The sequence below is a fragment of the Thermobia domestica genome, chromosome 9 (assembly GCF_964235325.1).
Source record: "Thermobia domestica chromosome 9, izTheDome1.hap1.1, whole genome shotgun sequence".
Classification (NCBI taxonomy): Eukaryota; Metazoa; Arthropoda; class Insecta; order Zygentoma; family Lepismatidae; genus Thermobia; species Thermobia domestica.
The window spans coordinates 6,454,237-6,589,146 of record NC_137462.1 but is presented as its reverse complement, the minus strand read 5'-3'; the positions used below and the strand labels follow the sequence as shown (position 1 = coordinate 6,589,146).

At 36.1% G+C, this 134,910-nt stretch overlaps 2 protein-coding genes across 2 annotated transcripts; one reads left to right on the top strand and one right to left on the bottom strand.

Annotated features, from left to right (window-relative positions):
- Window positions 1-21,181: 21,181 nt before the first annotated feature.
- Window positions 21,182-95,553, top strand: Gle1 (Gle1 RNA export mediator). Its single transcript, XM_081770528.1, has 13 exons — window positions 21,182-21,427; window positions 26,341-26,679; window positions 30,270-30,479; window positions 40,655-40,791; window positions 43,655-43,757; window positions 49,687-49,777; window positions 51,980-52,243; window positions 62,308-62,441; window positions 64,472-64,657; window positions 69,032-69,222; window positions 74,155-74,342; window positions 84,927-85,066; window positions 90,495-95,553. Exons 1-13 carry the CDS (start codon window positions 21,299-21,301, stop codon window positions 90,609-90,611), a joined length of 2,229 nt encoding a protein of 742 aa, XP_081626654.1. The 5' UTR covers window positions 21,182-21,298; the 3' UTR covers window positions 90,612-95,553.
- A 12,099-nt stretch (window positions 95,554-107,652) lies between these two features.
- LOC145694364 (3-oxoacyl-[acyl-carrier-protein] synthase, mitochondrial) lies at window positions 107,653-119,989 on the bottom strand. Its single transcript, XM_081770527.1, has 2 exons — window positions 119,794-119,989; window positions 107,653-112,855 (listed from the first exon to the last, which is right to left on the bottom strand). Exon 2 carries the CDS (start codon window positions 112,837-112,839, stop codon window positions 111,490-111,492), a length of 1,350 nt encoding a protein of 449 aa, XP_081626653.1. The 5' UTR covers window positions 112,840-112,855; window positions 119,794-119,989; the 3' UTR covers window positions 107,653-111,489.
- Window positions 119,990-134,910: the final 14,921 nt, after the last annotated feature.

Here is a 134,910-nt window from a genome sequence, read left to right as displayed (position 1 = left end):
TTGATAATTAGCCACTAAGTAACGGATTTATAATGTTAGGAGCATTTCATGAAGAAAATAGTACGAGATGCGCGATTTGGTTTTCTGAATCGCTTCAACAGCCCAGCGGCACATTTCGTGAAACCACTAAGAACGTTGTTAGCATCAATAAAACATGGAATTTAATTTTCACATACAAAATAATGGATACGCAACTACTTCGTTCTGCAATCCCAAAATATATTAAATGGAATAACTGGTCCGATCTTAGGAAAAGTAAGTCTGTGGTGGACAACACCTTGTCCGTGGTTTTTTTTCGGAGTACCCCAATTTCCTCCCACTTTCTCATTCCACCAATTCTTCCATCATCATTCGTTTGCCTTAATCATCCGTCTCCCTTAGCCTAAAGGACATAATCATGGGACGTTAAACTGAAATATTTCATTCCATTGTTTCAAAATATATTAATCTAAAAATCAATTGAAATGTATTTTAGGCAGAATACTCATACGTCGGTTTCTTTATAAATTACAATGATGAATAGAATACAGTAATTTAAAAATTATTATTATTATTATTATTATTATTATTATTATTATTATTATTATTATTATTATTATTATTATTATTATTATTATTATTATTAACATTCACATTATGCCCTTTAGACTAAACAAGATGAAGAATTAATGCGTCAATTATTATAAATTACATGTTTGTGGTATCTCACAGGGAGTCGAGGCCAGGACCACGTGCACCAAAGCACATGCTCTAGCCAAGCTTAACGGGAAGGGATTTTTTTTTTTTTTTTTTAAGTTTCCGACAATCAACTTAACAATTATATTGCTTATAGTACTTTGGGTTGGGAGGATCTCAACGCAAATAAAGCAACAAGTAATTAATTGTAACTCGCATGACGACTGTCGCAAACTAAAACTAAAATTTGTGTCGCATTGACACAAACTGCCTCGTAATGAAGCCCTGAGGCTCCGAATGAGCGAATAAATCCAGGGCAGTAACGCTATTTCATATTTTGTCCAGGGAAACCAAATGCTCCACGGGGAACATAAAGAGTTTCACGTTATTATTATTATTATTATTATTATTATTATTATTATTATTATTATTATTATTATTATTATTATTATTATTATTATTATTATTATATTAGTATACGATCGATTAAAATGTATAGGTATCTCAAACTTAGGGACAGATACCCTCTCTCTCTCCCCAAATGATACCATTGATCATAGACGGAACTAGCATGGGACCAGGCAACCAGGCCTCTCCATGAATCATGCTGGCCATCCTCTGAATTTTTTTACTGGACGAAAATAATGTGATAAGTTTACCTCAAGTTAAACAAAACACATTTAATGGCACTTGCAATCGACACATTTAATAATAACTCTACTTCTTCCACCCATCGATTTTTATAAATATGATCTCGTGCCTGGATGTAATAAAAGTAACTGGACCACTATGGTAGTACATCGGCCTCTCAAATTGCGCTACATAGTTTTTATTTTTTATTTTAATAACTTCATTAGTATATATCTTTTATTGTTTCAAGTACTTAATGGGGCGTTTACACTTAGTCGATTTGCGTTCGATTCAGTTGAATTGACGTCACTTTCAACTTAATCGACCGTGTAAACGGGACTTCAACTTAATCGCTTGTTGATCGAAGGCGACTAATCGACTGGCAACTGAATAAAAGACGTTCTATTTTCTGTGGTTGAAATAATTGAACACATTCATCAATCTGATTCAGCATAGTTGCTTCAATTTAGTGGCAAATGCAGCGAGTCGATTTAGTCGTACGATATATAATACCGTAATATATATCGTAATATATATACTAATTGTAGACGTAATATAATAGTCGTAATATTCGTAATATATATTTAGTCGTAATATATATACTAATTGTAGACGTACTGATCGTAGACGTGATGCGGCATGATATCGTCAAAGGATCCTAACCTGCTCTATCCAAATTTGCAGTTTTGAGATTTGTGCAATGGCGGCGCAAGGGATTCCCCAAAGGACGTTAGAGATTCCCGGCTATTTTATGACGTAAATTGAGTAGACATTAGCATCTAAAGAACGTCTCACTGCCTGGAAATAGTACTACGTGGCAGTCAATACTCATAAATGCAGATAATAGATGGCGGATGAGGTAATGATCATCGTGCGTGGTTGCATACCTCCTCAAAAAGTACCAGTAAAGATGTCGCTACGGTACAATGTAAAAATACGTACAACACAAACTGATAAATAACAGAACATAAAGAAATTCCGATTGCTGATCTTAATAACAACATAATGCTTTTATGACGATCAGTTACTGCTGCTAATGTCGTTTAATTAATTTGTGTTTCGTAATGTACATACTGGTCTATCTACGAAATCATTGATAATTATCTTATCAGACTGTACCTACTACCACAATACCTGGCCGAGTGGGAGTATCGCATGTTTTTAGAAGAGGTTCTGCCTGAACTATAAAGGTAACCAAGAAAATCCTGTCTCTTTTCACTCACCACCTTCCAACATCGACATCTCACCTAAGACGTACCTGGAAGATCCGAAAAAGTCCCCATGGACCTTCTGCCAACGTTCTGAAAGGCCATGGATTCCATCGTGGTACAACTTGGTAGGAAGTGGAGCGAAGGAGGTATCAGGTGTATTTTACACCTCTACTAGAGATTTGAACTGGCGTCCTCTAAGGTGATTGCCCCATCCAAGGCGTAGAATGGTGTCCCGGGTCATCCTAGCCACGAGCGGCCTAGAGTTGTCCTGTAACAGGAGGACCCCTTTGCGATTCAGGGGTGCTGGCTCCTGAGTTTTGAGTTTTTTTTTTTTTTTTAACACGGCTCAACTGCTGACAGTACACAGTCGCATTAATGCTCTGACCAGCTGGTAGCAGTTCCCGATGCACGATACCGGGAGCAGTCCATCAAACACACAGGAGCATCTTCGTCTAGTGCAGTGCTGGTTTCGGCTGGTTTGGAACCGGGTCATGGGATGACAACCTATGATGACGGCGCCGTGGATTCGTACAGGACCCACTTCTCATCACATTTCAACACCCTGTTCAGAAATGGCTCCTTTCTCAGGCGAGACAGCAAAGAAACACGATGTTTGCCTGGCCCGGAGCCAAATCACGTGGGATCCATTGACCCAACTTGTAGTGCTTCCCAAGTTGATGGAATTGCTGTCGGGTGGTTTCTCCACTCACACTGAATTGTAGTCTCAGTTCCTCACATGTCTGGCCACTGTTCGTCTCAGTTGCTGCCTGGAGATCATTCTTTTGCACATTTGTTGGTCTTCCGGCAGGTGGTATGTCTGTGAGTATTTCGTCACTCCTTAACTTTGTTAAACTACCGGAGAAGGACCGTTATCTTGCCCTTCCCCCCGCTTACCACACCTTAAGCCCTTACATGTCTTTTTCTGAAGTCATATGAAACAACTTGTCTATGGGACGCCTATGCAATCAGAGAAAGATTTGATTGACCGAATTGTTGCAGCCTGGAGCATTCGGGAAATGCCAGAAGTGTTTCCATGCATCCTCCGGTCCCCTCGGCGCCGCTGTAACCTTTACATTAAATTGGTGGGTCAAAACTTTGAACAAATTGTGTAGTACTCGTTCTGACAACCATCCTCTCCTCATTTAAACAAACATCCTCCTCTGTACTTTGCTCTACAACTTTCTTCGGTATGCAGTCCCGTTATAGGATTTAGGACCAGAAATGTCGCCCCTATTATAGCACGTACAAATGTCGCAAATAGAATGAATGTTTTGTTTCACGTCCGTCAATTTAGAATATTGATTGAGAAAAAGATACCGTAGTCGCATTTGGGTAATGTACTGATTGAAATTAAAGTGCTCCGACAGTCATGCGTATTATTATTATTATTATTATTATTATTATTATTATTATTATTATTATTATTATTATTATTATTATTATTATTATTATTATTATTATTGTTATTACGCGTTCTTTATTTGTCTTTTAATACCAGTTCTTGTTCAATTACTGTAGTAGTAAAAGTAGACGTGTTCTCAAAAGTGTTGTAGATCATTAATATGAGCAGATCAGTAATCGAAATTTATTTTCTGTTACGTATCGGCTTGTGTTGTACGTATTTTTACACTGTAGCGACGTGACGTTTCCAGTGAATTCTTGTACAACGGTTTTACTAGTAACTTTGGAGGTATGCAACCACGTACGATGATTATTACCTCATCCGCCATCTTTTTTTATCTGTATGTATGAGTATTGACATCCACGTAGTACTATTTCCAGGCAGTGAGACGTCCTTTACGTGCTCTTGTCCACTCAATTTACGTCATAAATTAGCCGGGAATCCCTAACGTCCTTTGGAAAATCTCTTGCGCCGCCATTGCACAAATCTTGAAACATCAAATTTGGATAGAGCAGGTTAGGATCCTTTGACGATATCATGCCGCATCACGTCTACGATCAGGTTTGTGAAATATTAACTTTAAAGTTTGCTTTCCCACGCTTTTGGCAGCCAATAACACGTAAACGACGCGTTTTTCGCTCTAGGTTTATTGAAACTTTTTTGTTTGTTTTCCTTTCAGGAATCACTCCTCTGCATTTGTACAACGAATTTAGCGCCATACTCTACATATATGTATGATAAAAGAAGTTTATTATTATTATTGTTATTATTATTATTATTAAATTATATTTATAGAATACTATCTTTAAATAGTTAAAATTCTCAAAGCAAATTAATAGATTATACTTTTAAAAAAACAGGAAAAGGAAAAATAAACAAATTCTTCCATTGCTGATGTCATGCGATAGTTGACCTCTATATTAGGGTAGATCGAAAAAATCAAAGTTGTCCAATTAAATAGATTTTGGTATCAAAAGTTGTGTATTGACTAGTATAACATTCGTGATTCCCCCCCCCCCATATAATTTTTGTACTTCATTCCCCGCAAGAGACTTAAATGTTTACAATTTTTATGAGAATTAGAATTTTTAAGTATTGAATTTTTTTAAGCTGCCCAATGAAATCGAACTAGGTGACATAAGTTACATAATGACTAGATTGTCTATACCATTCATGATTTTAAAAATAATTTGCATGTTCATTCCCCACATGGGCCTGAAATTTTGCACTTTTTATGGTATATTTTAAGGCATATTCTAGAGCATTTAGATGGTCCTTAAAAATTCTCGGAAACTATAGGAAAAAGTTTAACCAATTGTGAAGATTTATCAATCGTTAATTTTATATATATATACATTTGCATAGCAACATCTGCCGGTGAGTGTTCACTGAATAAGTCGTGGAAATTTATCCTATGCAAGATGGATCACTTCTGCCAACCGTGTGCTTTTACTGTACATAAGCACTACTAGCCCATGTTCGAACTTGAAGAAGAAACTGGTTACACTCATCATGAAAGTGTATGTTCCGAAATACTTATGTAACCTTACTGTCAAGGATGCTCCTGTGAACTTATATCGTACTATAGCGTGTTCATGGTACTTAAACTATGAACTGAGCTCATTGTAGATAGGAAAATTCAACGCAATGATTTCTTCGCGTATCCAGACAATTTACTGGTATCTATGCTCGCCGATAATCGAAAGCATATTCGAGAACTAGCTATGCGTAGAATCCTTGACGCAAGGTAAAAAATCTCAAACCGAACACCCTCTGCACTTATGTTCATTATTCCAGCAATACGTGTTAGTGCTCAGGATTACATTGACCTAATCAACTAGCAGGGACGCGAAGTAACCGATCTACCCCCTGTCAAGCCATTTGTCGGAGGAGGATCTACAGAAATGTGCAACAGAAGATACATCTGTCCTTTCGCCTGTTTTCCACTTGCCGTGTCCTACCCAAGCAGTCCAGAGGTGCGTTAAAAGTGTTACCAAAGCTTCGTCTGAAGTGTGTGGTGTCCTAGCTCAAGATGGATTTATCAGAGCAAGACATTTGCATAGGTCGATTCTTTTTACATTCGAAACAAAATCTGAATAGAAACCAACGAGTTAAAGACATAATTTCCAAAGGTAGGGTGGATGGGATGGGAAAATGGGCGGAATTCTACATGCAGCCACCTCCTTCTGTTGAGTTACGGGAACCAGCAACGAGCTGCATATCAAAATAATTTCAATGCAAAATTGTTATATTTACATAATGTATCTTAATATTATGCTCAATGTATTTTTAGAATACTGTGAAACTGCAGTTTAAAACATGTTGGAAGTAACGAAGATAAAGGAAAAATATTTGTAAAAATCATACTAGTCGCACACAATGCTTCATATCTAGTAAGATATTATTTGACAGTTCTTGGAATTGTAAGTCTTCAATGATTTTTAAGATTTACCGTATAAATTCCAAAATTTTAAGGCCCCTGCATGTAATAACATAAAGCACGAAGATTACATGTATTTTAAAACCATGGGTGTTATGGTAGAGAACATAATTCTCTCCTAAGCCAATGTAAAGTGATTTGGCGGATTTTAACATTTTAAGTGAAATTTTGAAATTTACCATAAAACTGCAAAATTTCAGGCCCTTGCAGAGAATGAAGATGCAAATTATTTTAAAAAGCATGAAGGGTGTAGTCACTCTAGTAGTAGAAGGCCGTGCGTGGGAAAATTTTCTCCTTGTGAACGTTCCCTGGGCACTGGCTGTTTAGTGGCTAGGTGGGAATAACGCAATATGACTATTTCCTTAAGCTCATTAGTAGCTAGGTGGAATTTGGCCTTGGGTTCCCACGTGAAATTGGATTGATGTGAAGGAGGTATAGCATTTCACGGCTATCCTTTCTGGAAGGGAGTATTGATGTATGTGTGTGTGTGTGTATGTGATGTATACCTAAAGTAGCAGGATCACGCGATGCAAAGTAGCGGATGAAAGGATGATGACGCCGGAAACGGAACGTAGAGGCGTACACGTATGTGTTTGTGTAGATCATTCCATTAGCAGCTGTTGCGAAGGAAGAAACGTCAAATTAAAGATGGCAATGTCAATGAATCTGTAAAATAAGCTTAACATGCCATCATTGGAACCGTTTACAAAGATGCGAGATTTAGAGATTGGAGTACCAATTCGTATTGTAAACGGTGAGATAATTACAACGATATATGGCAGGAAGCCTTGTGTTACATCTGAAGGAGGCGAAAAAGTAATTTTACCAGGACGTTGTACTGAAAAATTGGAAGCAGATAATGGTGCATTATTATCGTATTTGCAAAGTGGAAATGTATGTTTAACATATAATGGAATGAAGATTAATTTATCTGGTCGTAACATGCACGATCTTGAATTTACTGAATTGGTATCTTCATCGTAAGTGTATGGGACATGTATAGAAAAGATGAAACATGATTTTTCCTCTTCGTCCTCTTCCTCCCTTCATGCACGCACAAACATCTGTGTGCATAGTGCCGTTAATCTGTATTGATAAGCTACTGGAGTAACAAGTCTATGAGTACTTGTGCATCAACTATGGATGGCAGTAGCGTAGCCAGGATGTGTGTTTGGGGGGGCCCAAGTGCTGTTATGGGTACATATAGAAAAATTACAAACAAAAAATATATAAACATAAAAATATATAAAAAATTACAAACATCAAAGTACTAAAATACATTGTCGGACCTGTTTTTGGGGGGGCCGGCCCCGCCGCCCCCCCTTCCCTACGCCACTGATGGATGGATACTAAGAAAGAATACTTGTTAAATGTTGAGTATGGTCTTGATTCAATGAAAACCAAATTAATTTGTATTGGACGGGATAGTGATACATTTTAGTCAGAGATTCGTATTGGTAAAGGTCTTGTGTTTGGAGTGAAGTTAAATTTAGCATAGTAGGAGAAGCTTGTACATTTGACACCGTTTGTTTCGGACTATTCGAACTATCACGTGGAAATTACGTTTATAAAATCTCTTGGATGGAATAACGAACTTTTGGTGCGAAAACTAATGGGTGAAAAATTAGTGAAGTCAGAGAAGAAAGGAACACTTCATACTCCTCGAAACACTGTGTACTTAAATTCAACTGATTGGCTTTATTTCTTGGAAATATTACCGTGTATTGAGCATGTTGTGAAAAACAGTAAAGCTTGTAGTGTTGTGTTACGTGAATATTTTGACTTACCGAAGACAAAATTACAAACGAGAAAAAATGCCGAAGCTGTACTATCGTTAGAATGAGTGAAACAAAAGTGTATAAGATGAATTACATAAAACGACGTAGAATTCCAAATTAATATGATACTCTTCCATATGGATACACTTCTTCAAACAAAAAAAGAACAGAAATGTAATACGATCATTTATAAATATACGGTTGAAGAGAGAATTATCATACTCCTTAACATGGATACGACGTGGAAACATCCCTTTTCATGTATTGTTGCAGGACCAAGTGGATGAGGAAAAACCTCGTTTGTAATACGATTTCTTTCTAATTTATTACGCATGGTTAATACATCGTTTCATAATATTTATTGGTACTATGGAGAGTGACAAAATACATACAGAGAAATTTCGATGAAAATAAAATGTATTGAAGGATTACCTCGAACAAAAACTTTTTACCCGAAGCTGGACCGCATCTTATTATTATTGACGATCATATGTGTGAAGTGAACCGTAATATAATTGATTTGTTTGCAAAGGATTCTCATCATAGAAATCTTAGTTTAACATTTATTACACCAAACATTTTTCATCAGTGAAAAGAAAGCAGAAATATGAGTTCGAATTGTTCTTATCTTGTATTATTTAAAAATCCAAGAGATAAATCACAAATTAAACATGAGTTATCAGCTAACTCCTGAGAATCCAAAATTTTTTCAAGAAAGTTTCAACGGCGCAACAAAGTTACCATATGATATTTATTTATTGATTTAAAACAGGATACACCAGATGAAATTCATTTGAAACAAATATATTTCCTGATGACATCATTACGTTTATGTTCCAACGAGATAGAAGATGATGACAAAGTTGTGATTATAATGTTAGTTTTAAACTGTTTGTTCATTCTATCAACATGTCTCCAAGAGTAAAACACGGGATCTTCTTGGTACGTTGTACCAAGCAAATCCTAAATTATGTAAAGTTATAGTGGCAATTGCAGACTCTTCAGTAATTCGTAGTATTTGCGGATGTTGTTACTATGTATTAAAGGGAATGTACCCCTTACAAAGACGTAGAAAGCAATAAAGCGATACAAGAGGACACTTCATTATCTTGTGAAAAAAGAAAACTCCATCGAAAAGAAGAAGCCTTTATTAGTGCAACAGGGTGGATTCTTACCGGCATTATTAGCTCCTATTTTAAGTGGTGCGTTATCAAGTTTACAATTTCGTTAGTGAAATGGAACCCGTAAAGAAAATGATTTTAGTTCCACCTGAAGTTCTTAATCGTATACAATCACCACCATCATCATCAGCCCTGAAGAAACGTGAATCTAGTTTGGATCACGAGACACAAAACATTTTACATTTATCCTCTCTTAGTGACGAAGAAAAATGGAATCAATACAATAATGTTCTTCAAAAATATTTACATTTAATGCGAAAACAAGAACTTGTGACACTTTCGATTACGTCAACTAAATAAGAGAAGCCTGAAGTAGAAGAAGAAATATTGTTGTCTATACCCAAAATATTTCGTAAAAGAGCTTAATTGGTACTGCATAGAATGAACAAGATGATATCACGTGGGATAATAAAGGAACCGTTTACATCAAAAACGGTAAACTAGAACGGTCTCACATTGTAGATTTAATTTGTGATGTGTCACGACCACGGAAACACACAAATCCACCTGGATGGGAAAAATTTTGTAATTATTTATCTTCTATTAACACACCACAAGAGCTTACTAAAAATCCAAAACGTTTGTCATATACTGTATTTTACAACGAAATAGAGTATCATCAGTAGCATCATTGTCAAGGAAAAAACCTCTGAAATCGTTTGTAGAAGAAGAAAAGGGAAAAAGTAGTATCTCCTACAAGAAAAAGGAAACGTGCGTGTAAACGTCCAGTATTGTCAAGATGGAAACCATAAAAATACAGCTAAACAAAATTTATTACAACCCTTCACATTTTGATTCGTTTTCAACTGCTAATAATTGTGGATAGCTACGAAGAAGAAAATTCCTATGCACTGTATAAGGAAGTGTTTACTGAAAATAATCAACATGTACGTCACACAAACCAGTACGTCGTCGTTTTAAAAGAAATTTCTATGTAGTGAATAACGTTGATGACGAGTGGGAAAGGGATCTTTAGTCTCTTCATAAATTTAATGACGGATATCGTTATATTCTTACAGTGATAGATGTGTTCAGTCGATATGCCTTTGCTCCGCCAATAAGATCTAGAAGTACAAATGATGTCTTAAAAGCGTTAAAGATTGTGTTCAAAGACAGAAAACCAATTACATTCCGACCAGATAAAGAAAGTGAGTTTACTAATAAAACAATACAGAAGTACTTGAAAGAAACAAAATAAAACATATTACAACTAAAAATCTTGATATAAATGCTAGTATTATAGGGTGTTTTAACAGAACTCTAAAAGAAAAATGTAGAAGCATTTCACAAAATATCAAACGTATAATTATGCAAATGTATTACCTCTGCTTGTGAAATCATACATAAAGGTTGTGACCGTCTGCCCGGCCACAAAACTATGTTTTTGGATGACCAGTGTATTTCTTTTTAACTTTTATTCATGCAACGAAATTATTATTTTACTCAACTAAAAACTATTTCTCTTTTGGTGAGAATTTCAACTCGTTCTGTGTATGCAGGTGTTCTTCAGTCGTTCTTATCGCTTCTCACGATAGAACAAAGAAGTTGTTGTTTTCCAATGCAACGCTCATCGTCTCAACAGAGTATTTCGTCGTAGCAAACTTATTTTTTTCTTTCTGTAAAATAGTTTCCAACTTATAGTCTTCGTCACCATGACTGTTTTGCATATACGTTTTTCTTAATTACATTTATTAACATTGGGAATATTTTTGAATACGAAGTTGATATTGTGTGTGAATGATATTGTATTTATCGTGTTCTCATGCTTTCGCATTACGTCATCCGTCCTGCCGTGAGAACAAACGTTCCTATCCTGCAGGAGTCGTAGGTGGAATGACTCATACACACCGTTACCATTGTTCGCTTCTTTCCACTGAACAATTTTACCTATAACAGCAGTGCATAAAGATCTATAACCATGGGAAGAATTTATTAGTTAAGACTGCTACACTTTTTCAACTATTATTTCCAAGCTTCTTTCCCACGGGATCAAATTAAATGTTGCCAGTATTCTTTATTATAAATCGACACATTGGCAATGTCTATGAATGCGGCAAACATTAACATTCCCTTTATTATTTTACATAGTGCATTGTCAACCCTGAGTATCAAGACGGGTTATTCCCAAGTGCGAGCAGAAGCGAGGAGTTAGCAAGGAGAATCCGTTGTAGCAAGAGTGTGGAAAAGTTTGCTGGAGAAAAAGGCAGTACAAGACATCGTATAGAAGGATAGTATGAAGAATTTTCAGTGCTACATTAATATACATATAGGATGTGAAACAAGATAAATACCTTCTGGAGATGTAACGTCTTTTAGGAATCAAGATACCTCAATCAGCAGTATTCCCCCTTTTTCCCCTCGTCATTATCACATAGTGAAAATCTTAACATAATACGAAGAGTGAATATATAGTGCTAGTGATATTCAAACAAGGGCTATGTTTCTAGTGTTCATATAGAGTGTGTGCATATTTACATTTACCATGCAGTGTTAAAAGTTTATTCTTTATTTTGCTTATTTCATTGCCGAAAAGCAATTTCTTCTGTTTGAGCATTTAGCTCTGCCAAGTGAGAATTTTGTGTGTTGTTAATATATATATATATATATATATATATATATATATATATATATATATATATATATATATATATATATATATATATATTTGTTCCCTACCCACATATATCTATACTCAATAAATAGGAATTTACCTAAGTAAATATCACCGTCTTCATTCATGTGTGTGTGAATTCCTGCGAGCAGACGGCTTGCCAGTTACGTGTATGTATGCGTGTGCATACGCAAAAGTAAGTATAACACAACCTGAGTCTCAAAAGCATCAACGTGGCTCATGTCAAATCACTGTTCACATTTCAACATTATCAATCTGCGCCCAACAGAGTATGAGCCTGGACCAGGATTGTTATCAGCTGTTTTCTTAGGGAGTTCTTCGTGAGCCAGCACCCAAGGGAAACGGTAGGTAGCAAGGTTATCATTCAAACACTATGATGTCACCTGCAAACGTTTCTCAACATAATCTATTACAAGTATAACATAATCAGTATGATAGTAAAATGAAGAAGAAGAATCCAGATTTCTCAAAACATCTTAATATTGGTGATAGAGTACGAATTAGTAAAACCAAATGTACATTTGATAAAGGATACATGCAAAAATGGACTTGGGATATATTTAAAGTGAAGAAGATAATACCTAGAGATCCACCTGTTTATGAAATAGAAGATTTTAACAAGGAATCACTGGATGAATTATTTTATATAGAGAAATTACAACCTGTGACGTTATCAAAAACGTTTTACATAGATAAAATCATTCGCACAAGAGGAAAAGGTAGCAGAAAAGAATACCTTGTTCATTGGAAAAGATATCCTTCTCCTTTCGATTATTGGATACCTGCAGCATCCCTAAGGAAGATCAAGAAGTACAATGGAACCTGATGGAGAGTTTTACGTTACACTTCCCAGTAATAGTTCTATGGAATATTTTCCTAACAACACCTTAACATCATACACTACTAAACTTCATCAAAGAATGGAATTCCGTGAAAAGTGGGAAGTGGCTATTGTTGAGATTCATTATCCTCATTAAATTTTAAATATTAATTAACAACATTATATTTTTTACAAACCAGCAAAGAGTAATGAATGGAAGTTTGTAACTATTCCTGTACGTTATTATACTGATATTTCATAGTTGATAAAGATAATTAGTACTCACAACAGATTACAAATTTACATATTCCTACATTCGTGACAGCAATACCTGTTTTATACGACGTCTTCATAAAGACATAGATGTGGACGTTGCATTATCACCAAATGTTAGTGCGATATTGGAGTTTGATCCAAACGTTGATTTAAAGGATATGCAACAAGGCCAAAGGGTTCCAAATTTACGTTTAGGACTTCCGTCTACAATGTATGTATATGTTGATACAATTCAATACGTATTTGTTGGAGATACAGTAGCACCATTATTACGTATCATAAATATGAATCCCGTGAATCATACATTTGGAAGTAGTGCTATAGAAATTTCTAATCCTCCACATTATGTACCTATCGAAAAGATGCATTTTGAACATATCGAAATAGATGTAAGAGATAGTACAGGCTCTCCACTGGCATTTACCTTCGGAACCGTATACGTTAATCTACATTTTCGACCAGCGCGACATCAACAATTATGATTAATTCATATTTACAATATTATCAAAAACAAGCTCTTTCTGGAACTGGAAACGTTTAAGTTGAATCACCTTATCAAGTTGGATATGGTATTGGAAGTTTCCTCGGAGGATTATTTCGTTCTGTCATACGATTAGTAAAACAAGGAGCTAAAGCAATAGGATAGGAATTATTAAAATCTGGAGCAAACGTTAATAATTACGTCATCATTGATAAACACCCTATTAACGAATCATTTCATCAACGAATGAGTGAAGCGAGTTCCATCTTGCAAGAGAAAGCTAAAAATAAACTGAAATATATGTTAGAATCTGGATATCAGCGAAGGAAAAGAAGAATTACACCTCATCCCATCTTTAACCCTTCATCATTACACATCATCAAGCGGAAGAAGAAGACGTGCAAGAGAAAAAAGAGGAAAAGTACACAGAAAGCAAAGAAAAATCAGTGTTATGAGAAGAGGAAATTATCAGATGATATCTTTAATTAAACCTTCATCATCATCATGGCTTTCTTACATCATCCATCCTGCAAGCGTGTTAAAAAAAATCGCGTTATAACTTCTCATACGGGTCAACATTTTCTTACTGTTCACATACTAAACAAGAATCTTGAGATCAACCCATGAATTATGTTGCTAGGGTATGCCTTATCTTTATTTCTACGTAGTACTTTTTTTTAAAGATATGTGTCGGGTTATTTTATTTTCATTAACTCAGGTTCATAGAACCGTCCAGCAATGAAATAACCATTTTAGTCACTTAAATGGCATGTTGAAGGCTAACTCGAGAGAACCTTAGCAATTAAAAAAACTCAGTTGATTAATTCTGCGTGAAGTCTCTCTCGAATTTTTGCTTGAATTTGCTGATTCTAATGAAGTCTCCAATTTTGAACTTTGGTTTTGACTGGACCGACAATAAGGTTTGCAGTAGACTGACTCTTTCTTGTGTTGTTTGTTTATATTTACTGGCTTAATTTTAAGTTTGCTATGTTTTGTGTGATTCTACTGGGTTAATAAATGACTTATAAAATTGCCTCGTAGAGTGAATCGTTTCCACATTAGATTACATAATGTCGTACTAGTTCGTTCAATAACAGTCACTTTTAGTTTAGTACGTGTTGAATTGTGCTTAATTTTATATTCCTTCATGAGTTTAATGAAATCTGAGTTTTGTAACTCACGACCACAATCAGTCAGCAAATGTTTTGGGACTTGATTTGCTTCTTGCAGCACCAAACGGAATGCATTACTAATTTCCTTTCCAGTTTTATTTTTTATAGGGACGGCCCGTGTTTTTTTGCTGAAAGTATCAACAACGGTGAGCAAATACTTTCTCAGTACCAGATAGATATGGGATGATTTTTTTACTGCAGACCAACGGTTGTTTGTAATTCCTTCCCTCTATTGTGTTTAGAGTAAAGGATGCCATCTCTATAAGACACGAGATTATATATTTAGGTTGCAGAGCTTACAATGAGGAATAGACAAATAAAGCACAGATAGAAAGTGGCTTAGGCTATAAATTATCTTAGAAATTACTGTAATATACCTAAATAGAGCCCAAATTCAGTCATAAATGTACTGCGTAATAAAGTAAACAAAAAGTGAGCAACTTTAAAATAATGACTTACCAAGGCAAGAAAGATCTGAAGCAGGGTAGTCATTTCAAAATATCCTTAGCTGGGCCCGTGTCTTTAATTTAGATTTCAGCACAAACATTTAAATAAATATTATTAGTTATCAAGACCCTGGATAATATGACTTCTCCCTCTATTCTTTTTTTTTTCTTAGAATACAGGACGTCAAAAGTTGAAGTGCTGACCACATTAAATGAAAAATGAATGGCTCAATTGTTTCACGGCTGTGTAATAGATAATTATGTGATGGAGAGATTGGCAAACGATTATTATTTTAGTTTAGTTTTATTAATGACTTTACATAAATATTTTACAACCTGAACTTCTTTGGGAGTGGCAATGCTGCTTCTGCCAAATCAGGGACTCACGCCCAAAAGGTCAATGCTCTAACACTGTGCACCACTGCCGCTTTTAGCTGAAGGGGGAGTGAATGATTATGATTGCTGGAATGAAAATGTGAAAGGAAACGGAAGAACTCAGGTAATCCATACGAGGTTCCCTCATGGCTGAGCTGTTTTCGTACGCACCTTTGGAGTGGAAGCGTTCGAGTTCATGTGATTCTGATTCCACATTAGACTGTAGGTCCATGATAGTCTTGCTGCTGAAAGGGGTGCCAAACTCCAGGCCCGCAACCAGCCACAGAGGTTTGGGGGGAAGCCATGAATATATTAGGGGGTCAATTCACTAAAAATTATCTTATACACAGCTAAATTGTGGTTTTTGTATTAATAATAGCAATTGGTGGTAAGATCCAGCGGGGCCACGAAAATTTAAGAGGAGCAGGCCCCCTTTAGTTGCGGGTCTACTAAACTCCAAATCAAATTAGAATAGACACGAACACGATCTTGTACAACAAAAACTCACATGGCTGGGATCGAATCAGGAGACGTTATCACCAGAGGTGAGAACTACCTCTGAGCCACCTTGCTCCCATAAATAAATGCGATTCATTATATGGTATGTAAAGTATTGATAAGCATTGAGAAGGTATTTACGCCATCCACGTAAAACTAATCGTGGGCACACTACTCATGACGAGTGGTGTTTCGTGACATGCTTTTTTTCGAACTTCACAGCCGTTAGTAAATATAATTTCTGTGATCAATTAATACTGTCAATATTCTTAATAGACAAAACGATAAAATTAATGAAGGTAACCACGTATTATTATTAATAACAAGGAATATCTATTCATAAGTCCATTTTATTAATATACAAAATACATTTTCCTATTCTTCTGGGCAGTAAAGTTATATATAAGTGTTTTGAAGTCTAGTATATTGTTTGCCACTTTTTTCTGTTGATATTATAGCCGATGTTCTGAGACAACTATATAAATTATTACATTCTTTTATATTATTTTATACTGTTTAATATGGTAAAATATTTTTCACTTCCGAAGTTACTACAATTTTCAGTATTGTTGTGCGTCAGTATGTTCATAAAGCCCGATTATCTTTCTACGGATTAGCCATCAACTTCATGATGGTACCTAATGGCATCTACATGAGACTCGAAACATTCGCAGCCTAGATCTGAATATGGTGTAATGATGGAAAGTATACGAGCAAGGGGTGAAACAAGCGGAGAGCGTATAACATTTAAAGAAAACTTCTAATTACTGTAATATATTACAAGAAAGAAAAGAGAAGAAAAAGAACAGAAACAAATCACATTATAATACATAATGTATCAAAAAGGACTTTACTACTTTGAAAACTTAATATTGATTTATTTATTTAGCTTACATACATGGTTTCGGTGTCATTTCTTAGCAAAATACATCACTTTTTTTTTAAAAAAAAACCTTATACCTAAAGAGGTTCAATGTGGTTTCCATTGGTGATGCGGGACACATCACATCTAAAGTCGATTTCTTGCCAAACCCGCTGCAGCATGTCAGGCGTGACAGATCCTCGCAACCAAGATACAATCGTTTTCTCAATACACCCCAAACTGTCATGTGTGGGACGCCCAGCTATCGAGAGTCACGCCGGGTTGGTTTTATAGGACTGTTCACAAAGCTATGTGCCACTTGCTTTATAACGTCTTCAGACGTACGGGAACGACCTAAAGCTTTGTTGTTTCTTACCGAATATCCAGTTTCAATAAAACACTTATGCCACTGATAAATATTAGTCCTATTGGAAGGATTTTTACCATACTTTGTACGAAAATTACGTTGCATAGTTGTCGCAGACTTGGATTCTTCAAACAAAACACACAGGTAGAGGTAGCACGCTCGGTACCAGTATAGGCAGGCAGCCATCTTTGCTGCAACTGCTACACAAATGAGGTTCGTGCAAGAAAACATTTGCTGTACAATGTACTGTCCCCTTCAGAGGAGAATACAAGTGCGGGGTGAGGAAGTGGGGAGCAGAGGGTATAGTTGTTGCCCTCTGAAAAGTTTTACGATAGTTTATTATTCTCCAAAAGCAAACTTTTTTTCAGAGTTGCCAGGTATATGGTGAATGCCATGTTTGTGTGAAATGCAAAGAAATGCTCCCTTCTGATCATTTGGAGGGAGGAGATGCTGTAAATCAAGCTTCAGTGACACCTGACACATGGCTAGCCAGCAGTTAAAGAGCAGAGAAATTTCGTCTTCCTGTTAGTCTTTAAAATGAAGGAGAAAAAAAAAAGCCTTTGAAAAACATCAATGAATATATTGTATTTGAGAGTAAATATGCTACTCATTTCGCTAGTTTAATTTATTAGAGTACAGGGAGAGTCTGGAGAGATTGTTTGAAAAAATAAAAACAAATTATTTGACACTTTTTTCAGTCTCGATACTTCCATAGTCAGAAAATAAAATTATAAATCAAATTACCTCGCATCACCATTGAATTTATACTTCTTGCAGCTAGCATTCATTATCGACTCGAACAACTTTATTATTATTATTATTATTATTATTATTATTATTATTATTATTATTATTATTATTATTATTATTATTATTATTATTATTATTATTATCTCTTATATTTTGATTTAAAGTAGTTTTAAACTTAAAAATTTGACAGGATCTGTGATTACTGTCCTTCGTGGTGATTACCCGTCTCGTAGTTTTCTTCCTGAAGAAGAATATCATCATGGCTTATCACCTAAATAAATTAACTGTTATTTTTATAATTCCCAAAATTTTCTTACAGAACTTAAGAACGTTAATGATGGAAATGCAAATATCGGGATAATTTACACAAAACAGAAAGGATTGAAATATGATGCAAATGTTTGCTTTTGATTGGTCAAAACAAGAAATTGTCAACAGATCTTTATCTTGTCGTCTAACAGCTGCCTACAGTTTTTAAAGGAAGTTTTTCCAAACATTTTTTAAATAGTTTGTTTTGTTAACAAAATTTCAATAACTAATTGCCAATGGTTACTCAAAGTTAAAATATAACCTCATTTCGTTTTTAGTATCGGATCGAAATACTTGTAATTACGGTTATGAAAGAACTATCCAACAACTTACGAACGTGAGCGATTTGACCCAAAATTATTCATTTCAGTTGCAGTTATGCTTGGCTATTAAGGGTAAATTTAGGGGCAATTGATCAGATTTCACTCGGAATCTGAACAAATTTCAGACTGATTAAAATTACTAATTATACATATTAATAGAAATACTTATCACGCATACAAATAAGCAGTAGGATTTAGTAATAAACTGAATGAGACATTCTGAAACATTAGTCAAAAACAGAAATTAAAATACTCGAGCAGAAACAGAAAGGTAACAATCAAATGATATTTCTGTTCATACTCTAAATATATGCGTACGTACAAACTACATGTTTACGTACAAACTATATGTTTACTAACATTCGGATATAAGAAATAAATTACAAATTAAGAGTACTTTTTAAAAATGCTCACTTTTTAAAGGATGAACAAAGAAGGATTAAGAATGGAATACAATGCAAGCAATTACATACATTATAACCACTCCACCCCGCAGCAATAAAAAAATCTTTCTTTAATTTCAGCCATCATATCTTAAATATATGCCTCTTTATCTTAAATATAATATACACTACTTTTTTCGAAATGAAATGAAATGAAATTTTGAGTTTTACGTCCCACGGTTATGCCGGTTAGGCTAAAGGAGACGGGATACTTTTTTCGATTATGGAGTGGTGCTTTGTTGATGATTAACGAAAAGTAATTAGAAAACTCTTTCGAGTTCATCTTTTAAGGTTATGTTGTTTCAGTTTGCGGCTCACATAAGACCAAATAGTTCTTCAACTTTAGACTAAATCATAACTAAAGGGAAAGGCCAGGCCGGTAGCCAGACCAAAAATGTAGGGGGGGGGGACGGTAGAAATTACGGAGGCCCGATCCAACCATATTATAATTCAGCTACATATTATAGTTCATTTGCAAACCTACCGTGAACATTTTAGGGGTCCGGCCCTCCTAGACCCCCTTGGATAAGTGTAAAATAACTAAGAGGAACTTACGATAGAGCAAAACCCGTGCAACGATCTGACGGACAGCTATATCTAATAAGTGCAATAAAAAGAGTTCTCTAAAGAACTTTCTTACCACACGACCGGGATCAAGACATACTTTTTTTGGGGGGGTGTCTTAGAAAATGTTTTGCATTTATCTATTTCAATTGCGTCATAATGCTTTTATGAATAATAGATTTAGCTGAGGACATTATTATTAATTAATATTCTTATGTATAAGTTCAGAAAGGTGAGAAAACTTGCTATTGTTGGACATCAAAATGCCACTAGACTAAACTTCACATTGTTTCCTTTGTTGGCATCTTGCACGTATACTTATATCTCAAGTCTAAATACCTGCTTACATTTTATGACATAAAATGAGGAAGAAAGTGGTTCAAGCTTTTCTAAGTGTCGGTCCCAGTATTTGTCTGATATGAAAAAGGAAAACAGGAAGAGTTTGGGCATTTGGTATCCAACATAGAGGCGGGATCTCGGTCAAATGAAACGAAAAAGTTGCAGTTAGTATTCTTAGTTTTTCCTATATTGTAGGATACTTTCTATGGATGAATTGTCAATAAGTGAGAAGATAATCCTTTATCTTGAAGCACGAATGGATACACACTTAAAAAAGTTCACTGGGAGGACTTAAAACGAGTTCTAAATTATCGTGAAATGAGAGTATTCTTTACAAATGTGAACCAGTAGCCATGTGATAAATGTGAAACAGATTGTGTCAAGTGCCATGTTGAGAATGGACAATGCACACACCTAACACTATCTGCCCTTCCTTTGCTTCGTTTTCTCCAAGACCCTTCCATTTCAAGAAATAGAGTTAGTCATGTGTTTGTATATATATAAGACTAGCCACCCTGAAAAAAATCTTCACAGCCGGGAGTGGGTGGAGAAACTCAGCTGGAAGGGTCGCGAAGATCGAATTCCGTAGACTTGCAACCTCCTGAGATGCGGATAGTATTTCTGCAGTACACAGAAGCTATATTTCATATTTACAAGTGGAGTGCTACAAGTATGAAACCATGACAAGTGCTATTGAAACTCATATCATTGTCAAAATCCGCTCGTTTACAGTAACTTCGCTTACGCGTATATCCACAATCGCTGACTCAGCTCCTCCCTTCGGACATAGTTTGAACGGACTCGGTTAGATAGCATTCGCGAATTTTAGTGGCCACCTAGCAGCAGTTGGTTTATTTTTCCTCTGTAGTTTTTATGACATACATCAGGACGCCGTATTTATACGCAAATCATAAAAGAATTGTATTTTTTCAACAATTATTTTTGGTGACACCTATGAATTTTGTCTATGTCTAGTTGGGTAATGTCATGTTGCCCATCGAAATCTTTTGTAGAACAATAACAAGGAAATAAGTGAAAAAATTATAAGTGCCAAAAGTAAACCTGCTTGTGGGAGAGTTCCATAGTCGTAATCTCATACTTCGTTTAGACCCTTTTTGGAAAAAAAAAAAAAAAAAAAAAAATCCATATTGACTCGGCACACTGAAAGATATATTACACAAAGTGATTTAAATATATTCATAATATTTTTTTTCATAGTATGGACCTGGTATCTCTGAGAATGATGCAGCCGGCTGCGACGGTCGAAAATGTAACATAAATATATTATTTTAAATAAGTTATTGCAGTTTAAATTATACGAAAAATGGCTGAGACACGACCAAATGAATCTTGCGTCGACGATCTAGATGGAACAGATTATTTATTTTTCACAGAGAGAAGACGACTTGTGTTAGATCAACCTCCGTTCTGGCTTCATACAGAAAGTACACAGGTATTAAAACAAAATAGTCATATTTGATTACTAGTTAAGAAAATAAGGAATATTAATTCTAGTAATTGAACTGTTGTACAAATTGATAATACGTTTTGTTGCTCTTTTAAAAGTTGGGTAGAAGAGTGTGCATGTCTGTTACATTAGTACAAGTCTGTTTATCGGGGACAACACTTGACAGTTTTCATAGTTATTTATTTGGGATTTTTGGATTAAGATGCAAATGATCAAGAGTTACCGAAAATAGTATCTAATACAGTTAATCTTTCATATGCCCTCAATTATTTTATTTCAATCTGACAACCTCTTGTAAATCTACACGAGCATAACCATTGTTGTATACGAAAATAATATGAGAATTTGTGAATTTTCTCCTTCATATCTTTGCCATCTGCGGAATCTTACCCACACAACATTGCTTCTACTTTTGAAAGACAAGACTTCTTTGTATACAATAAGTACCACATGTATTTCATAATTTATGTGAGGTAACTCTTTACTTTGGGCCAGGCGGTGATACCCCGTCACTCTGCCTTGCTTAAATTAAAGACGCCCCATTTTTCGCTGGCGGAGTATTTCTGCATAGTGTACAAAAGCTCTATTTTATATTAACTGTTGTAGCGTTGTTAGTGTGAAAACATTACAAATACCATTGAAATTCGTATTATTACGAAAACCCGCCTGTTTTCACTATCTTCGCTTACACATATACTCAACGTCTCTGACGCATTATTGCGCGAGCCCACCTGCTTTACCCTGTTGTAGATTGGTTAGATAACACTCGTGTTTTTATTGACAAGGGTTACTTCTGGTAGCTCCCTTAAATTTCATTTACTCTAATTGGGGTAATGTCATTTAGCCTAGCGCAAGTCATTTGGAGGATAATCAGAAGGTAATTAGTGAAAGAATTATAATTTTCTACAATTATTTCAAATGTGTGCATAACTTGACCTGCATGTATATATTACTATATTTGGTTTTAAATGATTCACTGAGTCATTTTTAGAGGCACATCCTCAATTAATTGCGTAGAGATTGATAATATGCTTGTAAACAGATGTGCTATTAAAACGATGAGTGCAGATTGGGCATAGTACGTCGTATTGAAAAAAGTATTTCTTCTTCACTTTTCTTGTTGTAAGTCATTCTTTAAGACTCTGGTCTCCTGTTACCCTGACATATTCACATGCTGCTCCCTGATTGATGCAAACTGATGTGCCATGGAAAATCATTACGTGATATTTTATTACCTGCTATCCCATTATGTGAAATTATTTCATCACGAAATTTACTTGAAATGCCTTAGATATTGTTTCTTCCAAGAGTAGGAGTTGGAATCATGAGTACAGATTCACCGTACAAGGACCTATCGTCACTGGTATAAATACGCGTCCAGACGTATGCCATAAAAAGAATTTGTTCCTAAAACAGAAATCAGCCTGTGCAAGGTTAGTATTAAGAGCGAGAATGCTTCTAACTGAGTCAGGGCAGAATCGGCCTGTACGGAGGTGCGTTCGCAAGGAGTAGGCGCGTCAGCGATGGGGAATATTGATGTAAACGAGAATAGAGCAAAACATACCTAATGTCGCTTAAAATCACATTTATCATGGTTTCATACTTGTAACGCTATACTGTAAACATAAAATAGATATTTTCTACATCGTGTAGAAATACTGCGGCATTGGGAATTAATATGCAACACAATCGTTTTTGATATGCACTTATTCATTTTGACCCTATTATAGCACGAGTAACATTTGTAACAGACCATTCTGATTATCTGTTTCAGATGGTTTGTTTTTAACATAGTTACCCATGACGTCTTGTAATACTCCATCCCTTTCCTTGAAGGTTTTATTTGCAATTTAGTTTCAATATTCCATTAATGTTTTGTGTTGATGTTTAAACGATGTATTGATTATATAACGTTAATTTACGTTTTATATTACAATACTATCGACAATTTATCATAGTTGTTAAACTGTGATTAAAATAATCGCATAATACGCAGGGCGCAAAATCATATGTTAAAGATATAATACATGACTTTTGTTTTTCTTCAGAAAATGTTGGCGTTTTCTTATGTCGATGTGAAAATTTGTTTGGTTTTAAAACAGGCGAGGAATTTAATGTTCAGCATCTTAACTAACATATCAACTCAAATTACAGTAAGGGGGGCACGTGGCACAGTGGTAGAGCGTTCACCTCTGGTGCGTGGAGTCCCTGGTTCAATACGAGCTCGCCCCAAGTGAATTTTGTGGTGGACAAACACGTTGTGCGTGGGTTGCTTCGGGGTTCTCCCGTTTCTTTCCATTTTCTTCATTCCATTCATTTCTCATCATCACCGTCTCCTTTAGCCTAGACGGCATAACCGTGGGACGTAAAACTTAAAGATTTCATTTCAAGATTTCAAATTACAGTAAGAATAAAAGTTTTCGAATTATAAGTAAGCCGTAATTTCTCAAGTTCAGGCCGGGATGTTTTTTTTTTCTTTTTTTTTCACGTTTTGAAATATTCAGTTTCCTCTTTTAACTCTAAATACTTTCTTCTGTTTTTCAAATCTTTTATCAGTTATGTTCTTCTTCGTACTCCGCGCTTTCCTTCCATCTTTTCCTCGATGGTGTTATGAAGGAGGAGATGTGTCCAAGTCAATTGGTTTTCCAATAGAGGATGCCGGTCTGAGAGTCATACAGCCACTTCATCAATTTCTTCCTTAGTCAAAAATGTTAAGGCTGCTACTTAAGAGTGACCATTTCTTGTTGATTGTTCCTTTCTCTATGCCAACGCGGTGGCTCAGTGGTAGAGCGTTTACCTCTGGTGCTTGAGGTCCCAGGTTCGATCCCGTCCCCCGCCAGGTGAACTTTGTAGTGGAGAAACACCGTGTGCGTGGGGGTTTCCTCGGGGTTCTCCCTTTTCCTCCCACTTTCATCATTCCACCATTTCATTCATTACTCATCATCACCGTCTCCTTTAGTCTAACCGGCATAACCGTGGGACGTAAAACTCAAAGATTTTATTTCATTTGGCTATGCCAATTCTCGACCTGATCTCTTTGGTGCAGTAAGCGTTCCTCATCAATATACTTCGCAGATATTTGAAATGGATGACTTCTTCAAGTTCTTTTGTTCTATTCTGAACCGTAATGGCGTGTTTTCAAGGGATATTGTCATGGCTCTCCATTTTTCGACGTTGATTTTCATTCCGTAAATCCCAGTGTCAACTATTTTGTTCGTCATTTCCTGTAGTCTTTCTTCGATTCTAGCTATAATAACCGTGTGATCCGCATACTTGACCTTGTTAGTGATCTGCCCTCCAGTTCTGAAATATCTCCCATTAATGCTTCCTCTATTAGGCAATCACTGTAAATGTTGAATAATTCTGATGACATATTACATCCTTGTCTGACTCCACACAATTGGTTTCTCCTTAATTCAAACGCAACTTCATTCGTTGTCCTATGTACAGGTTGCGAATGAGTCGTCGATCTTTCCAATTCTTCCCAATTTCTTGAAGTATTTTCAGAAGTTTTGTCCAGTTCATCCTGTCTTAAACTTTTTGCCGGTCGTTGAAGCACAAACATCAAACACTTGCTGTGATATAATTCTCATCAATCCAATAGCTTTTCTGGTACCATTTTTTTTTTTTTTTCTGGAATCCAAGCTTCCTCCAACATCTTCTACCGTACTTTCCAGCCACCTGTTGAGTGTGGCTGTTCCAGTGTGGGAAATAGGGCTAATGATTTTGTGATCGCTGCACTTCTTTCCTTGCTTTTTCTTAGGTAGGTAATGCAACCATTGTAACATCTAGAAAATCCTTTGGCCATTCTCACTCCGGTACATCTTGTTAATAAATGACGTCAGTACTTTTATTGCATTGTCTCCTAATTCCTTTAGCAAAACCGCTATTAATACCGAAAATAATAGTAAAGAAATATGTATTTCGTTCCCGTTATGGCTCATTCTAACGTTTAGACTTCTTAAAAAAAAAAAAATTGCGCATATCTATACACTGATAGTCACATTTAAGTCTCAGAAAAATTGTGGTGAGTCGGTAACAGGTTAGACAAATATTATCATGTGGACACAACAGCAAAATTTAGTTCGTGGATGTGATTATAATGAGACAATTACATGGGCATGACTAACATAAAGAGAAATCACTTTAAGAAACACATTCAGGCCGATAAAGCTAATAGTTGAGCGATATTACAACTATTTAAGTACTTGTGTGAATCAGATTCTATGGTGCCGTTGTTCAAATATGACACGGAGTGATTATGCCAAGAGTCTATAATCTGTAAGTATTTCAGGTTTGTAGCTCGATTCAGTATAACGTATCTTACTTTAGGCATCACCTACACAACTCTAGCATTAAAAAAATCTTAATAAAATGTTATAAGTAATTAAAAAACACAGCTTCCATTCGCCAATCATTAAAAAAAATAAAAAAAGGGAAAGATCCGTATTTGAATCTTATAGTATCAAAATACACAAATAATACTAAATTGAATTTGCATAGCTAAAATTGGATAAAGATTGGGAGTTCGTGTTACCGGTATAGAACAACGCCACAAAAGTAGTGGCCGAAACCGTAGAGGAACACTTGCAGACGCAGACAATGAAGTAAGTTTTCCACTTATCTCCTTAGTTATTAGCTTTAAAGTGCATGAGTTACTGGTTTTAAGTAATGTACATATTTGAAATTGCGTCGTCAGAATCGAATTTTGGCCAGATCCAAATGATATACAACAGGTGAGCACTGTATCCTTTTTAAAATAAGCCCTGTTTTTTTTTTTTAAACTTTCTAGAGTATGTGCCAGGATTACTCCTTATTGTTACAGCCATGTGTCATGCATAGTTTTACCAAATATGAACAACTAATAATATTTATTAATATTTTTTTTTTTGTTTCAGACTAATGAAGACATGTATCCTCTGGGATTGGACGCAGTAAAACTATCAGCCATCACGAAAGCTGCACTAATCAGCGATGAAGTTCGGGAAATGACAATTGGTCCAAAGAGTAAATACACGTACTCTGATAAAGATTTCTACTTCGCTGATGATGAGCTGAGTTCAAGCGGCAGTGACATGACAATTGAAATATTAAAGGGCAAACCGAGGTATTCGTCTTCACCTATAATACAAAAGAAATTACCTCCTTGGAATGCCGAAAACACATTCGATATACTGAAGCCATCAGTGGAAAAGTTGTTGGTAGAAATGGACTTGGAAAGACGAGAACAAGTGAGGGTGTGTAACAATTTTTTTATTTATCTATTTTTCTTTTAGGTAATATTAAAGGAGAACATTGTCTTATTCATACACTTGTTTTCCATCTTTTCTTAACCTCAAACATTACCACTAACTAACCTAAAAACAAATAAATTCGGTGGTGTCATAATTAGCAAGTAATTGTTCCTTAACAGTAAGAAACTTTTAGCACTGTTGGTCAGTGATAGTGTGTTCGATGCTTGTGCGGAAGGGTGCGCTTGTAGTGATCAGCTTCGTCTGTGTGGGTTTTATTTGTGTTCTGTATCGACTCACTCTTTTTGTTCTACCACCTTTTCTGTTTATCATTCACTTCCCTTAGCCATTTGATCGGTAAACAAAGATTTAGCGATTAGCCATTTGATCGGTAAACAAAAGTAGTAACTTTATAATGTCATTACGAAGCGTTTTGAGCTCTTCATTGAAGGAGTCTATACTTAACTGAAGATTAGTATTGAGCTGGTTGAGTTCGTTATATGTTGGATTCTTAGCTAGTGTAGACTGCAAGGAAACGACCGAAGAATCTGAAATGTTTGCATTAGCAAACGCGTCAAGACTCCCACGAAGGATTGCAATAAGATTCTGCACCACCGAGCTGAGGATAAATTGGTTCTGCAAACATTTTAACCCATTCTTAAAGCCCAAAATAATGGCATGGATCTCATCCCCATCCTTTTGCGCTGCTAGCTCATTCTACTAGCTAGGATGATTTTGGGTTCATTACTGACCGTTGTGAATGCCTTCAGCAGTGCTTCTTGTGCTGAAGCCATCTCTGCTTGTGTCGTTGGTGAGAACATTGATTACGTAAGAAGCCGACACGGCTGTCCGTCTTGTAAGTCTTTCCTAATTGTATTAATTGATTTGTGTTTACATTTGGCTAGTCGGAAAGCATAGGGAACTCATGCTTCCGATAACGTCTGTATCTAAACGGATCTATCAATTTGGTGCGGGAAAGGGGTATTTATTACTGGTATTGTTAACAACTACTACCCAGCACATCCTTTACATCTATTATCCTGTAGTTGTTTATGACCTTATGGTTATGTTCACTGAATTGCGACCATCCCTCCACTCAAGTAAGTGTGGCCAGCAGTCGAGTTGATTTCATGACCCATCTAAGAGAATCACATTCTTCACTGGGAAAGGTGTAAGTAAGTATTTATTTTCTGTTTGATGGCAAAGATGGATTGGGGGCTGCAGTTTCTGTCCCTTCGTATTCTTTTAGTGAAAGATTCGGATTCAATACTCCCACTTATTGGGGAAGACGATTGACCTGATGTATTCGTCTAATATACTTTGCTATGTTAGCTTTTAAAATAGACTTGTCACAATACATACAGTTATCGACAGGTATGGACAGGGTGATAGTTTGTAGTTACGGTTTGGTGTATGTATAATTGTTGATATGAGTGTATAAGAGAGTGGGTGTTGTATGTACACACGCAAAGTATGACCGCTTTGAGAGTAAAGTAGCACAAGTATTTGTTCACCGACTAAGATGTTACCTCAATAGAGATTTTTAAGCATAGACTGGCACTGCAATATTTGCACAGTACTTAACAAACACAGTAATAGTACATATACAATTCAACAGACATTGAAGTAATATAGTCTCTTTTATACGAGTATTTGTATTGTATGTAGGTATGAAGGAACACTAAAGTATTCGCCACCTGAATAACACAGAAGAAAAACTAACGATATTTTTGGTCCTCTTACCGCAACCAACTATTAAAAAGAAAGCTGTGATAGCCGGTACGTGCAGGGAATTTGCGACTCTTATCTGACTGAAATCTTATCAAGTCAACTAAATATGTGCCAAATTTAAGCAGGCACATATTTCGTACATGGTATTGAGATTTTGTAATGAACTGTTTTTTCCCAAACCACGGACACTAATTCCAGCAACAAATAGAAATATAAAATAATGTAAAAGGTTTGGACACACACATTATCATGGAAAATATGTATCAGAATCACAATCCATCAACCTACACTTAACAAGTGTATTTAACGTGACATTCTTATAGACTGTGCATACTTACAGAGAAGCAGAATTGTATTAGATAGAAACTACAAAGGCACTAATTAAAACTGCACTAACGAATTATCTACGAATTATCGGAGTGGAAATCTGGGGCGCTTATAACGTACGATGTTACATGTCAGACGGCTACCTGCACAGTAAGTTGGGGGCCTTGGTGGCTCAGTGGTAGAGCGTTCACCTCTGGTGCTTGGGGTCCCGGGTTCGATCCCAGCCCCCGCCAAGTGAACTTTGTGGTGGACAAACACCGTGTGCGTGGGTTTTCTCGGGGTTCTCCCGTTTCCTCCCACTTTCTTCATTCCACCATTTCTCATAATCACCGTCTCCTTTAGCCTAACCGGCATAACCGTGGGACGTAAAACTCAAAGATTTCATTTCATTTTTTTGCACAGTAAGTTTTCTGTTCATGAGCGTCTACCAGCGTACTGCATTGAGTCTTTCAGCCCAGAGCGTTGTGCGTTGAGAAACGTGTTCTCAACACCGTCAAACGTTGCAGTTTATATAGTGTGGTAGAAACAAGTATTATTTTAAAGATGAACGATGGAAATGTTAGAAACATCAGAGGATACAAAAGAAAGCGTTTATACAACAAAAAATGATACACTTAAGATACGACGAAATTGACAGATTACAATATCAAAACGGTATGATACAAATTTCTATTACAGTATTTTACTAAAGGCGTAAGTTCAAGTCACTCGTACGAAGTTGTATTCTAATTGTAAAAGCCAAAGGTGTCAGTTTAACTATCACGCTAATAGATCGCTAGCGTGCAGGCCTTTGATGATTTAAAAGTATTGAGACTGCTTTTAATTACAGTTTAAACTGTATTGTTTTCAATTCAAAATCTTTTGTCGTCGTGAATCCTGTCGAGGAATGTGAAGCTTAAAATATGTGAAACAATAATCATACCTGTTGTTCTGTATGACTGCGAAACATGGTTGCTTACTCTGAGGGAAGAACGTAGACTGAAAGTATTTGAGAATAACATCGTGAGACGAATATTCGGACCCAAGAGGAACGAAAATGGGGAATGGCGGAAACTTCGTAACGAGGAACTACATAATTTATACGGTTTACCAAACATCGTTAGGGTCATCAAGTCTAGGAGGCTCATGTGGGCAGGTCATGTAGCCTGGACGGAAGAAAGTAGGAACGCTTTCAAAGTCAACTGGAAATCCAATCAAAAACGACCATTAGGAAAATCTAGGCGTAGATGGGAGGGTAATATTGAGATGGATCTCATAGAAATAGGAATACAAAGTAGAAACTGGATTCAGTTGGACAAGAACAGCAAGTCAATGGAGAGCTTTTGTGAACGGGTTCTGAACCTATTGAACCTACTGGTTCTGTAGGCCATAAAGTTAGTTATTGGTTCAATTTAATTATTTGAAAATAGGGCCAGAACCGTAACTTTGTTTAGATTAGAGCATTAATATTTTTGTAACCGCTTCTTGGTTGGTGAAAAATAAACTTAACCAATTATAGCTTGTAATTATGATAGAGCGTATGTTTTGTTTTCCCTTAGCAAGCGGTTAAACTTCGAGCGCAGGAGTTGGAGAAGCGCTCAGCCCTGCAGCGATTGGAGATGTGGAGGCAGAAGGAGGAGATGAAGAGAGAAAGAGAGGCAGAGCTGCAGAGAGAGGAGGAGGCTCTACTCAATCAGCTGAAGGAAGAGGAGTTGAAAGCCAATCAGCGACAACTGCAACAAGCGGAACAACATAAACAGCATGCCAAGGTACGTGTGTCATCTTTTCGTGCCATAACTGTACTGAAGAAAGAATCGAGTGAAGGTAGTATCATTAACACTCATTGAGTGGATGATTGATTTCACTTTATGCCCAGGGTGTCTATCGGTCACGAAAGTCATGGAATCAGAAAACGGTCATGAAAGTCAAGAAAAAGTCACGAAATTTAGCTTTTGGGTGACGATTTTTTTAAAAATCTGTACAAATATAAGTATAAACTGGGAAATTTTCTTGTATAAAAGATCAAAATTTACCACCAAAAATGTCTATGGTCAGCTTTAGTCGCTATCAAATTCAAGCAAAGCACGCTTCTATCGCATGCATGAAAATTTGGCCCAATTCACACCCAAATTCGCTTTTGAAAATGTTACTCAATTTTATGGTTTGGGACAGTAAAGGTCATGAAATTTTATTTTAGAATTTTAGTAGACACCATGATGCCTTTATGCAATATCAAGATTGCTTTCACTTTATGCAACATCATGATTGATTTCGCTTTATGCCTTTATGCAATATCAAGATTGATTTAATTTTATGCAATATAGACTGATTTCACTATGTCTTTATGCAATAACAAGATTATGAAGGACAGGCTACTATTTATATCGGCTCGTTACTAAGTCGGAACTTGAATTCAGTGCATTTGGCACGTCATGAAGCAGGGAAGTTCACCTCGCGTAGAACAATCTCCTCTTTATCACACTCTCTACTTCTAAAGAGCTGTATTACTGGTATAACATTTACGAGGTGTGTTCAAAAATTATCAAACCTTAATTTTCCCGCGTAAACCAGTGACGCGCGGGAGACTTTCTTCAGTGTAGATTTAGAGGAGGACACTCGTACGCAGTCGTGAATTTTCTTTTCCCGCCCGCAGAAAGCATTAGTTGCTGGGAGTCGGCCAACGAGTGAAGACATGTAGTGAGCAGTCGTGAGGGTTTCAGTTTCTTGTAAAATGACAGAAAAACCTAAACAGCAATATTGCATCAAATTTTGCCATAAGCTTGGCGATACCCAAGCGGAAATCATTCAATCGAATCGGTACATTCAATTTTGAACTAGAATTTGGGCATGAGGAAATTTGATTCAGGCTTTCATCGCCAAACACAACATTCCTGTATGTCGTCAGGCTCTCTACTCACGCGACATAGCTTCTTGTTACTTTTGGTTATTTCCCAACCTGAAAATGCCACTAAAAGGGACCCGATTTGAGTCAAGAGAAGATATCATGCGGAATACAACGGCACGCTTGCTCACAGTTCCAAAAACTGCGTTCCAGAAGTATTTCCAACAATGGAGGGAGCGCTGGGGGAAGTGTTTGTGCATTACCAAGGAGACTACTTTGAAGGGAATTAGTGTGCGGTGGCTCAGTGGTAGAGCGTTCACCTCTGGTGCATAGGGTCCCGGGTTCAAACCCTGCTCCCGCCAAGTGAACTTTGTGGTGGACAAACACTGTGTGCGTGGGTTTCCTCGGGGTTCTCCCGTTTCCTCACACTTTCTTCATTCTACCATTTCATTCATTTCTCATCGTCACCGTCTCCTTTAATCTAACCAGCATAACCGTGGGACGTAAAACTAAAAAAGAAAATAGTATTTCGGATTTCCAAATCAATAAATGTAGTTTTGCCAACCAAAGCTTCGATACTTTTTGAACGCAACTCGTATACTAACTTTTTAGCGTTCCCAATATTGTGGATATTATCTTTACTCAAGAATTTCAAGAACCTGACTACTGTCTTCTTTAACAAAAGAGACACTGACCAAAGCTTAAAAAGTCAGTGTCTCTTTTGTTTAAACAATTAATCCAAAGCCATGAATAGTCTTACTATGACCGTCTTCTGTAATATACAGTACTGGCACAATTATTATGGATTTTTGAAAAATACATAATTTTTCTACAAAAACGACATTTAAGCAAACAAATAATAATGCAAATCAATTTTATTCACAAATAGTGAGTACGTCAATAGTAAACAACTATTTTAATATTTAGTTTGTCCACCCTTTGCATTAACAACTGCTTTAACACATCTGGATGTTCCAGTGATTAACTGTTTGCACCATTCCCTGATTCTACCTGAATGAACCCTTACTTTGATAAGACGTTGTATGAGTTCTGTTTTGGTCGTTATGGGAGCTTCATGTATTTCCTCTTTCAATACAGACCATAAACTCTCAATCGGATTCATATCCGGGGAATTTTCAGGCCATGAGAGCACTTCTACACCATTTTCTTCAAACCAGGTCTTCACTGACCTTGCCGTGTGACGCGGGGCAGAGTCTTGTTGAAAAATCCAAGGTCTATCCGCAAACCAATCCCTTGTTTGAGATAGCAAACGTATTTGTAGTACTTCTTTGTACTTATACTGGTCCATGGTGCCATCAACAATCTCCAAACGACTTGTTCCATGCACAGAAATGGCTCCCCAGACCATGACCTTCTGAGGGAATTTTACAGTGATCGCCTTCTTACAGTCTGCACCCGGTCGTCAAGCACTGCAATGATAGACTCGTCAGAGAACACAACCTGCAACAATACAGAACAGAAAACAATGCGTTGAGCAGCTGAAGAAAATGATGGAAGCAATTGAATAACGAGAGACTTAATGACGTGAAAGCCTCCAAGGCTTAAAATTGGAAGTAAAGTTTAATATTTTGCGTAATTTTAATCATTTGTGTTATTAACGTTTTTACACGAATATTTTAAACTCTTTCCTTCTCCCATTGCTCATATGTCTAGTCAACGTGAGCCTCTGCCCAGGCCTTACGAGCCTGTTTCATCTTGTCAGTAAGGCGAGGCTTTTTTCTGGGGCGATATGCCTTTAGTTCACCTTCCAATAGTCTCTTATTTACTGTTCTGCGAGCAATGGTAATGCCCTCTGCTGCAAGTTGGTTGGAAATCATTCTGCAAGATGCTCTTCTGTTGTTAATTGCCATTTTAATTATTTTTCTGTCCATTCTCGGTGTTGGTTTTTTAGGTCTACCACATTTTTCAACCCTATTTGATGCCAAACTGTGGCCATATTCCAATTTCTTCTTGATATTACTAACGGTTTGAGTTGAAACTTTAAGGTTCTTCGCTATTTCTTTATATTTTAAGGTGATTTCTTTCAATAAAACACTAATCTGTCCAAGCTTGCGAGGACTCAAATCACGAACTTTGCCCACGTCTGCTCAATTGCATAAACACATTGTAAAATCTGAAAAAAAGTTGGCATTAAACTCAAATGCACAAATACACAGAACTAAAGTGATCACATGCAAATGACAGGCAGACAATGCAATAAACACACATTTCTCCATGAAAATGCCAGACTATTACTGAGCTCTGTCCAGACAATGCAGTGATTGTGTCAGGGTTGTCAGACGTTTCCTCTCTGTATTGTCAGACACTCCCATATAAGACTGTAAAACCCACTTAAAACAACTAATATATATTTGTTTGGTACTGGTGTGGTAAAGTAAATAAAGTATTAGTTAATAAAATTGTTTGCAAGACATTTTTGCACAAAAGTTTTGTTGTTATCAAAAATCCATAATAATTGTGCCAGTACTGTAGCTTGCATCATCAAGATAAGAAATGCTTTACGTATCTGAACACTTGAAAAAAGTATAAAGAATACACTAAATGTTGCATTTATGTACCCAGAAGTATTCATATTCTTACATACAATAGTAATTTTATATATTGTGCTGCAAAATCAGGTCATTTATAGTGCCCCATATTAAAGGACCCACTAAAACAATGCTAAAAGTATGCACTGTATTAAGTATGAGCGTTGTTTGTAGCTTCTGCCATCATTAACTTGTTCAGTGTTGGTGGATCATCTTAACTTCAAATACTGGTCCTAGTCTACACACACCGTACAGTTGTTTTGTTTAAGAACCGGTGAAAATTCGAAAAATTTGTATACCATTATTTTTATAATTGAAATTGTAAAAATAATGAAATAGATTTGTATTGAGTGCCAGTCTATATACAGGGTATTTCAAAACAACACCGGCAACGTTTGGGAGGTGATTCCTGACACCAAGATAAGACAAAAAGTACAGACCAACCTAGGTGCACAAATGCTTCCTTTCGATGTTATAGGATGCCGAAAATATGAAAAAAAAAATAACTGTAAAGGTCCATAATTCCAATATTATGGGAGCTACAGTAGTCTGGTCAAGATTTCACTTAGGAACTATCCAAGTATCCAAGTTTAAGGATCTTAAAATATTTCCGCAACAATTTTTATAGAGGTAGTTGGTGAGTACTTCAAATTATATGCCTGTAGCTATATTTCAAATTATATGCCTGTAGCTAAACTCTCTCTATGAAAATTGTTGCATGAGTACCTTAGGATTCTGAAAAATGGATTTTTGGATAGTGTATGTCATTCGTTGCCAGTAATAACTGGAATTTTTATTTTGCTGCAAAGAATCTGTTATTTAATTATGTATGCACTGTATTTTAACTAGAAGATTGTATCTATTTTACCCTGACAGCGATACACACACACACACTCTTTACGCACATATTACTTGTATTAAACGTAATAGATCATCGATGCATATATCGACATATATGTCTCAGGATAGTATTTATTCATATATATATATATCAATCAGTTTGGGGTCATAGCAACTTTGAATTAATTCTTGTATTAATTTCACATTTTTCAACTACATTATTGCTCACATTTTGCACTACATGATTGCCATGGCGGCCATCTTGGATCCAACTTTGGATTTTTAAATGGGAAGAGGACCATGTGGAGTATCATTTGACACGAGCTCGATCTCAAGGAAACAGTGGTGCAGTCCATTTTCACCTACCGTTATTGGTTAAGAAGTTATTGCGTTACAAAGGGTGAAAATTTGGCATTACAGCATGTGCTCTATGTGTCCTTTTTGAGCAAGACATACTTTAAGGCGCTTCTGCCAATTCTCATGACCTCGCAACAGCATGTCCGGGTTGACGGTTTCATAATATTACAGAATTTCGTTGCATCAGATGGTGGATATCACGGATGGGTTCTTGATAAACCAGGTTCTTCAGATGGTTCCAGAGGAAGAAGTCTAACGGTGTAAGATCTGGGGATCGTGATGACCACTCTATCGGTCCCGTCATTGAGCCATTGGCGTGAACATAACGCATAGTGATGTGGAATCCCGTCTTGTTGTAAAAGGACGGACAATCACTATTCTTATTCAAGAGAGCAAATCACGATATTTCTCACCAGTCAGGGTACCGTGGATGAAGTACGGTCTAATAATGTGCGTCCCCCAGATCCCACACCACATCATAATCATTTCTCCATCCATCTCTTTGCTGTCTTGGCGCCAATCTGGGTTTCTGTCACTCCAGTATCTGTGATTTTGTTTATTGACGTCTTCGTGGACGAAAAATATGCCCCATCACTGAGAAGAACACGTTGTGGGAACATGGGATTCTCCTCACACCTTTCTGTGGCCCATTCAGCAAGCTGACTCGCCTGTCTGGGTCATCCTCTTATAACCGCTGCTGGAGTTGGAGCTTGTATGGGTGCCACTTGTTCACATGAAGCACTCGTAGCCCTGATCGCTGACTGATTCCTATGGATGCCATACGACGAGAACTGCATTTTGGGCTTTTCACAACAGCAGCCAACACTTCTCTCGCCTTGTCGTCGGCAGTAGCGGTCTGTGGATGTCCAGACCGATTCTTGTCGTGCACTGAGCCCGTCTCATGGCACTTCTTCAACAACTTGAACACTGCAATGTGTGAGATGTTCTCCCTCTCTAAGTGGAATACATTAAACCCTGCCGCAATCACTCTGGCAGATCGTCCACCACTCTTCTCCACGACCTCGATTCTTTCTGGAATTGTTAGCGACATCTTACATCACCTGGAACAACAGAGAAAAACGTGCTGCAATGTCAAATTTTCATCCTTTGTGACGCAATAACTTCTTAACCAATAATCGTAGGTGAAAATGGACTGTTTCCCTGAGATTGAGCTCGTATCAAATGATCCCCCACGTGCCCCTCTTCCCATTTAAAAATCTGAAGTTGGATCCAAGATGACGACTTCGAAGATGGCCGCCATGACAACCATGTCGTGTAATATGGTCCACTACCCACTCAAACAACATATACCATGAACCGAGTGTGAACGCCAAGCCGTTGGTGTGCTACAGGGATGTTAACCGACTTACGCCTCACCGTGTATAAATTCCCTGACTATTGAGATCAGTTGATTTGATTAATACAACAGCTTCATATATATATATATATATATATATACAGGGTGAGTCATAAGTCTCCATACAAATGATGATAATACTACACTACAGTTATAAAATATGTTCCACATGTTTCCTTTGCATGTCGAGACAAAATAACAGGCGCTCCAACCAATTCCGACGAACATTTGTCAATGTTGCACTTGTTACTTGTTTGCAAGCTGCACTGATTCTTTGTTTAAGATGATCCAAATCCCGAAATTTCTCCTTGTACACAATCGATTTCAGATGGCCCCACAAATAAAAATCCATGGGAGTGAGGTCTGGTGACCTTGGTGGCCACTCCACCGGACCACGTCGACCGATCCAATGCCCAGGGAACTGCTGGTCCAGCCATTGGCGCACTTCAATGCCGTAGTGGGGTGGTGCTTCATCTTGCTGAAAAAATGCAGGGAAGTCTCCACTCTTATCCAATATTGACATGAAGATGTCATTTTTCAACATGTCAAGATAACCTTTGGCGTTAAGGTTTCCTTCAATAGATATGTTATTGTTATGGGAAAATAAAAATGTTAAAAGTTTCCAGAAAATTCAAGTTTTTTTTTTTTTTTTATCGACATAAGGTAACTATTGTTGTAAAATATAGGAATAAGTCTAAAAGGACACAACTTGATGAGTTGTTCATAAATTTAATTGTCCTTGTCTTTACTTTGTTGCTGTAATAGAAGGTCTAAAAAAGGGCCAACAATCCTGTTACCCCATATCCCGCACCATACCATGAGTTTCACTGCACCTTGCTCTTTGCACTCAGACATCCAATGTGGGTTGGTATCACTCCAGTATCTCACATTTTGCCTGTTCACCTCACCACTAACATAAAAATTTGCCTCATCTGAAAAAAGGATGGTACTAACGAAATCATGATCATTATGGTACGTGTTTAGTGCCCATTCACAAAACTGCCCTGCGATCAGGATCGTCTTCTGACAGCTTCTGCAACATTTGTAGCTTGAATGGGTGCCACTTGTTAGTATGCAAGATACGCATGACACTGCTTTGGCTGATACCAATTTCTGCAGAGAGGCGTCGGGTTCCCTTTTTCGGACTCTTGACCCTTTCAGACCCTTCGCTGCCAGCACCATTGTTGACGTAACTTCATTTGTTGCCGTCTTCGGTCTTCCACATCAAGGTTCGTCGGCCACAGAATCTGTCCTCTTGAATTTCTGAATGAGTTTGGCCACTGTGTCATCGGTTATCTGCGTTCTGTGTGTTTCATTGAACGCACGTGCTACATGACGCGTGGTACCACTACCAGCCAACAGAATTATGTCAATACGTTCTTCCTTCGTAAGTGGCATTCTTTCGCTTCTTTCACTTTGGTTCAACTACCTGGAAAATAAAAAAATAACATTAGTCATCTTGTATGGAGACTTACTACCTGGAAAATAAGTAAAACATAAACATTAGTCATCTTGTATGGAAACTTACTACTTGGAAAATCAAAAATAAACATCAGTCATCTTGTATGGAGACTTATGACTCACCCTGTATATGTAGTTGTAGTTGTAAAGTTATTGTATTAGAATTTGAGAGATTTCAACGACATGAGCGAAGGTTCTCAGGACAATACGAGATTCTGCAAGTCATATTCATCTCTGTTTGAATGTAACTATAAAACGATTCAAATCTAATGATGAAATAAGTGGAATTTGTTTTTTTGCAGATTGCCGATTTATCACTGAATGATACAAATATCTAAATAAATGTTTAATTAATACATTTTCTGATTTTTACTGCAACAACGGACATTTTACTTTCAACAGTTCATCTAATTTCTTTTTCTTCTAGGATTGTGTAACAACATAATTTTTCATTCAGAGAAATGACGTTTTTTAAGAGTTTCGAAGTATTAGAAATGGTTTTCAAGTATTAGAGTGCTTTGAGTTAACGAAAAGAATTGCAATAAAGTTATAATAATAAAGAACATAAATGATGTAACAAAATTAACTGCAATAAATGCAACTAATACAACTAATACTATGGTCTTTAATTTCTAATAAATATTTAACGAATCAATCTTAACGGAACATTAAAGTAATGGTCCGTTACAGAAAAAGCGGAACCTGAGAAACGTTTACATCATGGCATCAAGAGACACGTGATAGTATTGCTTTGGTACATTGAAAGTAGAGAGAATGTATGAGAAAAAAAAACTAACGGAACATGTTAATCGGTAGGTTTATGCAAAAAAGCGCAAGTAATAAACAAAGAGAGAGAGAGAACATATATATCCGTATATAAAACATTTGATCTAAATTACGTGAGATAATCTATATATTAAAATGCTAGGTTTATCTGTTTGTCTCCAATCATTTCGACAATGAGATCTCGAAACACACAAGTGCTACAAACGTGCCGTTTTCGCTGATCGATTCCAAATTTTGTGTAAATTGTCCAGTTCTAATTGAATATTTAAAAAACAGGGTCGTTATTTCTTTACTACATTTTTAGGGTACACTGGAAGTGTTGAAATTTTAAGAAAGTATTGTACGAGTTATACATTCCAACACCACATAGTTGTATACATGAGGTGTATATCTTTCAGGCGTTTGTTTCATGGTGAAATGCTAATGAAAAAATAAGGATAACCATTTCTCCAGTTTAACATGAATCTTTATTGTGTGGAGTGTTTTGCCCAATGGACACCATATATTACTGACATCATAATTAATTGTGTGTGTAATGTATTAGCTTATTACAACATACTGCATGTAAGAAGAAAGAAAACACTGATCATACATGAATTAGAAACTCCAACCGGAAGTAGGCTCAAATCTTGCAAACCGTGCGAGCTATTGAAAAAATAATCGAAAAAATCTTCCCTCTATTATACCCCTTGCCGATTTTTATCAAGACGTCTTTCACTTGTGTCTGTAAATGGACATTAACAGATGTTGTGAGGAATGACAAGGAGATTCATGCTCATATGTGAATGATGCCCTGTGTAGAGAGCGTAGGTTCAGCTAGTAAAGAACTTTAAAATAGTAATGTCTTGCTGCAATGTGATATTCGTGAGATGATGATAATAATGAAAAGTAAGAGAAAATTGGATAAAGAATATGAACATCTAAAATTATAGTAGGAACAAACGTGGTTATGTGAGAAACAGGTAATGTGTTGTGCTGGATCGTTATGGTCGTCTAAGAGGCCTAATTCACTGCGAAATTAAAATACCGCTAATTATACAATAATTATGTGATATCTTGAAATAGATAAAAGATAATCGAAATGTGGAACAAGAGCGCGCTAGATAATATTATTTTGCATGAGGTACCGTTATCACGAGTCAGCTCTAGTAGCTTTCCGTTTGCAGCCATTTATAAACGCGAAAATAAATGCCCATTTTGTAAATGGCTGGAAATTAAAAGCAGATAAGTGAGTCATGATAACGGTATCTCATGTAAAATAATATTGTCTAGCGAGCTTTTGCTCCGCTTTCGATTATCTTTTATCTATTTGAAAATATCATATAATAATTGTATAATTAGAGGCATTTTAATCTTGCAACGATGGGGCCTCTTAAGACCGGAAGGAAGAGGAACGTTTTGCGCACAGAATAGTAATGTAGCAGTGTGTTCCCATTTCATTCTGGGGACTGTGGGGAAAGTATCTTGACAGTGTATTGTCGGATGGGCTGTATTCTGGAACTGTCAGATGGGGAATATCGATGAATGTTGATGCGAATGTAAGGAAAGTTATAACGTAAAAAAGCTGGAGAATAAATAAGCTGGAGCTGCGTTTGATTAAATAAGTTGGTCGCAAATACCGGATTGTTGGACGTATATGTATGTAAGAGATATTAGAAAATCGTAACGATATCGGTGGTGGTACGTGTGATAACCTTTGGGCTTGTAGCATTTGTTTGGTGGTTATATTCTTTAATTTATTTGTTTTTTCAGCTTATGAATGAAAAGATAAAAGCAGCTGAAGAAGAGGCCAAAAATATAATGAAACAGAAGAAACTTCTGTTGGACAAAATTCATAAATCTCAGACAGATTTCCGGACCAATTATCAGCAGATATTGGAGCTTACCAAGTAAGTTTTCTAAACTAATTTACGCATGGGTGCTATAGTATGCATATTCAGTATAATATTCTTATCGTGTATCCAGTTTGGTAAATTATTAATATAATTTCAGCGTAGTGTGCTTCTTTCATCAATAACTTCTTAAAACTTGCTAAATTAGACTTATTGCAGGGACGTACACAGGAGGTGGGTACTGGGGGTCCGGACATCTCTCCCGAAATTTCGATTTTTGTGTATATTTAGCCTTATTTTAGGGACAATTTTGGAAATTCTAATATAAAATACCCTCATATTGAGTTTGGACCCCCCCCCCGCCGAAATAAATTCCTGCGTACGCTACTGACTCATTGTTAAAATCTTTCTTTCTGTGAAACTATCCTAGAAGGTTAATGAAATGTTAATTATCGAGCAAATAGCTATGATTGAAGATAGCATCGAAATTCCAGAAAAAACAAACGGTTGATTACTTCATATATATGTATATAACGTTTTGTTGAAAAATTGTTATGTGGTGAAATTTAGTAACCTACTGATGAAAGCTGGAGAGCACGTGGAAATCATATTAATAATTCCCCAAACTGGATACGCAAGGTAACAATATTATATTCCCCAAAAAAGTAACATGTTATAGCAGTATATATGCCTTTTAGATAAGTTTTACTACAGAAGCTTGTATTATACGTCATATTCCTTGTACATCTAGTTTTGATCCCAGGTGAAGACGTGATTCCATGTTTCACATATAGCCTCAATACTGAAATAAGCAGGGCTCTTGGTGGTGACAGAAACTTACGAAAGCAACAATCCTGATATTACGTAGTACAACGCAGACTTTCCAAAATTTATGTGGGTGCCTATCAATGGCGGGACGTGCCTATATGTTTTCAGGGAAGTGCCGATATTTTATTGATTTAGTTTTAGTTAAAATTTTTATGAACACTATCATAAAGGGCTGTGCTGTGATAAAGTAAAATTGCTGGTACTATAAGGATAAGTTGAGATTGCCCTAGCTCAGTTGGTAACGGCTGACTTAAAAGCAAGAGAAATGGGTTCAAACCCAAGTAGAAATTAAAAATCTTGTGGGCGTGCTAGAGCCCCGGAGCACCCACGTAGTCGGTGCGCATGACGTAGTATTTACGTGCATAACTAAAGTGTTAGTTCCAGATTAAATTTCTAATGAGGAACTCTTTCGTACATTGTATTAATTAACCTTCGTTATCTAGTAACTGATAAATTTAACGGAAACCATTTGAAATGTAGACAGATCTCTAGCTTCAGAAATCTGAGTGACGCGAGTTTAAATCTATGAGAACTATAAATTTCCTTATTGTCCCACCTCTTCGCATTGGAGTTCCCAAAAAAACCGTTCAAGTTAAAAAGATCTTCGTATTGTGTATTAAAAAGCACCCATTTACCAAATTGCATGGCATTATGCTTAAAAGAAACATAAAAGGATTTCCCCACTATTTGTGAGCAGTGTTTCTTCCAGAAATGTTTTTAGGGGGCACTGCCCCCCGGAGCTCTGAGAGTGCCTCCCGGAAGAGACCAAAAAATACGTCTATAATATAATAATAAATAGAATAATACCAATAGTGCCCCCAGGAATACGAAGCGTGCCCTCCCGGAACATAGTTTCTAAAAGAAACACTGTTTGTGAGTAAAAATTCCTCGTGTAACTGAACTTCAGTATGTTATATAAAATAGCTCACATATAGTAAATTTCGTGATGTGATATACAACAGTTCAGAATAAAATGATACATGATTCGATATCAAATTAAAGCTTGCTTTTTATAATCTTATAGACTGAATTTTCTTTAAGTAACATGAGAGTGTAGGCTGTCAAAAGTCACTCTACAGGTGCAGGATACATTTGTAAGGTTAAAATGTGTTTTGATAAGCAGACTTATGTTTTTAAATAAAGTGTCATTAAATCAGACTTGACTAGTACTGGCCAGTCAGCATTGTACTCTGCTTGCAGCATGGACCCTTGCAATACAAAAGCCCTAAAGAAAAGTTTCTATTGATGCATATGAACTTGAAGTTATAACGAAATAATAATGAAGTTATAATAAAGTTATAATGAAATTTCTTGAATAGTTCAATAGCAGTTCTGTAGTTGAAAAAGGAAATGAAATTTTTGAGTTTTACGTCCCACGTTTATGCCGGTTAGGCTAAAGGAGACGGTGATGATGAGTGATGAATAAAATGGTGGAATGAAGAAAGTGGGAGGAAACGGGAGAACCCCGAGAAAACTCACGCACACGGTGTTTGTCCACCACAAAGTTCACTTGGCGGGGACTGGGATCGAACCCGGGACCCCAAGCACCAGAGGTGAACGCTCTACCACTGAGCCACCGCGGCCCCTCAGTTCTGTAGTTGGTTTACGTGCTTGTGTATTCATTGTTATTAACAAAACCTTTATTTTGTTGTTACATGAATCTTCATTAGTGGTCATTTGTCTTACTAAATGCTGCGGTTCAGGGAAATTGATTGGTCTGGCACCTGGAAGTCAGGGAAAAATATGAAAATTATTTTATAGGAACCTATACAGAGGCTACTTGAATTCCTGAGCCACTGTGGAACGAGGATAGCATCCCGTCTCTACCAAGAATCCAACCTGGGCCTCCCGGTTACTACGTAGACGGATTAGAAAGTACTTCAGCTAGGCTTTATTTCTAATACCGTACATGTTCTCCGGCGCTACAGCCCGGTATAGGCCCTGGCCTGTTCAACAATGTATCTAATATCTAAAATTCAAAATTTATGTTTATCTGTATAGCAGTGGTAGAGAATCTGCTGCTGTAATAAATAGTAGAGTTCAGTCGATCTTGTTATAATGAGATGTATCTGAATCTTCTTTTGCATTACAGATCCTGTAAAGATAGACATGCGTTGGTAGGAAGTGTCAACCAACATATTATAAAACTGAAATCTCTATGTGAAGCTATGGATCAGCTTCTAAAACAATGCAAGGTAATTTCTCAATACATCTTATGATCTTTAATTTTCAATACATGCACTTGGTTATTGTGAACTTCAGAGTACGACTATACAACAAATAATAATAATAATAATAACAATCATTACATTAGTATTGAATATGGTCAGCGTATCCGTCCTCGGTGCAGCAAACAAGCATGTTAAGCTTGTCCGAACCGAGCAATCCACCATTTTCTTATAATAACCACCATCACCACGACTGCTACTAAAACTTATACACACTGATGTTCAGAACTTAAGGACAAAAGTATTTTCACAGGCTGTGTTACTCCTAAGTAGCTTAGACTGGTGAAACTTAAACCATACATAGAAAGTAGTGCTACAGTATATACAGGAAGCAATAAAAAGAAATACGTGAATAGAAGAAAAATGGCACTTTTATACAGAGGCAGTAACTTACATTAAAAGCACTGCGATTCAGGATGTCATTACGAAAGGAGTAAAATGGTCGTTAAAACGATGTATGATCACGGAGAGCAATACATGCTCTGTAACGTGCTTCCATACTGTTTCATTACTCTAGCAGCACTCTTGACAACTACTGGATGGTTCTTGGTGCATCTTGACGTGCTGCAAGATGCCCTTCCCGCATAGCATCCCAAACGTGCTTGATAAAAATTCGAATCGAGTCTATTCGTATGATATTCTCTTGTTCAAGAAGTCGCCACCTGTGCTGTTTGATGCGGTGGCGAATTATCAGCCATAAAGAAGAAGTTGAGTCCGATTGCATTCCGCACGTGGGGAAGAAATACAGTGTCACAATATTGTTGACAGATGAATGTATCGTGTTCAAAAACTAGAAGATATGTATGCTTATGCAACATTATACTTCCCCACACAAGAACACCAGACCACCAAAATCATTATGTTCAACAGTTTTCCTGGGTTTATTGCATGTTCTCACTTCTCGGCAAACGAGTGTATTCCCTGAATCACTATTCAGACTGAATCTGCTCTCATCGGAGAAGAGAACGCGACCCCATTCCAGCTTTGTGCAGTCCTGATGTTCCGATGTGCAGCTGTCAACGGAATACAACGTAATGGTTGTAGGACAGAGAATCCCCATCCAGTCGACGTGCCACTGTGGAGCATGAGGCTAGATGGCTAGCAGCCCCCTTAGATGTGTTTGCATTAGCACCTGCTGAAGGTTCGGTTACTTGTTGCCTGTTTCACAATACAACGTTCGTGAAGGCCACCTCTCTTTTGCACAGTGTTCCTGTAATTGGAAGTGCTCCCTATGCACATGATACAATGCTGTGGGGAATACCAAACTCCTCATCACACTTCGTCCATCTTCTAGTTTCCCGACGATTCTTTCCCATTTGAAGTCACTCAGATATTGTCTCCGGGCCATGTTGTAAGTAACACCACAATAATGTATTTTAACAGGTCTCTGATTGACTCACGTGTCCCGTTCCTTTCATTCAATAGATTCGTGTTTGTGAAGCAGACCCATTCGTCGTTACGGTCATGCTGATGTAAATCCCTGTGAACATTTGGGAGACCTTTGGCAACATGGTGCCGGAACATTCATTTCCATCTTCTACGAAATATTTTATGTTATGGGCCATCTTCTATTGTTTTAAAGTTTAAACTATAAACACAAGAGTTTTGCTAAATAAACTTTTTTGTTTTCTTTTGTTTGTTTGTTAACAGTACATGTTAATAATAGATGATTATCTGTGTGCGATACGTTTGGGTTATCTGTGTATGTGTTTCTCATCCTTATAATATGTATCCATGTACGACTAAAGGGCTCAGTGAAAAGACTGCTCACTTCTGGTAAAAAGTCGCAGTTTAGCTTCCAAGTCATGATGGTTTATGGTGGACAGTATCGTGTCTGTGATTTTTTTTCTTTGTTATGTTCCTTCTATAAATTTTTCCATTATCATGAATTTTCATTTACCATTTTTCTCTTGTAGCATACGAAGTATAAACCTGAAACGAGAATTTTTAAATTTAATCTCAAGTTATACCACTATTCTGTCTGCTAACTTTAGAAGGAAGGTGGTAATTATAATAATAAACTGTTGAGTGATTCTACACTAATAATTCTGATTTTGATTGGCTTCTACGATTTCTTTTATGAGAAATATAAATGATTCCTTCCTCATGAACCTTACACTCAAATTTTCTTCACTTTTGGAGTGTGACACCTAGATTCACTTCTTTATAAAAGCTCATGTGATTCGAATTTCACCGTAAGTTAGTCTAAATTCTGTATATCTCAGTCCTAGAACAAGACGTTAAACAATATATATATATATATATATATATATATATATATATATATATATATATATATATATATATATAAACTTGGCGTAGCAGCTCAATTCTGAGCCTAAGCCTCCTCCAGCGCCATCTGCTAGCAACCGGCTGAACTACGTCTAGCCTAGCCGCGATCAGGTGGTCAACGCGCTGCGACGCCCTCTCCCTAACAGTCGCATCAGGAGCTTTCTAGACCTGTTTCCACGTCACTCCCCAGTTTGGCTCACGACGCTGGGTAGACGCCGAAAATTGGGAAGCACCGGTCAGGAATCGAACCCAGGACCACGTGGACATGAGTTCAACTCTAACCACTAGAGGACGGTGTCCTCAAATACATAATCAGAACACTAAAAAAATAAAAATAAAAAAATAAAATAAATAACACTACAACCGCTTTCGCAAAAGTGCTTCATCAAATAGAGAGAGAGAGAGAGAGAGAGAGAAATGTATAAAGAAAAGAAAAGCAACAGAGAGCAAGTTTTTGGCTGAGCGTCATGTTGGAGTAAAGGGTCATATGGCCACGTGGTAGTGTTAGGAGGCTGGAAATAAATGAGTTCAGTGGAGCGAGATAAAACTAATGGGTCGGATGGACAGCGAATTTGCTTTTTTTTTTTCTTTCTTCTTCCTATTTTTCCCCTTGCCTATAGGGGAAGCGGTTTAACGAAAATACAGTAATTTTTATATCACAATATTGCGAGCGGTGATTGTATTCAATGAGAAAAAGCAAAAAACCTACTACTCACCGAAACAAAAAAAAAAAAAAAAAAAAAAAAGTAGCAGAATTTTCTTCTACATGCAACAGGTAACCTGGGTAGAGGAGAAATAAATATCGTTTGGAGTAGTTCTTTTTAACTACATACTTTCACCATTTGGAAAGCAAGAACAGAAAACAGTGAACAGCAATGTACAATGTCAGTTAGTGTCTATTCCCGTGTGTTTTAATGTTTGACAGAAGATTTGTTTTTTACATATCTTAACCTTTTAACCATTTTTTACCCTCCCTTTATGTTTTTTATCCTTTTTGGAGCCTATCACAGTTTGAAGAAGGAAGTAGCATCTTCCGAAAGCGCTACCTGTTGCATGTAGAAGAAAATTCTCCTACATTTTTTTTTTTTTTTTTTTGCGGTGAATAGTAGCTTTTTTTTTCTTTTTCTCATTACAGTAATTTTTGTTAGTGTTGTAATTAATTTTTACTGCAGAAGGTCATTTCAGGTTGGTAACAAATTCGATCGCTAAGTAGGACTACGCGAAAACACATCCGACAATAGTTCGAAAGAGCTGTGTGCTGACTTACAGAAAAAACGGCTGTTATGTGTATGAGTGCTCATCGACTCCGGAAATTACTCCTTTTTATAAGAGCTACCGTACTATTTGCTTACATTTATTCTAATATGTGCTCTTTCCGATATTACTTATGATTATGGCCAAATAAGTAAGTAGTGTAGAAGAAAGAGATCAACAGTGTCTTGAATCACGACGAAAGGGGCACCCTTACTGCAGAGGAAGACGAACACTCAAAAGCAGTAGGGGGCGCGGTGGCTCAGTGGTAGAGGTGCTTGGGGTCCCAGGTTCGATCCCAGCTCGCGCCGTGTGGACTTTGTGGTGGGCAAACACCATGTTCGTGGGTTTTCTCGGGTTCTCCCGTTTCCTCCCACTTTCTTCATTCCACCATTTCATTCATTTCTCATAATTACAGTCTCCTATAGCGTAACCGGCATAACTGTGGGACGTAAAACTTAAAAAGATTTCTTTTCATTTTTACTCGAAAGCAGTACAGGGGAACATGGTGGCTCAGTGGTAGAGCGCTTACCTCTAGTGCGTGGGATCCCTGGTTCGATCCCCGACCAAATAAGTCTGTGGTGGACAACATCGTGTGTTTCTCGGGGTACTTCTGTTTCCTCCTACTTTCTCATTCCACAAATTCTTCCATCATCACTCACTTGCCTTAATCTTCGTCTGCCTGAGTCTAAAGGGCATAATCGTGGGACGTTAAACTCAAATATTTCAGTTTTTGATTTCGAAAGCAGTACAAACGCCATCTTGCAGAGGACAGATAGAAGTTTATAGTAACCCTGGACGAGGCATGGCTGTTGGAATGTGATAAAAAGAGGGCTATCTTGTAATCGTCTTCGTGATGCCAGAGGTCGTTCTGACTGGGTACGTGAGTGTGTGGAAATTGTACCGTTGCGGGGTACCGTTTCAGGGTGATTCGTGGTTATTGCTATAATAGCAAATTTATTGTACGCAGTGTGATCGAAAAGGCTAAAATCAATTCAGTTGATTACCAGAGAAAAACTATACTGTCATGATATTCCATCCATATGTAGCAGTGACAAATCTCGTATTGTCATTCACCAGAACAACTTCTTATAATGTGAGTATGTGTATAATCGTCAAAGATACATATGTGGCAAATTTCATGTCAAAAGAGCAGTAAATAAGAACAATAAAACGAAAATAAAACTTTCTTGTCCATTTAGCAACACTTTGTTTCACTCATTCTAATTTTCGTATTTATAATTCTTTTCCTATGAAATTTACCACAATTATACATTTCCTGATTATACACACCCTGCAAAATCATTATCAAATTATATTCCTACATGAAGACAATTATAGATATGCGACAATCATTTTGGACATGAGTGTACATGAAGCTGATGGCGCGTGAAATGAGAATTCATGAAATCCTTGTTACAGATATTCCTGTAAAATCCACTGATGCATTCCCCTGGAATTTCGTGGATTGCGGTTGAAACGAACGTTGGGTCGTCGTCAGTCGTTCACGATCGATGGATGATCTTTGGAAAGTTTGTCAAGAAGTGATCAAATTGTGCTTCAACTCAGCTTTCTTCACTGAAAATTGAGATAGAATAGAATATTTTTGTTGTTATTAATCTGTAATCCGTGAAGAACCTGTAATCCGCGTTGTTATTAATCTGTGAAGGCGAGCACTTCACATACATCCTCTTACCTCACTTTGCCCTCATAACGTCCGCGGCATGCTTCGCATCCTTTGGGGAATCCCTTGCGCTCGTCTTGTACACATCTAATCTTAGTATCTTTGGATAGTCCATGTTGAGAGTCTGTGTGGGCCGCCTAACACCGCCCTTCTATCTCTTGTCGTTTTGCCAGAATTAGCCTTCAAAGTTCATTTTTCCACCCTTTTGGACGTCCGTAACTCGGTTAAGAGGCCGAGATGGACATTGTGTTACATAAACTGTTTTACTTGTTTCCATCTGTAGAATCACCTCCCAAGCGTTGTAAACAACCTTTCTTTACACCCTGTATATATAATATAGGTTCATTACATGATTGAGAAACCACATGAATAATTTGTTAGCAACAAAAAAATAGTTACATATACATTTGAGAAATGCAGGCAACTAGCGATTCTTCCCAACACCTAATTTTTACTGTAGGTGAAATTATTTTAAGCTTCAAATAACGAAAAAGTGCGATTGGGCCACGGATCGAACCCCGAATATCAGTCTTTCTGTGTCGGTTCTTTGTCACATATGTAACTTTTTTATGGACTGTAATGCCAAAGTATTTATTTCAGTATGTAAAATTTTAGGAAATATCTAAAAAACAAAGTTTACTTATTGAGGATTTTCCCCCCATTTTGTAGGTTGGAGAAGTTAGCAATTTAGACGTTCAGGCAGCTTTGTCGCTGTCTGGTCAAGTGGAGGATATAAGGGATTATATCCAGGGGGAAGTAGGTAAGTCATTCTTTCTATTCCTATATCGTTTTCTTTTTGTGAGTGATTGAAGTTTCCAACTTAACAAATTAAAGCAATTATTATTGTTCTGTCTTTTGGCAGGTCCTGTGGCTTAAGTGTTTTTATTTATTTGAATTTTAGGTTTGGGCGTGAAAATGTTTGAGTTAGATAAAGTTATAAAAAAAACTTTGTTATAAAGCGGGTTAAATACATATAAAAGTGTTATAAAACACATATAAATTGAATTCTTATAAAAAGAAAATTATCAAAAAATCTTGATGGTTCCATGTAAAAATTTATTCTAAAACAGTTGATTCTAAGTACGTCAGCCACGCGCTATATTGGTTGATGTTCCTCCAATTCAAGGTTTTGATTGAAAAATAATCATCAAATGATTACTGAATAATTCTGAATATTGTTGTTGTGCGCTTTTTAATTGTTTTCCACAGATTTAAAAAAAGAGCTTTATATATAAGATATAGATTTCTTTTTAAAAAGAAAATACGTTAAAGCGTAACTAAAATTGTTGTCTATTCCTATTGTTGTAATTTAAATGCACTCTACACAGAAGAAAATGAAGTAATCTGATACATAACGTACAGCGAATCGAAATGTAGATTTATTTGCAAGCATGTGGCGTTTACTTCTGTCCTTGTCCTGTTGTAAAGTCACTAAGAAGAGTAAGAAAGGTAAGAACATTGCATAAATTATAAACGCTTTTAGTTTTATAAATGGATAAAGTTTTCTGATTGATCAGCATGAAAATCTTAGTTTTGATTGTGTACCAGTATCAAGGCACTTTAACATTAGCATAACTGTAAACATGATGTTGAAACGATCTAACGTGTTAGCTCTCTGAATTTCTTACTAGAGATGATAAATTCATGTTAACATTATAAATACTTAAGAAATTCAAGAAGCATTTTTTTATTGCCAATATTTTCCCATATAAGTGAAATTATATTTCAACGGGACAGTGTGCTGCTGAGTTGGATCACACATTTTCATTTAGTGAAATTAAATAAAAAGGGTTAAGTTTAGAGATGCCCCTCCATTTTTTTATTTTTATTTATTTTTTTTTTATATAAAAATTAGGAAAATTCACAGGAGAAATAAGATAAGAAATGATGGTTTGGAGTTCTTATGTAAAGTTTAGGTGTGTAGGTTTGGCAATAAAGTTAAGTTTAATACGAGAAAAGATATGTAGAAGTGGGTACTATTTGCGAGACGCGGAAGGTTTCGATGATTCAGTACCATGGTAATCGTATACGATGACGAATCCGTTCGTTGAATGTGATATTTCCGCATTGAGTTTTCCAAAATTATATAAGAATATTGAAGATAATCTATTAAATTGTTATGAGAACGCGGATTACTGAATTTAAGTGATAATTGAAGCTTCTATTAAAGCCGGGTATAATCACTGTTCCAGTCTAACTAAAGTCTGAGCTCCTCCGTGGCTAAGCGGTTAGCGTACGCGCCCTTGGCGCGGGAGACCTGGGTTCGATTCCCGGCGGGAGCTCATGTGGTTCGGATTCCACGTTAATTAGTAGGTCCACGTCTCACATAGCCTCGCTGCTAAAAGGGACGCTAAACTGAAATTCAACTTAACTCTAACTAAAGTCTTACCGATTCTATGAAAGCCGGGTCTAATCACTGTTCTAGTCTAACTAAAGTCTTACCGAGTAACGTAGCCAAACCTAACCTAACCTAACCTAAACTAAACCAAACCAAACCAACCTAGCCTATCCTAACAATTTTTAGTGTTTTAACTTTTTTTTTTTTTTTTTTTTAAAGGGGGTTTGAAACTGGAGGGTCACCTTTAAGCTTAAACCAAATAAAATGTAGTTCTTACAGTCCTATTAAAAAAAAGGGAAGAATGAAGTGTTTCTGAATACTTTCAACGAATTATAGTCGTTCTTATCAAGAGTTCAAAGAAATAAAAAGAGGTAGGTTGACATTTTATGGAGTATCAATAAGAAGGTAATAATTACAAAATATACTGAATTCCAATAGAGCGCTAAGAAAAGTCAGTACTGGTGTAATTATTACCTTCTTCATGTAGTAGCATCGAAATTATTAGAAGAAAAATTTCTCTCCTTGATTCAATGGAAGTACAAGTACGATATTTATCTTAAATATCTTTTTCATTTGCATTCTCTCAGATAATAATACTGAATGTTCTTTTATCCATGTTTCCAGAGCAAATCAATGAAAAGGTGCGACTAGCTGAAGAACGAGCGGCGACTGTTGAAAATAATGCGTTGAAAGAACCCAATTTGATCAGCAGCTCAAGAGGCAGAAATGAGGACACGCCACCAGAAGGAGTGACCGAAAATAGTGCATTGAGAGAACCCAGTTCAAGGAGCAGAAGTGAGAATGTTCTACCAGAAGGAGCGACTGAGAATAGAACAAGTGATAAAATATCTAGTAAACCTGTTACTGAGCAAAAATTACTTCAGGAAGGTAAAACATATGTTTAGTAATATTACACAAAGAATATATTAATTTCTGTTTACTTTTACAATACTGATTTGTAGTTACAAATAGGTTGCTGAATTTTTGACAAATATTTTGGCTCTGTCTCTTTCAATCAACCCTATTAAATAGAAATAATGATTAGCGTACGCGCCTTTGGCGCGAGAGAGCGGTTCATAAAAATACACAGGAAATAATATGCACTATCAAAATAACTATGTCTCAGAATCCTCCGATAAAGGCGTAACGAATTGTGTATATATTGTGTAATTGGGGTGCGGAGGTACATTTTTAAGTACTAATTGAGTATTCGTTGCTTGAGTACCAAAGGATTGTGAAACATGGATGTGTAGATAGCACGCGTACTAGTTCGTGTAATTTCATGAAGCGCTTGCGATAAGTTCTACAGTTTTCGAGCTGGGACGTTTTAATACATAATTTATTGCATTTTCGGTGGTTAATAATTCTGAAAGGAGGTATTTTGAACCCTGTCTATTACAACTTTATCTTTTTTGTTTGATTTAAGATATCACCTTCTTGAATTTGGTAGTGTTATTTTGCCACAGACTATACGTACACAGTACTGTACATTTATATGTATTGTTACAATCATATTTATTCAATATTGTTTATGTACATTCATTTAACACTTCTTTCATATTTTTTAACACAGTTTAATTTCGTAAGAGCTCAAATTGACCTTCAGCATTGCAACACGCTTCGAATCTTTCCATAATACTACAACACACAATACGACACAAAACCTTATCTGCATCAATTTCAATAAGTGCTTCTGAGATGTATTGTGTATTTAATTCCAACATTTTATAGGTAGTAAAACTTAAAACCGAGTCCGGGCTCATCCTTTCGCAAAAAGCCGAAACCAAATGAGAGCGAGACAAACTCTCAAGGTGTAGATATTGTGGAAAAGACAAGTATTGTGATGCCTGTAGTCCGATATCTTGTAATTAAAGATAAAGATGCTGATAGTGCTAATGCTAAAGCAAATCATCTGAGTGTTATTAAGGCCTTGTCCTCTTTCTTCATCAATAAAGTTGTTTCTTATAACGCCGGACAGGTTAAAGATATCAAGAAATTATGGAATGACACCTTATTGGTGGAAACGACTAGAAGCTACTCAAATGACTAATATTGGACCAGTGAAGGTGTTGGTAGAACTCCATTGTTTACTGAACGTCTCTCGTGGTCTGATATGTTGGGACCTCCTAAACGCCACCGGGGAGATAAAATCAGAGCTGGCTGACAACATGTTGTAGAGGTAGCTCGCATCAAAAGTAGTCAGGTGAACTCGTTGCTACTCAGTCACTAATTCTGACTTTCAGTTTGCTTATATTTTCGGACTACGTGAAGGCTGGTCATTATCGACTTGAGATCCCTCCCTATGTTCCCAGTCCCCTGCGTTGTTTCAAAGGTAACACCTCGGGCACACTAACACGTCGTGTAATGCGACTGCTGCTCTTTCTGCGAATTTGGCCAGGGTAGTCATGGTGTGGAGTTCTGTACAGCGACCAAGCCCTTTTGTGTCAACTACAAGGGCAAACATTCTGCTTGGTCTCGGAACTGTTCAGTCTTTCTACTTGAAAAACGTATCCAAGAGCTAATGATTGTTGAGAAGGTCTCTGGTGCTGATATTAAGCGTCGCTTAAAGGAAAGCATCTCTTCTTCGCTTTTTGTGCCCTTTGCTGCTGTTAGAGCTATTTCCTGTAAATCTGTGACAACCCAGACATCCGACGTTTCCACCCAAACAGGTTTCTATTAGTGGTACCGAAACTGATCTTGTTTCTGACATCAGAAATTCAAAAGTCAAGTCAACAGAAATTCAGAATTCCGACATCAGAAATTCAGACCCCAGTCGCATATACTAGCGGATCCTCCAAAATCCCAAGTGTTTCTTTTAGTTGTGGTCTTCGGCGAACTTCAGCTTATCGCCACTCCCTTATATGACCGGCCTAGAATTCAGCCAATATATATGACAGCTGAATGATATGATTCTTTCCCTGAAAAGAGCAAAATCTGCATCTGTTCGTAAGCCACCTGCAGTTTTCGTTGAAATCGGACATGGTGAGACGACCTGATGGATATTGAGTGGATGGTAGTTGGCCCACGTGGAAAGGTTCGCCTTAAACGGTTATTTCTTACCTTTTATTGTTTTTTACTATTGCTTTATTGTTAATATTATTACTATTTATTTTTATTGTTATATATTTGTTATTCTCATATGTTTATTTTTTTCTCTTTGGTTTTAATATCTATTTTGTAGTAGTTTTTACCTTATACAGTATGTCGTAATGCTACGCGGGGCATGAGCGATACTCTCCCCAATAACATGGATCATCATTTCTAAAGGCTGTTCACAAGCTCTACAGTCTAACTTAATATTAGAACTGGCCTGAGCTAATGCAACTCTAACACTATAAATATTAGACCGCATTTTAACAGGATCAATAAATATGTTATCGGAAGCGTTTCCTCAAACAAAACAAATATATATATATATATATATATATATATATATATATATATATAGCGATTTTTAATTTTTCTGCTATCTTCATTTCCACTATTATTCAAATTACTATGGTAATTAGTAAGGTCTTTTAAAAAATAATCCTTCTCCTGCATATGCAATGTATATATAAATTTTAACTGCGAGCAATAAAATATTCACCATGTTTGGGAAGCCTGTAACAGCCTGACTGGCTCAGCCAAAAACTGTAGCGTGCTCCTGGCTGAACTGGTTAAACGGTAAGGAGCAAGTCGACTGGAGTCACCAGAGACTATGTTCTAAACGGAGTGTAACTATATGAAAAATAATAATAAAATTAAAACTGAATCGTTTCCGCTAATTTACGATGTACCCATGACTTGAAGTCACACTCTAAGAAGGAAAAGTTTTGCGCAACGATCATTTTGATAACAATAATAAAAAGAAATCTAGATTCTAGCTGACAACGTGTCAAAGAAAAGAACTAAATACTTCTACCAATGCGTCATAAAGAACATATTAAACCAGAGAAGAAATATATAGGAACTCTTAACTTCAGGTCAATTGGGATTAAAATTATTCTATCTGATATCAAACTTTGGGCGTAGGGGTTGCCATTTTATTTGAAGTTCTTATAAACCACCAAAATATCGTTCTACATAATCATAAGTAAACTAACTAGGAACAAAAAGAATTATTAACTTTCGTTTCAGTTAGGCAGATAACATTAATCGACGTTCACAAGCCTTCAGGAAAAAAGAAAAAAAATGAACTAGTAGAATCATTTCACGTTAGTCCGTAATAATTACGGATGATATGGTTAAAAGAAGTTTTCCACAGTTCCAAAAGTAAATTTCTTAGTCACTGCCAAATTCTAGGTTCCGAATTTTAAATAATTTGTAACAGTCCCAAAGCAAATCTTGAATTTCCAGATCAGTTCACTTATCTAATCTTTAGGCCTTAGTATACCAACGAGTTACAACCACTGAAAATTATAGCATAAGCGCTATTAAATAATCATCAGAAGACATATTGTGGCATACATTGAGAATGAGGAAGCAGCTTACGTGAAAAGAAAAACATACTAATAGCCATGAACGATTTATATTATCGAGTTATTGAAAGGTAGCTGCTAACAGATAGCTGAACATGTAAACAAAACGAGAGGGAGGATTGTTCGCCAATCACAGCAGTATTCTTTCACGCTGTTGTCATTGACTGCGCTGTTGCCGGTAATTGAGACGACTTGTTAAACGTCTTAAGTTTGTACCCAGTGCTACTGTCTTTGTTGCGGAGCCTCTGGCAACAGCGCCTCCAATACTTCACGTGCTCTACCCAACTGTCAGAAACCACCTTTCCTTGCGCACACAGTAAAGGGAGCGGTTATTATTATTATTTACAAAATACAAAAACAAAACTCCCCTTTTTAATATTATACCATCAACAGACATTTTACAACACGACGAAGAAACAGGCTACATAACCATTATTAACCATTCTATCATTGTAACGCAAAGATTGCAGACTGGATCAGTAAATCTGGACCCACATATGCTAAATTATCGTCCCACTAACTTCTCCATAACGGCTGTATAATACCTTTCAGACGCAATATCCTTATGCCACGACAATAACATTTCAAAGTGACATGTAGTAAAGGCTAATATAACCATAATAAGACTACCAACACTGACATTACAGGGTTTTGGAGGAAGCACGTTGAGTTAGAATGAGTATAAGCGACCATACTAATATTGTAATTGAGCTAGCTTAATTGAACGATATATGTAACTGGACTGATAAATTCAGACTAAAAACTTGTAAAATAAAGGAAGGTCGATGATATCAATAAAACTACCCTTAAATTAGTAGGGTAGAAAAGTGAACCTTCTGACTATCACGAATTCATACAAAATCTCGTGTACCGGTGAACACTGTACACATATTACAACATCGGAACTCAACTGAGTTACGCTTAGCTAAGATTACGATTGTGATAATTTTTCTTAACTGACAATAAAAATTTAATGTTTAATATTTAGGACATGACGCAAAATTAGTAGTAGTGTTGGTAAAGAGACGGGCGGAAGCGAGACGCACAACCTACTGCTACATGCTCTGCACCGAGGCCGTGACTTTAGTTACAAATCATAGTGATGATAATAGCAGGCTGCCCCTCTACAAAGAGAATGAAAACACGGCACAATTTTTCGTTATAATAATTTTCAAAAGTATAGACCTAAACGTGCATCCGATATCTTAGAGGTTGAAAAAAAAATCACTAGGAAACTGAGAACACTACCGGTGAAGACTAGCTACTGACACTATATTAAACCTATTCTTCTTTTATTAGTATGAGGCCAACATTTGTTTCCAAACATAGTTTCGATCTCCCTAAAATTAAGCTTATTACCATTGGGGTGCAGCCTTTTCCATGTTTACGTTCCTACCTTACTGGATTAACACGGAGCAAGGCCAGTTCCGCATGCAGAACAGAACGGATTTTAAATTTAGAAAGAGATAAACGTCATGGTTGCCGATTACTAGTTCGTTTTTAAAATATCACTCCTTTTTCTTCCTGGCCTCACGCTCCGTTGTTTGCAGAACGCTTCTCTTACATCTTAATTCACTTAGTCTACATCTTGAAGTACAACGCGCCGGTTTCTTTTTCTTCTTCCGAAACTAATGAACTCGTCTTCCCGGAACATTAAGAGACAGAAACATAAAACAGAATTCAAAGTATAATAGAAATTCAAAGCATATTATTTATGAATATATGGTATCAATCTTACGAAAGAATATCAACAATAAAAGAAATATCTATTAATTTGAAAGGAAAATGACTCATGCTTAGGGTCTTCTCCACAGAATTTACAAGAGTACTAAGATAGCTTGAGCTTTGCTACAAGGAGCTCACCTCATATCCATCATTTGTATCAGAAGCAAACTACAGAAATTAAGAAGAAACATTACAATACTTTATATATATATATATATATATATATATACGACAATATAAAACAAAGCGCAAAATATATATATTACAATATAATTATAAGGAATTAGAAACTAACATCTACACAGCCTATAGTATAATACCAAAATAGAAAATATAAAAAATAGAATATTGAAGGGAGCGAAAAGAAATTGGGAGTAATTTGAGCTCGTCCCCCCCCCCCCATCTTTTCATTTAAAGTAAATTAAGACCATGAACTATTGATGGATGTAGCTGTAGCCACTTTTTAAATAAGCTCTAATCTTATCTTGAAGCAAATTCCTAAATTCAGCCTTTGTTGAATAATTGAAAATTTCACTATTACAAAAATGTCCCCTTTCCATCCTGAGAAACGGAATTTTCGAAAACCCTGAAATACGTTTTCCCTTATGTTTAATTAACAGTTTATATACGGAATTTCATATCTCTAACTTCGCATGTGGCACTTGTGAATAAATAAATGCAGGGAAAATAAATAAAGGGAAATTTCAATATTATGGAAATGCCTTCTCACCTTAGGAGCGGAATTTTCGAAAACGCTGCAACACGTATCTTGTTACTTTTATTTAAGAGTTTTTATACCGAATTTCTCATCTCCAGCGTAACTGGGTCTGCAGATTTGGCGCTGTGTGGTTTAATAAAAGGAAATTTCAATATTAGGGAGATTGCCCCCGTTTCCCCTCTTAGGAGCAGAATTTTCAGAAAGGCTGAAATACGTGTTTTGTTATTTTTTAAAATTTAAATTTCATATACCGATTTTCATATCAAGCTTATTCTCACAATCAGCACCTGGTTTAACAAGGGGGAACTTGAGTATTTTAGAAATGTGCCTCTTAGGAACAGAATTTTCGAAAACGCTGAAGCACGTGTTCGTTATTTTTAATGAAGAGCTAATATGCCCAGTTTCATGTCTTTAACTTCAGGGATTCGTGAGATACACTATTCTTGACAAAATAAATAAATAACCACGTCCCCTTTAGTCCCTTATGATACGTTTTGCCAAAAATCCTTCCTTATCGCATGCTTTGATGACAAAAGGAGTATTCTGTTCAGATTTAATTTCACGTTTAGTAGTACTGTGTGGGCGATGATAAGTCACTCACTTCTATTCTTTCTATTTAGTAGTATAGATCGGATGTAGTTACTGAACATACAAGTTAATTCATTGGGAAAAGTATATCTGCAATAGCCAGACATATCGATTCCTTTTCGTCTAAACATGCAAACACTTTTTTCGTTGTAATCAGTGTGTAGGGAAGAAAATCAGTCATTAACGTTTCACCCAACCGGCTGTCGTGCTTGTGCTTTGTTTACTTCGATCGATGAATTGCATGCTCATGTCTCTTGAATCAGCACGCAATTATTGTTTAGTAAGTCACCTTCAGTTTGTTTCAAGCAGAGGTCTGTGTTTATATTGCGGTCGTGTTTCTTCACTATGCATTTTTTGTATGTTGTAATACTTAAGTCAGAATTCAATAGAGATTCAATTCTATAGAGAATCAAAAAGAGATTCAATAGAAAGGATTGAAAGAAAGCAGTTGTGCTACGGAGTATCGAATCTACGGCTACTAACAATTTTCTAAGTGTAGTGGTGAAGTTTTTCTGGTGTTGTAGAGTGGAATAAACAAAATATGTGAAATCAAAATATTGTCATCGGTTTAAAAGTATGAATATCGACGTCAGGGTTGAAGGATGTGTCACTGGGTAGCCTAGTAATTAAACACATCAACACGGTAAGCCGGATGCCCGGATTTGATTTCTACTTAGACCCGCTTTTTCTTATTCTGAATTTTTATTGTAGTCGTTTGTGATGAGTTGTTAAAAGTATCTGAAGCTTCTCACGCTCAGTACAGACCTTATTTAAAATATTTTCCTGCTAAATTTTCCTTGATGGAGACAGACATTCTTTCTGAAATACATGCATTACTTCTAACCTTAAAAATTGAAATCGGAGATTTAATAAGTATTGACGAGAGGGAAAAGAAATTAAGCAGCTCCTTAAATTCCACGAGTGAGAAGCTACATGAAATCACAATGACAATGAACAGACAGTCGAACGCTATTAATAAGAATATGCAAGAAACGGAACAGTTGAAAATTGAATATTTGCATCTCAACAAACAGTTGAAGGACCATCGATTACAAACGCCTGAACTTGAACAATACCAAACAAGAAGCATGATTGAGAGAAATGATGTATCGGAAAAGCAGAATGGAACCACGTATTGTGTAAACAATATTAGTATACAATTAGATACGGAAGGTAAGCATGAATGAATTGATGTTTGTCCTAACTTAGGAAACTTCTGCTTTAATCAACAGAAAGTATTGAGAAATTTTTAGCGAGGGGGGAAATTAAGACGAAAATTAAAAAAAAAAAAGTCAAAATGTGTTTTTGCTGCAACGTGTAATATACAGGGTGTTTCAGAACAACACCGACAGCGTCTGGGAGGTGATTCCTGACACGAAGATAAGACAAAAAGAATAGACCAACCTGGGTGCAGAAATCCTTCCTTTCGGATTTACAGGGTACCGAAAACATGAAAAACCGAACTTTAAAAGTCCATATATCCAAAACTATGGGACCTACCGTACTTACGAACTAGTGTGTTTTAAGTGAATACCTATCCAAATATCCATGTTCCATAATCCTGCGGTACTTCCGCAACATTCTTTGTAGAGGTAGTTGGTGAGTACTTCAAATTATATACCGTAGTTAAATTCGCTCTATAAAAATTGCTGCATGAGTACTTTAGGATTCTGAAACGTAGATATTTGGATAGGGCACATACTAGTTCCTAAGCGAAGTCTTGACCCGACTATGGTAAGTCCCATAGTATTGTATCTATGGACTTTTAAAGTTCAGTTTTTCACGTTTTCGGCGGACTATAACTCCGAAATGAAACATTTGTGTACGCAGGTTGGTCTATGCTTTTCGTCGTATCGTGGTATCAGGAATCACCTCCCAAACGTTGTCGGTGTTGTTTTGAAACACCCTGTGTGTATATATACGCTTAATATGTTTAATTTCTCATATTTTAATTTATTTCTTTGATTGCTTTTGAATTTATGTCATTAATGTATGTTCCTTATTATAATAGAATTATATACGCCGTCAGTAAATTGATAAATAAAGAAACAAATAGCGTCTCAAGTTGAGGCAAGTGATTCAGCAGATGATGGATTGAACATATAATTTAAGATTTAGTAATTTTTGTGTATATATATGAAAAAGTAGAGTTAGTCTTTATTTGATTGATTGAAAATAATTTTCGCCTGAAAGCTATGAGATTGTAGCATGAGTGTTAACCGTATAATCACCAGACTAGAATGAAGCATATGACTTTACATGCTGCTGTAAAACAGAATAAAATTCTATGAATAATCTCTACATTACGATCATTTGGGGAGGGGGTTACGTTGATTCAGTGGTAGAGCGCAGAGATGGAGTGGGTAAACAGGACGTGACCCACTGCTACCACACCCACCCACCGTGACCCATTTTGACCCACCAATCCACTCTGCTTAATGCATTGTATTCAATATCTTGTGAACACTGGTGAATTTGCCTACGTTTTATTTTTAAGGCTTGCATTTTTCTTCCTTTTTCATTTGTTTCTATATACTTACCTGAGATGAGTATATCTAAGTGAAAGAAGAGCATCAGACATTTTTGGATATTGATATTTGTAATTGTAATAATAGCAATATTACTTACTACTTGGCTTTCGAGATACAGTCGAATTTTACATTTTTTTCTTTCTTTACGTTGCTCTACTTTCCTTGATTTCAGACGTTCAAATTTCTCCTATTTTGCATTTAAAGGTATTTGTAATTCAACAAGAAAATAATTACATATGATGATTAAATTGAAATTATTCATAATATGGCACATGCCAAACACTTTACCATTCTATATCGTAAAGGTCAGGTCCACTGGTATTGTAACAGACTGTAGAAATTCAGATTCCGATTAGTGCTAATTTCACAGCCTTGTTTTGTTACAGGTGTAAACTGTATAGTCAGTGGAGAGGAGGGTGTGAATCATGGGTCAGAGTTGATGACGATGGGTTTTGGTGGGTGATGGGTCAGAGTGGGCCACGGTTGGTGATGGATCAGTGGGTCATGGGTCAAGTTTTAATTAACCCACTCCATGTCTGGTAGAGCATTCTCCTCTGGCGCCAGAGGCCCCTCATTCGTTCCCGGCCACGCGTCTTTGTAGTGAACAACATCGTGTCCGTGAGTTTTCCTGTGGTTCTTCCTTTTCCTCCCACATTTTCATTCCACTGATTACTTTATAAATTCTCTTATATTAACCATCCGTCTTCTTTAGCCCAAAGGGCATAACTATGAAACGTAAAACTAGGTTTTTTTTTTTTTTTTTTTTTTTTTTTTTTTTTTTTTTTTTTTTACTACATGACGTTTAAAATATTGTTATAAGTCTTCTGCTATACTGTAAATGCACCTCAAAATCAGAGTATTAAGAGAAATGTAGATAGAGGCTTATAAAGTTAAGAAAATAGGATTCTGAAAACGTATTTGTTGTTGCAGGTCTTGCAGATTGCGTTGATGCAGAGTCCTACGCTATGTATATTCGTCTCCAAGAGAATTCGCTTAACCATGAGAGGTCTTATGAAAATATTGTTAAAGATCCCAAGTGGAAAAAATTCAAGTTTGATTGTCAGGTATAGTGACATTTCCTTATGAGCAAAATTAGGTTCGCGGAAATAAGTTCTGTAATAGATTGTTGCGACAAACATCCATGCTTACTATTTTTGAGCTCCTCCTTGACTATAAGGTTAGCGTACATGTGTGTGACGCGAAAGACTCGAGTTCGATTCCCAGTGAGTGCTTTATATATGGTTCAGGTACCACGTTAAGCTGTAGGCTTGTGTCTCAAGTAACCTTGCTTAAAGAGAAACAAATTAAACTTCCAACTGAATCAACCAGTTCATATTTATTTTCTATTCTCGTACTGTATGTTATATAATATTTTTATCGCATGACTTAGTACAGGGTGTAAAGGTAAAGTATAGCCCGTGTAATGAAGTAAGAGGTACATTACCGCTCAAAAGTTTTCGAACACGCCGTATCTTTGTAAGCATCTACTGTGATCCTATTATCTTGGCACGAGAACTTTACCACCCTGCATCAGAGGTACTCTTGCCTACAGCATCAAATTTGACGACAGTTGAATCGAGGTCTGAGAGGTAAGTATATTAGCTGCTAAAACATTCTCACCTAAAAAAGCTAGAATTGTTGTTATGTTCTTCGTTCTTAGTTAGTTGTTTGCTTAGTACATCATTAAATTCTATGAGTTCACAATTATCGTACCAAATGTACGAAGGCCATTTCAAAAGTTGTGCACATTGAAAGATATCGTGGAAGTAAATAATTTATTGTACAAAACCCTTTACAAGCCTTCAATATAATCTCCATTGTTGTTTACGACAGCTTCCCAACGTTTTGGTAAATTCTGTATTCCGAATAGGGCACCTTCATTGTTGAGCTGTCTGATCATTCGAGTCACCTCACTGGAAGCTTCGTCAATTGTATCAAAACGTACAAAATCTCATATCCATGTTTCATCAATTTCAACAGTCCTTCGTAGAAACTGATCTCCTGTTCGGTAACGTTGAAGCGATTCTTTTGCGACATGCTTTCTGCTCTTTACTCAGATCATGCGGAACCCATCTGGCAGCGATTTTTCTCATCTTTAACTTTTCAGTAATTATTCTGTAAACTGAAGTGACAGAAATTCTGGCCTCATACGCAATTTCCTCACATGCTTTTCGTCGATCCTCTCTCAAAATGTCATTCACAATAATCTCAGTGGTATTCCACTTATTGGGTTGTCCGCAGTGCTGGCAAACGTGATACAGTATTACGATCCACTACATTATTTCCGCAAACCTCTCGCAAAGCATTGTAAATTTCAGTTCCCACGTAAAGTTTCGATTTTGATATAGGAACACTGGTCACTATATGTAATCTGATCTGAGTCGGGTTCACCTTCCATTGTAACACTGAATTTCTCACAACACAGCCACGCAAACCAGCAAACACAGTCACAACCGTCAAGCCGAAACTCTGACTAACAACTGTTATAAAATTGAACTTGTTCACACCAGTCAAACGGTCGCACATGTGCTGTGTGCAAGACTTGAAATGACCCTCGTATTATTTCACAGTAAAGAGCTTCAGGAAGGCATCTGACTAATTTTCAGTTTTTTTTAAGCAACTTTGCAGTATTATGGTTTAAAAACTTGCAGTATCGTGGAGAACGTGGATGATTATTTCTACAGCGTAGTGAAAAACAACATTTATATGTGTGTGTGTGTAACATTGCTCATTCTGATTTAAATAATTCTACGAAATAAAAGTTAAACCAAGGAAATAATAAATAATTTGGATCTACGATGGTATTTCTCTCGTCACTTCGAAATTTAAGAAATGCAGTTAAGTAGATTTACCGGCAGGTTCTGAAATATTTCAGTCTTTCTGAGGTCACCTTGTGTTGGAAATTTGACGAGTAATGTCGCCTTATGTTATGTGAAAAATGCTTAGTACACTGATTATTGAATAATCTAAGGACATTGTATGCATTAATTACTTCTGTGTGTGCAATGCTATTTAGAAGTATTTATTAGAAAGTTACACATATAACTATGTTTCTGCATTGTTATTAAATATAATGAAACCTTTCTTGCAATAGAAAGCAGTGAATACGCCAGTAAATGCGATCTCTCCAGTGAGCGCATCCCATCTACAAGACAAGCTAATTCGTCTGAATCGTTTGTTGAGTGGTCAGCCGACAGAAGTTTGCGGAGGAAAAGTCTGTGCAGCGTCTCATCCTCAGGGAGTAGCGTTTTGTAAGGACTTGTTGGCCAAAAAATTTGTGGTAATTATATATTTAGTATTCTTTTTAAAGTTTTATTTTAACTAATTTATCTATTGTTGTTCTAGTGATAAAGTTTACATTTTTTTATTGGTGGTGGTGATTCTTTTTGTATAGACTAAGAGATATTATTATCTATTTATTAACTGCAGCTTTTCTAAATATTTATCTGCACCACTTAAAAGAAAGTAGTTTTGCTACTGTCTCTTGTAGTGATCGATTACCCGCAGCTTCCAGTAGGATGTTCACCATCTGAATTCCTGGGAACAGTGACGTAACCTGGGGGGAAGGGGAGGAATAGGGTTTGTGCACCGCACGCCGGATTGAGCGAGCACAAAACTGGGCAAATATTTTTTTTCACTATAAGACAAGGGAAGGAGTCTTAGCAAACCAAAGATCATAAAAAATTACCTCAGAATCGTAACAAGACAACGACGACTCACCAACCGTAGGATCATATCCATAGAGCATAAATTAGCTTCAAAGCTATCTTTTGAGGACATTGTAAAAGCCTTTGCAGCCAAAAGAGCCCGCAAAGTTAAATTTTAGCTCCAATTTTTTGTGTTTTCATTTAACTTCTGTCGATTTAGGAGATTTGCAAAATGTGCGAGTATAATACTCTAGACAACAGCTTGACTATTTGTCATAATTAAATATTCTATTCTAAAGCAACAGACTGTTGATTCATTCTACACATGTGCACATCCCGATATAATTCCATTGTGATTTGCAGTTATTATGATAAGACTATAAAAATATGTCAAGCATGCTATTCTCAGGTTATTTGTCAATCAAATTCTTATTAGTTTGATATTTTATCTTGTACTAAAAATTAAATTATGTACTGCAATTTCGAACTTTACCACTTGAGAAAAAATGGAATAAAAGAATTACTGTGTGATGTCAATACCAGGTGTAGTGTACCAGCTTACTCTGTTCTCTTCAAATTGGCGATACCAACAACGAATGTTTCTGGATACAGGCGAATCAGTGCCAAAACGCCGACTAAAAGCACGCTGGACCTAAATCACTGACTGTCTTTGCACACTGCAGCACACAAAACACGTTCTGTTGAGCGAACGCCATCTTACTTCTGGCTAACAGCAAACTGAGAAAACGCATAGACTGGCATCTAACGGCGATTTTCTAAAGCTCTAGGCCACGCCCATTGAAACAAAACTCATTTCCTTGCCGGCACGTCTCCCATGTTCCGTGATCATTACCGTTCAAAATCAGGTGATTCTTTTTGAAACACGGTGTATATCTTGGATTGAAACAGTTGGAAGATATGAATATGCAAATAAATGTAAAATGCAATAGAAACTTCCTAATATTTAATTCAAAAAATCAGTTGACTTTTTAAATATGCTTATACTATAACTGAAAAGTAGTTAGTTTGACGGAATGAAAATAGTTAGTTTGGACGAGCTACTGTATATTATATATCTGTACCGAGAAAAACATGATTTATTTTATAACTATTAAATATCGATTAGCGAAATAGTTTTCTTTTCCGTCACAGGAAGAAGAAGAACAATTAAAAATACAGATATTTAATTCTAAGAAGATATAGTTTCTCAGATGCAGAGGATTTGTAGAAGGATAAGAGATGGCGCTATAAACACTAAGTATTGGGGAGCTTTGTTGTCAGTTTTTATTCAATTTTTACTATTTACATTTCAATAATTTTGACAATTTTGTTATTTGTTACAATTTTAATATACTGTTTTTCAATTTCAATATGTTCATGCGCCGCTTATCCTTCCTTATTACATTAACAGTGTGGAAAACAATTATAATTCAAAACAGGCTAATTCGGCCATTTTGGCACGAGTCATCTTAATACACAATTTTTTATTTCAAACAATTTTCATTTAAAACGAAATTAGTGAAGCAGTCTACAGGGCTCTAAGGCTGGGACTTCCTTTATATAAATCTCCCGTAAGGGAAGTAACTGGAACTGGAGGATTTGTACAACAAGTTAATTTTCTTTCAATTGTCACTTAAAAATCAAGTTATTTGGTTTTAAGTATGTGAACAAGGAAAACACATTTATAATCTGGTAATATAGCTGTAATAGCAGTTATTTAGATAAATATTTATTGAAGTTATCAAAATATATTTTGATAATGGAGAGCAGGAGAGTAACAGTTGATAATGGAGAGCAGGAGAGTAACAGTTTATAATGGAGAGCAGGAGAGTAACAGTTTATAATGGAGAGCAGGAGAGTAACAGTTTATAATGGAGAGCAGGAGAGTAACAGTTGATAATGGAGAGCAGGAGAGTAACAGTTGATAATGGAGAGCAGGAGAGTAACAGTTGATAATGGAGAGCAGGAGAGTAACAGTTCATAATGGAGAGCAGGAGAGTAACAGTTCATAATGGAGAGCAGGAGAGTAACAGTTGATAATGGAGAGCAGGAGAATAACAGATATGAGTTTCTTCTGGGGCTTCAGCCCTTCTCCTGCGTTACCGTACCACCAGGCAAATGAAAAATATTTAATTTCATGATTTAGTAATTACATTTTAACTGAATTTCAATATTCTTTGATACTCATTTTGCTGACATGGAAATTACTTGGAATGATATGAAACCTCCGATATATTTTAATAGCTTAATATTTATTTTCATAAAGACCTACGATATATTTTATTGGCATAATATTTCTGATTGAAAAGATTTATCAATAGCATTTAGTAACACACCACTACGTATAATCTATTTAGGTTGTATAAACCCAGAATAAACTCTTCGTCGAGGAGTTGATTTCATGTCTTGTCTCTTCAGTAAGAAAACAAGGATGTTTACAACATAGGCAGAAGGTTTTATTTAGTATACAATATAATATAGTATATTTTAATATTATGATAATAATATTAAAATACATATATAAATATATTAAAGATTAAATGATTTATTGTAAGTATTACATAGAAAAAAATATGTCCCTCGGGGAATATATTGGCCTTTTCGCTGACCTGTTGTACTCCCACGATGTTAGCTGAAACAGAGCAGGTACAAAAACTGTGAAAGAATTTTAAGCATGAACACAAATAATATGGTGCTTGTGTCTGCTGTTTTTAATCTAATTCTGCTATTTTATTACAAGCTTATGAATATATCGTTGGTTATTTATACAAAAGTTAATTACTTTCTGATTAAATTAACATAATGTGGAATAAATCCACTATATGGACTACATCACAAAATTAATAAGAAGAATATTGAAATACATACCACGGTAAATTTAAGTGCACGTACTGTAACTCATCTAGTCTACAGTTTCTTTGTCAGATATGAGATTAATAATTACTTTCCTTTTTTTCAACTAACTTACCGTACTGCTGTTGAGAGTAAGAGAATCGATACTACTATATAAGTATGTACGGTGAAATTTATGTGTAACATGTGTATTTACTGTTCAATTTCATGTTAACTTCTACTAATAATTTTATGTACATTGTTTCGAATTCCTGATCTTTATAAACAGAATACATAAAAATTTTGTTTTGGTACTTATTTCTTTAATTTCTGTAGTTATCAGTGATAGAGAATAATGTATATTAAATTCTTTCCTTCAATGGCTGTATTAATCCACACAGTGAGTCACGGTTATTTCGTCCCGTGCAATGTGATCGAGAAATCTTCACTATTAACGTTACAGCCTCATTACCGAATTTGGATCTTAGAAAATCCACGGCTCTCTTTTCAATACGTGGTAGCGACTCATCATACATGCAAGGGCTAAACGACTCAGTTGTCATTATGTTGCTTTCGGCCGACGGGATGGATGACTGCTACGCCGGAAGGTCAAAGAGAGGCGCATTTCACACTTGAAGTCAAAACAATATGTCGATCTAAGGAATATTTCAAATATATTTTCCACATTTATTTCGAACGTAGTAGGCGAAACATTATTTTTTAAGTTTAGTTTAGTTTATTTTAGTCCCATGATTATGCACCGAGCCTAAGGGAAGTCTAAAATGGAATATAATTCTGAATTATGAAAGTGAGAGTAAACGGGAGAACCCCAGAAAACCCGCACACACGGTGTTCGCCTAACACAAAGCCCACTTGGCGGAAACTGGAATCGAAACAGGGACCCCACGCGGCAAGGTTGAGTGCTCTACTACTGAGCTACCGCGGCACCATCAGCGATCTCTTCATCTCTAACAGTCACTGTACTTATAGTACGTAGAAAGTGCTTTTCCTGTTAAAGTAAGACTTTAATCATGTCTTCGGTTGTGGAAAGCTGATATATATTGAATCAAAACCTCAGACTGTCACTGCTTGCGTATTCTATAAATATTACAAAATAGCTTTGCGGAAGATTTTATTGGAAACTCGATGACTAATAATTTTCCTTCTTCTTTCAGAAACAAGGAGAGCATAATGTGTCTTCTAAACCTGAAGCTGCATTCGCAATCGCAGCAATCATTGTAGCTTTATGGATAGATCATCCAGACTTCGGAGATCTCCTGCTTGCCCATTTTCACCGAGAATGTCCTTACCTGGTGCCGTTTTTTATACCACAATTAGAAGGCCAATCAGATTCTGATTATTATAGGTATTGGTTTATTTTGTTATGGCTTATAATTTGCTGAGATTGCATGAGAATTGAAAAATTCCTAATATTGCTAATATTGCTTGTAATAAGCTTAAGTTTGCTGTAGATAGTAAAGAACGTTTTGGCATGGTTAAATCAAAACAAAAGATAACAGCATAAAACTTAGTTGTCAAGACACTTGTTATAACGTGGGATCAGTTTTTCAGTGCCGATTACTCATCTGCCGTGAAAGATATGAACCAGGCTGTCACTGCTTGCGAGAGTTCCTCATCGTTTGCAAACTGGTGAAAATCAGTTGGTGCCAAGTCGGTTTCCCTGAATTTTTCTTCAACTTTTTCCTTCAGTTCGTCCGTAACAAGTTATGGCCTCCCACTCTGATCTTCATCATGCACGCTGGTTCTTCTTTGATTAAATATAATGCACCATTTCCTCACTGATAACTCGTTCATTGCACTGTCACCATAAACATTCTTTATTTGACTATAAATTTCAATAGGCTTAACTTTTTGCGCGTTCAGAAAACAAATTACACTTCGTACTTCACATTGGGGGGGGGGGGGTATTTTCGATTGGCAGCACCATTTTGAATCACTACAAAAACAAGTAGCGTGACTGCACAGCGTTGAGACTCGGCCCACATTGAGGTGAAGGAAGGAACTAACTACCGCGCACGCGATCACATGATGGAAGGTTGGCGCCGCACGCGATGCCCAATCGTTCTTTACTTTTTGGCGGCCCTCATACTTCTATAAAATTCAAGTCCCGTATTTGCACTTACGTGAACAGTTATTTATTATTAATTAACTCATTTTTAAGTGACTAGGTTTCAGTAACATTTTACTTCGCCTTACATTCAACCGTGTAATACATTCCTGGAAAAAGTAAAAATTCAACGGAAATGGTTAGTAATTGAACGCAAGAAATATATATACTTAGTAGAAATAAGAAATTTCCCATATTTTACCTCTGAGTTCTTAAAAATTTTACGAATGATTTCACGAGTCGTGAAATGCTGTAAAACAAATGATAACTAAAGGAAGAAGGGTTTATTTTCTGCTAAAAAAAAAAAAAAAAAAAAAAAAAAAAAAAAAAAAAAAAAAAAAAAAAAAAAAAAAAACTCTATTGATAGGTTCGAGCTCGTATTGAAATAGCATTTTACAAAGTCAAGTGTGGAAAAGAACATCTAGTATTTGTTGTACGGTTGTACGTTACCGCTAATGCATTTCTGAAGATGTTCGAAGTTGGCTTCCACTCTTTCCAACATAGCTGTGTCCATTTGGACGACTTCCACACAAGTAGCTTCCGTCAGATCTTCCAATGTATGAGACCTATGCTCGCATATGCGTGCCTTGAGATAAGCCCACAAGAAATAATTTCATTTGGACAGGTCAGGGGACCAAGGAGGCTAATGAACGTTTCCAGATCTGGAAACAAGACGACCAGGAAAGAGAAGGGGAAGAACACACCAAACCGTCACTTCACGGCTGTGCAGCGGCGGTCTTCCGTGTAATTCTTTGGGATTTTTATAAGCTCAATAACGGCAGTTTTGTTGATTCACAATGCTATTGAGATAGTAATGAGCTTCATCACTCATGAACAAATGGAAGTTGTCATTTTGCTAAAAATTGCTTCCATCTCATGTGCGCAGTTCAGTCACTGTTCGTAATAACTTCCACTGTTGCACAACGGCCAATTTGTATGGATGGAAATGCAATATAAATGCACTGACTGAAGGAATGATGAGGCCAAGTTCAAACGCATGCCTGTGAGCGAATCGACGCGAACTATGCAGCACGCTTGTCTCACTCTTGTTTTACATTTTGTGGTGTACATTCCGTTTGTATAGCCCGTGGCGGTTTTCTGTTAACTAGTGTACCTCCGTAGTGTTACGAGTGGATAGTGTAGGATAATGTTGCGAGTGGGAGCAGCTTGATTTCTGTGAATATTGAAAGGGCGGCAAAACTCACGCTGAGCTGCCGTCATAGACTCGTTATTCTTGACGAAACTGTCGTAGGTAAAAACACAGTGTTCTATTGTCAAAGGCTCCATGGTTCAATCTGAAAAGAAAATTACCGTATTTGCGCGAATATAGGCCGCACTTTTTTCCCTAAATTTTGGCTTAATAAATCATGGTGCGGCCTATAATCGAAATTTTCCCTCAGATGACAAATTGTTAATTTCAAAATTACATTGTTCACGTATCTTGTGGGTTGAAATTAATACCATTACAAGTTACTGCAGTTACATTTGTAAACCATCACAGATTTAAGAAGAAAATAGCGGGAAAACATAACTTCGTTCGCAAAAATTGCCACCTTCATTGAGTACCGGTAAAATCTTACACTGGCACAAAAAGCTCTTGTACACTTAATAGTTTTGTTAACAGGAATACGTATCTTTGTTATACAGTATATGTAATATATACTAATATATACGGTATATTTATATATAGTAGCTGTTCTTGAAGAAAAGAAAAAAAAAAAAAACTTTATTTAACAAAACGGTGTCAGCTTGTTTGCAGCCACCCAAATCACGCACAATTACTTCCCACCATTTCAGCATCACCAGTGTCTGATTCTGCTCCGCCGCCAGACCACACGGAATGCTGCTCAGAGTTACTATCACAAAGAAGGTCATCTTCATGAATCACCCTTAGTTATGCGAGAGTTAAAGAAGGGGAGGGAGAAACATATTTCAAAGTACTATCTAATTGAACTTTCTAGTAAATTTAGTATTGTGGCCTGTATTCGAGATTTACTTGTTTCTATAATCGCGTGTCAAAAGTTTAGCTGCGGCCTATATTCGCGCAAATACGGTAAATTTAAATACAGAAACTAAAGTAAAATAACAGACTTCACGAACCGTCCCTTCACCTAGTAAGTTTTAGCTATTTCCATCCTCCGTCATTTCCTTCCCCCTTAACCTTGATGCATGATTGTATAATCATTTTCTTTTGTTCGAAAACGTAAAATTGTGGCTGGAGGCGTAAGCGGATATAGATTGATTTTATTTTAAAAGGAGGAGGCAGTGGATACCAAGTTAGTCTCCTTTATTATTTTGCGGGGACGGAGAATGCTAAATTTGGGGGAATTGCGCCCAAGCACTGGCGGAGATGTGTACTGCTGGAGTAGAACAAAATATTTTTTCTATGTAAATTTATTATAACAAGTAATAAAAGTATTGTAAAGTATTGCGTATGAATTCTTTTGCCTGTTTTCGTCAAAAATAAATTCAAGGAATGTTTTCCCTCTATCTGAAAGCATGATGCGTAGTATCGAAACCAAGATTGCTTTTCAGCGAACACTGCGTTTGCTTGGAAGAGTCGTCTGCTTGCAGACCTCGCGCGAAAGCAGCAGATCTTCCGATTGAATTAAATGACGTGAATAGATTTTGGAATTTTTTTTCCTTCCTCATATGACTTGGAAAAGATAATTCTTTCTTTCGTGACTGCATTATTGTTACCCCTAAAAACACTTCGTAAACAGCTTCAGAAATTCAAAATAAAGATTTTTTTTAGAGGCGGAGAACTTTAAACTAGCAACACTGTTTTATCTGACAGTTCTCGGTTGTTTTGAGGTTATTTTGGTTTGGCAATTCATTGTGAGTAGACTCATGACGGAGCAACAATTACAAATTGTGCAAATTTATTTTGAAAACCATGGTTCAATTCGAAACATTTGACGGACGATTAATTTCACGAAATGGACCTGTTAACGGGAAACCTTGTTCGCGCAATTTGACGCCATTAGATTATTTTCTCTGGGGATATGTGAAGTCGCATGTCTACGCCGAGAAACCAGGAACAGTTGAGCACTTGGAAGCCAACATTCGACGCGTTATTATCAAAATACAGCCTGATTTACTGCGAAAAGAGGGTGAAAATTGGGCCTCCAGATTACACCATGTACCACCAGCTGCGTAGGCCACATCCCGAAATCATATTCAAACATTAATGCAATAAACTGATCTGTTAAATAAAGCCAATTTCATGGATATTAAAAACATTTTTCTGTATTTTATTTCAACATAAAGTCCGCTCTAAAGAAACACCCGTTTACATAGTAGTTGACTGAATAAACAATGTGAGATTTTAATGAAGATTTTAGAAGGGGAAGATTACTTACTTGACCCACCACTACTGCTCACTTCACCCTTCTCTTCCTTTTCTTGTTGTTGTTACGAGTAAATAGACAGGTTCCTTCTACACTTTCGTTTACATTTTCATTTGGGTCAATCGTGTGATATTCTCTACCAATCTTTGGCGAGAAGGCATGTCTGGGCTGGCCCATAGTGAGTATGTTCACGCTAGCTTTTCTCAGGTTCTTTGTGACACGAGTCATTGCAAGGCGATACATAGTCCATACTAAGTTGTCTCAGGCCCGTTTTGTATTTGTTTTACACTGACCACGTCAGCGGTATGCCCATAAGAATAGATAAAACATGGAAAAACTGACTTGAAGATGCCAGGATTATTGTTTTTTGATTCAGAGGGAAATTATAACCAGAATACAAGCAGACCACCCAAGGTACACGATTTTTCTATGCTCATATGAAAACGATAACTCGTTATTGGGAGTCCTTATATACAGTCCGCCTCTGATCATCGTCAGTGTCCATTTCGCTCTCAATAATTGAAGGGCTTTGTGAAAGAATTGCGTATCGCACATTTACAGAAAAAAGAAAGCAGTTGAAGTTTTCATAGGCAAATAATACATGATTCTACAAATTGCAGAAAGTAAATTAAACCAGATTTGGTATATCCCACAGCAAAGAAGCTCAAATCACAGACAGTAAATGGCATCAGCTTTCATACAGCTTAAAAAAATCAGTGGAATAAGACAGGTCCTTCAGTTAATACTTTGATGTGTATTTAGTTAAAGAGTTAAACGTTCTGTGAATTAATGAAAATAATGTGTTTTAATTTCTTTTCAGAGCTTTGGGATACCTTTATATGGAAGACGGGCAAGTTGAGGCACAGGATAAATTCCTCAAGCGAATGTCGGGAATAATGAGACTGTATGCGGCCATTTTAGTAACGACTCCCCGGAAACAGCAAAGGAAACCCAATCCTCACGATATCACCCAAGGATGGAGATGGTTGACGGCTATGCTAAACCTAGGTAGGGAAAGAAAAGTAGTTTCGTGTACAATGATTTCACTCATGTTTATGTCTTTTAAAGATGTATATACTTCTCAGGCTTAATCACGTGAGCTAAGTTTTGAAGCGTGGGCTTGATTTTTGACTTTGTTATTAAGTTTACTAGGGTTGTATTCTGAGTCTGTAACGTAGAAATGAAAGAATTGTGCTTCATAACGAAAATCGGTTTATTTTTCTCTTAGTCTCCTTACACTTTGTTCAACATTTTCCAACATTTTTATGCCTTCTAAAGTTGGCAGGAAATTGGCGTTTGTGTCAAATATGATCCCATCAGATGCAGATGCTTTTCTACCAACCTAGATCTTCAGGTCCTCTTAAACTAAACTAAACTAAACTAAACTAAACTTAAAAAAAAAAAAAAAAAGGTCATGGGGAAAATCTGGAGAATATGGTACTTTGAGATACCATCGACAGGTTTGGCCCTAAAATTGCAGAGATGTATGCCTGGGCATTGTCCTGGTGAAGATTTTTTTCCTTCTCTAAATGACTCCGTGTTTTAATCAGTTCTTAATGAAGACGTATCTCTTTTGGAGCAAGTTTTCTTGCTGAAATAATCTACTTTGATTGTTTTTTTATTTTTATTTATCTATTTATTTATTTAATTTATTTATTTTTGCTTTCTAGTTAGTAATGTATTCAGTTTTCACCATCAGTGACATAATGCCTAAAATATCACTTGGGTTCCACCTGTACATGCTCAAACGCTGTTTCGAAATGTTCATGCGATTCTGATTTTCGTCGACACTGAACAGAAGTGCCACGTGTCTTCTCGACAACTTCCTCACCTGTATAGTCATGAAAAATATTTAAAACACTTTCAAGTCAAATGTTTACCATCTTAGCTATCTCGTATATCTTCACTCGATCTGTCAACACAGTATTATAAATTTTATTCACCATTTCCTCGGATGTGACCTTTGGACGGTAATACAGAAATCTCTCCCTGCTAATATCTCTTATGCTCATAATATGTAAATTACTTAGGGCGCACATTGTCATCATTATCCTCTAATACAAATCAGTGGAATTTTGATAACGGGTGAGAAAGGAGAGAAAAAATGAACTGACAACTAAGACACATAATCAATATTGAAATAGGAAGTAAATCTGTTACTGTCAGCTTCTATATTTCACATCATGCACTCTTTAGTTCTTCATAATCAGCTACATTCTTCTTTTTGTACTATGTCCAGAGTGCGTGTTTTCCGACTTTTATTTTTCATGCGAGCTACATGTTATACGTAAAGAACAGTCTACTCAGCTGTTCAAGCGCCCAGGATGCGTTAAGTTGAGATTATTTCAGCATCTTCCTCTGCTGTTCTTGTCAGCCAATGTTAAAATAAAGAACGTCGGCCTCTAGAAATGCACATAATGCTCTTCTCACAAAGCATTGAAAACCAGAGGCAGCCTTGACTTCTTGTTTATTACCCCTTTCGAATTCTTTCTAAAAACTTGAAAATAATTATTATACACGAACGATAAAAATATTTACAACACGAAAGTAGTTTTTTTTAAAAAAAATCCAACTTAAAAAATATCTTGTGAGTTCTATTGTCATTGTGATGTACATTAGTATGACTAAGGAGAATAAATATTAAAATAAAAGAACGTGTAAGAGATTAAGATTCTGCGATAGCTGGCGTATCAATACATATACAAGTAGGTATATTTCAAATACAACAAAGAAGTCAAAATTATTGGAGAAACGTCATCGCAAATTGAAACAAATACGTTTGAGTTTAATTACATTGAGACTAAACATTTACCTTTAAATTTCGATTAGAGCAGCCTCGATAAAAAGTGGAATATAGTGTCATTCACAGCTTCGTTCAGAAATGTGAGTCGCAATAACTTTCGTAGTTACTGAATTTTCCAGTTAGGCTCATGACACGACATGAAAGAACATTTTGTCAATATGTTTGGAATTTGGCAGCAGTGAAGGTATATCAATGTATAGACGGTTTCAGAATATAGGAAGCTCGATTCTTGGGATTTGCACAGAACACTCACACGACTCTGTCCCTTGACAAAAGGCCATAAATCTAAGAAAATAACAGGCGAGCGTCGGTTAGAAAGAGGAAAAGAAGTTGCCAAACGTCCCTCTTTTTTTTTCCAGATTTATTTATCACAAATAGTAATAACATTATGTCTTTATTTCTCACTTGTTTTACTTTCTTAATGTCTTTGTTTCCTCATCTACCGTTCATTGACATCGGACATCGAGCAACATCCACCAATCACCGTCCTAACAAGGGTTGGGTTGCCCTTTTGTGAATGGTGTGAGTCAAGGCTACTATGTTTTGAAACGAACAATACATTCTTACGCTATCACAAGATGGTTGATTTTAAGTCGTGAAGAGCTCTCTTTGCATGTCCAGTGGGTAGCACGCACACTTTTGATATACGGAGTCCCCTTAAAATTTGAACGCATTACTTTGGTTCGGATTTCACCTTAAAATGTGGATCCAGGTCTGATATAGCCTCGGTGCTGAAGAGGGAAGCCAAGCTCGAACAAACAACAGTGATAATTAGTTATGAACAGTTTCTGTAAATAGCTCCGTGTTGATGGTAGATATTCTATCGTCTGTACACAAATATTTTCAAGTTTTAGCAAGAATTTGAAAAGATCACATAAAGAACTTAAAACAGTGAGTTGCCAGTGGCGGCGATTGGACTTTAAAAGTGGGGGTGGGGTGGGCAAGACATGATCTGAATATTTGTATATCAATGTTAGTTTTGCTGGTTGTTTCTAACACTTTGACGAAAAGTTGTATAACTAATAGGATACTATCTTTTTCAGTTAAAATACTAGGGATGGCCAATTCCGGAATTTTTACTTTCCGGAATCCGGAAAGTAAAATCGGAAAATTCCGGAATTCGGAAAAATTCCGGAATTCGGAAAAATTCCGGATTTCGGAAAAATTCCGGATTTCGGAAAAAATCCGGAATTCAGAAAAATTCCGGATTTCGGAAAAAATCCGGAATTCAGAAAAATTCCGGAATTCGGAAAAAATCCGGAATTCAGAAAAATTCCGGAATTCGGAAAAAATCCGGAATTCAGAAAAATTCCGGAATTCAGAAAAAATCCGGAATTCAGAAAAAATCCGGAATTCGGAAAAAATCCGGAATTCGGAAAAAATCCAGAATTCGGAAAAAATCCGGAATTCGGAAAAAATCCAGAATTCGGAAAAATTCCGGATTTCGGAAAAAATCCGGAATTCGGAAAAAATCCGAAATTCGGAAAAAATCCGAAATTCGGAAAAAATCCGAAATTCGGAAAAAATCCGAAATTCGGAAAAATTCCGGAATTCGGAAAAAAATCCGGATTTCGGAAAAAATCCGAATTTCGGAAAAAATCCGGAATTCAGAAAAAATCCGGAATTCGGAAAAATTCCGGAATTCGGAAAAATTCCGGAATTCGGAAAAAATGTTTTTTTCTTTTTGTAATCCTAAGAATTTTGTTCAAATGCAAACGAACAAATTTCCTTTTTGTAATCCTAAGAATGTATGATGCAAGAAAAGCTGAAACTTACATCCTAAAGTATACACTACTCAATCTTCCCATGGTTAATGAGATGTAGTCCAAAAGTACGATGTACTCCTAATATTTAATTTTTGTTTTACTGTAATATTGTCCAGAGGTAAGACATATATCACATTGAGATAAACAACTTGACATAATGAAGATGTTATCATACGTAGTTTTCCAGAAAATCGTGAGAAACGATTTTTTATGAAGTTAAAATATGCGACGCTTGTTGCCAGTGTGATGCAATTGATAACTTTTATGCTGGAATAGTCTTATTATTATTATTATTATTATTATTATTATTATTATTATTATTATTATTAATCTTTTATGTACTGTAAAAGAAAAATATGAACCGTTAAGTAGTAGATTTTATCTGTTGTTTTTTGATATCTTCTAACAGTAATAACAAATTGCTTGTAAATACGCAATGATTATCAAGGACAATGGCATATTAATGTAAGGACTACTCTGCAGACTAGCAATAAACAATAACAGATAAACAATAGTTGCAAAAAAAAAAAAGTAACTAACTTGGGCACGTCAGAATGTTCGCGAGAATATAGGGACGCATTGAGACTACCAAAAAACGTGGTGTTATTATTACTCAAAGGGCCGTACGATGGAGGCATTAACGTTAATGTTAATGGCACCAATGAGCACTTACTTGCTCTAACGGTTAACCTCATTTTTTAGATGATTCTTAGAAGTGGGCGTGTTGGCATGCAGTTGGAGTACTAACGATTTGCGTCACTATCGAACACTAACGTAGCACTAGCGACGTTTAAAGTCGAAATTGGAGTCTGACATAAGTGGCTTGTCAACTTCACGGACATATCTAATATTTTCCTTGAATGCGAGAATTTTGCGCCTGGGAAATTTGCGCCCGGGAAATTTGCGCAATACCACAAAAATAGGAAAAAATGCGCTCGCAATATATTTGCACTGGGATGTTTGCGCCCTACCCCAAAAAGAGGGGAAAATGCGCCGGCTATATATTTGCACTGGGATGTTAGCGTCCTACAATTCAACTTATTATTGTATTGTGTAAAGTAACTTCCACTCGCACTTGAACTAGGCTTGTCTCTCATCGTCTCAGTGAGTTACTCCATCCGTTATAATATTCCGAACAAATGAAAAAAATACAATTTTAGTTCACTAAAGGGCAATCCATACAAATACAATTTTTGGCATGGTTGTGAGGGGAGGATTGTTTATGTTGTAATGTCAGCCCCTCCGAGGAAATGCGTAAGCTCCAATAGGTTCTTTTATTTCGCAGGGCTCAAACTTCCCGGTGGAGGTACATCGCAGACGCAATTTTCCCTGTTCTTGAGGTAGGGCGCAAATTTCCCAGACGCAAAATTCTCGACACCGTTCGAATGACCTCGGAAGACGATATCTTTTTCAATACTTTTTTAATATTCTTTTACTCGAGATTTCTTCATAGCTTCTTATTAAAATACTAATATATCCTCATTTTATTGTCCTAACCAATCAATATGGGTATGTTGTCAGTAAAATATTTAGATTGATCGAGCCTCTGGTGTGTAACCACAGTATTATATATCATGCCCCCATTAGAAATCTTGGCTAAACGAACCAATATATGTTGCCAATAAAATAGTTTAGAATGATTGAGCCCCTGGTAAATAACCACAGTATTTCGTGACAGACCCCCCCCCCCTCCTTCCTATTACCATATTCTAGCTACGTGCCTGGCTCAGCTAATTCTCTACATTCTTTACCAAGCACACATTTTCTAAAGCGGAAAATGCTCTCTAAATACCTAAGCTCATTATTTTCAGCAGATGCACAAACTGGGTAACATTCTATCTACATGAATGTTATATATGTCGATTACTGGAAACCGCTTCTCGCTATCTATTACGATATTTACTATATAATGATTAACGTTAAAACCGGAAATGGTGGTTTGTACCGCTTCCGGTTTGAATATTACATTCATCAGGGAACTCGATTCTTAACTATTGACTCTGTACATCATGGCCAAAATTGATTGGTAATCCATCAGATAGTTCTTGAGTCTGTTTGTTTCACTGACGGACAGAATGAATATATGGCTATAGAGTTTTGATAAACTAAATTCGTTAATGAGTGATGATGGAACAAATATAAGAAAGGTAGGCCTTCCACCGGGAAAATTTTCGAACACAAAATTAGCCATTGAAAACCCACATGTCCTGGGTTAGAATACCATAGATGAAAACTCTACCACTGAGTCATCAATCACCCGCTTATTAGTTTTATTAATTATTATATTAATATAAATTAATGAATGCCTGCTTATGTTAATTATTGAACAATTACATTGTATACTTCGTAAAGTCAAAAATTATAAATTTGTATTTACTGTACATACAGTGAGCGCAGAAAGTGTTCGTACACCTATGCTATTGAAACGAGAATGCCTGCGAAAAAGAAACAGAAAATTTAAGAAGTGTAATAACACACACAATATGAATAATGAAAACTAAGCTTTATGAATATATCAATAAAGAACCACAAAGACAAGTTTAATGGTCAGAAAGTAAATAAATTCCGTAGAAAATGTATAGAGTAGACGCAAAAAGTGATCGTACACCTGACGTACGAATACGAAACAAAGATACCACAACTGGGGTTCACTAGTATTCACCTGAGTATACATCTCTGTAAAGCATGACGAGTAACAGAATGAGTTTAGTTGTGAATAGGAGTGAAAAAACTGCACGGTGGGCTGTCGAAATGGGAAGCAACCGAACAGAAACAAATGAGGAGACAAGAAAAGTAATTATTAAAGTGCATAAGAAGGGTAAGTCTTTGAGAAAGATAGCAAACCTCAGGGGCAGATCCAGAGGGGGGCGATCGGGGCCATCGCCCCCCCCCCCACAAGAGGAAACTTTCTTATTTTATATATAAATAAACCCATCCATAACAAGTTTGGAGCTCTTAAAAGTAGCAGTATTACTGCCGAGCGCACCTTCCCCAGAAGTCCGTCCTGGATCCGCCCCTGTATAGAGTAGCCACAATCGAGTATTTTCCGCTGTATGTTTGGAGTCGTTGTCTTGCTGAACAATAAATTGTTTTCAAGAACCATCTTCTGCGCACTAGTATGGAGATATTCCTTTAATATGTTAATATACACTTTGTGGATCATCACTCCATCGATAAGGTGGAGACGACCCACTCATGAGGCACTCATACAACCCCAGACGAGCACGGACCCTCCTCCGTGTCTTACTTTAGGGACGAGATTTTGAGGATTCATCTCTGTATTCACCTTGCGCCATACCATACGCCTCCCATTGGATTCGATAAGATTAAATTTACTTTCGTCCGAAAATATGACCCTATTCCAGAAAGAAGCCTGATCCCTTATCTTTATACTCTTTTTCAAACTTTAGTCTCTTTATACGATTTGTCTTGTTCACCCATAACATTTTCCTGGCTATCCGATCATGATACCCTGCAAATATTCCGCACTGTACTGGCTGATACTTTAACACCGCGTGTTTCCAGATCCGTTGCCAGTTGCACAGCACTACTTTTCGGAACCTTTTTTCTTTCCCTAATAATGTAACGTTTATCTTGTTCACTCAACACTCTTGGTCTTCCAGTTCTTTTTTATTATTATTATTATTTTTATGGTTTCGCACAGTGATAGAAACATTATACATCGCAATTATTGTTTGTACTGTTGAACGAGGCCTGTCTGCACGGTTTGCCAGGGGCGGATCCAGGACGGACTTCTGGGGGGGGGGGCGGTCGGCGGTAATACTGCTACTTTTAAGAGCTCCAAACTTGTTATGGATGGGTTTATTTATATATAAAATAAGAGTTTCCTCTTGTGTGGGGGGGCGATCGCCCCGATCGCCCCCCTCTGGATCCGCCCCTGACTCTATAATACCTTGAAACAGCTTCGCACACCTCCCCAATCCCCAGATATGAACCCCATAGAACATCTATGATCTCTTCTGGACAGGGTTGGCTGGTTTAAACCAAGGTGGTTTAAACCATGGTTTAAACCAAGGTTTAAACCAGCTGGTTTTTTCAAAAAAACCAAGTGGTTTAAACCAAAAAACGAAAAATGTTCGTAAAAGTGTAAGTGTTTGTAAAATCTTGATGAACACACATTTGTGGGTTAGCACGTTTCACTCTCGTATATTATTCGTATTATATTCAGACCTAAATTCCCCATGCATTACTCAAAAAGATTATACTACAAAAGCAACTTTTTTTTGCATAAGTTTATAAATGTTTGTTTTGTGATTTTTTGTAGTTGTTATTGTTATGTAATTGCAATCAAAGAAAAATTCTAAATATTGTTTCGTTTCAATGTTTACTATTGATAAAATACATCGAAATGCCGTACTTTGTGTGTGTGTGTGTGGGGGGGGGGGTCATACAGATCCCACGAGAGGCATTTAGCAAAATGAGAAGTATCTTTGGTATCTATTTATGTATAAATGAGTCTGAGCCAAAGTGGACTCAAATAATTCGTATCTTTATTCACTTTTCTCACTTATATGCAAATTAAGTCGTTGTATTTCTTTAATTTGGACCAATAAAAGTCGTTGTTAACTAACTTGAACTAAATTAGTTCTCCTGTACTCCGCAGTACTTTGAAATTGTCCATATGTAATTCTGTATAATGGTTTCACTTGTGCAACTGTTTATCTTTTTGTCCTTCTGAAATGACTCTTGACAGTTAAATTAAGAAGCATGTAAAGATCAGTACAACGTATTTTTATCAGGATTCCTTCGTGAGTGAGTCGGCAGACGTATCGCATTTGTGGCCAATTAGTCCTGGTTCCGAGTTCAAATGGAGGACAATTTCTCTCGGATATAACTCGAGAAGCGGTTTTTATTCCGCTTTAAGCTTATGTGACCCCTTCCAGCATAACCCGGTTGTTGCATTATAACATTAAGGCGAAACAAACTTATTTCTGTCCATATATGATATGAATATATAGAGCAAATTATTTAAACCAAATAAACCTGGTTTAAACCAAAAAAACCTGGTTTAAACCAAAAAAACCGGTTTTTTTGGTTTTTTAAATAAAAACCATGGTTTTTGCCAACCCTGCTTCTGGAGACAAGAATCAGAAGGCACAGCTTGTCTACTAAAGAAGGCCTAAGAAAAGCTATTCAAGAAGAATGGGACATAATCAGTCCCGAAGCTACAGAACTACGAACTACTACAGGTGAAATCAATGCCACGAAGACTACAGACAATCATTAACGCACAGGGTAATCCCACAAAATATTAAATAACGTAATATACTTTATAAGCATTAATTCAATCATAAGTGTACGGTGACTTTTTGTGTTTACAAAAAAGGAATTCTCTCTTTTCTTCTGAACAAAACAGTGATTGTCTTTGTTTGCCCTTTCTCTTGTATATAGAAATAAAATGTATGAATGTGTAGTCTTAATTCTGGTTATATATATATTTTCCACCTCCCATTCTCATGCTAGCTGTTTTCAATATAAAGTATGCACGGTGTACGAACACTTTCTGCGCTCACTGTAGGTATGTTGACAATAAGCGAATGTTATTAGAATATTTGTTGAGATTTATTTTCCTTCACTGCCTTTCGCCTGGTTAAAAAGTAGTTTGCAGTGCTTTGGAGCAGCTGCAGGTGAGAACGCGATAATGTTTGAGACATACCGGCGACTTTTTTGTGTGTGAAAATAAGACCTTTCTCATAAAGTAGTAAATAACTGCAGTAGCAATTGTCTACGAAAATGATAAAGACATATCCAACTACAAGAAATTAATACAGTATATATAGCCTATTCATTATTGTGTTTCTCTTTTAACAGCTACTAGCTAAGGATGGCCAATTCCAGAATTTTTACTTTCCGGAATTCGGAAAGTAAAATCGGAAAAATTCCGGATCTCGGAAAAATTCCGATTTTTTTCTAAATTCCGGATTTTTTCCGAATGTCGGAATTTTTCCGAAATCCGGAATTTTTCCGAATTCCGGATTTTTTTCTGAATTCCGGAATTTTTCCGAAATCCGGAATTTTTCCGAATTCCGGAATTTTTCCGAATTCCGGAATTTTTCCGAATTCCGGAATTTTTCCGAAATCCGAAATTTTTCCGAATTCCGGAATTTTTCTGGATTCCGGAATTTTTCCGAAATCCGGAATTTTTCTGAATTCCGGAATTTTTCCGAAATCCGGAATTTTTCTGAATTCCGGAATTTTTCCGAATTCCGGAATTTTTCCGAAATCCGGAATTTTTCCGAATTCCGGAAAGTAAATTTTCCGATTCCGGAAAACAAAATTTCCGGAATCCGGATTCCGGAAAATTTTGGCCATCCCTATAAAATACCGTATATTGTATTTCATATTTTATTAACTAAATTGACAAGAGCAACGCAAGTAGGTACTAACCCTTTGTACTCTTAAATAACGAAGGTGTAAGAACAGATTTGATTCCTTGCTCATGAAAATCTTCAAATTCTGTCTGAAAAACTGTGAGATCAGATTATCTAATAAGAAATAAATAGAAAGAAAGAATAATATTAATCACAGTAATGAATAATGACATTTTAGGAACTGTCGATTTTTGTGCTTTTTTTTTTTTTTTTTTTTTTTTCTCAATTAGTTTCAAAGCGGCTGAGCCCTTGTAAGAAGAAATGAAAGTATGCTGGAATTGTTGCGCTCCAATAGGTAATTTTTGGTCCATTTTCCGTGGCAATTAAAACGCAATTCGTGTAGCTTTCTTAACTCAACGGGAAGACAAATAACCAATACGCAACGGTAAATATTATACAGCACAATTTTTTCTATGAAACTATATACATTAAGGGGTCACTTCAAAAAGTATGCAACTTCCCCACCCCTTAATAGCCGCCCCTTAATGAGTCCATTTCTTAATGTTTTGTGAGAAGAGGACTTTTTTAAACAATAATGTGCTAGATATTATCCGTGTATAGTTAGGAAGTAGCCCAAAGTGTAGGAATGTTTATTATATTATTATTATTAAATACATTTTCTTCCTTACAGAACCAAGACCAGACATCTGTGCAACGTTAATATTCGATTTCTTAGAAGTTGCTGGCAATAGTTTGATTAGGCATTATGGACTTCAGTTCCAAAAGGTTCTACATATTCTGTGTAAAGAATACTTTCCGAAAATTAAACAGGTAATATTACTCTTTATTGTTATGGTTTTACGATAATCAGTCTTTATATTTGTGCATATAAAAAAAGATAAACGTATGTTACAAAGATAAGATTTTGTATTCCAAAATACATCCATTTAGATAACATGGAAATTTCTTCATTCCCTTAAAAACTTAAAGTATTCACTTTTGGCAATTTTTCCGTAGGTTACTCCAGGAAGGCTACAATCATGCAAATTTCATCATTCTAATCCTGTCGAAAGTGTCTAAATATTTTGGGGTGTAGAAGATGTCCCTTATAAATAAAACAGGGAAGATTTTTAATTGTCCATAAAACCTTACTAAAGTTGGAAAATTTTATTTTTAGTGATTTTGTTAATTAATCCTATAGAAAACGTACAAGCATATCGAATTTTCTGTTTTTATTCTAATTCCAAGTACCTGAAATGTGAGATTATAGGTCCAAAATAAAAAAGGCCCCTTTAAAGAACATGGGGAATTTCTTCATCGCTTTAGACGTATAACGTTTACTCCATAGGATAGTAATCCTAAGAGAGCAAACATTACATTAGATAGTCGTAAATAGAATGTTTTGCCCGAGCGTTGACGATGAAACAAGTTATTACAAGTAATACCTCCTTTCACCGCTAACTACACGTAGGCAAAGATTCCAAGTACAACCTTTAAATATGCTTACAAGCTAAAGATTCAGCATCATTATTTTCAAAAGATAATAAACACCACAGACAATAAGTGAGAATTATTTTCAGTACCACGCACATAAATTGATTACCACGAGGCTCGAGGATATAACATGCAGATCACAATCAACACGCACAAATGGACTTAAAATTTTAATAATTAACCATACTTACATCACTTGATATTAGGTATTGGATATTACAATAAAATTGTGTGTCGATTCTTTTTATCTATTAAAATATAAACTGATATACGGATGTTAAATTACAATAGTATGTGATTATGCTCTGCAGCAAGGTACTTGAGCTGTTACGTTTTCCTTGTCTCGGCGCCAAGTAGTGCTGCCTACCGCCAATTCTCTTTAGTTCTCGCTGTTCGCGTGAGTTTCTCGTGCTGGATGACATAAGAGCGGACAGAGCTGTGATTGGCTAAAGAAGCACTGGCCAAGGTCACGCCAGTCGTCTGCATCCTCTGAGCAAGAAAAACGCACACAGAGAAACATAATCTGCTTGCAAGTGACAATCCTTTTAGAATGAAAGAGAATTAAACTGCTTGAGCCGCATACAGCCAAAATAATGTCCAAATGAGTTTATGGCAGACGCTCAAAAAAATTAAAAATACACCCTCCATTCCAAAAGAAACCGAACGTTTTAAAAAAACAAAAAAGCAATGTACATTTTGGAACAAATCATTTTTATTAATCAATTTATTCCCCTTCTGCATCGATACACATATTTGCACGCTCCAACAAGTTGTCAAACGACTTCTCCATGTTCTTTATTGGAATGGTCTTTAGGACGGCGGTCGTCGCCTTCTCAATGGCATCAATCGATGCGTGCCACTTTCCTTTCATCGCCAAATGCAGTTTCGGGAACAGATAGAAATCGCACGAAGCGAGATCTGGTGAATAGGGCGGATGATGCAACCGAATAATGTGATTTTTGACCAAAAATTCAGTTACAAGTCGCGAACGATGTGATGGTGCATTATCGTCCAAAAGAGTCCAACTGCCGATTTCGCGATATTCGGGCCGAATACGACGAATTCTTGCCAGCAAACGCTTCATGACGCCCAAGTAAAACTCTCCAGTGACTGTCTGACCGGGCTGAACAAATTCTTTGTGGATAATTCCTTTTGAATCGTAAAAACAAATCAGCATCACCTTAACTTTTGACTTCACCAAGCGACTTTTTTTGGGTGTTCCTTCATCCGGCGCTCTCCATTCAGCACTTTGCCGCTTTGTTTCGGGCTCATATTCAAAACACCACGTCTCGTCACCAGTTACAATCGATTTCAAAAAGTTTCGATCCTGCCGAGCACTTTTAACGATGTCTTTGCAATGCGCAATTCGATCAACTTTTTGGTCTTCGGTGAGTTTGTGTGGTACAAACCGCGAATTAACCTTCTTAAGGCCCAAAACTTCGGTCAAAATGCGGTATGCGGTTGTTTGAGGAATGCCTAATTCCATTTCAATAACTTTCACCGACGATTTTTTGTTATGTTTGATGAATTCACGCACTTTTTCGATGTTTTCTTCCGATAATCCGGTTCTGGGACGGCCTGATCTTTCGTCATCATCCAGCGTCTCTCTACCCGATTTGAATCGCTTGAACCACTCGTAAACTTGCGTACGGAATAGACACTCATCGCCATATGCATTTTGTAGCATTTGGTGCGTTTCACTAAAAGTTTTACCCAGTTTAACACAAAACTCAATTGCAGCTCGTTGTTTGAAACTCATTTTCCGACCTGTTAGCGTACGCGCCTTTGGCGTGGGAGACCCGGGTTCAATTCCCGGCGGGAGCTCATGTGGTTCGGATTCCACGTTAATCAGTAGGTCCACGTCTCATATAGCCTCGCTGTTGAACGGGACGCTAAACTAAAATCACCTCACCTCACCTCACCTCATTTTCCGACCGATGTACACAACACACTGACAGTTGAAACGCAATAACTTTGTTGCCGTGCATCCAAATGTCATGACATTTATACCAGTTGTCAATGAGGGACTACGCCATCTACCGGTAAAATATTACAACAGATGGCACTAGTGGTACTATTTGTTTTCAAAAGTTCGGTTTCTTTTGGAATGGAGGGTGTATAAACTTTTGGCAATTTTCATGTGGGTGAGTCTCGAAAAGCTACAATCATGGCAGATTTAAACTTTCCACGTTAACTGGAAGTACCCGTTATTATATATAAATGTTGTTGAGATAAAAAAAGCTATGATATGTGTTACCATAGGTGAAACACACATCAACTCTGAACTACGTGAAACTGAGAGTAATAAATATTAAATGGATGATTAGATTATTAAATTAGTATATTGTGTCAACGATAATCATGCCTGTTGTTCTGTATGGTTGCGAAACATGGTCACTTACTCTGAGGGAAGAACATAGACTGAAAGTATTTGAGAACAAGATCCTGAGACGAATATTTGGACCCAAGAGGAACGGGAATGCGGAATGGCGGAAACTTCATAACGAGGAACTACATAATTTATATAGTTTACCCAACATTGTTAGCTAGAATGGAAGAAAATAGAAACGCTTTCAAAGTCTTGACTGGAAGACCAATCGGAAAACGACCATTAGGAAGACTTAGGCGCAGATGGTAGGACAATATTAAGATGGATCTCGCATAGATAGGAATACAAAGTAGAAACTGGATCCAATTGGCTAAGGATAGAAGTCGGTGGAGAGCTTTTGTGAGCGCGACATTGAACCTCCGGGTTCCATAGGCCATAGAGTTAGTTAGTTAGTTATATTGTGTCAACCATTAACTGTAGTAAAAAGCTATTACTTTATTTAAACTTTCATTATTAAGATCCTACCATCATACAGTTAAGGTGGGAGTTTCAGAGATATGTTCAATGATCTATTTCCGGTTTCGACCTTCATCGTAAGCGAATAAAAGCGACAACGAATAGTTACAAGCTCACTCTGGTTTTCTTGCTTGTATATATATATATCTTGCAATAGTTCATTTAATTTTTATTTTTCATCTCAACACTGATTGGTGTTGCCCGACGTTCTTACGATCACGTACATCAAATATTTGAAGTTTAACCTGATTATATTCTATAAATATATATGTGCATTTATAAACAACTTTCATAATAATTATCTTTTTTTATACTTTCATTTATATATGTCTATTTATACCGCAGTATCTCCATTTCTAACTTAATTCTTAATCCAATTGATGTATTTACTGAGCTTTCCGAGAATCGTCATGACACCATCCATATTTATAAAGTATAGAACCTATGCAAGTTAAGCAGCAAGAAAATTTAATACCGTTAATAGCAGCTACAAACACATGTTATCAAGTCTACTTATTATATTCATGCAGCATGCACCACAGAAAATTTTGATGAGACATTTTATTTTACAAATATTTATGTTTCATATTGGAAGTTTAGACTTGATGGTGTTTAGAAATTTCGAGATGGGATGAAATCCCCTGAGATAAATAATAGCTTCAGAAATCCATTATATTTTATTCAAGACTTACTGTAAAATAATTCTCAATACTTATTGGAAAGTTAATTAAAATTTAGCACAATTTTTTGCACTTTCCAAACCCTCGTCACTATAACATTAGATCCATAAAATAATTCGCAGGGTTGATTCTTCCATTTTATATACTCTATATTCTTCGACTCAAACTTAAAAATAAATAAATAAATCGATTAGAAAAATGTGTCTTTCACCGGATACAGATCATAATGCAAATCGCCACGTTCCAAAATATACTTTAATGTAATGCGGCGCAGGTGTAAAATAGCGGGACATTACAATTTGGATTGTGTACTTTTACCCTGGGCCACTCCAAAGGGGGCCAAAGTTGATGTGAGGGATTTCTGGAGGGAATTTTCTCGACATTCTGCCTATTTTCCCTGTTCAAGTACGTTAGGGGCCCCAATACATAGTACCTCTGGAAAGCTTGTTTCATGCTGAAGAGAATGCACTATAAACCATGACTTTCGAATGAACAGTGTTGATGCAATAGCTATTTCACTGTGAGTCTACGATTTTCTTTATACAAAAAAGGTTAATGGGCCCCAGGGACTTACTCCGTTGTCCATGGCACCTATTTTTTTGTGCATGAACATATCTTTGGTATGTTTAGCGAATGGACTAGGTTTGATTCGAATGTCCGGATGATATGTTCATGTCTGTTCCTTGTTAAAGAGATAGATACAACTTATAGGACAGTAAGAGCTTATTTAATCATGAGATTAACAGCACAAAAAAATTGAAAACGGGGAACAGGTACAAATCATTCATTGCCTTTTCTCTTGTGTATACTTTATAAGTAGTCTGAATAAGTTATTCAAAGAAAAAAATGAAGATTTTGCAGTTTTATTTTTAGAAGGGAATCATTTTTACGATTACATTAGTGAAGTTAGAATAATCCTTAACACGTTTCATCTTCACAACCAAAAGACTGCAGATCCAACTGTTTATATTATTGAGGATATTAAGTAAGTGGAGCACCAATAACGTTAGTAATTAGTTAATTAAGTGTAACACATGTTCTAAACTTAGCCGGAGCCAGTGGTAACGTCTGTGTAGCTTAGCTTTGTTAGAATCAGTAGATACAAGACAGTTCAACAGTTACTTAACATTACAAAAGAAACAATCATAATTCAGTAACTGATTTTTGAATTCCCCTTTACAACAAAAATATGATTTGATTCAAGAAGCTTTGTAAAACCATGGATGTTTTGTTTTTTTAGGTAACACCCGATGGCTCGGGAGGACCAGTTGCTAGACTAGAAAACTTCCTAAGCAAAGCCTTAAGACAAGGCTTTATACAACAGCCTCAAGGATTGCTTCCTGCAACGTTTTGGTAATCATTGTTAGCTATATATTTGAGAATGGAAAATGTAAACTCACCTTTAAGTGCTCCAACAATTCGTTGAAAGTTCAGCCGACGATGTTTCGAAGATCCGCAATCTTAATTTTCAAGTCGATAAAATCATGGAAATGTTTCAGAGAATACTGAAACATCGTATATGGAAATGTACCAGTTTCTCTACTGCATGTAGAAGTGTAAGCAGAAATTAGGTCACTATGTTATCCTTTATGTTGCGACTTATACTTTGTTACTATTTATGCTTTATATGTATCGACATACTTTAAACACTCGAATTTGTTCGAACACAAAATGATTTCTTTTTTTTTTTTTTTTTTTTTTAGAGGACACTATACATGAAATGATGAGAAACAAAATACAAATACCCAGATAAATTATGAACAGATAACCAAATTGACCTATGTACAAACAACCATATTTAAAGTAACTTTAACTTCAATAAAATGTTTTTTTTAAAAACTTTGAATTCAAACTGAATTGAATTGATTCCATTTAGAAATTCAATTGTGTTTAGTATTCCCATTCTTCCGTCGAATTATTTTTGATTTTGGAATGTTCGAATCAAATTAAAGCGTTCAGTAGCCATACTATTTTTCTTTCTTTCTTCACGTTTTTCAGAATATTCTAAAAATCAAACAAAATATTAATTACAATATAAAATGTGGGGATGTTTTTTGAAAGGTTCTTGTCCATTAGATGGCGTACATTTAACAGGGAGATGTGATTTCAACGCGATTATTTCTGTAAGAAACTCTGTATTATTACTTTATGATGCTGGATCTACACGAACATTTTTGTAGTATTAGTGAAAGTCGAACCCATGACTGTCGCTATGCATGCATGAGGGTGTACAATGAAAGATCAGTATTAAAATCGTTTGAAGTATTATTCATTGGATTTGTTGAACAATACTCTCATGCATCCAAGTCGTTAATACGCGGATGTTTTGGAATCGATTCCCAGTGCATTTCGGTATTGACTCAGCATCATCATGAGGCAGTTTGTGAGTTGGTTTAGTCAGTAGGTGTCTTAACTTCAATTCAGAAAGCCACAAATAACGGTGACACGGTGAATCACCAATAGAAGATCCGTTTGGCAAGCCCGGAATTCTAGTAACTTTAATTTAGTGTCTTAGGTATTCCCATTATCAGATATACCTCTTGAAGTTATCTGTAAGACCATGGATTACAAAATAAATAAATAAACACTTTTATTACATTGCAGTTTATAAACAACTAGAAAGTTTACGGATGAATATTTTGAAAAACGTGAAGAATTAACGAATATTCTTGGGATAAGTAAGTCTGTTGTACAGTTATGTATCATTGTTAATTTCTTTCGAAAATAATTTTGTTTCACACCGTTGTTATCAAATTATGAAATTTCAGATTGTTACTCATGGGATCTTTTGAAAGTGAATATGATTTTAAAATGTAAAGTATACAAGGAAACTTGTGTAAATGATCAATATTGGGTTATATTCTTACAAGACTTTTTAACTTCGTTTCGTGCTTGTCAAAATAAGTATAGGACTATTTTTTTTACAGTGTAGAGTGAGCCAAAAGTTTCATTATAGTCAGTCGCGTTCTGTATATTAACTAATCGTTCATAATATTACCTAATACACTACTAATGAAAAATAGACGGCTACAAATAATGGTCTCATGGGAATAAATTTCCGTATGAACATATTGCAGGTTGTATTATACATGACCATACGAACTAATTTTTACACCTTTGAGTGTGTCTATCGGTCACGAAAAAGTCACAAAATTTAGCTTTTGGGTCACGATTTTTTTTTTATCTCTACAAATATCTGTGTAAGTACAAACTGGAAAATTTTGTTCTGGAAAACGTCAAAATCCACCAAAAATGTCTATGGTTGGCTTTAGGCGCTACCAAATCGCAAGCAAAGCACGGTTCTGTCGCATGCATGAAAATTCGGCCTAATTCGCTCGTAAGGATCTTACGAAATTTTATGGTTTGGTAAAGAAGAGGTCACGAAATTTCATTTTGGAATTTCAGTAGACACCCTGATCCTTTGGACAATGTGCAGGGGGTGAAAAGGACCAAATAAATGCGTTGTTGACCCTCCTCCAGCTTCATTCTCGCATGGACACGGTCGGTTTTTAGTCTGGGTTCATGTTTGTTGCCAGGGTTACAGACCACAGCCTACGGGAATGATTATACTCGGCCTAATAGTTATAAACCATTTTGAACCAAAACAAACAAGAATTAACATCCTTGGCCGTGTTTTCCCTGCTGTCAACACTCAAAATTTTATCGACAGAATCACATCGATATCTTGATTATCATAATCACACATTGTCGGTCGAAATTTATAAATGTCACAAAATTTCTATCGAATATTCTGTAAGTGTTTTGGATAATTTCGTTACATAATGCGCCTTTCTTAAGCATAATTCGGGACGACGAAAATTTTCTTAAAATTTCTCGATGTCCCGTGTACTTTGAGGCAGGCGGTAACCCTAGTCGCAGAATTCTTCTTAGAGTATTGTATGATTGGGAGACACTACGAAAATGCATATGAATTGCCTGTTTCAGGTCTCGATTTCCTTCATAACATTATTAAGCTACTGTATGTATGATACAGCCGCACAATATATTATACATTACTTCAGCTCAATATTGCGCGATTTAAGTAAGCATCCAAATTCTGTTCCGATTCACTTTTCTATGAATACTTGGTTGAATTATCCTTTTTACGCAATAGTTACTGCTGTGGTGGCTTAGTGGTAAAGGGTTTGGTGTGAAGCATCCATGGTTGGTTTCGAACCTATGAGTATTTTACTACCTCCATAATCATTCATTTGCATTTATTATTATCCTTCTTTAGCCCTTACAGACATTAAATTAAAGGCTCTCTCTTTGTCAGGCACAATATGCCTGGAACCAACCTTATCAAGAAACATAAAGTTCTTAGATCCGATTCGAAAGTAGTGATATAGTAAGACTTTTGGTTCACTCTGTACATTGCAATTTCTCATATGTTTTCTTGATTGTCAATTTTTTTTTATTTTTTTTTAAATAATAATTTCATGACAAAGATGAAGTGTGTACCTGTTAATGGGTTTTTAAACCGGGACTGAGTACCTCTATTATATTATAGATATACTGGTTCATATTATGGACTGTAATCGTAGTAGTCCTACACAAGAAGTGAATACTTTATCCTAAAAATTGTTAAGTGCTGTCTTATATAACCGTTTGTAGAAACTAGTACAATTCTTTGTAAAGTAACCTATTGGTAAGAAAAAGTGATTTTTGCAGAAAATTTTTGTCAGTGCTTTAAAGAAAGAAAAAAAGCAGAGAATTGAGTGCTCAGGGATCCATAGGCAAGGGAAAGAATTACTATTACAGTAACAGAATATATATATATAATCAGAATCGTATTTTAGAAATTATTTTTAATGCGATGTTTGGTCATCTGGCTCTGTTTTCACTAATCTATAACGAATGCCCGTTCAACTGCCTCCATTTAAAATTACTATCGATGTACCTAGTCTCAACTCCAGACGTTCATTAAAACAGGGGTTCACACGTCCGTTTGCATGGCAACATTACATTAAAAAGTATGGGAATGTAAACATATACAAGACTGTGAATGTAATCCGCCTTTTTTAAATAATCATCGAAGTTTCTGAGTGAATAATTTTGAAAATATTTATCACACCTAATAAAATCGAATATTTAGAATACGACAATACTAAAATAATTAACATAATTTAGAAGACTTTTCCTAATTATATGCACTTCACTGAGCAATCAGAGCTCCTTCGTGGCTAAGCAGTTAGCGTAAGCGCCTTTGGCGTGGCAGATCCGCGTTCATTTCCGGCGGCAGCTCATTCGGTTCGAATTCCACGTTAATCAGTAGGTCCACGTGTCATGTAGCCTCGGTGCTGAACTCAATGAGTAACCAACTTCTCTACGCCCACATAGAAGCTAGCTGAATAACTACGTGACTAAATTGACGTAAACGAAAACTTGGAAGAATTGAATGAATATTAATAATATACGAAATTTGCAACAAAACATTATTGTAAAAGATGTATACTATAGGAAAAATTAAAAACGAGATTCCTACAGGGTATAAACGTAAAACGCAAAATTGAAAATTTAATTTCAGATTTTTTTGTCGGAGTGTATTTGATTATATTTAAAGATTAGAAAATGCTCACTAACTTTTCTTATAGCTGTAAAGAGAACATTAATTAAAAAAAAGCTATTTAACTGAATGGTATGTAGTCGGCGTACGGACACCCAACAAACGATAACAGTTCAGACTTCCTTGACCCACAGTTTTTTTACATCTTAATTATGATAACTTGAATCCTCGAACATTCTGTACCATTGTTAGGAATCGAACTCAGCTCCCAGCAACGATCGAAAGCAAAGACCACGTGTACCAAAGGCGAGATATGTTTCAGCCTGCTTGAATGTCTGGATTTTTAAAAAATATGGACTATTGGTGTTTCCATCCCTTGCTGAGTGAGTCAACGATATTTGGTTAAAAAAGAAAAAAAAAATCTTTAATTGAAAACAACCGAACTTAGTTCAGTAGGACGAGTCAGTTGACAAAACATCACAAAGGTAAACAATTTGACAGATATATGTACAAGACCTTATATACACATATATATTCGTAAACTATTGATATCTTGGAAAATATTTTATGGGGAATAAAAATGAGAAAATATTTATTGTAGTACAAAGCGCTGCTTTTCGGTGCCTAAAATTTTAATATTGCATAATGCATAGAAAAAAAAAGAGATATTTCTTAATCTTCTTAAGGGTAAAATACACAAAATCACCGACGAAATAACGAGTCATGTTTCTTCAAATGTCGCAAAGCCTTAACGAAGAACGGATTTTTTCACGTTTTATTTATTTATTTTTTTTTAAATAAAACATCTCAGCTTAAATTATAAAAAGGATAAGCGAAACACTTACTTCGTTGATTGCGTCCGTAAGAGCTCTCGTGTACAGTTTCATTTGTTAATTCCGTGGTCTTGTTAACCGAAAATCGAGTCATTTTTATAAATGCATTTTGTACTTTTGGTGCTAGAGTTCAAAAATTGAAAAAGACCTCTTTGAGGAATTGATTGTTTGTGAAGGTATATATATATATATATATATATATATATATATATATTTTACGGTAAATTCCTTATGAAAAAACAAAAGATATAACAATTCTTCTGTATATATTAAAAATGTAGACGGCAAAAAGTGAGGTATTAAAGCAACACAAAATAACACCACTTTAGCATGTTACTTGTGTGTTAATTCGACATAAAGGACATCGCCTTTCGAGCATATCAGAAATAACTATTTACTGGCTGTGAGTATTAACATTGGTGTTTATTCTTTGGTATAAGCAAAGATTTACGCAGCATATTTGGCATTTATACCAAGTAACGAATAACGTTCTATGTTTTCTGTAATCAGCCACAATAATAGTTTTGTAAACTTGTGAGTTGTCTGATAACAGTTACATTAGTAACAGTTCTGCCATCTTCTGTTCTTACGTGCTAAGGCAAGAATAACAGATAAGGAAAACAGATGGCAGCACTACTATTCGTGTAACTGTTGTCAGACAATTCACAGGTTTATAAAACTATTATTGTGACCGATTACAGAAAACATAGAACGTTATTTATTACTTGGTATAAATGCCAAATATATATATATATATATATATATATATATATATATATATATATATATATATATATATATATATATATATATATATATATATATATATATATATATATATACTGCGTAAATCTTTGCTCATACCAAACAATAAAAATCAATACAAATAATCATAGCTTGTAACTAGATATTTCTGATATGCTTGGGAGGCGACGATGTCCTTGGTGTTGAATTAACACAAAATATTGTTTCAACACCTAATTTTTTGCTGTGTAGGGTCTCTCTTATGCTGTATTTTTTCTTTGCTTGATGCAGCTTGTACACGTATTTCTGTGCATAAATTAAATTAAAATTAGTAATATAAGAAATTAACATGCACGGTATTTTACAATAAATTCGTTCTTGGTGCGTTTATACGCATACTATTCTTCAGCTATACATGTGCATGACGCAGAAACAAACTCATTAGCTTTGTTTTAGTGCTGCCGAATTCTAATACTGTTAGTAAAGTTGAGATGGAACAAAAACCCGGAAAAAGTAGAAAACTGAGAAAAATAAAATGACAGAGAGGTAAATTCATTAGTTATATATATATATATATATATATATATACGATTTGCTTTTCCTTCTCTGATTCAAACCATGACACTTTGCACGCACGATAACCTCTTTACTCGTCATTTAATTTTTTTTATCTTGCCAGGTTCATTTTTCAAAATGGTTGTGTGTGTTATCCTCAAGGAGCCTTGTATATTGTACATATATATATATAAACAAAATACAAGGACAATAAATATATACAAATATGTAATTAGTACAATTCCATAAACTATTTTTTTAAAAAAACAATAATACCAGGTTATTCAATCCAAAGAGAAATTGGCATCACTGTGTAAATCGATTTTTTAAGAAATAAAATCTGCTAATATTTAACAGTATTTTTCTGGTGCTAGATTTTTACTGTAAAAGACAAATTTAATACGTGAAATACAGAGACTGTATTATCATTCCTCGTATCTTGTTAGACACAAGAAAAATATTTATATCATTAAATGTATCTTGATGACGCATGTTGAATGCGAATAAATAAACTATATATATATATATTTGTATCTTTCTTCTGAGACCTTAGCTTTATGCATAATATATCGGGTGTTCTAAAAATTGGGCCCACGGACCACAGACAGGCCAAAATAAAGCAAAAATGTTATATGATAGTTTGCCGTCCGGGGTCTCCGTCAGCCGCTGTGAGGAATCATAGTTTTACAATGTGGCAACATCGCAGATTAACTTGGAATCATTAGCATCACTCTACAAATACATCAAGCAGTTGAATTGATTGCTACACTAACAAGTAATGCTAGTGTCAATCAGTATCGACTTCAACTGATATCTGGAAAGAATCGATGCAACTATTTGATACATTAGTAGATCTACCTTGTGGCTCTTTATTTGCGACGTTGCCACATTGTGCAATTTGTGTCTCCAGACAAGGACACGAAAAGTATATATATATTGCTTTATTATGACTTGTAGAATAGTGTTCTGTGGTCCGTGAGCGTCATTTTTAAAACACTCGATATAATGCTTGGGTTTTATTTCAACCCTCGCACTATCTAGGTTATTTTTTGTAACGCAGACTACCAAGGGGGTATTTTGTACTTACCTGTTAAGATTAAATATATCTCGCAAAAGAAACAATTTAGAAACTTTTACAAAAATCTACAGTGACTGGTGAACAGAACATGGGATAAGATTTAACAACTATTTATTATTGCTGCGCTTTAGGAGTGATCTTTACATCTCCTATCAACGGGGGGAAGGGGGTTCTTTGTGCCCAACAACTTAAAATAGCATATTTATGAGATACACTAACATGAAATTCTCAAAATGAACAGTACATAGGATAACACTAACAGTCAAATTCAGAAAAGGTGGAATACAGCTATTCATTATACTGTTATCTAGCAGTGACACTTCTAAATGTTAGTCACATCTCCTGTCTAGTTTGTGCCCATCAACTTAAGATAGCAAATTTATGAGACAAACTAACGTTCTATTTGCATCGCCGCAAGGTATACGCTTTAGGTAAACATGTTGAGCAATAACTTTTTTTTTTCTTTTTACAATTTTAAAGAAATGATTAAAGGAGTAATTACAAGTAATGTACTGTGTTGGGCACAAAGTCCCTCTCCCCTTTCATTGGTAGTACGAGGGTTAATTATTCAGATAGTTGGTCAGAGTAACCATGGTTATTTCGACTCGCTTTTACTTTTGTCCATGCTCTCACCAACAAAGACATGAGGCAACAGATAGTATAATCGCCTCCTGTACCTTTGGCAAAGTTAGTTTCAATGGGGAAGTTTTTCCCCTTCGGTTTACTGACGCATAAGAACAGTAAAAGATGTTTTGAAGGGATCTGTTAAGAAATTAAAAAAGATGACCCATACAGTTGAATGCGTAGCAGAGGTCCATCATACGGAGGTGAATTTAACATTAACACTGTTGGTATAACATTATTTCAATGCGGCCAAGTTCCAAGGTAGACTGGTGACCAACGTACAGAGAAATACGTAATACATCTCCAACTGACCAAAGCAGTATATATATATACATTTTAAGATTATATATTTGTGTTACAGTTTCAGCTATGTAACATAGCCTTCCTCAAACACATTATGAGAGAAATATACCATTTTGACAGCTTATATACAATCTGAATGCAAGACACGCCTACTTTCTCTTTACAAAACGTAAACTTTTAATTGGCTCTAAAAAGTAAATTTTTAATTAGTGTAGTCTCTTTCTCTTTTTACGCACCTGTTATGAAACTCGCAATTAGGTGTTTGTCACTTACACTTTCTATTCGCTTTTGCCCATCTGCTGTTCTTCATAGTACACCTGCTCCAACAGCTCGTGGTGATCCTTTTAATTCTTTCTTTCTATTTTGTCTATCATCTTTTCCCAGAATTCATGTATTACAAGTCCACTAGACCAATTCATCAACAACTTCCCATATCTCTTAATCTACAGGGCTTCTTTCCACTTTCTTATCACACTCCCTTTCTAATCCTTTTATTCCTTCCCAATCTATCTCATTTCCTGTTTCTTTAATGTGTTTATATATTGCGTTGTTCTCTCTTTTTAGTATGGGATCGTCCTTATGTTGTTTTATCCTTTGTTCTAATCTCTTTCCTGTTTCCCCTATGTACTTCATATCGCACTCTTTACAATGAACCTGGTACACTACTCTTTCTCTTCTGATCTTATCTCCATTTCTTTCTTCTTTCTTTTCTCTCTCACTAAGTCTATCATCCTCTTTCCTCCTTTGCAATAAGTTTTAATCACTCCTTTCCTCAACAAGTTCTTCAGGCTCTCCATTTTCTCGCCTAAACTTTCAATACCAAACCATCCCTTTTCTTCTTTCTCTGCTTCTTCCTCTTTTTCTTCTAAATCTTCTCTTCTATATCCGTTTCCCTTTAATAACTGTCACGGTATTTCTATGTCTTCTTTCTTCGTTGATATGTATCATTTCTATTCTCTTTTTCATGTTCTGTATAAAGTTCTTCTTAATTCCCCTGTCTACGTCACTTTTCTTGTGGCAGTATATCCCGGCATCACATTCTTTTCTGTGCCATCTTGTTTTGAATTTTCCTCCTATTTTCTTTATAGTCATGTCCATGAAGTTGATTTTCCTCTCTTCTTCCATCTCTATTTCTAGCCTAATCCCTCAATTTAACAAATTTCTCCAACTGTCTCTTAGTTCCTTTCCATATTCCATCTACATATCTACAAAACATTATGGGCCTTAATGAAGTGTCGTTTTGACGCGTGATTAGTGGCATACTAAAGAGTTCGACTAACATATGTTTCCTGCAGTAGTCAGGCCTTAAGTACGACGTTAATCATACGTCAATACGATTCTGCTTCGATATATGTTAGATATGTTAGATATAAGATACTGGACTTGTAATACATGAATTATGGAAAATGATAGACAAAATAGAAAGAAAGAATTAAAAGGATCAACACGAGCTATTGGAGCAGGTGTACTACTGAGAACAGCAGATGGACAATAGCGAATAGAAATTTGTAAGTGACAAACACCTAATTAAGAGATTCATAACAGGCGTGCATAACAGGGCTTACGTACTCTAATGATCCCAAGAGCTATGCCGGAGATAGCTTCGCTATCAGAGGGCTTCCCATACCGGACAGGTCTTTAGGAGTAGGAGTCACGAAGAGAGATATTATGGTAGTGGGCAGCAGCTCTACCATCACCACACTGAGGCTGAAGATGATTGACATCGGCAAGGCTCTGATGTGGGCAAAAACAGGCAGGGACAGGATGTCCTTTATGGCTGTTTCACTGCGAGGTGGAAGGACCTGGGACACCACCACTTCACTCAGTCCCTAAAAAACAACATGGAAAGAGAAATAAGAGAATGTAATATTAGGGAATACGACACTACTGTTTCACAGAGAGTCGTCCCCGGCAGTGGAGAGAAACACAACAGGGCCTTCTCGGTCGTCATCAAAAACCCCTGCAGGATAGGAACCTGGAATGTGCGATCGCTGTTACAGTGTGGAAAACTGGAAAACCTGAAGAAAGAAATGGAACACATGAAAATAGATATATTGGGAATCAGCGAAGTTAGATGGCCTGATGGAGGAGACATGTGAAGCGGAGACATCAGAATGATTTACTCAGGAGCTGTAAACGGTACAGCAGGAGTCGGTTTTGTCTTAAATAAGAAGATAGGACATAAAGTTATAGGCAGTTGGAAATACAAGGAAAGGATAATAATGTTGAAGATAGCAACCGAACCGAGAAATATGACGGTAATCCAAGTATATATATGCCTATATCAAGCTACATAGATGAGGAAGTAGAAGAAATCTATGAGCAAATAAAAGAAGTATTGATAAAAGTTGAAGACCAGGACAATTTAATCATCATGGGTGACTGGAACGCAGTAGTCGGCGAAGGCAAAGAAGAACGTAATTGGGAATTTCGGCCTAGGAGAAAGGAATCTGAGAGGTACACGGTTAATTGAGTTCTGCAAAAGTCATAATCTGACTGTAACAAACACAATCTTCGAACAACTACTAAGAAGAAGATACACATGGACAAGACTAGTAGACAAAAAAAGGTATCAAATAGACTATATACTGGTCCGACAAGCATTTAGAAATCAAGTGAAGAATAGTGAGAGTTACCCAGGAGCAGACGTTGACTCAGACCATAATATGATTTTGATGAAGAGCGAACTCCGACTAAAGAGGAAACGAGTGGTAGCACTAAACAAAAGATGGAACACAATCAAGCTAATAAGAAATAAAAACATGAAAAGGGAATTTGCAAATGCGACAGACAAAAAGACGTCTACGGTAGCTTTAGCAGGTGATGACATCGACTCGAAATGGGAAGCCATGAAAGCAGGGATTACAAAAGCTGCCGACGAGCACATAGGAAGAGAATCGAGAACCCAATATAAACCCTGGATAACAGCATAAATATTGAAAATGATGGAGCAAAGAAGACAGTTCAAGATAACAAACAAAGAGGAGGAATACAGAAGGTGCAGAAATCACATAAACAGAGAAGTAAAGGCGGCCAGAGAAAACTGGATAAACCATTTATGCAAAGAAATTGAGGAAAATATAGTCAAAGGCAATACAGAAACGGTATCTAGAAAGGTTAGAAAACAGTTCGATGAGAAAAAGAAACGCACAGACATTATCATACACAAGGACGGAACAACGCTAATTGAACAGGGGCAGATAACAAGAAGATGGAAGGAATACATTGAAGAACTCTACAAAGGAGACAGATTGAACGAAGAAGAGATAGAAAAGGAAGAAGACGTGGATGAAAATGAATTAGGACCATCAATTTTACAGTGCGAATTTGACAATGCTTTGGAGAAAATGCAACATGGTAAAGCCCCAGGAATAGATCAAATACCAACGGAAGTAATTAAGAATCTCGGAATAGCAACAAAGAAGAAACTATTTAATCTTATTAATAAAATGTACATCTCGGGGAAAATACCAAGAGACTTCGAGAAAAGCATATTGGTACCTATCCCGAAGAGAAAAGGCGCACGGAAATGCGAAGAACACAGAACGTTAAGTTTGCTTTCCCATGCATCAAAAATACTGTGCAAAATTATCGCACAACGAATAGAAAGGAAGATCGAAGAACGGTTATCGGAGGACCAGTTTGGATTCAGGAGGAAAAGAGGAACAAGGGAAGCAATACTGAGTCTATGGTTGATTATGGAACAGTACATCAGAATAAACAAACCAATTGTGATAGCATTTGTAGAGTTAAAGAAAGCTTTTGACAACGTAGATTGGAATATCATGTTCAGAGCGTTGAAGAAGATGAGAGTAGATTACAGATACAGAAGAATAATATACTAACTTTATAGGAACCAGACAGATGTTATAGGAAGACATCAGAAGGAAGCAAGAATAAGTAAAGGAATGAGGCAAGGATATGGACTTTCACCTCTCCTGTTCAACGTCTATATAGAAGAGGTTATGAAAGAATTCTTGCATAAAAACGAGAAAGGCGTAAAAGTAAATGGTCAGGTCTTCAGCACAATAAGGTTTGCTGATGACATAGCATTGATAGCGGAGAGCGATGAGGACATGCAGGAAGCACTTTCAACTTGAACGACCAACTGGAAAAACATGCAAAATGAAGATAAATAAGAAGAAAACCAAAGTGATAAAGTGCACAAGAGCAGGACAGGAAAGGGCAAACGTATGGCTAGATGGAGAGAAAATCGAATACGTTAAGATGTTTCCCTATTTAGAAAGTCTAATATCCTCGGACGGAAGAAGTGAAAAAAACGTCAAGTTCAAGAATAGCACAGGCTAAACAAGCATTCAATAGGAAAAGAGAACTACTAACATCAAGAAATGTGTCGCTGGGCGTTCGTAAACGATTTATTAAGACACTGGTATGGAGCGTGGCGCTGTACGGATCAGAGACGTGGACATTGAGAAAAGCTGAAATATCCAAGCTGGAAGCATTTAAAATGTGGTGTTGGCGCAGAATGCTGCGCATTTCATTGACCGAAAGGAATACTACTAAAAGAGGCGTAATACTACTAAAAGGCATGAAGACGTACTAAAGGAAGCTAATGAAGGACGACAGATCATGAAGATAATAGGAAAAAGAAGAAACAGCATGCTTGGGCATCTTATTCGACACTGCGATTGGATCACTGTGCTAATAGAGGGAAAGGCAGAAGGAAAACCAGGAAGAGGAAGACCAATGATAGAATATCTAGATGCAGTTACGAAGAAGAGGCCTTATCAAAGTATAAAACAGCTCCCCCAAGAGAGAGAAAAGTTTTAAAATTTCCATGTTGCCCGCCAACCTATGGTTGAGGTGAACAAGAAGAGGTGCCAATTAAAAGTTTACGTTTTGTAAAGAGAAAGTGGGCGTGTCTTGCATTCAGATTGTATATAAACTGTCAAAATTGGATATTTCTCTCATAATATGTCTGAGGAAGGCTATGTTACATAGCCGAAACTGTAACACAAATATATAATCTTAAAATATATACACTGCTTTGATCAGTTGGTTTTATTGTCAATCTTGAATTTTCCAAAGCTACAATGAATAATTTACAAGTAATGCATATGTTATGAAAAAAGAAGCCAAGCGGACAGATTACACTGGGTAATCATAATAAATGTTTAATATTTACAAAAGGCACATGTTATAATGAATAACATATATTTGCCACATACATTCAGTAATTTCGTGGTTTTTCAATATTCATCAGATGTAAGGTACTGCGCTGTGAAAATGGGTGAAATTTCCGCAAAACTGCGTTAAATTCTACAATTTTATTTCGATAAAGGTGCAAATACTGTGCAGGGTCGTGAAGAAATTTGTGCTGTTTATGGGCAAAAGATATGTTATCAAAAGCAACAGCCAAAAGATGGTTCATTTGCTTTCGTTCTGGAAATTTCGATGTCTAAAATGCTCGTTATAGCGGGCGACCAATCACAGAAAAAATGGGTAATATTTTGGCCAAACTCGAGCAAGACCATGCAGTTGCCACTGACTTAAACACTAATTAGCAATTAATTTTAAACCATTTGGGGAAAGCTGGTTACAAAACTTTTAACCTGTTGGTTATATGCAAGCCATCTTACTTTCTTGATTATCTTATTGGTGCATATTTTAGGATAAGATTTTTTTTCATCGGGCGTTGCAAGAATTATTTGATTTTTTAAGATAATTATTTAATTATTAAAAATTTTCAAATACTTTATACACAAAAAAAATCTTCATTGGGAATAGCTTATTTGATTAGTGAAAACCGCATCGAAATATGACGAACCGTTTTCGATATAATTGCAAACATACGTACATACATATATAAAGGATATCCCATGAAGAACGCAACTTGGTCGCCATTTCTGTTCTAATAAGTTGGCAGCACTGAACGTTACACGATTTCCACATGTTGTCTTTGTGGTTAAAGATATACCACATTGACTTGACACCCAGTCTTCCGTTCCAGGCGCTACTATCGGCTAAAGGAATTCCACTCCCTTTCGCCAAATCTCTCTCGTTTAGCAACAGCTGAACCCTTATTGGCTCAACGCGTGGGTGTGAGCTTTAGTTCGCATTTTTGCCACGGCTCAATACATTTTGGCAGCACTATAGTAGTTACAGAACGCCGAGTAGTGCATGATCGTCATTTGTTTTCTGTACGGCTAGGAATGGGGCGCTCACCACATTTGTAGTAAGTTTTCACTATGACAACACGCTGTTCCGTCACGAAGCGCTGCCAGTACTTTTTTCTTCTTCTTCTGGTTGATCATCATTGATCATCGCAACTTACAAACTTCCATGCTCTACTAGCTTCTGCTAACCTCTTCGTCTTCACGTACGATTTTTCTGTTTTGATATCGTCCATTAATTGTAGTCTCATTCACCCTCTCCCTTTCTTTCCTGCCACTATACCCTCTACCACATCCCTCATGATACAGTTCCTTCTTAGCCAATGTCCCAACCAGTTTCTCTTCTTCTTAATATCTAAAATTGTTCTTTTCTCTCCCACCAATTAGAAATACCCTCTCATGCGTTTTCCGCTTGACCCAGCTAATTCTCCATTCTTCTTTACACCCACATTTCGAAAGTTTCTAGTCGTTTCTCATCATTTTTGAGTAATGTCCATATTTCTAACCCATACAGTAAAATAATCCATACGAAGCATTTTATGAGTCTTTTTCTCAACTCTCTATTCAAGGTCCCACAATAGTATTTTCTTCCTTCTGAAGGCTTCTCTCGCTATTCCTATCCTTGCTTTTTTTTTTCACGTTCACATTTCATATCATCATTAATAATTCTACTCAGGTATCGAAAACTAGTCACTTGTTTTATTTTCTCCCCTCCTACTTCTATATTTGACCCTGGCTGTTTCATTCCAATAGTGAAATAAAATTTGAATGCTAATGAATAACTACATTATTTTCTCACTACAATGATGCTTTGGTTTTATACATCATGGCTTACGCATGTGCCTACAAGTGATACACAATATTTTATACAACAAAACATGATGTAATTTGTAGAAAAAAAATACCGACCTGCTACACCCGAATGTAATTTAATTGTTTCAGCAGTCTCTGTTACCTTTGTGGCTGAGTGGTTAGCGTATGCGCCTTAAGCGTGGGAGACGCGGGTTCGATTCCCGTGTAGCTGCCCATAGACTAAGTCCTGGATATAGACTAAGTGCTGAAAGGAACGTTAAATTTTAAATCAACCAATCAACTAATATGCTACCTTCGTCAATACATCTCGGAAATTTACATTAAAGTTGTTTTACTTTTTTTCACAGTGTAGTTTTGAAGGAAGTTGTAGTGCAAAGTGTAATAGATCGTTCAAACGAATAATTATTCGAGTGTAAGCGATTTACATTAACAAGAGCTTAAAATTCATTATTTTTCAACTGAGCACAAGAATGAAAGAAAAAGATGTAAAATTACATTTTGAAAAGTTTGAGTTTCCCAGAGCTATTGATGAAGGCCACAAAAACTGCTGAAACAGTTCAGTACAATTAGGTAACCCGTATTTGAAAATTGTTATTCTACAATTTATATAAGTCAAATCGTATCTCAAAATAAATATTGATTGTAGTTGGCAGCGAAAGACAATTTAAGTCAAAATAATGTGAATTTACGGTTAACGCTTCTCCCAGTCCGTTTCCTTTGTCTTCGTACGAAGAAAAGTTTTAGTATAATCTTAGAGAGAAGGAAATTTGTAATACGAAGGCTATGTTTTTTCAACATCCGCTGAGCTACCAAGGAGAACCACGTGAGATGACGAAACGAGAAGAAGACCATATTATTAACGCATTTTCATCTTTGGCTAGTTTCGTCATGTACGTCGGCAAGCCCTTCTTTAAACTCTCTGGAGCAGTCGTGCACACAACCAGCCACCGTAAGTCTAACTCATTGAACGATAAATTGCAGCTGTATTATGAACGTAGTTCAAACTTAGCGGACGCTGCGATATGTTTCAATATGTTTTCACGCTCGCTATTGCATAATGAGTTAATGGCAGAGTTTGAATCGGGTGACGGATGAGCGACGTCCAATGGACATCTTCAAATAAAAGGAGACACATTCCGCCCTTTCTCTCTCTCATTTCTTTTATATATATATATATACAGAGAGAGAGAGAGAGAGAGAGAGAGAAAGAAAGAAGAAAAAGAAAGATCCCCGTCCCTTCACTGATAGCAGTCTTCATCTCACGAGATTCTCCTTTGGTGGCTTAACGAAGCTTGAAAAAAAAAAAAAAAAAAAAAAAACAGCCCTCGTATCTACATTGGTCGCATATTTGAAGTAATTTCAATTGGATTACGTAGTACGTGTTATACAGTTATATATAAATGAGGGGGGGGGGGCACAGTAACTCAGTGGTAGAACACTCATCTCTAGAGCGAGAGTTCTTCGGTTCGATCCCAGTCATGAGAATTTGTGATAGACAACATAGTGCCCATGGGTTCTCCAGTTTTCTCCCACATTCTCATATCACGAATTCTTTCAATCATTCCCTTTCATTAATCGTCCGTTTCCTTTAGACTAAAAAGGTAGGACATTCAACTAAAAAATTCATTTCACGATTTTATTTGAAAGTAAACCTAAACACTGAAATTATTTGAAAGCTCTTGAAGAGTGTTTATCAGTCAAAGGCAAAAGGACTTGGCTGCCGAAATCATGCAGAAATATAACACTCCAATTAGGATTCTCAGGAATAAACACTAATATGGAAGTGTTTATTAATCTTAACAAATATGTCTGTGTTAAAATACATATTTATTTTTAGAGTTTTAGATACAGCATGTTATCCATTTTATACAGTAACAGGAGGAAAATGAAAGAACAAAAATAAAATTATTAAAATAACAACACAACGCCAACAAAATCATACTAACAAAAATTTATGTAATAACATTTACAACTTAAATTTTGCACCATTTGCTGAATATATAGTAGGAACCATATACACAAGTGATCCTTCAATTACTGCAAGTCTAGGTTACGGAACATACACTCACTCTTATTCTGTGTAGAGGGAATGCGTTCGGAAATTAAGCAAAAGTCTGCCGCTTGCTACCTTTTTTATTATATTTTTCAGAATACTGTAGTATGCTATGTTCAGTGTTTTCAAGGTACTATCAATGTCTTGCTATTGGTAACTGACGCTATCAAATTCTGATTTCTGTAAGTCTATAAAACATTTAAAACATTTTTGTAGATTTTATTCGTAAGGGAAGCAATATGTTTACTGGCAGTAAGCTTGTCATCAATTATACACAAGATCAACGTGAGCTTACATAATTTAAAATTACAAATGTATTGGCAAAAGTACAGAGATCGTTTGGTATAGATATATACGAAAGAAATGTGGTTGTATCACCAGAAATGGCTACACGCTGTTGTCTCTCACAATGGTTTTCTGTCTTCCCATACTAAGAGACGAACAAAACATCCGAGGATAACATTCGGGACCGTCAAAGTAGAAAGTATCACATCCCACTCAGATGTCTAATTTCTATTTATTATTCAAGTAATGAATTTAAAAATTACAAATTTTAGTCAGAACTGCATATCATTTTTGAGTTTGACATTTTAAAGTCATACAACTATTTAACTTATATTCTCTGAAAAGTCATTTTTATGGACTCAAAGCGACACTTGCTGTTTATTTGCCACAACCTTGTCTATTTGTAGATCCAATATTGAAACTGCAAGACGCGGACTGGCATCTACGTTCAATTTAATTTTGTATTTTCTCTTAATTGTACAGACAGCAAAGAAAGTTGATTCACATAAATACGTAGTTGAAAAATTCACTAAGAATTTTAAAGCTTTCTGATCAAGCCGGAATATGCTTCACTCACAGATAACCAACACTGTTTTAATGACTTGTTTTTGAACGAGTTGCGAATTACATGAAAAGACACTTTTTTGAAATTGTCGAACGTGTGCAAAAGGTCGATAAATATGACGTAGGCGATGATGTGAGGATGTACTTAATACATGGCAACATGGCGCACGGAGTTTACCCGAGGCTATATAATTGGATATGTGGTAGATCAGTGGTATGTTAAGTGTATTGTTAGTAATTGTGAATAACATGGTAGTGCAGATCATTGATTGATTTGACTGGTTTAATTTTAGCGTCTTCTTCAGCAGCGAGGCTATATAAGACATGAACCTACAGCTTAACGTAAGATCCGATCTACATGTGGTCCCGTCACACAGTGCAGTTGAAACGGGATGGAAAGATATACTTAGACACAAGATCGGGCCTAACGAGATCAACGTTACGCGGTTCTAGAATTCAAGGACTCAATGATATCACAGCCAATACTGACAGATCACTACGAACACTCCAATGATATTTGTGTACTACGAGAATATACTGACGCGTTAAAATAATAATAACTCGGACATCCATCGACAATAAATGTGAATGTGATCGACATACCAAGATTTACTACAATTCCACTATCCTATGGCAAAATACGACAGTGTAAATGTTATAGTGTAGGGTGAAATTTGGAAAGGTCGTCATAGTAACTTCCTTTCTTGCCATGTACAATGAAGTGTAAAACGATCCGTGGCCATTTAGTTCGTGTAGTAGTTTCAATGCACAAATCAGACCTTGCTTATGCAGACAAGCCGTGACTGTTCAAAAGAATATTAGTTGTCCCACACGTTTTCCACATTTTTGTTCTCTTTTTCTTCACCTCCCTTTTGATTTGGGCCCTGTCTGGGTGGCGATGGCCGCCTAGTACAGATCTGAAGAAACCATATACGGAAACATGATCTGAGGGGTAAGAGATTCAATTGTGGTTCAATGTGAAGTTAACAAGAGATAGATTAAGATCTTCTTATTAAGACCAGGGAAGGGGGGTTCATGCATAAAATGGAAATGTAAGTGTCTTCTCATCCCTTTCTAAGCAGCATCGAAGTGTCTAGGAGAAAAGTTTCTGAGATACGGGGTCCAATGTATTATTGTGATGCGTTGTGTGTTCTGAGTAATTTGGGCGTTGTAGGAGGATTGTAAGAGAAATTACTTCCACCAACATAGAAGGCTGGAGACTAGGTGTTTTCAAATATATACATGGGATTGCAAGAATCGCAGCTACTGGAATTGTGAAAAGGTATTTTATCTTTGTGGTAGGATGCTGGATGCTTAAACTCAAGTATTTATATCTAGGCTCTTGGCATTTGTTGAGTGGAGGTGTTCTCGTAATAAGAGTCTGGTGGTTGGGGGGTGTCTTCCGAGAACGATTTTGGGACGAGTTGAGAAAGACTTCTCGGTTACGGATGAAATAGTGGATATATATATATATATATATATATATATATATAAAGACTCATTAGTTTCTGCAGAAAATGTAAGTTCTCAATACAGTAAGTGATGTTTTATTTCGTGTTTTTTTTTTTTTTTTTTTTTTTTTTTTTTTTTTTTTTTTTTTTTTTTTTTTACACATGACAGAATTGTTCTATAGATAAGGGCGGAAAGGAGGATACAAGTTAGGAAAGCAAGACGAGGAAATATTGAAGTAGTTCTTGAAGGGCAATATGGAGGAAAAATAGGGGTTCCCAAATGTAGAAGGCATAAAGTACGTAACATTTGATGTGACGAAACTGGCTCTTCTTGATTCAGTATTGTTCAAACGTGAATCCATATTAAGAATGTGTCATCTATGAATCGACAGTGGAACATTTGTTGTTCCACGCGCCCCACCAATAGGTTAAAGTACGATGGAGCCCTTGATTTCAAGATACTGGGTAACTTCACAGACTGTTGGATAGCAGCTATTTTTTTTTTTTTCATTGTTTCCTATCGCTTTCCTGCCTAATAAAGGATAACGAAAGAGTTTATAGTTTATCTTCTTTCCTGTTCTGTGTCAATGCTTGTGCTAATAAGTTCCAACGCCTGCTTCGGGATTCCTTTGCTCCAACTACACACACAATTATATACATGACGTAATTATATGATACTTATGAGCTAACTTACCAGAAATCAAACAGCCATTTAGTTTTCAAAACTCGAACCGCTTCTCAATAAACTTGAAATTATTAAATGGTAATAAACCAGACTGATTGGTTAATTGTAGTTAGCTGGTTAGTTGGAGTTTAGCATTTCTTAATAACACCGAAGCTATATGAGACCTGCCCTTGCAGTTATGGTAGAATCCGAACCACTGGAATGCATTCAAATATCAAGGCCCTCCACTGAGAATCGAATCCTAGACCGTGTGCACCAAAGGCGAGCACGTTAGCCACTAACGGGGAGGGCAATAATAAACTAGAGATAGAAATCTAGTCATGTGTCGCTGTTAACGCTTTAGAATACCACGACAAAATATCATTTAGCCAGGTTTTTCAGTAAATTCCTCGGAGTCATTTTCTGGTGCTGTATTTTCCTTCTTTGTTTACTCCTCCGTACCTTACTCCGATCTGACCTACATTCGTTCGTCATTTTTGTTTCTAAAACGCATCTACTTGATGCCTTCAGTGTACTCATAACTTTCATATAAGTACCTTTCATTTTGATTTCATAATATTGTGGTGTAACGAAAGCCTTCTATGATCAAATGTGCATCGTATGTCAACTAAGGAATAAATTGTGCTAAGCATAAGCTTGCATTTGTGCCGCCAAAACCAAAAGAATTCTTAAGAGCAATCCTCTTGCTTTGTGCTCCACTCAATTCCCATTTTTGTTTCTTATTGGGAATGTAATTCAAATTCATATCGCTACTTAACTGTTCGATGTTAATTGTGGGCGGGAGCCATCCTGTGTTACACGCCATTATGGTAAACACAGATTCTAAGTTACCAGCAGCCCCCAATAAATGGCCATGAGCTCCTTTGGTGGAAGATACGTATAAACGCTGGGCTTGCTCACGAAACAATTCGTTAATAGCTTTATTCTCAATTGCATCCCCCAACGGCGTTGACGTAGCATGTGCGTTGATGTAACTAACCTCATCCACCGACACACTACCATCATTTAAGGCATTTTGCATCGCCAGAAATGCTCCTATCCCGTCCGTACTTGGTGATGTTAAATGCGTAGCATCTCCCGAAAGTCCGTAGCCTAAAACTTCGCCGTAGATATTTACGCCTCGTTCCAAAGCATGGTTCAGCTCTTCAAGCACTAATATTGCCGACCCTTCGCCCATCACAAATCCATCCCTGTCTTTATCAAAAGGTCGCGAAGCCTTTTCCGGACTGTGATTGAACGAGGTGCTCAGCGCCCGAAGCCGACAAAACGCTGCAATGGACAGTGGACTCACACTAGCTTCTGCACCGCCACAAACCATAACTTCCGCGTCACCATTCTGTATAAACCTATAAGCATCCCCTATGGCATGAGCGCCCGTTGCACACGCCGTAGAAACTGCATGGTTAGGACCCTGAAATCCATATTTTATACTAATCTGTCCTGCTGCCATATTAATTAGGATTCGTGGCACGAAATATGGACTTACTCGATTGTAACCTCTTTTAAATGTTTCCGCCGTTTCTGAAATATCTACTAAGTCTACCATTCCCATTCCAACTGCTACCCCAGTTCTTCTCCTGCCCTGATCGTCCGTCGGCAACCATTTAGCATCCACCAATGCCTCTTTAGCTGCCACCAACGCATACGCTGTCGCCGTGCCCATTGTCCTTAGTTCCGTCTTCGTAATATGTTGTAACAAGTCTAGCGAGCCGTCACTGGTTCCCTGAGGAACGAGACCAGCCACCTGACATGGAATATCCTTGTACTTATCACTGGGAAGTTGTGTGATTCCACTTCTTCCTTCCAGCAACCGCTCCCACGCCAACTGAAGTCCACAGCCAAGAGGAGAGGCAACACCCATTCCAGTCACTACCACGCGACGCCTCCCTCTAACCGCTGACGATGCGCACCGCAACTGGCGCAGCAAACACCAGGAAACAGGTTTGAAATTAGCCATGGAAGAAGACGAAAATCTGCAACGTAAACGAATAATAGAAATTAAACTTAAGAATAACATCTCATCTAAAGTAATAAATTTTTGAAGTTAATTTACTGGTATTTATTTATTACGAAGTCAGTCATCTATAATGGAAGTACTGTTTCTTTATTATAGGCATGACAACATGCTAAGTTGAAAATATTATTCATGCAAAAGAACAAATAAAATATAGGGTGTACACAAAGTCTCTGACACATCTTAATTATTAATAAAACAGAAACTGATGAAGATGCAAATAAACACATAGCAGTGATACTTCTATACGTGCTGGAGAATCGAGTTCTTCCCATGTACGGTTCAGCATATCGACATCCGCAGTGATTATCGCATTGATTAGTCTGTCGTTCAGTTCATCAGTACTCATTGCTTTTGTCTGATAAACAATGTTTTTCATATAATCTTGTCAATTGCAGAAACACACATCCAATTCCCCTGCCTCTGTTTGCACAAGATTTCCTTGGGCTGCGTACTAACGATAGTCAAAATCATTGCTTGTACTTGGACACCCCGCACGCTTCTGATCTAATAACCTTCCTGTTACTTATTTTATTTATTTATTTATTTTTTTTCTAATGAAGAATACTGTTTCTGGAAGAAAGATTATTCTGAAATTTCTCTGCGTTTGTGCCCATGGCACCGGTTTTGTTCCCAGAAACCAGCACATGGCTTGAGGTTTCTCCGGCGGACTCGTCCTTTTATTTCAATCAGGGTAAATTTTCTCTGGTAGCGCTGTCTATATACTCACTTATGATCTGGAAAGAAGCAACGAAATTTATTGAGTTTATCTTTTTATCACTGCTATGAGTTTATTTGTATCTTCGTTAATTTCTGATTTATTAATAATTAAAATGTGTCAGAGATTTTATGTATACGCTATACAAGAATGCTGATACTTTAATTATTGATTACTGAAAAACCTTTGCTGTTTAAAGCTTTCGTCTTTCTCATAAACCTTAGTCACACACGATAAAAATAATGTAAAACAAATGAAAACGTTAAGGAAATACAAAAGAGTGTACTTAGCGGGAAAAACAATGTAAAGACACCTTGTCCTGTGTATCACTGCAGTTCACTTAAGTGATAGAGCAGCTAGCTGTCAAATCAGGGCACGTTTTGGCTCAATATTTACGTCTTTTTAATCACTGCCTTCTATTTGTAATTTAACCATTCAACCAACAATGATTAAAAATATATCGAATACTGGTTCAATATAAACACCAACATATTGGGCAATCTGAACTTTGACAGCGAGCTATACCACTTGAATAATGAACTGCATTAATAGCGTGTACAGGACAGTAATGCTTATTGCGAGATTTTCGTAAATAATAATAGAAAATTCATTTAGAAAAATGGATTCATTAGGAACCAGTTTTTGAAACAATTTAAATGGGAAATATTCATATATGTGATAAGGACAATGGCTTAACCCGCAGGCGATGCGCAGAGGCTTCGTCCGATTTCTGTGAAAAATGGACAAGGGCTACCGAGTCGAGGACAGGCTTCGTTAAAGAAGCTATTCTACGTAAGAGTAAGAGTGGGAACACTTAGTATCGGGACAATGAATGCACAAGGAAGAGAGATTGCAGATCTGATGGAAAGAAGGAAGTTGGCGATCCTCTACGAGCAAGAAACACCCTGAAAAAGTGACAACGCAAGAGTTAGAAGAAGGGCTACAAGTTACTGTATAGTGGAGCAAATCTAAAAGGAAGAAATGGCGTGAGGACTGTTCTTTCTAGGTGGTAAGTGTGAATGGAAGAAGCGACAGATTGATGAGTGCCGAGATATGCAAGGACAAAATGATCGATGTAATTCTGCAATTAGGCTGCGACGAGGATAAAAACATAGAATTCTAGGAGGATTTGGGCCACGAACTCGCCAGCATTCCGATAAACAAAGTAGTAGTTGTGGGTGGTGTCTTGAATGGGCATGTCGGTAAAAGCCGGGAAAGGATTGAGGAAATACACGGTAATTTGGGTATGGGAGAAAAGAACATGGAAAAGGAGAAAGAATGATACACTTTACGACGGCATTCGATTTCGTGATTTGCAATACATATTATCATACGAGGAAGGAGCACTTTCTCACTTACAAGAGTCAAATCGACTACATTTTATGTCAAAGAAAATATTTCAAGCAAATTAAAAAGAGAAAATTAATAAATGATGAAAGTGTGGACCTCGCAGCATAAAATGGTGAGCGCTGACTGGAAGTTCGTGAGTAGATACAACAGGAGGTCGTGAAATTAAATTAAATGCTGGAGGCTGAAAGAGGAAAAGGAGGGATCGCTCAAAGAAAATGTTATGGAAGGACTAAACATGCAAGAAGAGAAGGTACAAAAATTGTGGAGCTTAATAGTAGAAACATACTAACAGCCGCAGAGAGAATTTTGGACAGAATTTCACGAACTAGTCTCTCTACAGGAAGCAAAACGTAATGATGGAGCGAGCAAATACAAGAAGATATTAATACAAAAAGCCCAGTGGTTAGAGCAAAAGCCAGTCTGGAATGAAATGTACGCTTAACCTGAAATACTAGACACAAAAAAAGCTATACATGTTAACAAAAAATACGAGACAAGACAATAGAGACCTGCACGGGCCGACTCTGCTATTTCTTTGGGTCGGGCCGGGCTTGGGCGGGCCGACACTGTTATTTCTTTGGCCCGGGCCGGGCTTGAGCTGGCCGACACTGATTTCTCTTCAGGTCCGGCCGGGCTGGGGCCGATCAATTGCAATTCTTTAATAATTATTGACTTTCGTTAAACGATAATTGGAATAAAGCCAAACGTTGAAGAAGTGTGTCCGTGAAAAATGTTACAAAGAATGCAATAGCTATTTACAGTTTGTGTTGCTTAGCGGCTTCACTTTCACTATAGAGGATTGCAGGCATTATGCGGTAAATTGAGCTCTGACCTTGACCTTCACTGAACTCAAAATATAACAAGAAGGGGTGGGGAATGTTTTGCCTGTCGCTACACAATATTGCCATCTTCACTTTATGCTAAAAATCAATTAAGTTAGATTTTTACTACAGGAAATGGAGTTTTTGTTGTCTCGATGACAGGCAAAGTTCTAGGAGGCAATGGTACCATTCGAGAGGTAAGCGTCAGGTTGTGAACCAGAGTTTAGAAAATGTTTCTGAGGGTTAGGTCAAGTTTAATACTAAATTTTGAGAAAGATTGGTGTTTGAGGCAATTTTTTAAAAAATGTATCGGCCCGGGGTCGGGCCAAAAACTTTTAAAATTTATCGGGCCCGGGCCGAGCTTGGGCCAAGAATTTTAAAAAACTTATCGGACCGGGCCGAAAATCTCCCAAACTTTTCGGGCCCGGGCTGAGCCGGACCTAGGTACGTTCGGGCTGGATTGGGCTCGGGCCGAAAAATTCGGCCCGTGCAGGTCTCTACAAGACAACCAAGGATATTGTTCATATTAGGCAAGTGAAAGAGGACAAAGGATTGTTGCTTAATGATGCAGAAAGGATCAAAGAAAGATGGGCCGGTTATTTCAGAAAGTATTTTAATCAAGAAAGTCTGAGGAAAGTTTTCAGCGATTTGACTCCAAATCTTGCGGAGTAATATCAAGAATAAGCCGGGAAAAGTAACAGGTCCGAATAGCTATCAGCAGAAGCATGGACGAGCTTGAGCCCAGAATGTATAAAATCTGATGCAAAAAATCTATGAACAGGAAAAAATGCCAAGTAAGTGGAGGGATAGTGTTATTGTACTTACTTATAAAGAGAGGAAAGATGTACAAAAGTGTGGAAACTACAGAGGAATCAAACCAATGTCACAAACGATGAAGATTCGGGCAAACAATGGAGAAACTACAAGAAGAAACATTAATAAGAGACGAACAATTTGGATTTATGCCAGGAAAGGGCACAACGAATGCAATTTTTATACTAAGACAAAGCATGGAAAATATCAGTTTAACAAAACTGATCCGAAGTTCCCTAAACCTAAGTTAACCCAACCCTAATTATCCCTACCTTACTCTGCTCCACTCTATCCTACTCTATTATATTCTTTTAAAGCGACCCTATTTACCGATGCGTAGCTGAAGCGTGTGATGTAAAGTGTGCCCTAACTTTAATTTGGTTACTGTTTTTTTACTGGGCCATCCATTCTGTTGATTTGAGGAACATAATGCTGTAATAAACGTTATTTTCCTAATTACTTATGGTTATGTTAATAAACCTTAAGTCACAATTACTCTTGTTTCAATTCCTTACTTCAGTTGCAATAGTATTTCCCAAATATTTAATTTCTTCCTTTCTATATTCTTCACTAAATATGTGTGCATCTATATTGTATTACTTTCAGTTTAACGTCCCAGGCTTATGCCGGCTAGGCTAAACGAAACGGTGATGATGAGAAATGAATGCAATGGTGGAATGAATAAAGTGGGAGGACGCACACGGTGTTTGTCTATCACAAAGCTCACTTGGCGCGAGGTGAGATCGAACCAAACCCCATGCACCAGACGTGAACATTACCACTGAGCCACTGCGGCTCCTATATTATATTACAAAAGCAGTAACTACAGCATTCATCTGTTCACTGTTATGAACAGTCATACCAAGAAATAACGAAAACGACGATTCATCCGTTGCTTTATATTCGCCACTCTTGCAAACCGCCGCACACTGTAGCCAACCTTTGGAGTAATTCTACCGGTCAGCTGCAATGAAGCACCCGAGAGATGGTATATTCTGGGACACTATGGAGTGTTGCTAGTATCAATCGGTACCTTTCTCTTCCTTACTATACATTTTCTAGGTTAGGTAGTAATACAGTGAATTAAAGATACTGACACATTATGCTCTATTAACGATTTACTTAATATGCTCTCACTACGCGCCTTCATGTAGTCCACGATTAAACTTCCATTTTCTTACATAATTAGTCATCATAGAGTGATGACTTCTTTTATTTTTCTTGTTTGTCTGATGCTTAAATTTTATGTGATTCTCTCAATTTCTTCGTCATTTTGTAAATTTGGGGGAAGTTACCTGCGCAACTTAAGCCTCCTACTGTTCTAAAAATGAACCTGGACGCTAGCAAATTTTCAGATTAGAAGAAATAAACACTTAAGGACTTAGCACAGTCGTTTTGACGTATAATTAGCGTCATACTAAAGGCCTGACTACTGAAGGAAATATGTTAGTCTAACTCTTTAGTATGGCACTAATCACGCGTCAGAACGACTCTGCATTAGAGATTATGCTTAAAAAACAAGTCGGGATTACTCTTAGTAATGATATCAACATGAATTTCACACTTTGTGAATGGAATAAATTGCCTAGAATAGAATCTTGAGAGCTGGTAAATTTCAGGCACCTTACATTTTACCAAATTTACGAGTTAAATTCCAAAGTCGGTCGTCCGTTTCTAGCAAAATGTTGAAAATTTACCGGGAAGAAATGAATAATTTACTTGTTTCTGTGATTGATAATGTATAAGGAGAACGAAAGTTGTGTTTATTTTCTTATATAAACGGTTCTAAACATGCAACTATTTGGCAAGCGGAGGGAACTACTTGGCGCAAAGTTACTTCATGGTAGGATTATAAGAATGTAATGAGCATTTGTTCTCTTAACATGGCTGGTGATAATCAGGAAAATCTATTAAAAATAAGTAAAAGTGATGGCTTAATAAGTCTAAAAATAAATTGTAGAAAATGCGGTAAGCAAATAACTAACGAAGCGTGGAGAAAGCTACATTTGTCAATATACCGGCAAGTAACAATAAACATGGCGGCTAGGTTCTAGAACACAGGTCCCCCATTCCATTTAGCTGTAATAAAGACATAAATCAAAGTGCGTGCGGGGCTCTAACCCGCCTACACTCGCTAACGCTCGCTCGGCAATACTATTTGTATTAAATATTAATCTTTGGTACACAAGGGAACCAATTATTGCGCTTTTAGCAAAAAAGTAGGCGGTCGACCAACTTGGGAACAAATGCCAAATTTACAGATAAAATGCAAAACTCTGCACGGAAAGATATGTTTATACGCAACAAATTTATCTTCCACCATAATTAAATAGTAAATAATCCAGCTGTATTTTATGTTTACAAGTGTACAGTTACCAGTTTAAAATTATTATAAGTGCTTTACAATTGTTAAAATAAGCGTATCTGTATATAAAAGATGACTGTATTAGCTATTTTAACACCGGTGGAAAATTTCTGCACAGTGTACAAAAGCTGTATTTTATAAGTATGAAACTATTACAAGTACTGTAGAAACTTGTATCACTATGAAAAACTGTTTTCTCTACCCTCCCTTACGTGCATACCCACCGTTCCGGACGCATCCACAAGTTTCGGCCTACCTATTTCGTGGCCACCTACTACATGTTTCTTTTTTGCACTCTCGTCATTATGTCACGTCTGAACATTAAGTGCAAATCGTAAAAGAATGGGGTTATAGTTAAGGAGTCGTACTTCCCATTTAGGGAAGGACGAGAAACGCCATACTTTCAGGAATTATTCATTGACTATCTAGGATGTTAAAAAGTAGGTAATAGACTGAGTTCTTGCCCTTGTACTTAGGGTGTTTAGGTAGTGCAACAGTAAGATGTATCCTCGTGCACGGGAGATGAGAAGTAGCTGTTCTTAACTATTACCAATGGTAACTTTTCAGCAATTACTTCTAGTGGTTCCCTTGAACATCGGGTATTGTCTTGTTGCTCAGTACAAATTTTTTGGAGGAATATGGAATTTAATGAAATAACTATAATTTTTCACCAATTATTTCAAGTGGTGTGCCTAAATTTGACCTGCACGCAACTTTACTCATCAAACTAATAGAATATCGAAAAACTGCATCCGGTACCAACTACGATTCTGTACGGTATCATGAATTTTGATATTCTACTAATAACATTGATTTAAATTCAATTTTACCTTGTACTATTTTTTAGAGCATACAAAACAAACTTCTCATTTACATACTTCTCCACGTAGTTCAATTACTATTTACTTTGCATTTCAAATAATTTCTATCAACTGCTTTAATAATAAAACAAAATTTATAACAGTTAGTCACTATTTCAAGTTCAAAACCCGTAAAGTGCACGGACAAATAAAAGTGATACACTTCTTCTTCTTCTTCTAACGATATCATTGTTTTCTCTTGTCGTAGACCATTATCGGTCAAATAGGTAGGCGCACCGACTCACTAATCATATGTGCTACTAAAGCAAAATGGTCAAATGTGTACCTCAAACAGAGGATTTATGATTCAAAAGCAAAATAGAATAAAATACAGGACACAATTGGGAAAAGGACACAAGTCGGGAAAAAAGTCAACATCAGGAAAAAGTCAAAATCGGGAAAAACGTTCAGACAGGGAAAGAGGGCGAAAAGCCAACGTGAACAGGGCAAAATGTAGAGGGAAGTGGGAAGTATAAAATGAAAATAGAAAGGAGAAATAGAAAGAGTGATAAAAAGAAGGGAATGTATGTACGTGTAAATGGAACAGAAAGTGTAAATGTAGTGTAGGTGTATCACAAAGCCCACTTAATCTCCTTACCCACGGAGCACCACCAGCCACGAGGCACTGTCGAACCTCCCTGATATCCTCCTCAAGATTTATGGTCGTGTTGCAAACACTCCACGAGAAAAAGTGGCTGAAATCAATAGCTAAAAGAGGCCAGAAATGACTAGAAAAACTCTAATTGGCGCGCTGAGAATTCTGTTCCTATAAAAATATAAACAAAAAATTAAAGCAAAACTCCTCTAACAGAAATAAATGTCATCATCTTCAGGATGAGGCGAAGCTTCTTGTCTCAGACTCTTTTGTTCCAACTAGTTGCTAAACTGTGCCTGAAATTTCGTATTCCTGTGACTATTACTGTGACTAACGTGGAACCATATGAGCTCCCGCCGGGAAGCAAACTCGGGTCTCGCACGCCAACTGCACTTATGAGAAGGAGCTCGCTTAGCCACAAAGGAGCTCGTTCGTATAGAAAATAAACACTTTCGCCTACAGCGCTACCCAAATCTCAATCTTGAAATTGAAGAAAACGTGTTTGCTTTAACTGAATGTTTTTAACTATATTTTTTCTTATTGAATATAAGCTTTACTTTCGCGAAACTATTAGTATGACAAAAGCCATCGAAACTAATTCTTAAAATAGACTCTTGCCTCCAGAATCAGTGTACTGATTTACTTCTTGCAAAAATTCTTCCGTTGAAGACTTATTATCCAATTTCGTGAAATTTATGTTCGCCAATGATTTTTAATGTTATCGATACTATCTTTAAATACTACCGAAGTGAAAGTTAAAGCTAAGTAAGTAAAAGTCTGTTTCATTCAAATTCATTCAAATCATCATTGACACCGAAAAGCGACATTTTATGAAGGATGTCTATATAATCAAGAAGCCTACTCTGAATTTCTTTAACATTTTAATCGAATTTACACTTCTTCCCCAAAGATTTTTCTCAAGGTTTACTGGTAAGTTACAGGTTTTGACTTTATTATTCTACTTTGTAACTAAGATATGAGGAGCAGTGTTTCTTTCAGAAATAATACTCCGGGGCGCACACTCAGTATTCGGGGGATACTACTGATAGTATACTATTTATTATTATATTATAAACGTATTGTTTTGCTCTGCTCCGGGAGGCACTCTCAGAGCTCCGGGAGGGCAGTGCCTCCCAAAAATATGTCTGCAACAAACACTTGTAACCATATGGTCCAGCTCATCGAACATTAATGAAGAAAATTTTAACTTTTTGAGTGAACCTCGTATAAAAGCACTCTTAAGAATTTTTCTCTCAGCAAATAGATGAATATGCATATGAGTGTGTGCGTCGCGTCTGCGACGGAAATCTTGGTGATCCTCTCGTCTCCCCAAATAAGGTGCCAAATTCAGCACAGAGAACAAACTTCGTCTCCAAAAATTCCTACCTATGGGTTATCATAGCTATTTTTAGCTTTGACATCACCAGGCTGCATTGAGAGCCTGTTCACTGCGTAAAAACGCGAGGAGACGGGGAGAGAAATTAAGTTAGTCTGACAATTGTTCCTGGTGTGACAACATCACGTTACCATGGAGGCTGTTCTGGAAGATTAAATGCACAACACTGTGCGTATTATTGTACATTTGTTACGTCGTTAAGCACAGTGCTTTAATATATTAAAAGTGCGTTGACGATAATAAAAATGTTGCCTCAAGAAGAAAATTTGTAATTTTGAAACGTTTGCGCGTGATTGTGAATTTTAAAATGGTCTAGACGACGAGGAGCAGCAGAGCAGCTTAAAGTTTCCAATCTACCTAAAGAAGACAAAATGGTAGGAAAGGGAATGCACCCCGCAGCCTTCAGGACATCCCCCTGGAACCATCAAAAATGATTTTCTTCAGCATCAAAGTGAGTGAATAGTGACAGTGCGAAATTGTAGAAACCAACGATGTAACGAAACATAACCGATAACCCGCGACCACCGCGCCTTTCACAACCGTAATAATAAAAGGGCCGAGTGTTAAATTCCATTATCATATTCAATCATTCAAATTAAAGTGCCAAAATGTGAAGTAATATGTGTTTGTGCAGTTTTAGTGTTGTTTATTAAAGTGAAAAGTGAAAATATGCGTATCCTTTAAAAAAATAATTATCATGATATAGATTTATATTTTTAGTTTAAGAGATAATCTAATTTACATCTCTTTCCAACATAAATAAATAAGGCTTATGCAACATAATAATCTTCATTTTATTAAATTGCATCGGCATTGAGAATACAATTAGAATCAGCTTTTGTGTCGATTTCCAAGAATGTTCTGACCCGAACTCTGAGCCGTGTTGTCCAGTGGCTAAATGCTCGGCTTCGGCAAAAGATCCAAACTCTCATTAAAATCTAAAGGAGACGCCCAAAACATAGAGGATCGAATCCCGGACTGTTGCAAATGCCCAAGCCTTCCTAGGAAATTGCAGGACACAAACCACATACTGTAATACACTGATAAGGAGTGACCCATCTGAACATCAATGCTTTTGGTGGGTTAATTGTAGCAGTGAGGTTTAGTAATATGTTACCACTTAAAGAACGAATCAAACTTCGGGAAATAGCAAAATGACGCATATAATATATAAAAAAGTGAACTCAGAAAATGGCTAGAAATGGCTAAAAGCAAAAAACGTATGGCTTGAAAGGCCACAAGTGGCTTTTTTCGAAAACTTGTGGCTAGCAAGGTTCTCAAAATAGCAAGATCTAGCCACAAAGTGGCTAAATTTGCAACCATCATTCAAGTTTCAAGATATTTTTCTTTCTTCTCTTCGGAAGTTTGGTTCTTGAAAAAAATAGAGAGAAAAAGTGAATAAAACAGTTTTCATTTTCTTTTTCCACCAAAATTCCAGAGGTTATTTCGTGTTTTCTATTTCTTTCTCACTTAGTTCCTTTCCATTTACACTAAAGCATAGTCTCCAAGCTAATTTAGCCAAGTTCCCTTCCTTTTCCATGTCATTCTTGCATTTCCATGTTTTCCTTATTTTTAGGGTTTCATCATATTTTAAAATTAAGTGTTCTAGTGTTTCATCTTTTTTGGAACATAGTTGGCATTTCTCGTTCATTTCTTTAATGTTTTTAAATCTTACCCCTGTTTCCAGGGTTCCTCACCTTGCTTTGAAAAGCAAAATACTCCGTAAACCATTGTCCATATAATTTATTTTCTCATAACGCTTTTTTGAATGTGTATATTTCTTTCAAACCACTCTTTTTGACAACTTCTTCATACCAATTTTCCTGTGCTTTTTCTTTCCTTTTTTGTGTTTTCTCCCAATTTTTATAATTCTACTTTCTGTGCCAGTGGGTAGCTTGTTCATATTTTCTTTCTAATTTCCTAATTCTCCTAAACCATTTTGTGTTCTCCCTTTTTCTCATATGTTTAGTGACTTCATGTACAACTTTTACTAATGTTGTTTCTTCCATAAATTTTAACCTTCCAAGATGTTTTATTTTACTCGTGGCTTCTCTTTTTTAAGTCCACTGCATCCCATCTCTCTTGTTATTGTTACATTTGCACTTAATTTATTTGCTCCTAGGGCAAACCTTCCTATTTGATTTTGTGCTTGTTGTAAAATACTCCTGTTTTTTTGTTAAAGTTATTACTTCATTTGCATATGTTAGCGCCGGTACTGCTACTTGTTTCCATAGTATTCTTGACACCTCATATCTGTTTATGACCACATTGTTTTTTTATATAATTGCTGCATATTTTTGCAGTTAATTCTTCAGTTTTTTCTCGTGTTCGAGTAAGTATTGTTCTCCTTGTTCAAGTGTAATTCCTAAAAATTCTATTTTCTCAGTCCTGTTTATTACTGTTTCCTGCTTGTATATTTTCATCCTCTATGTCTCCACTGAAAACCATGAACTTGCTTTTTTCTTCGTTAATTTTTAAACCAATGTCTTCTCCTTTCCTAACTACTGTTTCTAGCATTTCCTTAATGTCTTCAATATTATTACTCATCGAAGCTACATCGTCTGCAAATAGAGTGCCAGGAATTTTTCTTACTTTTTCTTTTCCTTGTAATCTTAATTCTATCCTCCGTTTGTTTTGATCAATGCTTCTTCCACTTCGTGTATGTATATCAGGAATAGAACTGGTGATAGAGGATATCCTTGTTTCAAATCTTTGTTACTGTCTATCCATTTTGATTTTATGTTTCCCATTTCATATATATCTGTATTTTTTATCCTTATATAATTCCTTAAGAAGCATAATAAATTTCTTTGAGATTCCTAAGTTTACCATTACTTCCCATAATATCTTTCTCTTGACTGTATCATACGCCTTTTCAATATCAATAAATGCTGCTATGAAATCTCCTTTCCTTTCTCTGCATATTTCTATCAAATGTCATATAATGTGGATGTTATCTGTTGTTCTTCTATTTGTTCTGAATTCATTTTGTAACTCACTTAATATTTTGTTCTTCTCTAGCCACAACATTAATTTGTCTCTTAGAATAATAGCAAAGAACTTACATAAGCAGCTGGCAATAGCTATTGGTCTATAATTTTTATGTCATGTTTATCTGTCCCTTTTCCTCTTCCTAGCTTTTTCCTAACATTCTCTATTTCCATATTTTCAATATTATATATGAATTCCTGACTTTCTTCTTCGACATTCTTACTACTTATTTTTGCTACTTTATTTGTTTCATTAATACGTTTTTCATAATTTTGCTTCATCGCCCAATTTGTTAAGTACGTCTCAAATTCCGTCGTGTTATTAAGCATTTATCCCTTTTCAGTTCTAAGAATGGATTTTTTCCTGTTTCATTTTGTTTTTGTCTAACATATCTCCAGAATCTTTTCCCTGCTTCTTTTCTTCCTGACAATTTCTTTTGCTATTTCTTTCATTTTAGCTATACGTGCACGTTTCTTGCTATCTATTAATTCGTTGCATGCTTGAATTACTTCTTCTTTCCCAATTTCTCCTTTCCTGAATTTCTTTAGTTTTAATCTATGGGTTCGTTTTTTTTCTTTCATTAATTTTTGTTTCTGTATCTTTGTTCGAATCAAATTTTCTACTTCCTCTATAATCTTTCTTGCCTTCCTTCACATTTGTGACTTCAGCTACAGCACTTTTAATTTTTGTTTCTAGAAATTCATAGGTTTGTTCATTTATGTAATATTTTTCTAACTTCTCTTTATATTTCTTTATATATCTTCTTTTTCCAGTCTTCTAATATTACGTTTGTTTTGATCAATTTTATTTATTTTTTGAGTAATTTCTCTTGTCCTCTTGATCAAATAGTTCCATTGTTAGTAATCTCTGATAACTTCCTACACTATAAATTCCCTCTTCATCAACATCAAAATTTTTAACCATTCTCCTACTTTTTTCACTAACAAGAAAGTAATATATAGTAGTAGCTAATTCTCTTTTGAAGTATGTCTTTCGTAACTGGTGCTTGTCTATGTTCATTATTTCTAAATTAAAATCCTCTACTAGTGAGTATAAAAGCTGCCCATTTTTGTTTATTTCCCCTTCCGTTTCTATCAAATGTGCATTTAGATCCTTTCCTATTATATAATCTACATTTTCTTTTCTTATTTCATTTAAATCTTCATTTACACAATTCCGTTCCGCTCTAGATTATTTTCCGGTCTCCAATATATTACACCTACATAAATTTGTTTTTAAGTTTTACCTTTATCCATAAATGATCATTATGGCCTTGGTTTTGCATGTTAATTTGTTTTCTATGATACTTATATTTTTATTTATTGTAACTTCAACTCCTCCTCTTAACATCTCCAGTCTTTCTATTTCTTCCTTCCCAATTGTACGTACTATCTTCCAAAAGTGGGGTAATTTCATCCCTCACGTTTGTTGCTGTAATTAGTTGTATGTTCATATTTAATCCCTCCATCAATAATTTCCTTCCATTTTTCTGTTTGATTTCCCCTTTCCTGAATAGTTAAACAACATATTATTATGTTATTTACAGAATTATTTTTATTTATTTTTCATTACTGGCAGCTTTATTCCATTTTGCTTTTCCTTTCAGTCTATAATCCAGGTCCATAATTCTTATTTCAAGATGTTTTTTTCATTCTTCCAAGATTTGTTGTCCTAAGAAACACCCTCTTCTCCAGTTAAGGTGTATTCCATCATTTGCTGCTTCATATTTGATTAGGCTTCTATCTGCACCTACACATACCGTTTCTAGCTGCTTACATACCCAATTTATGCCATCGTTTAGCTTTTTCTAGTACCCTCATAAACATCATTTCTATATATTAATCCATTTACGACCCATTTACTTTCAGGATATAGTTCTTTACCTTTTTCTAGGAACTCCCACATTTCTTCTTCCTACATTATTTGTTTTTACATGCACTACTATTTTCGATCTTTATATTCCTCTTTATTTTTCTCTAACATTTTTCCTAATTCATTTATAGGGATGAGCACGAGCGAGTTCGAGCGTGTTTTCTTTGAAACTCGACTCGACTCGAAACAGACATTTTTCAGCTCCACTCGAAATTTTTCTCCAACTCGCCTCGAATTTGGATCGAGTTTCGAGTAAAGTCGATATAGTAATAATAATAATAATAATAATAATGTAAACGATACTATATTATTATTATTATTATTATTATTATTATTAAACACCATGTATAAATATGAAAATGAGCGGTTTGTATCTGAATCCTAAAAACTAGTTGACTGACGATCTCGGTAGTTGTAAAGTCTAAGAGGCAAGAACATCGTTCACAATGTTCCGGGTTTATAATCATAATCATAATCATAATCATAATTTATTGCATTCGTTCATCGTCATACAACGAAATTGGACATGTCATTTATATATATATATATATATATATATATATATATATATATATATATATATATATATATATATATATATATATATATATATATATATATATATATATACCAGTATACATAAACATACATACTATTATTACATATAGATTCTTATGGTTTCACTAATTTACTTACTATACATTTAATTTTACGTATACGAATTATTTTCTACATATTCTTCAACCGAGTGAAACCAATGTTCTATCAAGTACCTTTTAAGTTTGGATCTAAAGCTATTGACAGAGACCTGATTTTTTATACATGATGGAAGTCGATTGTATAATAGAGTACCTTTGTGCGTAACTGATTTATTGTATATATTTTCCTTTGTGCATGCAAGTGAATGTCGTCTTTACTTCTTGTGTTATAACTGTGAATGTCTTTGTTAACAATAAATTCACTACTATGTTTTTTTTCAAATACATTAATATTTCGAACAAATATATTGAGGGAAGAGTCATTATTCCAAGTTCCTTAAAAATATTTCTGCAAGAAGAGTTCCATTTTACTCCTGCAAGTATTCTTACTACTTTCTTCTGTAGCCTAAAGATAGCAATACTTTTAGGTGCATTTCCCCAGAACATCAAGCCATATTTTATTGTAGAATGAAAATTTGAGTAATATATACATTTAGCTGTTTTCACACTAATCTTATCTCTTACACATCTAATTGTATAACATAGTTTGCTTAGCTTACTTCTTACATGTTCTGTATGTGGTTCCCAGTTGAAATTATTAGATATTTTAACTCCGAGAAAGGTAGCAGTTTCTACATATTTAACTGTTTTATTTATTTTTATTATTGCATTGGCTTGATTACTTTTACCATTGTTAAAATTTAAGGCACATGTTTTATTTACATTAATAATTAGGTCATTTTTATTCATCCAACTTGAAAGTTGGTTCATTACCGTTTGGCAGTTTGAAGCTAATTCGCATTCATCTTTCCCACTAACTATTATGTTTGTATCATCTGCATATGAAGTCACACATGAACTATTAATACTTTCAGAAAGATCATTTATATAATGAAGAAAGAGAAGTGGTCCTAGAATTGATCCTTGTGGTACTCAACTATTAATAATTTCTTCACTTGACACATTTTTGAATTTTATTTTTAACTATTCCTGTGATTTCAGTTACTTGTTTCGATCTTTAAGGTGTGATTAAAACTATTTATTTGCTAAGCCTCTAATACCATAGCAACTAAATTTTTCTAGCAATATATGATGATTTACTAAATCGAAGGCTTTTGTTAGATCTAAAAATATTCCTATAGATAATTTTATCTCATCCATTAACTTTCTGCAGTTTTCTAGAAAATGAAAAATTGCTGTCTCAGTAGATTTACCTTTCAAGAAACCATGTTGTGTGTTGGATATAATAGAATATTTATTAATGAAATCCATAACCCAATTGAACATTATTTTTTCCAGTATTTTACCTATAATGGGTAACAATGATATCGGTCTATAGTTTTCTATTTCATTGAGTTTACCTTTTTTGTGCAAAGGTTTAACTTTAGCAATCTTTAGTTTATCAGGAAAGGTTCCTGTGGCGATTGAAATATTTGAGAGATAACATAATGGTTTAACTAAATATTTGTAACAACCTTTTACTAAATTGTTAGATAATTCGTCCGACCCAGCCGAATTCGAATTTTTCATTTGTTTTATTATGATGATTATTTCACTCTCTGTTACTGGTTTCAAGAATATAGATTTATCAATTTTTTTTTAATTTTAAGTTCCGATAAGTTAGTTTTACTAGTTCCTTTGTTTTTAATAAGAGTTTGCCCTACATTTGTGAAATATTTATTAAAAGACGTTGCTATGTCCTTTGGATTTGTCATGTTCACGCCCTCATAAATTATGCTATTTATATGGGTACTACGTATTTGCATGTTGAGCTCTTCTTTAATTATTTTCCACATTGCCTTTATTTTATTGTGTGACTGAAGAATCTTCCTACTCTTATAATTTTGTTTCGCTATCTTCAACAATTTTTATAACTAGTTTTGTGCTGTCTGTAAATTAATTCATTCATCCCGGTAGGGCAACGCTTCCTAGTTTTATTTAGTTGTATGTTTACCATGTTTGCTTTTAAGATTTCAGGAGTAATCCATTTTATTTTTTCTTCTTTATTTTACTAAAATTATTTTTTATTGGAAATGCTAATTAAACATAACTTTCTTACAAGGCTGTCTGTATTCTTTATTATAAATTAACGAGAAATGTAACAGTTTCGGAAGTATATCACTTCCTTCTTCAGACTACTATTTCAACTGAAATCATAGATAACATAACATAATTTGTTATCTCTACCAATCAAAATTCAAAATATATGCCCATTGTTGTGACAATTTAAAACTCTTAACAGAAATCATACATTGTTACCTAATCTTTATATTTGTTTTAATATATATTAACTAAATTAAATACTAATTAACTATCTAAATATAGAAATTTTCTACCTAATATTGAATACTAAATTTTCTACCTGAATATTCATTACTAATTAACTACGTGAATATTGTAAAACATATAAATAAAATTTTAACCCTATATTGTCCTTATATTCTACTTTTCTTCTTTCTTCTTTCTTCTCTTTTCAAAATGTCCTCCCATTCTTCATTAATACTCAAACCACTATTCAAGTTCATAGCTTTAACGTACACTTCTTTTATCCTCTTCGCTTCTTTCCACTTCCTAACCAGTTGTCTCCCTTCATATTCTAATATTTTCGCTCCTTCCCAGTTTGCTTCATGGCCTGTTTCCTCTACGTGCTTGTAAATGGCATTCGTGTCTCTCTTCAATCTTACATCATCTTTATGCTGTTTTAAACGTTCTTTCATTCTCTTCTTGGTTTCTCGTATATACACCTTATCACACATCCCACACGGTACTTCATATATCACTCCTTTCTTACATAATTCCGCTGACTTTCTCATCTTCTTTTTCTTGATGATATCTATTATCTTCATTCCTCCTTGCCTGTACGTCTTAATACCTTCTCTCTTAAGAATTCTTCTTATTTTCTCTGATATCACCCAAGCACTTTCAATACCATGCCATCTTTTTTCTTCTTTTCCTCTTCTTTTTCTTCTTCTTTCTCACTTTTTTCCTTCTCTTCCTTCTCTTTTTCTTGTCCTTTTCATTGTAACCATTGTCTTTCAATTGTTCCCATAGTCTTTCTATGTCTTTCTCCTTTTGATCTTCCTTCGTATTTATCATTTTGATCCTCTCTTCCATATTCCTAACCAAATTCATTTTTGTTCCTTCATCGACATCACTTCTTTTATTGGAGTAAACTTCTGATGCACATTCTTTTTGAAACCACGATGTTATAAAATTTCCTTCCTTTGTTCTCTTTACTTTGATATCTAAGAAATTTATTATACCTTCTCGTTAATTTATAATAAAGAATACAGACAGCCTTGTAAGAAAGTTATGTTTAATTTATGTTTAAGATGGACACAAGGCCTTTTTATAAAAATATCTATGTTGGAAATTCTACTTCAAAACTATGTTTTACAGTATCATATATTTTCTCATATACGTCATTCACGTCGGTTAGTTCATAAATTATCATCCCACGTCTCCAAGCTAAGCAAATAAACAAAATAACTAATATTATTTGAACTAAAACACCTCGTTATTATAGGTGTCATTGGGTTTCTCTATAGTTGCAGGTGTTTGTTTTAAAATGTTTACTTTTACAATTTGTGCTTCATGATCTGAAAACCCTGTATTTATAACTTCTGAATCATAATTCATGACTAATGGATTTACTAAAATCTGGTCAATGTTAGATACTGATTTTTTGTTATTCTTGTAGGTAATTTAATTGTGGGATTTAAGTTGTATGTTTGAAGTAAAGATTCAAAGCTTTCATTGAGTTTTTCACTTAGAAAATTTACATTCAAATCACCTACAATAATTGGAAAGTATTTTTTAACATGAAAATACGCCAAAATTTTATCCATCTTATTGATAAATATTTCAATGTTACTGTCGGGCGTCCCATACACACAAATAATACATTTTTTTTGCAAAGGTATCTCTATTATACAACATTCAAACTGTTTTTCTTCATTAAGATTTTCAAACATAATACACTTTTTTACTTTCATTTCATTCTTAACAAAAATACATGATCCACCTCTTGATAAATTATATTCTGGAGGTGGGCGATGTTGGGCATGAAATCACACGTTTATAGGACCCAAAAAATTAATTGCCCTAGGATATAAAGTACAATCACAAGGGAAGTGTATTCCTTGGCATCACATCACCCTAAAGCTGGTATACCTCGGATCAGCTTAATTTCCTGAGTAACAGGGACGGTAGTAAGGGTGGGCGGGGGTGGGCGAACGCCCACCCATCCGTCCACCCCAACAGAAGTAAAATAATGAAGGTAACATCCTGTACTTTAAAAGCAATAGGTATTACTTTCGATTGTAATGTAATAGGTTCTAGGGCTCTGTTTAACTCTGCAATGAACAATGGTTCTATGTCGGATAAGAGGTCTTCACCCTAAAAGTGAACACTTCCTCTCATTTGAGAAAATTGAACCACTTTCATGTCATTATGAATGTGATGTCGATAGTGTAGAGGTGGAACTGAAACTTCTCCCGAAAGTTTCGAAATGTTATGAGGAAAAGCAATGCAAAATTACCTCCGTTTCTCAGTTTACTGAAGTGATGGTTTGTTTCAAAATTGCTTTCCATGAAATTCACGAATTAGCCGTAATTGTTGTCACCATTTATGTACTCATATCTAGTTCACCATGTGAGCGTTCTTTCTCGTGTCTTAGACGGGTTAAAACATATCTAAGAAATCGAATGGCAAACCGTCGACTAAGCGATCTTTGTTTCCTTTCAGTAGAAAGAAAACTTGTAATGAATATTGCTGTAGAGGATGTGGTAAACGCATTCGATGTTGGACATAAAAATCGACGCATTGCACTTCACTAAAGTGCAGGTATAAAAGTTTATTTTAAGCTTGTTCGTACCATTTGTTCGTACCTTTATAGTTTAAAATACATTGTTGTGGTGGTGTTTCTGTGATGAAGTTTTGTTAATTACTATTTACTTCTTTATCCAATTTATATATTTTTTCTAACTTGAGTTTCAGTTTCAACGATTTCTGTGTAAGGTATAATCAATTTCCCTATTCTTTTAGTAACATAGGTCTTTGTAGTTGCATATAGAGATCACGTCAAAAAATCTTGTTTTACTTTACCTACTTGTTGTGTATTTTATGTTATTAGCGAAAGGTAGAATACTATCTGTTAGTCTGTGTTTTTTGAATCTTCTTTTATTTCTATGCATTCATGTGTATTCTTGGAGAGAGAGGAGGTAAAGCTGTCTTGAATTTCATCGACTACACAGTACACATCGTTATTATTGTTTTAAAAAACTGGAAATAGAGGTAGTTGGCAACACTAAAGTGCAAATTCGTTGCACCGTAAAACATGTTCTTGTTTTTGCTCAGGTAACGTCACACAAAGGTTCTACAAAGGAGGAGATCCGGCGCATAAAACATGTTCAAGAGACTCATTTGTACTAGTCAAAGACAACCTTATTAAGTGTAAATTATGTACAGATTAAATTGCCCCTGGGGGGCGCGGTGGCTCAGTGGTAGAGCGTTCACCTCTGGTGCTTGGGGTCCCGGGTTCGATCCCAGTCCCCGCCAAGTGAACTTTGTGGTGGACAAACACCGTGCTCGTGGGTTTTCTCGGGGTTCTCCCGTTTCCTCCCACTTTCTTCATTCCACCATTTCACTCATCTCTCATCATCACTGTCTCCTTTAGCCTAACCGGCATAACCGTGGGACGTAAAACAAAGATTTCATTTCATTTTTAAATTGCCCCTGAGTAAATAAGGAATATGCATGTAAAAACATGCATACCGTCAGTGACTTTGAAAATGTCCCAGGCTTAAATTTCCTTCAGGAAAAGATGATTGCAATGCCTTATCATCTTATATATAAAAGAGAACGTACAAATCCTTTGTTCCCTCATCACGCTAATACGGCTGAACCAATTTCTTACATTTTTGGGGGGTTATTAGGATTTGGACCCTAGATGGTTTTTATCATATCACTTTAATTTTTAATTACCAGTGTCTTGAGATAATTGACCATTCAAGTGTCCATAACGTACAAATCCTTTGTTAGTTCATCATAGGTAAAAATAAACGTATTTATATGCAACCCGCATGACCGTGTCACTCGGCGGGTTAACATAAATGACAGGCGATATAATGTTAACATTTACTGCAAGCATATTTCACGGGTATTAAACACATGAGATATGGAGTTGTGCATTTAAATTTTCATTTCAACCCAGCGAAGCGGGTAATATATGCTAGTGTAATATGTAAAATAAATTCACAGTGGTTGCAGCTAGAAGTTGTGTGCAGAGAAAATAATTGGCTTGCTATTTTAAAAAGGAGATACAGGTATATATGTATTGGATGAAGCATGTAAAGAACACGATATACAGGGTGTCCAGAAATTATCTTTACAATTTCCAACGTTAAAGGCTTTGTAATAAAAAAAGATATTCACATTCAGTTTTTTGCGTTGAATGGAACAACTCATAAAGTATCTCAATCTGTTTTATTGTGTTAGGTTAGACAGTTGTAAGTGAGCATGTGGACCTCCCAGGAGAAAACAGTTTGGCATGGTTCATAGAGACCAAATCGGATACAAAACCTAACGAAACTTCCGTACACAATTTCAAAGGAAGCCACTAACCCGCCCCATCATCCGTGCATGGCATACCAGCTTAATGACAACAAGTACTGTGTTCAAAAGAAACGAGCAGGATGACCCAGCACAAGAGATGAATGTTACATACAGCTTTCGTGGGAGTCCGAAAAAATCAATCCTTTCGGTCGCTAGACAACTGCAAATACCCAGGTCCACCGTACACAAGGTGCTTTACAAACGACTGCGTCTTTATGCGTATAAGATACAGCTGTTGCAGGAATTGTTAAAAATACAAATCAAAACGGACTAAGTTTGCAACAGAAATGTTACAACATATCGATGAAGATGTAGGGCTTTTGAAACGCGAGTGCTTCAAACATTTCATGTGTTGCACAAATTAAACCGTCATAACATAAGAATCTTTGGTTCAGAAAACCCATACGAAACACAGGAACTTGAGAGAGACAACCCAAAGATTAATGTCTGGTGTGGTCTAATGTACAACCGAATCATTGGGCCTTTTTTCTTCGCCGAGCCAACAGTTACTTGTGTCACCTATCTCAAAATGTCTCAACTCTTCGCCATTTCGCATTTGTAAGATTTGCAACCCAATGTTGTGTTCCATTACAATGATGCTCCATCACACTGGTTTGCAGCAGTCCGTGATCACCTGGACGATACCTTTCACAACTGATGTAATGGACAGGGTGGCCCCATTCCATGGCGACCGAGGTCGCCAAATATTACACCCCACGTTTTTTTATGTGGGGTTTTGTGAAGGGCAGTTTTTTACCGTACACTGGTTACTAACATAGCTGACTTGTAAACTCGCATTACACCTGCTCTTAACATTGTTACACACGAGATGGTAAAGCTTACGTGGCGAGAAACTGAGTATAGGCTGAATGTGCTTACGGGCACGAACGGTGCACATATAGAGGCGTACTAATGAACTT

Excerpts from the sequence above, each read along its gene's own strand:
- Gle1 (XM_081770528.1), top strand. The coding sequence starts at position 21,299 with ATGGCTGAGACACGACCAAATGAATCTTGCGTCGACGATCTAGATGGA. Across the intron at positions 40,792-43,654 it reads CAGATATTGGAGCTTACCAA|ATCCTGTAAAGATAGACATG; the intron begins GTAAGTTTTCTA and ends TTTGCATTACAG. Across the intron at positions 43,758-49,686 it reads AGCTTCTAAAACAATGCAAG|GTTGGAGAAGTTAGCAATTT; the intron begins GTAATTTCTCAA and ends CCCATTTTGTAG.
- LOC145694364 (XM_081770527.1), bottom strand. The coding sequence starts at position 112,839 with ATGGCTAATTTCAAACCTGTTTCCTGGTGTTTGCTGCGCCAGTTGCGG.